This window comes from Bos indicus x Bos taurus, chromosome 2, assembly GCF_003369695.1.
Source record: "Bos indicus x Bos taurus breed Angus x Brahman F1 hybrid chromosome 2, Bos_hybrid_MaternalHap_v2.0, whole genome shotgun sequence".
Classification (NCBI taxonomy): Eukaryota; Metazoa; Chordata; class Mammalia; order Artiodactyla; family Bovidae; genus Bos; species Bos indicus x Bos taurus.
This window is the reverse complement of record NC_040077.1, coordinates 15492000-15636178: the sequence shown is the minus strand read 5'-3', so window position 1 is coordinate 15636178 and position 144179 is coordinate 15492000. Positions and strand designations below refer to the sequence as shown.

Below are 144179 nucleotides of genomic sequence, written 5' to 3'. Positions count from 1 at the left end.
TGGCAGAAGTTTCACTTATTAGCCAGTTATGTTTCCTCCTTTGTTGAATCGCATGCTCATAACTTTTGCCCATTTTTTCTCTATCGAATCATTTTGTTATTGATTGTAGTGAGTTCTAGAGAGAATAGATGTTAGTCATTTTTTAATTATGGTGTTACAAACATCTTTTAAATGGTGGTGGGTTATTTGTTCAATTTTTATACTGTCTCTTGATTTAAAAAGTTTTTCATTTTAACTCTGAGTTTATAAATATTCTTCAAAACATTTTAATGTTTTGCTTTTCATATCAGGTCTTTAATTTTATCCCTTTACCAGCTTAATTTTGTGCATAAGATGAGAGGGAATCCATTTTTTCTCCTATGAAGTACTGAACTTGGGAACTACAAGTATTTAATACAAGAGTCTGTTTGGCTGTTTTCCTTAAGGACTAGGCCTATGTCATAAGTGACATTTGGATCTGTTTATTGAAGTTTGTCTTCTTCTCACTGCTGTGAACTACTGGCTTGCTTACGTTTTCCTCTGCTTATGTCTCTTGGCCTATGTCTGTCCCACGGCCGACACATTGTCCTAATGTAACTTTAAGTCTTTCTGTTTGGCAGAACACATCTTTTCAATAGGTTCATCTTCAAAATGTCTTGGCTTCTTCGAGCCTTCTGCTTTTTCATACGTATTTTTCAGCTTTCAGTTCAGTTCATTTCAGTCACTCAGTCATGTCCGACTCTTTGCGACCTCATGAATCGCAGCACCCAGGCCTCCCTGTCCATCACCAACTCCCTGAGTTCACTGAGACTCACGTCCATCGAGTCAGTGATGCCATCTGGCCATCTCATCCTCTGTCGTCCCGTTCTCCTCCTGCCCCCAAACCCCCCCAGCATCAGAGTCTTTTCCAATGAGTCAACTCTTCGCATGAGGGGGCCAAAGTACCGGAGTTTCAGCTTTAGCATCATTCCTTCCAAAGAAATCCCAGGGCTGATCTCCTTCAGAATGGACTGGTTGGATCTCTTTGCAGTCCAAGGGACTCTCAAGAGTCTTCTCCAACACCACAGTTCAAAAGCATCAATTCTTCGGCGCTCAGCCTTCTTCACAGTCCAACTCTCACATCCATACATGACCACAGGAAAAACCATAGCCTTTACTAGACGGACCTTTGTTGGCAAAGTAATGTCTCTGCTTTTGAATATGCTATCTAGGTTGGTCATAACTTTCTTTCCAAGGAGTAAACATCTTTTAATTTCATGGCTGCAATCACCGTCTTCAGTGATTTTGGAGCCCCCCAAAAATAAAGTCTGACACTGTTTCCACTGTTTCCCCATCTATTTCCCATGAAGTGGTGGGACCGGATGCCATGATCTTCATTTTCTGAATGTTGAGCTTTAAGCCAACTTTTTCACTCTCCACTTTCACTTTTATCAAGAGGCTTTTGAGTTCCTCTTCACTTTCTGCCCTAAGGGTGGTGTCATCTGCATATCTGAGGTTATTGATATTTCTCCCGGTAATTTTAATCAGCTTTATTAAGTTATAATTTGACAAGTAGAAATTGTATGTATTTAAAGTGTACAATTTGACATTTTTATATACTAGTAAATTTTATATACTAATAAATGAAATCATCACCTCAATCAACCTCAGTTAACATATTCATCATATCATACACTTACTTCTTTCTTTCTTCCTCCCACCTTCCCTCCCTTCTTTCATTCTTTCTTTTGTCATGAGGATGCTTTAAGATCTACCCTTCTAGGAGATTTCAAGTACACAATACAATAATGTTAACATAGTCACCTTACTGTATATTAGATCTTCAGAACTTATTCATGTTATATAACTGATACTTTGCATACTTTAAGCAAGATCTCACCATATCCCCCATCTTCCAGCCCATGGTAACCACCATTCTATTCTCTCCTTGTATTAGTCTATTTTGGCTTTCATATATAACTGATACCATTCAATATTTGTCTTTCTGTGATTGATTTATTTCACTTAGCACAATGTCCCTCAAGTTCATCCATGTTGTCACAAATGGCAAGATTTTCTTCTTTTTAAGGTTGGATAATATTTCTAAGAAATCTGTATGCAGGTCAGAAAGCAACAGTTAGAACTGGACATGGAACAACAGACTGGTTCCAAATCAGGAAAGGAGTACATCAAGGCTATATATTGTCACCCTGCCTATTTAACTTATATGCAGAGTACATCATGAGAAACACTGGGCTGGATAAAGCATAAGCTGGAATCAAGGCTGCTGGGAGAAATATCAATAACCTCAGATATGCAGATGATATCACCTTTATGGCAGAAAGTGAAAAGAACTAAAAAGCCTCTTGATGAAAGTGAAAGAGGAGAGTGAAAAAGTTACTCAACATTCAGACAACAGAGATCATGGCATCCGGGATGGGGAGGCAATGGAAACAGTGAGAGACTTTATTTTGGGGGGCTCCAAAATCACTGTAGATGGTCACTGTAGCCATGAAATTAAAAGATGCTTGCTCCTTGAAGAAAAGTTATGACCAAGCTAGACAGCATATTAAAAACCAGAGACATTACTTTGCCAACAAAGGTCTGTTAGTCAAAGCTATGATTTTTTCCAATAGTCATGTATGGATGTGAGAGTTGGATTATAAAGAAGCTGAGTACCGAAGAATTGATGCTTTTGAACTGTGATGTTGGAGAAGACTCTTGAGTATCCCTTGGACTTCAAGGAGATGCAACCAGTCCATCCTAAGGGAAATCAGTCCTGAATATTCATTGGAAGGACTGATGCTGAAGCTGAAACTCTAATACTTTGGCCACCTGATGCGAAGAACTGACTCATTTGAAAAGACCCTGATGCTGGGAAAGGTTGAAGGTGAGAGAAGAAGGGGACGACAGAGGATGAGATGGTTGGATGGCACCACCGACTCAATGGACATGAGTTTGAGTAAACTCTGGGAGTTGGTGATGGACGGGGAGGCCTGGTGTGCTGCAGTACGTGGGGTCGCAAAGAGCTGGATGCGACTGAGCAAATGAACTGAATATTCCAGTGTATTCATGTGTGTGTGTTTGTGTGTGATTGACTTTTTTCACATTCTCTTTATTCATTCATCCATCAGTGGACATCCTGCAGTGAACACAGAAGTGCATAGATTTCAAGACCCAGGTTTCATTTTCTTTGGCTCTATTTCCAGAAGTAGGATTGCTGGATCATATAGTGACTTTATTTTTAATTTTTTTTAGTAATCTCCATATTAGTTTCCATAATGGCTGTACCAATTTACATTCCTACAGGCAATGTACGAGAATTTCCTTTTGTTCACAATCTCACCAACACTTTTATCTCTTTGATAATAGTTATCCTAACAAATGTTAGGTGATATCTCATTGTGATCTTGATTTCCATTTCCCTGATGATTAATGATGTTGAGCACCTTTTCATTTACCTTTGGTCATTTGTATTTCTTCTTTTAAGATGTATCTGCTCAGATCCTTGCCTGTTATTTTCACATATATTTTATAATTCATACATTGACATCCTGACCCCTAGTGTGATGGTATTAGAAGATAGGTTCTTTGGGAGGTAATTAGGTCATGAGGGTAGAGCCCCTGTGAATAGGATCAGTGCCCTTACATGAGAAACTCCAAGAGAGCACCCTTGTTCTTCACCATATGAGGACACAGCAAGAAGACAGCCATGTACGAACCAGGATGCTGGCTCTCACCAGACACTAAGCCTCCTGGTGCCTTGATCTTGGGTTTCCCAGCCTCCAGAACTATAAGAAATAGATTTCTGTTGTTTATAAGCCACAGGGTCTATATTATTTTTGTTATAGCAGCCAGAACAGGCTGAGACAGTGTTTCTTTAGCATCACATTTTACTTTTTAAAAAGTAGTTGAATTATTTTTAAACAGAACAGCTTACACAAAATCCCAGCAAGTAAAACAGAGAAAAGTGATAAGCCTAAAGTGGATAACCTGGAGCTGAGTCTGTTCTGTCTGCTCTGGGTACCCTGACAATCCTCTTGAAGGTTCCTGGGAAATCCTATAATACCAAAAATTGAATCTGAAACCATTGATTGAGAGCGTCTCTCCTTTTCCTGGCATAAAAGAAGATGCCTGTTTTATTTATTAGAAAGTGATACAGAGACAAATCCTCCCTATATCCAAGTTCTTTGGTGGTTAATTGAATGCTGGGGGGTGGGAGCCCCTCAGATACTGTTTACTGAACCTCAGCAGCAAGGCCCAGAAAAAGACAGCTGGTGTTATGTCCAGGCTTGTGTTTGCCAGCTTGTTTTGTTATTTATTTCTTTTTTTTTGACAGTACAACTGATCCTCCATTTGTCTAATAGCAATTGCTAGAAGGGGAGAAGAGGCCATCAGAGCTCTTTTAATTTACATTTTTATATGCCTTAGCACCAGCTGATTTTAGGAATGTGCTGCTAAAAAGTCAGGGTGGGGAGGGAGGTGCGGGTTGGGTGCTGAGCATCTGTTAAAAGACGCTCAGTGGGCTATCTACACCAGCAACCTGAATGTCGTTTGTGCACCAGGAGTTTCAGAGGATGCTCCAAAATTAATGTGGAGTCAAAATTCTCCAAGCCAGGCTTCAGCAATATGTGAACCATGAACTTCCTGATGTTCAAGCTGGTTTTAGAAAAGGCAGAGGAACCAGAGATCAAATTGCCAACATCCACTGGATCATAGAAAAAGCAAGAGAGTTCCTGAAAAACATCTATTTCTGCTTTCTTGACTATGCCAAAGCCTTTGACTGTGTGGATCACAATAAACTGTGGAAAATCCTGAAAGAGATGGGAATACCAGACCACCTGACCTGCCTCTTGAGAAACCTATATGCAGGTCAGGAAGCAACAGTTAGAACTGGACATGGAACAACAGACTGGTTCCAAATAGGAAAAGGAGTTTGTCAAGGCTGTATATTATCACCCTGTTTATTTAACTTATATGCAGAGTACATCATGAGAAACGCTGGGGTGGAAGAAGCATAAGCTGGAATCAAGATTGCTGGGAGAAATATCAATAACCTCAGATATGCAGATGACACCACCCTTATGGCAGAAAGTGAAGAGGAACTCAAAAGCCTCTTGATAAAAGTGAAAGTGGAGAGTGAAAAAGTTGGCTTAAAGCTCAACATTCAGAAAACGAAGATCATGGCATCCGGTCCCACCACTTCATGGGAAATAGATGGGGAAAAAGTGGAAACAGTGTCAGACTTTATTTTTCTGGGCTCCAAAATCACTGCAGATGGTGACTGCAGCCATGAAATTAAAAGATGCTTACTCCTTGGAAGGAAAGTTATGACCAACCTAGATAGCATATTCAAAAGCAGAGACATTACTTTGCCAACAAAGGTTCGTCTAGTGAAGGCTATGGTTTTTCCTGTGGTCATGTATGGATGTGAGAGTTGGACTGTGAAGAAGGCTGAGCGCCGAAGAATTGATGCTTTTGAACTGTGGTGTTGGAGAAGACTCTTGAGAGTCCCTTGGACTGCAAGAAGATCCAACCAGTCCATTCTGAAGGAGATCAGCCCTGGGATTTCTCTGGAAGGAATGATGCTAAAGCTGAAACTCCAGTACTCTGGCCACCTCATGAGAAGAGTTCATTCATTGGAAAAGACTCTGATGCTGGGAGGGATTAGGGGCAGGAGGAGAAGGGGATGACAGAGGATGAGATGGCTGGATGGCATCACTGACTTCATGGACGTGAGTCTGAGTGAACTCCGGGAGTTGGTGATGGACAGGTAGGCCTGGCATGCTGCGATTCATGGGGTCGCAAAGAGGGACGACTGAGCGACTGACCTGATCTGATCTGATTCAGTTTATACTTTTCTACCAAGGAGAGGGCTTTCTGTAGAAATAGGTTATATTCATCAGAATTGTTTAATTGTATTATGACCAGCTTTTCTTTGGCAATCATATAGGAATGGCTTTCTAGGACCTAGACGTCTTAGAATATGTCACAACTTCAATGGGTAACTTAATAAATTCTTACAATTATAAATTCTTACAATTTTCCTATTAAATTAAAATAAGCATAACAGCTATGCCATATGTACATAAGCTAAGCATATGTGGTGGGCTGAATGATGGCCCCCAAATATATCCAAGTTCTAATCCCTGGATCTGTGAATGTTACTTATGAGAATTTGAAAATGCGATTAAGGATCTTGAGAATGGAGGATTATCTGGGTGGGTCTAAATGTAATCACAAATGTCCTTATAAGAGGGAGGCAGAGGGAGACTTGACAGAGAAGAGAGAAAGCCATGTGACCTCAACAGAGAGAAAGATTTGGAAATGCAATAGGGCTGGCACTGAACAAGAAAGTAAGGTCTACAATATGAGGAGTGCAGCTCTAGAAACTGTAAGGAGAGGAAATAGGTTCCTCCCTGGCCTGGAGCCTCTGGAGGAAGCAAAGCTCTACCAACACCTTAAATTCAGCTCAGTGAAACTGACTTCATTCAGACTTCTGATCTCCAGAATCATAAGAGAATAAATGTTTGTTGTTTTAAGACACCAAGTTTATGGTAATTGGCCATAGCAGCCATAGGAAACTAACATAACATATTCTGGATATATGACAAGAAAAGATGGGGAGGGCAGTGGGGGGAAAAAAAAAATCACAGCAAAAAGTAATCAAGATGTCCTGACTCCAAAACTCTGAGAATTCTGAACGAAGAATTTGTAATCTAAGGATTTTTGTTGTTATGCCAGTCTCTTTCTTTTTAAGGGACTTTAAAATCTGTACACTAAAATCAACAAAAGAGCAGCTCATACAGAGGTTCCCAAATGATGGATCATAGAATAGCATTGGAATGGGATAATTTTACTGGTCTTTGGATGAAGTAAGGAAAATAAGGACCATGTAAGAAGTTTTTCCCCCCAATTAAATTTAAATATTTGCTCTTATATGTTACATTAATACTATTCCTTTGTAAAACTATGCTATAATATGCTGTTGTTATAATTTTTAAAAGTTTAGAATAAGGTAGCAAAATTAAAAGCTGTCAGTTGGCCCTGACATTTTTTGGAACTTTAAGTGCCTATTAAATTCACCAGTCTAGTAATTATTCACTATATATTCACCATTTAATGCAAGCAATCAATCATAAACATTTTTTTCTGCTTGATCTGGATTACTTACTCCTGATGTAACAAATTACTGTAAACAGCGTCTTATAGCAACAAAATGTATTACATTGCTGTTCTTTAGGTTAGAAATTGGACCTGGGTCAAGGTGTCAGGTGGGCTACATTCTCCCCCAGAGGCTCTAGGGAAGAAAGTATCTCTTTGCCTTCTTCTTTGCTTTGCTCCCAGAGGCCTCCAGCACGCCTTGGCTTGTAGCTCTTTCCTCCATCTTCAAAGTTACCAACAGAAGAATAACTCCATTTTACACTGCTTATTAGTCCAACCTCCTGCCTCATTGCATCTCTTTCTCTTGCCTCGCTCTTTCACTTTCAATGATCCATGTCATTACACTGGGCCCACCTGGATAATCCAGGCTGATATCCCTATTTTAAGATTAGCTGATTAGCTACCTTAATTTATCTGCAACCTTAATTTCCCTTTGTCCTGTAACCTTACATACTCACAGGTTCCAGGGACAAAGAGATGCATATATCTTTTTTTTTTTTTTGGTGGGTGGGTGGGGAGATTATTCTGCCTACTACATCAATAAACTTAACCCAAACAGCAACTGAGATAGAGGCATTAATGTGGTTTAATTTTGGTTATTTCCTTAGGATGAGTTATGAGCCTTACAATCAGTGGATATATGCACACTGTAAAGGTTTTTTTAAATATACTGTCAAATTGCTTTACAAAAACCATGGCAAACTATTACACAAACTATTACATTAAAATAAAGATTAGATTCTACGATGTATTATCATTTCATGTACCATTAGGGAAGAAAAATGACGGCAAATTAAACTATGATGCTATTTTTATCACTTTGACTTCTTATTTTATAGTTCTATAAAGAATTTTCTTAAACTTACTTGGCCTTGGGTTTTTATCATGCATCACAACAATATGAAGAGCTATGGCCAAGTTCATACAGTCGCAGGCAGGGCAGCTACATCAGAAGTGCTGCCTGGCTGAGACTGATTTAAGACCTCATCGATTGGATGGTACAGTTTGATTTCAGAGATGTTAAAATGTGCATGTTAGAATCAATGAAATGTAATATATAGCAAGTCCCAGAATATGATGATTTAACATTCTTGATTCCCACTCTTTACTAGTACCTAAGATGGTCCCTGATGGGAGGTGATTTCAACTTTGCTGAGACACATATTGCTTGTTTCCCTTCGGGTCACAGAACAGGGTACCTCACTTGTGAATGAGTGTGGGGGTCTCTGCACTTGACCCACATGGGAATGCACCTATGCAGCAACTCACACTCGCCTTGCAACTCCATGCCTAAATTTAAGACTATGCAAAAATTTCTGTAACTCTCATGAATGCTGAGTCTGTGGAAGGCAGTTATTAAAACAGCACATATTACCTAGGAGGAAAAAGATGTTTTAAAAATGTGCTAGAACAATTTTAAAAAGAACTAAAGAACTACCATTTATTTAGAGTTTACTATGTGTCGGTCACTATACTAAGGGCTCTGTCAACATTTCTTAATCTCCCACAATTAACAACCTTGTACAGAAGACGTAAATATGCCCCTTTTGCAGACGAAAAAAAGTGAGTCTTGGTCTAGATAAATTATATATTCCAGGAAACATGGCTGGGAGGGGCAGAGCTAGGTTTTGAACCCTGGCTTGTTTGAGTCTAATCACTGTAAATACTTTCTATATTAATTATATCTAAGCAAATAAATCACTGCTTTCAATTTTATGGAAATTACATTAAAGTTAGGGGGAATTTTTCTGCCTCTACTGTAATTCATCTTTCTTAAACCTTTCTTTCTTAGCATCTGGATAATGCTAATAAGATACCTCAGGAAAGCATACTTTATGAAAATGAATAAATGGCAAGGGGTAACAGCACAAAATATGTATTTGTCATTTTCTCCCTCAACTGAGAATGGCTAAAATCTACTTCACTCCCAAGGACTTCTTTGCCACCTCCAAATACCATTTGAAAATTATTTATTCTGCCTAGTTTTTTATTAATATATTTTTGCTAAATATTCAAAGACATTTCTTTGAAAAAGAACTCCACAAATTAAAAATTATTATATATTGAAATAAGGGGCAACATATATCACTGGTGTGTTTCAATCTTAATAAATAGGTATAAATATTTGTATAATCTGGAAATTTACCCTCTCATATAACAGATGGATATAAAGTTATAATTTTCAGAAAAAGATAGCCTAATAATCTTTCTACATTATCATCGGTCTACAGCAATGTGAACAATCCCTGACATTCAATTTTTAATTTAGTATATAGAAGTTCTTTTCTTATTGTTTCTCCATCTCACTGATTCTCAGCATCTCTACCACTATGTAGCTTTCCACCTTGACCATACATTGGCATCACCTGGTGGGGGGAGGGGTTAAAAAAGTATTGATACTAATGTCTGGATCTCACTCCCAGAGCTTAGGATTTAATTAGTTTGATTTAATTAGTTTGGAGTATGGCCTGTGTATGAGGAATTTTAGCAGCTCCCCAATCATTACCAGATGATTCTAATATGAAGCCCAAGTTGAAAACCATGAATACAAAGGGTTAGGTAATAGAAAACACATCTGTGAGTTTGAGAAAGAAAGCTGATTCTAATGGCTTAATAATGATACTTTTGAATTAGCTGCAGATTTCCATGTATATATCTGTTCCTAACTCCACAGAAAACGCAGACTTAGTTGTGTGGCTAAATACTCTAGGCATTTCATGGACCAAGAAATATAACCAGATCATTATCTCATTTGTTAACTCTGCTCCTAAAATTCTTATTTGAATCTGGAATTCTGTAACAAATTTGTGTTTGGATCATAGTACCAGAAAATTCAGTAGTACTACTGTCTTGGGGGAAGGAAGTGGGAGTGTGTAGCAATAAGGTTTAAAATTTATAACTTACCATCTTGGATAGTAATCCTGGCCAAGTTTCTTAAAAGACAATTTGACACACTAATAAAACCTCTGCCAAAATAATCTTTTGCAGAGCCAAAGTACCTTTGCTGCTGCTAAGTCACTTCAGTCATGTCTGACTCTGTGCGACCCCATAGACGGCAGCCCACCAGGCTCCTCCATCCCTGGGATTCTCAAGACAAGAACACTGGAGTGGGTTGCCATTTCCTTCTCCAATGCATGAAAGTGAAAAGTGAAAGTAAAGTCGCTCAGTCGTGTCCGACTCTTAGCGACCCCATGGACTGTAGCCTACCAGGCTCCTTCATCCATGGGATTTTCCTGGCAAGAGTACTGGACTGGGGTGCCATTGCCTTCTCTGAAAGTACCTTTAGGTAAGATAAACTGACCCCAATGCATGAATTTATGAAACAAAACAATTGTAACAGGTTATCTGTACTTCTGATGTTGCTGTTTTCTGTAAAACTACACATAGAAAAAAGCAAGATTTTGTATAGCAAGTAGTAGAGATGCTGCCAGGCCCAAAATAATAATAATTTCTATTTATGCAGAATTTTATATTTTTTTTAAAGAATTTTATAATTCTTTTAGCTTCTTCACAATGAAGTTCTTTATTTGATTTCTATGACAATTTAAAGTCACCTCACTTCTTGGGTAATGTTCTTTCTTAAATAAATGTTTTTACAGCTCAAGCAGTGTACTAATAAGATAACTTAAAAGAAAATTCATGACTGGTTGATGAGAAGTTATCATGATGCTGTCAAGAAGGATAAGGCAAGTCACTATGATGTCTATACGAGCATTATTCCTTTTTCTAATTAGCATATTTACCTCTGGTTCAGACTACATCATTATACTTCAATACGTCACGTTATGTAGCTCCTTAGTGTTATATCTTCTAAATAGACATTTGGCAACCACAGTAGCAAACATCCAGTAAGAGAAAACTATGACATGTTAAGAGGAAAGTGTCATCTACCAGGACTTCATGTCAGTGAATGAATATTCATTCGAATAAACATCTGTTACTTCTACAAGCTACTGCAGTAAATCAGTTTTAAGAAGCTATACAGAAATGAATATCATATCACCTTTGCTCACCCCAAATCAATCTCTTTAAAATGTTTTGTTAGAATTTCACATTCCACACCCCACACTCAACCAGACTGTAGCCACTTAGCTTAGGCAATGTAGAACCTACGTCTATGCTCCTGATGCCAGCCTCTGACACTAGTTCTATTCCCTATTTGCAGCACCTGAATCACGTGGTTTCTCCAGTTATGTGGTTGTGAATGCTGCTGCAATGTTGATTCTTATTTTTACTGTTAAACAAGTGCTTGTTCTTGCAGCAAATGGTCTGTGCAGACTCATTCACACATAGATTCATATATGTATGCATATTTGCACTCTTGTACTAATTAGACTACATTTACTCAGATTAAGTCACTAATCCATATTTTGTACCAGGCTCAGCACAAACTGCTGAAAGTTTTTTCTACTTATGCTGAAAGTTTTCTCTAGACAACTCTTGTCAGAGAAGGCAATGGCACCCCACTCCAGTACTCTTGTCTGGAAAATCCCATGGATGAAGGAGCCTGATGGACTACAGTCCATGGGGTCGCTAAGAGTCGGACACGACTGAGTGACTTCACTTTCACTTTTCACTTTCATGCATTGGAAAAGAAATGGCAACCCACTCCAGTGTTCTTGTCTTGAGAATCCCAGGGATGGGGGAACCTGGTGGGCTGCCATCTATGGGGTCACACAGAGTCGGACATGACTGAAGTGACTTAGCAGCAGCAGCAGACAACTCTTGTAAATGATTCACTATTATTTTTATACATTCACATAACTAAATGGACAAATACAATTTTAGTCTTTTAGTGTTCTTTCCAGGAAGTTCAGCATTCTATAAACTATCCCTTAGCTGACATTAGATATGGATGAACTCTTGATCCTATCATGAAGGAGTCAAATCAATGTTAAAATGTTCTTTAATCTAAACTTGGAGATACTTTTAAAATTTGAAAGAAATGTGAAATTTCAGTAAGCAGTGCTTTGTATTTAAGAGTGGCCTTCTCTTCTAATATTGAAGTGGTGGATTACCAAGGTATATTTTCATAATCTCTCACCATTTAACAATTAGTCCACTTTGGAAGACCTTTTTTTTTTTCTATTAAGAATCACTGACCTGCATGTACAACACTAATAAGGAATAATTTTGAAATAAATTGTTTTTTAATAGAAGTGCAGATGAAAGTGGGATGATATATTGTTATTGTTCAGTTGCTAAGTCTAGTCTGACTCCTTGTGACCCCATGGACTAAAGTACACCAGGCTTCCCTGTCCTTCACTATCTCCCAGAGTTTGCTCAAATTCATGCCCTTTGAGTCAGTGATGCTATCTAACCATCTTATCCTCTGCTGCCCACTTCTTTTGCCTTCCATCTTTCTCAGTGTCAGTGTCTTTTTCAATGAGTCAGCTCTTCGAATCAGGTGGCCAAAGTATTAGAACTTCAGCATCAGTTCTTCCAATGAAAATTCAGGGTTGATATCCTTTAGGAGTGAGCAGTGGAATGACATATATATTTGATTTAATAAATATAATAATTTAAAATTTAGGTCAATATTACAACAGGCTAAAAGGAATGGTAAAGGGACAAAGAAAGAGAATGGCACAAAAAAGAATGAACTAGATCCAACTTATTTTGAAAAATTAAAAAAGAATGAACTTGCGAGAGATTAGCAGAAGAAAAATTGCCCAAACATATCACAAATCATTTCTGGTTTTTATAAGAGCTTTCTTGCAAATGTCTTTCTCATTGGACAGTTTCTGTCAACCCCAGTATTCAAAGACTGTCCAAAAGCAACCTCTTTGGGATACCTAAAACTTGCCTATTCTTCACCAGCCTATCCCAAAGAGCTCAATCCTTTGAGCTCCCATTGACTATAGGGTCAGTGATGATGGTTCCTTCTCCTCCCTCCCATTCCCTCACTCGAAATGTCCCTAATTATTAATATTTAGAAGTGGCATAGCATAGCAGTCATTTACTTGTCTGTGCTTCAGATTCCTCATCTGTGACATTAATGTATAATAACAGTACTTGCCTCGTGAGGGCTATTGAGAGAATTAAATGAGTCAGTATATATAAAATACAGCATAAAAAACAGTAAGTGTTATAGAATTGTTTGCTCTCATTCCACAAATATTTCTTGAGCTCCAATAATATGCTAAGCATGGATGGGATACAGTTGTGATTGCAGGAAAAGAGCCCAATATCTGAAATATCCTAGCTGGATGGTTAAACTCTGAACTCTGTTTTCCTTAAAAAAAAAAAAAAAAAAACTTGTTATGATGCGAAAAATAATAATAATTCAACTGCTGCTTTTTAAATCATATAATTATCCATCTACTCTACTAGTGCCTACTTCTTCAGAGCCTGCTCTGTGTGTGCGTGTGCTTAGAAAACATGCCATCTGTATTCAAAAACAGTTTTCTCAGTTGTTCAGTAGGTACTCAATGTTAGTTGAATAAGAATATAAATCCCTCTTTTACACCCTCTGGTTTCTCCTCTAATGTATTTGAAGGTTGTAAAAGTGCAATTCTAAGACACTTTTGGTTAATTCTGCTTATTACAAGGGCTTCCCAGAAGGCTCAGCGGTAAAGAATCTCTCTGTTAATGCAGGAGCCGAGGGTTCAATTCCTGAGTCAGGAAGAGCCCCTGGAGAAGGCAATGGCAACCCACTCCAGTACTCTTGCCTGGAAAATCCCATGGACGGAGGAGCCTGGTGCACTGCAGTCCATGGGGGTCGCGAAGAGCCGGACAGGACTGAGCGACTTCACTTTCACTTTTCACTTGGGAAGGTTCCATGCAGTCCAGTGATTAAGATTCTGCACTTCTAACGCTTCCACTGCAGGGGGCGCAGGTTCAATCCCTGGTCAAGAAACTAAGATACCACGAGGGGCAGAGTGAAGTCAAAAATAGCAAATAAAATAAAGATACTGATAGAACCATTTAAAAAAACATGATTAGACAGTCAAACATTAAATTAAAAGAAATGGAATTAATCTGACCAAGAAGTGGAAATTTCACCTGATGTAAACAACCTTATTATTAATAGAAATTACACTGTTTTCTTCATAAAATTTCAAACAAGAACTACTGGTATATATATATATTTTCCACTTAAGTTGATAGCTGATTTGCAGGCATGTAGATTCATACATCCAAAATAACTGGGGTAGAGGTGGAGTGGAGACAAAGTGGGATAGCTGATACTCTTGCCTGGAAAATCCCATGGACGGAGGAGCCTGGTAGGCTGAAGTCCATGGGGTCACGAAGAGTCGGACACGACTGAGAGACTTCACTTTCACTTTTCACCTTCATGTGTTGGAGAAGGAAATGGCAACCCACTCCAGTGGTCTTGCCTGGAGAATCCCAGGGACAGGGGAGCCTGGTGGGCTGCCGTCTATGGGGTCGCATAGAGTCGGACACGACTGAAGTGACTTAGCAGCAGCAAAGCCAAATTGAATTTTAATGGTTAATCAACTTGCGTGATTATCAGATCAGATCAGATCAGATCAGTCGCTCAGTTCTGTCCGACTCTTTTCGACCCTATGAATCGAAGCAGGCCAGGCCTCCCTGTCCATCACCAACTCCCTGAGTTCACTGAGACTCACGTCCATCGAGTCAGTGATGCCATCCAGCCATCTCATCCTCTGTCGTCCCGTTCTCCTCCTGCCCCCAAACCCCCCCAGCATCAGAGTCTTTTCCAATGAGTCAACTCTTCGCATGAGGGGGCCAAAGTACTGGAGTTTCAGCTTTAGCATCATTCCTTCCAAAGAAATCCCAGGGCTGATCTACTTCAGAATGGACTGGTTGGACCTCCTTGCAGTCCATGGGACTCTCAAGAGTCTTCTCCAACACCACAGTTCAAAAGCATCAATTTTTCAGCACTCAGCCTTCTTCACAGTCCAACTCTCATATCCATACATGACCACAGGAAAAACCATAGCCTTGACTAGACGAACCTTTGTTGGCAAAGTAATGTCTCTGCTTTTCAATATGCTATCTAGGTTGGTCATAACTTTCCTTCCAAGAAGTAAGCGTCTTTTAATTTCATGGCTGCAGTCACCATCTGCAGTGATCTTGGAGCCCAGAAAAATAAAGTCTGACACTGTTTCCCCATCCATTTCCCATGAAGTGGTGGGACCAGATGCCATGAACTTCGTTTTCTGAATGCTGAGCTTTAAGCTCACTTTTTCACTCTCCACTTTCACTTTTATCAAGAGGCTTTTGAATTCCTCTTCACTTTCTGCCATAAGGGTGGTGTCATCTGCATATCTGAGGTAATTAATATTTCTCCCAGCAATCTTGATTCCAGCTTGTGTTTCTTCCAGTCCAGGGTTTCTCATGATGTACTCTACATGTAAGTTAAATAAACAGGGTGATAATATACAGCCTTGACGAACTCCTTTTCTTATTTGGAACCAGTCTGTTGTTCCATGTCCAGTTCTAACTGTTGCTTCCTGACCTGCATACAAATTTCTCAAGAGGCAGGTCAGGTGGTCTGGTATTCCCATCTCTTTCAGAATTTTCCACAGTTTATTGTGATCCACACAGTCAAAGGCTTTGGCAGTCAAGAAAGCAGAAATAGATGTTTTTCTGGAACTCTCTTGCTTTTTATATGATCCAGTGGATGTTGGCAATTTGATCTCTGGTTCCTCTGCCTTTTCTAAAACCAGCTTGAACATCAGGAATTTCATGGTTCACATATTGCTGAAGCCTGGCTTGGAGAATATTGAGCATTACTTTACTAGCGTGTGAGATGAGTGCAACTGTGCGGTAGTTTGAGCATTCTTTGGCATTGCCTTTCTTTGGGACTGGAATGAAAACTGACCTTTTCCAATCCTGTGGCCACTGCTGAGTTTTCCAAATTTGCTGGCATATTGAGTGCAGCACTTTCACAGCATCATCTTTCAGGATTTGAAATAGCTCAACTGGAATTCCATCACCTCCACTAGCTTTGTTCATAGTGATGCTTTCTAAGGCCCACTTAACTTCACATTCCAGGATGTCTGGCTATAGGTCAGTGATCACACCATTGTGATTAACTGGGTCATGAAGATCTTTTTTGTACAGTTCTTCTGTGTATTCTTGCCATCTCTTCTTAATATCTTCCACTTCTGTTAGGTCCATACCATTTCTGTGTGGTTATATATGGCCTTAAATCATTGCTGGCATAATCTTGCCATTAAGCAATGCTAGAGTTGAAAAAATCACTACCAGCCATACTAGTTAGTTTGGTATGTTCAACAGCACTTCCTTATACACTAGCATAAACCATAGATTCCAGAATTGGGAAGAACCTTCAGACTCATTTTGCTGATGAAGAAACTGGCATCTAGAAGGCTGACACAATGAAATGGGAACCATAACCCAAGATGCCATGTTTCAGGGTCATTGACTACAAAGCTTTTGATTAAGAGCTAAAGAAAGGTGGACCAAATATATCACAGTTTTAGTTTTCCATGCATCCTTTTAAATACCCTGCCAATGAGTCTGAGATTGATTGAAGTTGATTGATTTTAGTCTTAGTTGCTAGCACTTAGCTTTACAGAACACATAATTTTGCCTCTTCTATGTAGAAATTGTATAAAGCAGATTAGAAACAGTTTTGCTGCCCTGTTGTATTTTTAGAAAAGAACATAAGCCAATATTCATTTTTGCAGCATAATTCTATAAGAAGTTTAGTAAGAAAATTTGGTCATTGTTCTCCTGACGTGTATTTCATAGATTAGGGTCACATATCAAACACCTTTAATTTATTTGAATGTATGAACCTATTGTCCTTTAATTTCTCTAAAAAATTTTAGACATCTAAATGTTTGGTCTATGCTACTTTTCATGAAAATTCAGTTCAGTTCAGTTCAGTTCAGTTCAGTCGCTCAGTTGTGTCCGACTCTTTGTTACCCCATGGACTGCAGCACGCCAGTCTTCCCTGTTGATCACCAATTCCCAGAGTTTATTCAAAGTCATGTCCATCGAGTTGGTGATGCCATCCAACAATTGCATCCTCTGTCATCCTCTTCTCCTCCCACCTTCAACCTTTCCCAGCATCAGGGGCTTTTCAAATGAGTCAGTTCTTTGCATCAGATGGCCAAAATATTGGAGTTTCAGCTTCAGCATCAGTCCTTCCAAAGAATATTCAGGACTGATTTCCTTTAGGATGGATTGGTTGCATCTCCTTGCAGTCCAAGGGACTCTCAAGAGTCTTCTCAAACACCACAGTTCAAAAGCATCAGTTCTTCAGTGCATAGCTTTCTTTATGGCCAAACTCTCACATCTATACATGACTAATGGAAAAACCATAGCTTTAACTAGACAGACCTTTTATGGCAAAGTAATGTCTCTGTTTTTTAATATGCTGTCCAGGTTGTTCATAACTTTTCTTCCAAAGAGCAAGCATCTTTTAATTTCATGGCTGCAGTCACCATCTGCAGTGATTTTGGAGCCCCCCAAAATAAAGTCTCTCACTATTTCATTGTTTCCCCATCTATTTGTCATGAAGTGATGGGACCCGTCAGGAAGCAACAGTTAGAACTGGACATGGAACAACAGACTGGTTCCAAATAGGAAAAGCAGTACATCAAGGGTGTATATTGTCACCCTGCTTATTTAACTTATATGCAGAGTACATCATGAGAAACACTGGGCTGGAAGAAGCACAAGCTGGAATCAAGATTTCCAGAAGAAATATCAATAACCTCAGATATGCAGATGACACCACCCTTATGGCAGAAAGTGAAGAGGAACTCAAAAGCCTCTTGATGAAAGTGAAAGAGGAGAGTAAAAAAGTTGGCCTAAAGCTCAACATTCAGAAAACGAAGATCATGGCATCTGGTCCCATCACTTCATGGGAAATAGATGGGGAAACAGTGGAAACAGTGGCAGACTATTTTTCTGGGCTCCAAAATCACTGCAGATGGTGATTGCAGCCATGAAATTAAAAGATGCTTCCTTTTTGCAAGGAAAGTTATGACCAACCTAGATAGCATATTGAAAAGCAGAGACACTCCTTTGCCAACAAAGGTCCGTCTAGTCAAGGCTATGATTTTTCCAGTAGTCATGTGTGGATGTGAGAGTTGGACTGTGAAGAAAGCTGAGCGCTGAAGAATTGCTGCTTTTGACCTGTGGTGTTGGAGAAGACTCTTGAGAGTCCCATAGACTGCAAGGAGATTCAACCAGTCCATTCTGAAGGAGATCAGTCCTGGTGTTCTTTGGAAGGAATGATGCTAAAACTGAAAGTCCAATAGTTTGGCCACCTCATGCGAAGAGTTGACTCACTGGAAAAGACTCTGATGCTGGGAGGGATTGGGGGCAGGAGGAGAAGGGGATGACAGAGGATGAGATAGTTGGATGGCATCACCGACTCAATGGACGTGAGTTTGAGCGCACTCCAGGAGTTGGTGATGACAGGGAGGCCTGGCGTGCGGCAATTCATGGGGTCATAAAGAGTTGGACACGACTGAGTGAGTGAACCGAACTGAACTGAACTGATGGGACTGAATGCCATGATCTTTGTTTTCTAAATGTTGGGTTTTTAAGCCAACTTTTTCACTCTCCTCTTAGGTCCATAAATATATCAGACAGTAGAGAAAGGTGGTTTCTTCCTGTTATTCTATAACAGTTTCTTCAGTTGACTTTGAGTGTGATGGTATTTGGGTATCCACTCGTTCATTCAGGAATTATTTACCAAATATTACATGCCAGGCACTTTGTTAGGCACAAAATGCCAGTGTGGTCAATGCCCTTATTCTTTTAGGAAGATAAATGTATTAAAGAAATAAGCTTACAATTAGATATTTGCTTACAAACAGTGGTAAGTATTATATAATACATATAGGGTATTATGAGAGATTATTGTAAGATTAAAAAATTTATAACAGCTTATCAGATGTTTTTCTCATGCTTATGAATAAGGGTGAGAAAAGAGTTTCAAACATAAGAATTTTCTGATGATGTCCTTCTGACATTACTGCAGGAGCCACTGCTGCTGCTGCTGCTAAGTCGCTTCAGTTGTGTCCGTCTCTGTGCGACCCCATAGATGGCAGCCCACCAGGCTCCCCTGTCCCTGGGATTCTCCAGGCAAGAACACTGGAGTGGGTTGCCATTTCCTTCTCCAATGCATGAAAGTGAAAAGTGAAAGTGAAGTCACTCAGTCATGGCCGACTCTTCATGACCCCATGGACTGCAGCCTACCAGGCTCCTCCATCCATGGGATTTTCCAGGCAAGAGTACTGGAGTGGGGTGCCATTGCCTTCTCTGACTGCAGGAGCTAGTAATTTAGAAATATGGGCTGTATGCTCTAGTATATATGACAGTATAGTGAAATGGGGGCAGAATGCAGACTTTTAGAAAGTAATTTAAGTGTCTCTGAGACAGTTTCCTTGATTAAAATTCAGTTTTTCAATATCCTTTTCTTGGAATTTAAGAATTGGTAATAAACAGTCATTTCTTAGAACGAAGCCAAGTTTCTACTTATGGCCACCATACATTGAATACATAGTCTTACTGAGAAGTATTTATCACTTTTTTTTAACCCACTCACATCACTCTGTGATGTTTAGTTTATCTGAACTCTTTTGGGACATTATAATCCAGAGAAGTTGAAATCAAATGCATTCTGACATTTTATTAGGCACACCTTTGAGATCTTTTATAAATGATGACAAATCTCTAGAATTTGGACCTGTAGAAAACTGAAGTATAACTCTTAACATATTTAATTAGTACCCCATTTAAAAATATTATTTTGCTTCTTTGGTATAAAGACATTTAACTAAAATGTAAACTTATTTATCATTGTTAAGCTACTTTCTTTGCAGTCCTAAATTAAAACACGTTGTTTCTTATTGAATCTCTTCCAATTAGATAACCATTTGTGCATATGGAAAAGATGGCCAGAATCACAACTAAACTGGCCCTTAACCCAAAATGATTGTTGGCATATGTCTTCCAAATCTCTTGTATACACTTTGCAAGCAATCATATTGTGCATAGAAGTTTGTTTCCTGAAGCAGAAAGTATGCACTTAACCTGATTTTACACATGACATAATGTAAAACATCTTAGAAAATTTAAGTGACATAATGTTAAATAAAAACAACAGTTAAAAAGATGACACATGACATCGTTGTTAGTTTTATTAACTAAGAAGGACATGAGCTGATCTCACAGAAAGGGATTTACCATGAGAAAGAATTGATCGTGAAAATGATAGTTATAATACTCACTATTTTGTATTCATGTACATTCCATTGAGTGAATGGAGCATAATTTACTAAAGCATAGCCTTTATGTGGGACAGTTTGAGTGGTTTCCATTTTTATATAGTATAAATTACATTGGGATAAACATTGTCAAGCATATGGCATTTTTTAATATTTTGGATTATTTCCTTAGGATAGATTCCCAGAAGTAGAATTACTAGGTTAAAGGGTATGAACATTTTTATGATTCTTGAAACACATTGCCAAATTGCTTTCCCAAAAAAGGTTATATCAATTTACAATGCTACCAGCAATATAGGAAAGTGCCCTTCTCATAATATTCCCACAAGTATTTGGCATCATGCAGCTTTTAGATTGCAAATTTTGTGGAATATATACATATATATATACACACACATATGTGTCAGTGCTTCGTTGTTCAGTCATGTTTGACGCTTTGTGATCCTGTGGCATGGACTATAGCCGCTAGGTTCCCATGTCCGTGGGATTCTCCAGGAAAGAATACTAAAGTGTATTTTCTTCTACTGGAGTGCATATTCTTCTCCAGGGAATATTCCTGACCCAGGGATTGAACCCAGGTCTCCTGCATTGCAGGCAGATTTTTTATGATCTGAGCCTCCAGGGAAGCCATATATATGTATGTATATATGCATATATATCATATGTGTGTGTTTTATATATATATATATACACACATATACCTGTATATATATGTCTGTGTGTATATATATATATATATATATATATATATACACATCAGTTCAGTTCAGTCGCTCAGTCATGTCCGACTCTTTGCGACCCCATGAATCGCAGCATGCCAGGCCTTCCTGTCCATTACCAATTCCTGGAGTTCACTCAAACTCATGTCCATCAAATCGGTGATGCCATCCAGCCATCTCATCCTCTGTCATCCCCTTCTTCTCTGGCCCCCAATCCCTCCCAGCATCAAAATGTTTTCCAAAGAGTCAACTCTTTGCATGAGGTGGTCAAAGTACTGGAGTTTCAGCTTTAGCTTCAGTCCTTCCAAAGAAATCCCAGTCCTTCAGAATGGACTGGTTGGATCTCATTGCAGTCTATGGGACTCTCAAGAGTCTTCTCCAACACCACAGTTCAAAAGCATCAATTCTTCGGTGCTCAGCTTTCTTCACACCCAACTCTTACATCCATACATGACTACTGGAAAAACCATAGCCTTGACTAGATGAACCTTTGTTAGCAAAGTAATGTCTCTGCTTTTCAATATTCTATCTAGGTTGGTCATAACTTTTCTTCCAAGGAGTAAACATCTTTTAATTTCATGGCTGCAGTCACCATCTGCAGTGATTTTGGAGCCCCCAAAAATGAAGTCTGACACTGTTTCCGCTGTTTCCCCATCTATTTCCCATGAAGTGATGGGACGAGATGCCATGATCTTCATTTTCTGAATGTTGAGCTTAAGCCCACTTTTTCACTCTCCACTTTCACTTTCATCAAGAGGCTTTTTGAGTTCCTCTTCACTTTCTGCCAGAAGGGTGGTGTCATCTGCATATCTGGGTAATTGATATTTCTCCCAGCAATCTTGATTCCAGCTTATGCTTCTTCCACCCCAGCGTTTCTCATGATGTGCCCTGCATATAAGTTAAATAAGCAGGGTGACAATATACAGCCTTGACGTACTGCTTTTCCTATTTGGAACCAGTCTGTTGTCCATGTCGAGTTCTAACTGTTGCTTCCTGACCTTCATATAGGTTTCTCAAGAGGCAGGTCAGGTGGTCTGGTATTCCCATCTCTTTCAGAATTTTCCACAGTTTATTGTGATCCACACAGTCAAAGGCTTTGTCATAGTCAATAAAACAGAAATAGATGTTTTTCTGGAACTCTCTTGCTATTTTGATGATCCAGTGGATGTTTGCAATTTGATCTCTGGTTCCTCTGCCTTTTCTAAAACCAGCTTGAACATCTGGAAGTTCGTGGTTCACATATTGCTGAAGCCTGGCTTGGAGAACTTTGAGCATTACTTTGCTAGCGTGTGAGATGAATGCAATTGTATGGTAGTTTGAGCATTCTTTGGCACTGAGTTTCTTTGGGATTGGAATGAAAACTGACCTTTTCCAGTCCTGTGGCCACTGCCGAGTTTTCCAAATTTTCTGGCATATTGAGTGCAGCACTTTCACAGCATCATCTTTCAGGATTTGAAATAGCTCAACTGGAATTCCATCACCTCCATTAGCTTTGTTCGTAGTGTTGCTTTCTAAGGCCCACTTGACTTCACATTCCGGGATGTCTGGCTCTAGGTGAGTGGATCACACCATCATGATTATCTTGGTCATGAAGATCTTTTTTTTTTTTTTTTTCGTACAGTTCTTCTGTGTATTCCTGCCACCTCTTCTTAATATCTTCTGCTTCTGTTAGGTCCATACCATTTCTGTCCTTTATCGAACCCATTTTGGCATGAGATGTTCCCTTGGTATCTCTAATGTTCTTGACGAGATCTCTAGTCTTTCCCATTCTGTTGTTTTCCTCTATTTCTTTGCATTGATGGCTGAGGAAGGCTTTCTTATCTCTTCTTGCTATTCTTTGGAACTCTGCATTCAGATGCTTATATCCTTCTTTTTCTCCTTTGCTTTTTGCTTCTCTTCTTTTAACAGCTATTTGTAAGGCCTCCTCAGACAGCCATTTTGCTTTTTTGCATTTCTTTTCCATGGGGATGGTCTTAATCCCTGTCTCCTGTACAATGTCATGTTCCTCCATCCATAGTTCTTCAGGCATTCTGTCTATCAGATCTAGTCCCTTAAATCTATTTCTCACTTCCACTGTATAATTATAAGGGGTTTGATTTAGGTCATACCTGAATGGTCTAGTGGTTTTCCCTACTTTCTTCAATTTAAGTCTGAATTCGGCAATAAGGAGTTCATGATCTGAGCCACAGTCAGCTCCTGGTCTTGTTTATGCTGACTGTATAGAGCTTCTCCATCTTTGGCTGCAAAGAATATAATCAATCTGATTTCGGTGTTGACCATCTGGTGATGTCCATGTGTAGAGTCTTCTCTTGTGTTGTTGGAAGAGGGTGTTTGTTATGACCAGTGCATTTTTTTGGCAAAACTCTATTAGTCTTGGCCCTGCTTCATTCCGTATTCCAAGGCCAAATTTGCCTGTTACTCCAGGTGTCTCTTGACTTCCTACTTTTGCATTCCAGTCCCCTATAATGAAAAGGACATCTTTTTTGGGTGTTAGTTCTAAAAGGTCTTATAGGTCTTCATAGAACCATTCAACTTCAGCTTCTTCAGTGTTACTGGTTGGGGCGTAGACTTGGATTACTGTGATATTGAGTGGTTTGCCTTGGAAACGAAGAGATCATTCTGTCATTTTTGAGATTGCATCCAAGTGCCGCATTTCAGACTCTTTTGTTGATCATGACGGCTGTGCCATTTCTTTTAAGGAATTTTTGCCCGCAGTAGTAGATATAATGGTCATCTGAGTCAATTTCACCCATTCCAGTCCATCTTAGTTCGTTGATTCCTAGAATGTCAACGTTCACTCTTGCCATCTCCTGTTTGACCACTTCCAATTTGCCTTGATTCATGGACCTGACATTCCAGGTTCCTATGCAATGTTGCTCTTTACAGCATCGGACCTTGCTTCTGTCACCAGTCACATCCACAACTGGGTATTGTTTTTGCTTTGGCTCCATTCCTTCATTCTTTCTGGAGTTATTTCTCCACTGATCTCCAGTAGCATATTGGGCACCTACTGACCTGGGGAGTTCCTCTTTCAGTGTCCTATCATTTTGCCTTTTCATACTGTTCATGGGGTTCTCAAGGCAAGAACACTGAAGTGGTTTGCCATTCCCTTCTCCAGTGGACCACCCGTTTTGGGTGGCCCCACGGGCATGGCTTAGTTTCATTGAGTTAGACAAGGCTGTGGTCCTAGTGTGATTAGATTGACTAGTTTTCTGTGATTATGGTTTCAGTGTGTCTGCCCTCTGATGCCCTCTTGCAACACCTACCATCTTACTTGGGTTTCTCTTACCTTGGATATGAGGTATCTCTTCACGCTGCTCCAGCAAAGCGCAGCCGCTGCTCCTTACCTTGGACGAGGGGTATCTCCTCACTGCCGCCCCTCCTGACCTTGAACGTGGAATAGCTCCTGTAGGCCCTCCTGCGCCCGCACAGCCACCGCTCGTTGGACGTGGGGTTGCTCCTCCCGGCTGCCACCCCTGACCTTGGATGTAGGATAGCTCCTCTCCGCTGCACTATGTGCGTGGTCGCAGCTGCCCATGCTTGTGCACCGTCGCAGCCGCCCACGCTATGTGCATTGTTGCAGCCGCCCGTGCTATACTCTTGTACATATGTATATATATTATATACATAAGCCCATATATTCACACACCCCTGTATATATGTGTGTGTATGTATATACAGCTCTGTATATATGTGTATATATATTATATATGAGCCTATATACATATATACCCTTGTATATACTGTGTATATCTATGTATACCCCTGTGTGTGTATCAGTTCAGTTGCTCAGTTGTGTCTGACTCTTTGTGACCCCATGGATGGCAGCACACCAGGATTCCCTTGTCCATGACCAACTTCCAGAGCTGACTCAAACTAATGTCCATCGAGTTGGTCATGGCATCCAACAATCTCATCCTCTGTCATCCCCTTCTCCTCCCACCTTCAATCTTTCCCAGATCAGGGTCTTTTCAAATGAGTAAATTCTTTGCATCAAGTGGCCAATGTATTGGAGTTTCAGCTTCAGCATCAGTCCTTCCAATGAACACCCAGGACTGATCTCCTTTGGAATGTACTGGTTGCATCTCCTTGCAATCCAAGGGACTCTCAAGAATCCTCTCCAATACCACAGTTCAAAAGTATCAGTTGCTTGGTGCTCAGCTTTCTTTATAGTCCAATTCTCACATCCATACATGACTACTAGAAAAACCATAGCCTTGACTAGACGGACCTTTGTTGGCAAAATAATGTCACTGCTTTTTAATATGCTGTCCAGGTTGGTCATAACTTTTCTTCCATGGAGCAAGTATCTTTTAATTTCATGGGTGCAGTCACCATCTTCAGTGACTTTAGAGCCCCCAAATATAAAGTTTCTCATTGTTTCCATTGTTTCCCCATCTATTTGCCATGAAGTGATGGGACCGGATGCCATGATCTTCGTTTTCTGAATGTTGAGCTTTAAGCCAACTTTTTCACTCTCCTCTTTCACTTTCATCAAGAGGCTCTTTAGTTCTTCTTTGTTTTCTGCCATAAGGATGGTGTCTTCTGCATATCTGAGGTTATTGATATTTCTCCCAGTAATCTTGATTCCACCTTGTGCTTCATCCAGCCCAGCATTTTGCATGATGTACTCTGCCATTTAAGTTAGACAAGCAGGGTGACAATATACAGCTTGACATACTCCTTTTCCTATTTGGAACCAGTCTGTTGTTCCATGTCCTGTTCTAACTGTTGCTTCCTGACCTGCATACAGATTTCTTAGGAGGCAGGTAAGGTGGTCTGGTATTCCCATCCCTTTCAGAATTTTCCACAGTTTATTGTGATCCACACAAGTCAAAGGCTTTGGTATAGTCAATAAAGCAGAAGTAGATGTTTTTCTGGAACTTTCTTGCTTTTTCTATGATCCAACAGATGTTGGCAATTTGATCTCTGGTTCCTCTGCCTTTTCTAAATCCAGCTTGAATATATGGAAGTTCATGGTTCACGTATTGTTGAAGCCTGGCTTGGAAAATTTTGAACATCACTTTGCTAATGTGTGAGATGAGTGCAATTGTGCTGTAGTTTGAGCATTCTTTGGTATAGCCTTTCTTTGGGATTGGAATGAAAAACAGACATTTTCCAGACTTGTGGCCACTGCTGAGTTTTCCAAATTTGCTGACATATTGAGTGCATCAGTTTAATAGCATCATCTTTTAGGATTTGAATTAGCTCAACTGGAATTCAATCACTTCTGCTAACCCCACTCCAGTACTCATGCCTGGAAAATCCCATGGACGGAGGAGCCTGGTGGGCTGCAGTCCATGGGGTCACTAAGAGTTGGACACGACTAAACGACTTCACTTTAACTTCTCACTTTCATGCATTGGAGAAGGAAATGGCAAACCACTCCAGTGTTCTTGCCTGGAGAATCCCAGGGACGGGGGAGCTTAGTGGGCTACCGTCTATGGGGTCACACAGAGTCGGACACGACTGAAGTGACTTAGCAGCAGCAGCTTTGTTCATAGTGATGCTTCCTAAGGCCCACTTGACTTCATATTTCAGGATGTCTGGCTCTAGGTGAGTGATCACACCATCATTGTTATCTGGATCATGAAGATCTTTTTTGTATAGTTCTTCTGTGTTTTCTTGCCACCTCTTCTTAAAATCTTCTGCTTCTGTTAGGTCCATACTATTTCTGTTGTTTCTTGTGCCCATCTCTGCGTGAGATGTTCTCTTGGTATCTCTAATTTTCTTGAAGAGATCTCTAGTCTTTCCCATTTTATTGTGTTCCTCTATTTTGTTGCACTATATGTGTGTGTGTGTGTATATATATATAAGTATACACATGCATGTATATATATTTCTTAGAGCAACATATAGTTTAATAATCTCCATTTTTTAACATGTCCTTTAACTGTCTATGATAATTGGATATTTTTGTAAAACTATATAAAATTATATTTGATATATATTAATCAGTTTTCATAGTACAAACTGCTTTGTCTATTTTCCTGTTTCAGCCTGGTGATAGCATGTGTATATGTGTTGGTAAGCATATTGAGTATTCAATTTTTGTGCCTCATGAAATATATTTTTCTTCTGTGATTTTTTTGTTAGATTTTAGCATAGTATATCATAACTCATCTCTATCTATATTAAGTAATCAAATTATTCTCATTTTTCCAAGGAGTGACTTTATAAAACTTAACTCTTGAGTCAATCTGTAATTCATGTTGAGATATAAGGTATGATTCTAAGTGATCTTTTCCATATTGGGAACTAGCTACTTCAATATCATTAACAAAATATTATTAATTAAATAATCCTTCATTTTTCTATGTTTTTGATGAAGTCTCATTTGCTATATATTAAATCACCTAATTCTCGTTATTTCTGTTTCAGTGATCTATCTGTCCTTGAGCAAGGGTTTATTGTTTTATTTATGAAGAGCCCCTTCACACACTGCTTAATGGATCATAGCCTTGTTGTGGCAAAGGGGTTTGCTTAACTCAATGAAACTATGAGCCATGCTATGCAAGACCCATCCAAGACAGACAGGTCAAAAAGAAGAGTTCTAACAAAACATGGTCCACTGAAGGAGGAAACAGCAACCCACTCTGGTGTTCTTGTCTGGAGAACCCCATGGAGAGTATGAAAAGGCAAAAAGATATGACACTGGATAATGAGCCCCACAGGTTGGAAGGTATCCAATACGCCACTTGGGCATTGCAGAAGTCATGTCAATAGCTCAAGAAAGAAAGAAGTGGATGGGCCAAAGCAGAAACAACTTTCAGTTGTGGATGTGTCTGGTGGAGCAAGTCAAGTCCAAAGCTTTAAGAAGAGTACTGCATAGGAACCTGGAATGTTAGGTCCATCAATCAAGGTAAATTGGATGCTGTCAAGCAGGAGATGGCAAGATGGAACACTGACACTTTATGAATCAGTGAACTAAAATGGATGGGAATGGGCAAATTTAACTCATATAACCATTATATCTACTACTATGGGCAAGAATAAGTTAGAAGAAATGGAGTAGTCCTCATAGTCAATCAGTTCAGTTCAGTCACTCAGTTGTGTCTGACTCTTTGCGACCCCATGAATTGCAGCACGCCGGGCCTCCCTGTCATAGTCAACAAATGAGTCCAAAATGCAGTGTGTGTGTGTATGTTAGTTGCTTAGTTATGTCAGACTCTTTGTGACCCCTTGGACTCTAGCTCTCCAGGTTCCTGTATCCATGGGATTCTCCAGGCAAGAATACTAGAGTGGGTTGCCAGTTCCTTCTCCAGGGGATTTCCTGACCCTGGGATCAAACTTGGGTCTCCCATGTTGTGGGCAGATTCTTTACCATCTGAACCAACAGGGAAGCTACTGAAATGCAGTAATTGGGTGCAATCTCAAAAACAACAGAATGATCTAGGTTTGTTTCCAAGGCAAACCATTCAACATCACAAGTAATCCAAGTCTATGCACCAACCACTAATGCCAAAGAAACTGCAATTGACCAGTTCTATGAAGACTTACAACACCTTCTAGAACTAATACCAAATAAAAAAGAGAGAGAGAGAGACGGATGTCCTTTTCATCATATGGGATTGGAATGCAAAAGTAGGAAGTCAAGTGATACCTGGAGTAACAGGCAAGTTTGGACTTAAGAGTACAAAATGAGGCAGGGCAAAGATGATAATAGAGTTCTGTCAAGAGAACTCACTGGTCATAGAAAACACCCTTTTCCAACACCCCAAGGGATGATTCTACACACGAACATCACTAGATGGTCAATACTGAAATCAGATTGATTATGTTCTTGCAGCCAATGATGGAAAAGTTCTATACAGTCAGCAAAATCAGACTTGGGGCTGACTGTGGTTCAGATCATGAGCTCCTTATTTCAAAATTCACACTTAAATTGAAGAATGTAGGGGAAACCACCAGGCCATTCACATATAACCTAAATGAAATCCCTATGATTATATAGTGGAAGTGACAAATAGATTCAAGGGATAGATCTGGTAGACAGAGTGCCTGAAGAACTATGGACAGAAGTTCATAACATGGTACAGGAGGCAGTGACCAAAACCATCCCAAAGAAAAAGAAATGCAAAACAGCAAAGTGGTTGTCCGAAGAGGCTTTATAAATAGCTGAGGAAAGAAAACTGAAAGGCAAGGGAGAAAGGAAAAGATATACCTGAATGCAGAGTTCCAAAGAATAGCATGAAGAGATAAGAAGGCCCTCTAAGGTGAACAATGCAAAGAAATAGAGGAAAACAATAGAATAGGGAATACTAGAGATCTATTCAAGAAAATTGGAAATGCCAAGGGAACATTTCATGCAAAGATGCTCATGATAAAGGACAGAAATGGCAAGGACCTAACAGAAGCAGAAGAGATTAAGACGAGGTGGCAAGATACACAGAAGAACTATACAAGATATGTCTCAAAGACCTGGATAACCACAGTGGTGTGGTCACTCACCTAGGGCTGGACATCCTGGAACGTAAAGTCAAGTGGGCCTTAGGAAGCATTACTATGAACAAAGCTAGTGGAGGTGATGGAATTCCAGCTGAACTATTTAAAATCATAAAAGATGATGGATGCTGTTAAGTGATGCACTCAATATGCCAGCAAATTTGGAAAACTCAGCAGTGGCCACAGGACTGGAAAAGTTCAGTTTTCATTCCAATTCCAAAGAAGGGGAATGCCAAACATTGTTCTCTTTGAGCCTGTTTCACATGCTAGTAAGGTTATGCTCAAAATCCTTCAAGCTAGTCTTCAAGCAGTATGTGAACCAAGAATTTCCAGATGTACAAGCTTGATTTTGAAGAGGCAGAGGAACTAGAGATCAAATTGCCAACATTTGCTGGATCATGGGGAAAGCAGGGGGCTTCCAGAAAAACATCTACTTCTACTTCATTGACTATACTAAAAGCCTTTGACTGTGTAGATCACAACAAACTGTGGAAAATTCTTAAAGAGATGGCAATATCAGACCACCTTACCTGTCTCCTGAGAAATCTGTATGTGATCAAGAAGCAACACTTAGAACTAGACATGGAACAACTGACTAATTCAAAATTGGGAAAGGAGTACATCAACTCTGTATATTGTCACCGTGCTTATTTAACTTATATGCAGAGTACATCATGCAAAATGCCAGGCTGGATGAATTACCAGCTGGAATCAAGATTGCCAGGAGAAATATCAACAACCTCAAATATGCAGAGGCTACTACTCTACTGGGCTTCCCTGGTAGCTCAGCGGTTAAAGCATCTGCCTTCAATGCAGGAGACCCGGGTTCGATCCCTGGGTTGGGAAGATTCCCCTGGAGAAGGAAATGGCAACCCATTCCAGTATTCTTGCCTGGAGAATACCATGGACAGAGGAGCCTGGTGGGCTACAGTCCACAGGGTTGCAAAGAGTCGGACACAACTGAGCAACTTCACTTCACTTCACTTCACTACTCTAATGGCAGAAAGTTAAGGGGAACTAAAGAACCTTGTGATGAAAATGAAAGAGGAGAGTGAAAAAGCTAGCTTAAAACTCAATATTCAAAAAACTAAGATCATGGCATCTGGTCCCATCACTTCATGTCAAATAGATGAGGAAACAATGAAACAGTGAGAGACTTTATTTATTTGGTCTCCAAAATCACTGCAGATGGTGACTGCAGCCGTGAAATTAAGACACTTGTTCTTTGGAAGGAAAGCTACGACGAACCAAGACAGCATATTAAAAAGCAGAGACATCACTTTACCAACAAAGGTCTGTCTAGTCAAAGCAATGGTTTTTTCAGTAGTCATGTAAGGATGTGAGAGTTCAACCATAAAGAAGGCTGAGTGCCAAAGAATTGTTGCTTTCAAATTGTGGTGCTGGAGAAGATTCTTGAGAGTCCCTTGGACTGCAAGGAAATAAATCAAGATCAGACGCAACTTAGTGATTGAACAACAACCCCTCTCACAGCCTTTTAACAGTTTTAAAAATGGTCTTTCCTATTTTTTCTATCAACCTAAAAACTTTTGACAATCTGAAAGTCCACTTGAATTTTCATTTTTTTAATTTATAAAAATAACAAATTAGAAAACTGTTAAAACAGTATCAATCTTCACCAAATGTTTCCCTCTGTATTTATTCATATCATTTTTTCTCATTATAAAAGTTCAGTTCACTTGCTCAGTGGTGTCCGATTCTTTGCGACCCCATGAACCGGAGTACACCAGGCCTCCCTGTCCATCACCAACTCCCGGAGTCCACCCAAACCCATGTCCATTGAGTCGGTGATGCCATCCAACCATCTCATTCTCTGTCATCCCCTTCTCCTCCTGCCCCCAATCCCTCCCAGCATCAGGGTCTTTTCAAATGAGTCAGCTCTTTGCATCAGGTGGCCAAAGTTTTGGAGTTTCAGCTTCAACATCAGTCCTTCCAATGAACACCCAGGACTGATCTCCTTTAGGAGGGACTGGTTGGATCTCCTTGCAGTCCAAGGGACTCTCAAGAGTCTTCTCCAACACCACAGTTCAAAACCATCAATTCTTCGGCGCTCAGCTTTCTTCACAGTCCGACTCTCACATCTATACATGACCACAGGAAAAACCATAGCCTTCACTAGACAGACCTTTGTTGGCAAAGTAATGTCTCTGCTTTTTAATATGTTGTCTAGGTTGGTCATAACTTTCCTTCCAAGGAGTAAGCGTCTTTTAATTTCATGGCTGCAGTCACCATCTGTAGTGATTTTGGAGTCCCAAAAAATAAAGTCTGACATTGTTTCACTGTTTCCCCATCTATTTCCCATGAAGTGATGGGACCGGATGCCATGATCTTTGTTTTCTGAATGTTGAGCTTTAAGCCAAGTTTTTCACTCTCCTCTCTCACTTTCATCAAGAGGCTCTTTAGTTCTTCTTTGTTTTCTGCCATAAGGGAGGTGTCATCCGCATATCTGAGGTTATTGACATTTCTCCTGGAAATCTTGATTCCAGCTTGTGCTTCCTCCAGCCCAGCATTTCTCATAATGTACTCTGCATAGAAGTTAAATAAGCAGGGTGACAATATATAGGCTTGATGTGCTCCTTTTCCTATTTGGAACCAGTCTGTTGTTCCATGTCCAGTTCTAACTGTTGCTTCCTGACCTGCATACAGGTTTGTAATAAAAGTAGTACCTGCTTATTTAAAAGAAGAAAATTAATAAAAAAAGAGTTAAAAGATTTTTCATAGTTGCTCTAAAATATAAGCATAGTTAACCTTTTAGAGTACATTCCTTTCATATATTTTGGTCTTGCTAGTTGTAAAGATATGTACAAATTCATTTTTGTGCCATATTTTGCACAGATATTTACTGAGCACTTATTTTGCCAGTTTTCTTCCTAGGCATTAAGTCAAGCTCTGGTTTCACAAAATAAACAAATCCTGCCTTCATTTATTATAATAATAATAAATTATGTTATCATAATCTGTTTTTGTAGTTTTGCATAATCTTCATATGAATTACTGTAATAACTGCAAATTTCATTGGGTGAATCAGTTTCTATAGTCATTTTCCTATAGTTGTGTGTTAGTTGCTCAGTTGTGTCTGACTCTTTGATCCCATGGACTGTAGCCTGCCAGACTCCTCTGTCCATGGAATTCTTCAGGTAAGAATACTGGAGTGGGTTGCATTCCCATCTCCAAGGGATCTTCCTGATCCAGGGACTGAACCCAGGTCTCCTGCACTGCAGGCAGATTCTTTACCAACTGAATCACCAGAGAACTCCCAATTTTTCAATGTTACTTTTTCTGTAGTTAGAGTACCTTTTAAGATACATTTCTTGAAATGGAGTAATTTGGTTAAAGGACATGGACATATTTAAGACTTGACACAAACTTTGAAGTTGTTTTTGAAACAGCTAGTACCAACTCTCATGCTACTGAAAATAGACAATGGGAATTTTTTTTTTAATGAATCTGCCAGCAATAATTGTAAACACTGAAAATTGTTTTCATTATTTTGGTAGGTATTTCATTTTAATTTTCCCTTTTTTTGCTGCCTAGCAAGGTTGAGTCCATGGGATCGCAGAGTCAGACACAATCGAGCAACTGAACTGAACTGAGCGAGATTGAGTTGTATATGTGTGTTTTATTGGAGGACAATTACTTTACAATGTTGTGGTGGTGTGTGTGTGTGTTTTTTAAATAAGGTTAAATAAATGTATTTCTTTTTAAAATTTATATGTTCAGGAAATTCCCTAGTGGTCCAGTTGTCAGGACTCTACGCTTCCATTGCAGAGGGCCCAGGTTGGATGCCTGGTCTGGAAACTAGAATCCCACAAGCCCCACGGTGTGGCTAAAGGAAAAAAAAACAATTATCTGTTCATGCCTTTTGCCTTATTAAGGTGCTTATGCTTTCATTTCATGTGGACAAGCTCTTTATGGAATAAAGACATAGCCCTTTTTGGTATATATACTCTTCCTCAGACTTATGTCAAAGGAGGAAAGGAGAAAATGATCACTGAGCTTTCGTGCCCTGAAGTCAAATAGAGGTTTAAGCCGTCTTCCCATTTCCAGGTTCCAGTCCAGCCTATGGCACACGGCAGGTTTTGTACGCACGACACAATGGGGGCGCATTAGATGCCAATCGGCACATTGGACTCTGGAGGCCCAGAGACACTGAGAGTAACAATGACAACCTTGGCTTCTTAAACTAAGCCCAGGCCAAGAAATGACTTCCTAATAAACCAAAATCTGTTTTTTTTTTTTTTAATGGATAGAGAAAGATAATTTTATAGCCAGAGGACAAATGCATGCACATAACTGGATAACATCTGAAACAGCCTAAAAAAAAAGAAGGGTAAAAGGAAAGGATGTTGAGAAAGGTTGTTGTGCGGAAGGAAATAAATGAAAGCAGCAAAGCAAAGTAACAAGTATTCTACATCCATTGTGTATAAGGTATGTTGTTGGCCGTGGTGAGTGATTTTAAAAGATCTGTGGCCCCTCTATAGTTTATATAATTACTCATTTCAGAAACTTAAGCAAATCAAATGTGTATTCCTATAGAATTCTTGGTTATACACACACATACTTATGTACATGTATAACACTGAGACCTACTGAAAAGCATGGGAAAAAGCAATTCCCAAATCAGGGAAGTCTAAAGGATTCTGGAACCTGCCTTGTCTCTCCTCGTAATGACCAGTTACTTTAGGTCATGGCATTTGTGAGAGGAAGGGAAGAAGAGGTCTTCATGGCAATATTGAATTTTGTATCTTTCCTCTTACTTCTGACTTTCTCAGAGCTGTGAGCTAGAAGCTGGCAGGACCCCATACCAAGAACAGAAAAAGAGGAAACCAAGAAGGAACCATCTTCTTGCAGTAGCTGAAGTCTACTTTGTCGTACTATTTTGAGGGGTCATACAGGAAAATTTTTATTGCATACTTTATAGAATAATTTGCATTAGGCAAACTCTGTATGCCGACATGATGCATATAAGACATGGTTCCTATTTTCAAGGGTAAAAGCAGCTGCTTACCTACTATTGTAGGGGCATGCGCCTAATGTCCCTAACCTCGACAGAACCATTCATTTTCTTTCTGGTGACTTTAACAATTTTGTGCATTCATGCATGTTCAGTTGCTTCAGTCCTGCCCAACTCTTTGCGACCCTATGGACTGTAGCCTGCCAGGCTCCTCTGTCCATGGGATTCTCCAAGCAAGAATACTGGAGTGGGTTGCCATTTCCTGAGTACTATTTATTGAACACTTATTATGTCCTAGATAATTTGCCCAGAGCACTGGTTATATTATCACTTAATGATCATTTCAGGCCCAGTTCGTTGTTACTTTTTTTGACCCATACATAACCTCAAGTTTAATTAATAATTTATTCCATGACTAATTTTTAATTAATAATTATTAATACATCACTCATTCTGTTCACTCCTTTAATGTAGCTCTTCTCATTCTGTAGTCTACATTTCTGGCTGTCCCCCTATACAATGAGCTCAGTAAGGGAAGCACCTCGATTTCACTCCAATTTCTTAGCATTCGGTAGTTCCTAAGTATTCTGTTGTGTGAGTATTGTGTGGAACTCCATGACTTCAAACACATTGAAGAATCATGAAATTTTTGAGCCATGAGAGGAGAAAGATTTAATTGGAAAATGTAACTTGCCTGAGGTCACATGAATCCAGTAAAATGAGATTAGAATCTAGTTGCCTTGCTTTTCAGTTCACTATTGTTTCTTCTATCATGGAAAATGCTACCAAAACATAACTAAATATCTTTTATCTCCCAGCTCCACCCAAACCTCATCAGTCCATGGCCTTTGGGCCTTCAGTCTACTTCTGTGATATTAGATTTCCTAAAACAATCCTTTTTTTTTTTTTTAAATATATAGCTTTCCTTTCACAACTTCACATTCCAAACAGAGAAAAATCCAAACTCCAAATTGGTTGGCTTTTGCTAGCACAGTGTAAAAGTTGGGAGAACCTTCTGCCGGTATTTTCACTAACAAGCTCTTTCCACAAGTACAATTTAATCCAGCCCAATCAAACTGCTTGTCAACACACACACTATGCTCTGTCTTCAACATCTGAGACTTCATATTCGTTCTGACTAGTGTCCTTCCTTCTAGCCAACCTGGTGCACTTTAATTACCTGTTCCCCTTCTGGATCCGTTGCTTCTAACACAGAGTAGAGAGATGTGGCTTTAGTCACACAGTAGTTGAATGAGTAAATTTTGCGCCCAGCACCTGGGGCATAGACCTCCAAAATGTTCACTGAATGATTGTGTCTTAGGAAAAATCACAGAAATGTAACTTACTCATTAGAATTGTTAAGCAATCCTTTACCAAAACTTTTCTATTTGGAGGAAAAATAAGCATATTGGCTCACTCAGCCTTTTTTTCTTTTTTCCTTTAATTCTATTTCATCTGTTATGACTCTGCCATTCTCTGTGAACTCCACATTCTCCCAGCACCCCTGCCCCTGACACTTGTGGGAGAGGAATCCACAAATTCCTTTGGGGCTCCATCACTGGAGCAAGTTCTCAGGAGCTGGAGAAGGTCTGGGCTGCAAACAGGAAGTTTCTGTACTTCTGGCCACTTTGTTCCCCGAGGCAAAAGCTGCAGAGTCCACCTGGAGACTGAGAATGGCAGAACAAAACTAACCTTCACTATCCCCCGTCTGCAGCTTTTCTGTGTGGACATTCTGACTCAGTACCACTTAGGGATTTCGCTCTCCAGAACTGGTATCTAGTATGCACATTAGAAGAGAATCTAGCAAAGCATCAGGTATGAACCCTCCTTACGTTCCTCTTCACTTTGATCGTTTTGAATTTTTAAGTTTTGAAAGCATCCATAGGACCTTTCTCTTTGGAAGGCCGAGGGCCAAAGAGAAACAGAGGCTGACCACCTGGTCTCGAAATCCTTTTTTCTTCCCTCAGTGTCCAAGACCTCATCTTGCCCCGTGAGCTCTCAGGAGGGGCAGGTGGCAGCTTTCCTCTGCTTCCGTACCTGGCCTAGTCAACGACACCCATTAGTCTCCAATCTTCCAGAGCAGTGGGGGACTACCGGCCACGCGACCCAGGCCCTTGCCCAGGCATGGGGTCTCCGTGGACTACGCTGGCCAGTGCGCTGGAAGAGGGGAGTGGGCCAGCCCGGGCATGACCCCAGCTCCAGCCTGTGGGGGCGGGTAGTCCAATGGGCAGCCTCGCTCCGGAGGCGGGCTCAGGCCGGAAGCCACCCCGCGGCACAGCGGCCCCGCGAGACGGCGCCCGCGCCCCCGCCTTCTCCGGCAAGGGCTCCGCGGCCAAGGGCGGCAGGGGCCAGTCCGCCGGGTCCCCGCCGCGCTCTTTGTCCGGGCCGCGCGCGGGCGGACGCGTGCGCCCCCCGGGTGAAGGGAGGCGCGGAGAGACCGCGCGGGAGCGCGCGGGAACAGCTCGCGCCCGCCGGCCGCCGGCGGCGCGCGCCCCTCCGCCAGGCAAGCAGCGAGCGAGAGCGCGCGCCGTCGCCGCGCCCGCCCCTCCCCCCGCGCTCGCCTCGGAACTTGCTGACTGCGCGGCCGGGAGGAGCCGAGCCGGGCGGCGGCGGCGGGAGGCCACAGCGCGCGGGGGTCTCCCGCGTCCCCTCAGCCTCGCCGGGAGCTCGCGCCCTCGCCCAGCCGGGCTCCCACCCCCCCTTTTTTCCGAAGGCGCTGGGCGGCGCCACCCTCCGGCCGGAGCCCGGCACTGCACAACCCCCTCCGACTTTCAATGTTCCACACTCCCCGGCCAGAGCCTCCTCGGCTTCTTTTTTTCCCTCCCCCCCCTTTCCCCCCCCCAGCTGCCTCCATTTCCTTAAGGAAGGGTTTTTTTCTCTCTCCCTCCCCCACACCGTAGCGGCGCGCGAGCGGGCCGGGCGGGCGGCCGAGGTAAGGCGGCGGGGCCGGGGGGCCGCGTGGGGGGCGGCCGGGGCGGCGGCGGTGGGGGAGGGGGCGGGGGCGGGCAGCTTTGTTCGCGCCGGGCGCCCGCGCCGCCGGTGTCCGCGAGCCGCCGCGGGGCCGGCCGGGCTGCTCGCATCACTTGGCGCCCGGCGCGGCGAGCGCTGCCCGCGGCCCCCGCGCGGCCCTCCCCACAAAGGGCCGCCGAGCTGCGTGGCCGCCGCCGGCCGCGGCTCGCCTCGGCGGGCGCGGAAATTTGTTGCACTTCTTGAGGCTTTGTTTGTTTGTTTTTCCTCTGAAAAAAAAAATTTTTTTTTTTTTTTGGTTATTTTGGACAAAATGTCGGTCCGTGATGTAAAAATTGAGCGAGGAACCTTGATGGCATGGGGAGCTTTGCAGAAGGTGCAGTTTGAATTCTGCTTTTCCCAGGGTGGCAGCTTGGTCTTGGCCGGATGAATCTTCGCTGCTAGCCGTGGCCAGAACAGCTTGTTAGTTGATTTTTTAAATTCCTAAGTGTTGTATTTAAAGGCTTACGTGCACAGAGGAGGAATCACCACCTTAAATAAGCATATGGGCGATTAACAGGGTATGTTTTCCTCTCGGAAAAGGAATTTGGTAGCTTTGACCAATGTCAGTGTATAAATATTTAGACGTTATTAGTGACTTTTTAACATTTTTCAGCGAGATCTGTTATTTACAGTGTGTCATATGTTATTAATGCTCGTTCCCTAAGTTCCCTGGCAAATCTGTTTCATGCCTTCTGAGAAAGTAGACAATTGATAGATTGTCCAAGGGATGGAAAAAAATGTGAGTGGGTTTTCTAACTTGAGTTCGGTAAATCCCTGAACGCTGCCGTTGTGAGACACATCACCTCCCCTGTAACCTTGCTGTACGATGAGATAAGTGTGAACACTTTTGAAGCGTTTTCATTAAAACACGATTTTAGGTGAAGATTAAGAGAAGAAAATGCTATTGGTTTATTCCTTAGACTTACATTTCCTTTCTTTCCCCGTTTTTTTCTTTAAAAAGTTTTCCAAGAAATAACTTCACCAAGATGTCCAGTGATCGGCAGAGATCCGATGATGAGAGTCCCAGCACCAGCAGCGGTAGCTCAGATGCAGACCAGCGAGACCCAGCCGCTCCAGAGCCTGAAGAACAAGAAGAAAGAAAACCTTCTGCCACCCAGCAGAAGAAAAACACCAAACTCTCTAGCAAAACCACTGCTAAATTATCCACTAGTGCTAAAAGGTAACCTCTAAAAAAAGGACTAAGCACGTTGTCCGTTTGTCTTCCAAATGGACGCTTTTGTTGATTTAACATCAGTAGCAGTAGTTCAAAAATATTTCCTTTGCTATCGGTGTTGTTTGGACTTGAATGAGTTGTCATTCTTTTTAGGTGGTATATAAGCCACCTCCCTAGAATTAGACTTTTAAGCAAACTTGTTCTGTGCTTTGGTAACTTCAGAGAGAGTGTCCTTGAGTAGAGATTGGAGTAACATCTGACAGATTAAGGAGTTGGCAAGGAAAATTTGGTGATCCCAGATTAGCTGGTACATTTGAGGATGTTGTCTTTTTATGAGTTATATTCATCTTCATTGAAGGTGACACTTCGAGAGATCAGTGCCTCTCTTCATGAAACTTAATGATCAGAAATGGTCATGTTTGCTAGAAAATTTTTCAACTCAGGGCCTTGGCTGTGTTTGAAGGCAGATTTTAAAATTGTACTTCAGGTCTGTTTTCAGTTTTTAGAAGCGTGACTTTAAGTCATTCATCTCAGGTTTTACTTTTTCTAATTAAGCTATGGTCATACCTCTGTGTCCTCGTGAGAGTAGGTAAAACTGAAAAGTAGCCCTTTACATGTTAGGTGGCGCTTGGTGATTGAGAAGTTTGCCATTATGCCTCTTCACTCTAAAATTTGTGGATATGCTTGACATGTTAATACTCAACAGCAGGAGAAGCATATTTTGTTGGGTATAAGTGAAAGATCATTTCTTTTCTGTTGATTTATATTTCTGTGATAGTGAAAATAAGATGCTGTCAATGGGACTCCAATCAATGGTAGTAGTAAGTGGAATACCTGTGAATTTTAGTAATTACACATCAGGTGTGCCTATAGCATTAGTCGATATCGACATTTTATTGATTTTTGTTGATCTCAACCAAAAGAAAAAGAAAATATAAAAGCTGATCAAATGTTGGCGTTGTGTTAGTGAGTCTGTGGATTTTCACCTCTATTGTATCAATAATCAAGTGTTAATAACTAGAATATTTTATGAAATAACAGCAGTCCATGAGATAATTTAAAATCCTCCTCAGTTTCTTACAATCTTGTTGATGAACATATTAAACATATCTTAAGTTTTGAAAGCATTATAAATTTGAATAAAATAAGAACTGCTCTTTTTCCTCTTACCTCAAGGCTGTCTATCTTTTCTCCCAAATTTATTAAATTTAAGTGCTGTAGTTAAGGTCAGGGGAGAAACAGATTTACTTCAATACAGATATCAGAATTCTTTGAAAGTTTTTCACTGGTAAAAATATTTGTAAATTTCAAACTTTTTTCTGACAGGTAAAATATTGTCAAAATTATTAACGTGCACTTGCAGTAGCTTGTTAATTTTTACCTTGGTAAAGTGTCTTGGAGTCATTGTCAAATATTCTAGTGCTTTCCCTCCTCCCTTCTTGTCTCATTTGCATATAAGCTTGAAAAGAGAATTTCTCTGGTAAAAAGTGCTTTAAAATACATTTTACCTCCTTTTCTGAGTACAAGTGGAGGGCTAGTTCTCAAATCAGGTGTGAATGTCTTAATTACTTACAGTAGCAAGTGAGAAAAAAAGCTGCGAAGTTTCTGTTAAGGGATTTGGGTTATGCCTCTGAGAACAAAGAGGGAGCAGCCATGTTAGCATTACTGAGGGCGCAGCCAGCCTTGCATTTAACTGCATGGTGGTAGAGGGCAGTGTGATTCCCCGGTTCTTCTGTAGACTCTCAAATCCTTTTTGTCTGTTCTCATTTCACTAACAGAATTCAGAAGGAGCTAGCTGAAATAACCCTTGATCCTCCTCCTAACTGCAGGTAAGAAACAAATTGTGTTGTTTTAATTTTCAAATTGTGGAAAAATATCCAGAGATTCATGTATCGTTGTTGGATATTTGTGCTGCAGAAGAGACTACACTTGCTTCTTTTCAGCTTTGCAAGTGGATTGAACAAAAATTGTCTTGGGTGAATCAAATAAATTTGGGAGGAAAAAAAAACCTTTTTAGAGTGTATCATACGTTTTGAACTTATGAATATATTGATTTTTGCTTCTTGCTGGGATTAGTATGAATGGTGCTGATTTTTACTCTCTTGTAATAGTTCTGTAGTATGTTTATTCAGAAGTATATTGCAGAAACTTCTAAAATTTTGCTAAGCTGTAAAGTTACTGCTTGTGTGCAATCTGAACTGACCTTCCAAATTTAGAAATTGCTGAATGTGGTGTTACAAAAATGTAAATGCAGTAAACAGGAGTATAGTTGTTTCTGTTTGATTTATTCAGTAACTTGCCTTTAGGACAGAGTTTATGTGTTAAGCTAATGGTTTTAGCTGCTGTTTTCTAGAAAATGCATTGTTGGAATTATTTACATTTTAATCAGATGGTTTAATTACTTGGGAAAATCCTTAGTATTTTTGGTCCTAGAAATATGTGTATAAAAGATAGTGAATGAGTTGGAATTTGTGGGAAGAAGTCATTTCAGTGAAACTCACATAGAATGCTTTAAGATTGTTGGTTGGTATAAGGTGCATTAAAAGTAATTGGTTTGAATTGTTTCCCTGAAATATTATTTAAATTCCTCTTAGCGCTCAGTTTTTCATCTGTGACTGTATGACTTCCAAAATTCATCAAACTTAGAAAAACTGTCTTGTAGATAATTTGCATGCAGATAGGTACTCAGAAACCAGAATGGCTACTAGAAATAAAGCAGTGTTACAGTTTGATATGAAAGTGTTTTCTTGTCCTACCTATATTTTTCTACAAGTTGTGTTCACTATTGGTGATCAGACCTATTTCTGAAATCTACTTGAGATATAATAGGATATAATCCAACCGCTTCTTATTGTGTATGTTAACTAGGTCCTCTGATAAGGTGATCTGATGTTTATTTGCTTATATTAATATTTGTTATCAGACATTTCAGTTCAAAACGGAAACATGAATGTGAGCTAATTTTAAACAGATAGTAGTATGTCAGATATCAAAGTAGTACTCAGGAGCTAGCTGCACTCTCCAGTAATGCAGCCACTAACCACTTGTGGCTGTTGACCACTTCGGTTGTAGTCCAAAATGAGATGTTCTGTAAGTGTAAAATACACATCAGATTTTGAAAACAATATGAAGAAAGGAATGCACAATATTTTACTGATTTTCAAAAAATATTTATTACATGTTGAAATACTAATATTTTGATATGTTGGGTTTTGGTTATTTCGGTATGTAAAATGTTTTAAAATTAATTTATTGTTTTCCTGTTTTAATACGGTTACTAGACAATTTAAAATTACATATGTGGCACATGTTGTATTTCTGTTGAACAGCACTGCTTTAGAGAATAAATAAATCAGTATTTCCTTTCAGGCTTCTAAATGGTGTGTCAAATCTGTAGCCATTTAGGGAGGTCAGGTTAAATTTGCTCTCTGGAAGAATTATTTAACATGGAGAGTGTATTCTGGTATTTCTCATTATAGAAGATGTAAAGATCTATGGGTTCAAAAGTCTTTATTGTTTTAAAATTACATATAAGGTCAAACATTTTTTAAAGGTTTTTGTTGATTTTCTGCAAATGGCACAAACTATTAAATGGTGTTTGTGTGTGAATCTGGTCAGCCCAGTAGACACGTGCTGGATGCCCTGCGAGCAGTAGTGCTGCAGTGGCTGAAATGTGCTCTGCCCATTAACCCAGGAATGTTTCCACAAGGTCACTGACGATTATTGGAGAGGAAGTATAGTCTGTCTTAGAGACAGAAAGTTTAGTTTAATTTGCTTTTATTTTTCTCTTTATATACCATATTTCCTTTCAGTCCATGAAATAATGCTTCACATTTAGTGATTAGACTGGTGAAATGGTCATCCTTTGGGCTTGCTCGTTGAGCAGTAACTTGGCACACATATATAATCTGTGCTTTCCCTCCTCACAACCTGCGATCACTGTTAACTACTGCAAATGACACCTTTCAGTTCTCTGCTGCTTTTAATGTATGAGTTCTTTTGTGACTGTGTGAGTGATTAATAGAGGGGGAAAAAAAAAGAGAAAATATCAGTCTTAGTAGGAGACCGGAGAAGTTGTTTTTGTTTTTATTAGTTTGGGGACAGTCTTCTTTCATATGCTGGACAAGTGAAATATTCACATATTTTTATGTGTTTTTCTGTAAGTCTTCAGATTCTTTTGGGTGGAAGAACATCTAGGTCTTGTTCTTGAGCAGGAGTTTGGAATAGTAAGGTTTAGTGGAGACATTTTTAGGATTTTTGACAGCTAATTTATTTTTACCTTTGTGTCAAATACGTATTCGTGGTGTTCTTGTAATTCACAGGTGAGAATTTTAGCTTTATGGTGATTGTACAGTTTAAATTTGTTAATTTATGTTATAATTACTAGTGGGACTCTATTAATAAATTCTAGAAAATATGTGAATTCGTATTGTCCGAAATCTATGAAACCTAATTATTTTGACTTTCATGTGTAGTTAACTAATCAGAATTCCATTATGGTTTTGAATATGATTTTTACAAGCTTGTCAAAGTATGTGATACATTTTAATTTTTCAGAGAAGAATGTAAAGTACGTCTGTGTACATTGAGAAAAAAACTTGAATGAAATACAAGAAAACTCAACAAAATCAAAATTACTCAGACAAGATTTTTTCTTAAATCTTTTCCTGTGTTTAGTTAATAAAATATTTTTTAGGTATTTATATAGCTGTGTCAAATATGTATACACCCAGGGTGATCATAGGATAGACTTAATTACTGAATTAAGTGTGTGGCTTTAACCTGTCTAAATATATTTGGGTAGTTTTGATATTTCTTTTCCTGATAGTATAAACATGTGATAAAATGTTATTTCCAATGATTTGATGGCATTTCAGTTTTTAGGTATTGGTATGCTTTAGGCCAAAGCATTTACAGATATAACACTTAGTGGCTTCAATTTATATTCTTTATTCTAGATTACAGTGTGAAGAGTTGATGCACCAGTGAGAATGAAGGGAGATTGTATTATGTGCATTTCCTTATCTGTTTTTCGAGAAAGTTATTAAGTAGAATTGAGCGATGTGCTATAAGACATTTATGTTCCATCTGTTCCCCAGAGGGTGTCCTTTCAGGACTTGACAGGTGGTGGAAGTTTAGAAAGGTGCTGGATTTTTAACTCATCTCTTTAATTCTTTTCCTGAGATAGTACAAAAATATGCTCTAAAAATATGCTTTAATATGTTCAGATTGAACCCATATTAAAGTAGACATTCAGGGACATTGTAAATAGTTTTTGGATGTTAGAAAGGCCTTATTGAGAGGGAGGCGTTACAGTACCAAGTTATTGTATTAACATACGGAACCTGAAAGTGGGTGCTATGATGCTTGCAAATTTTGCTCATTTCCTTCTTTCTAAAAAATGAACAAAAGCAATTAAGTTCTAAACCAGTAGTTGGGAAGCCCTGATTTACTCATAAGCCAACTGTCTGTGGATGAGCTCTGCCTCCTTTTGCGGATTACTACCACCTTGCACCATTTCTAGGGAAGATAGAACTTTGCTGCTCAGGGGTGGTCTTCAGACCAGTAGCATCTGCGTCACAGGTGAGATTTTAGAACTGTAGAATCTTGCGTACCCGCCCTGCAAAAGTACTGAATCAGGATCTGAATTTCAACTAGATTTCCAGATGGATTGTGTGTATTTTAAGGTTGGAAAAGCACTGATGCTTGAGCTGGACTGAGTACAAGTCCCTGCTCTGGCACTTAATAGCTGTGTTACCTTATATAAGTTATGGAATATTTCTGTCTCTCTGTGTCTTATCTCTATAATAAGAGGTTAAAATTATACCCCCTTTATAAATTTGTTGTGAAGATTAGATGAGTTTATATGTTTAGAAATTCCTTAATGTGAATTGGGTCGATAAAGTGGTTGAGGCGTGGTTAAAGAGCTAGCTTAGCAGTATGTCTTCACTTTTGCTGGCATTTTCTCTAGTGCATCAGCATCCAACTATTGGAATAATTTTATCTTAATCAGCTCTGCACCTATTGGGAGTGTCAGGAGCTAGTTAAAAGCATTTCCTTGGAACTTGAGTAAAAAAGAAAATAAACCTAAGAACACTGGGCAAGGTTGAACAAATAGTGTATCCTCTTTAAAGAAATATGCTAATGGTTAATGAAACCTAATTCAGCAGGGAATGTTCTGTCCAGTGGATTATAATAAACTACTTTTAAATAGTGGTGATACGTTTTCTTTTTTAGTATTCCATTATAGGAATTCATAGTTTTACTGAGAATGAGATTATATCAATAATTTTGTAAAATTGATTCTGAATTGATATAATTTGCTAGTTATCTGAACATAACATTCTTTCCTTCTCTGTGATCTAAGAGATTTTGGAAGCTTTCTCTAGTTGACATATGAAGGCAGGTCATGATGAAAGTGACATGTGAATCTACATAGATTGGTTGCTTATATAATACTTGGTTTTAAATCCTCCCACACATATGGATAGATTGCTTTTTCTTTTTTATGTTTACATTGGTTGTTATTGTGTATGTTAGCCAAAATGTGCTATGTGAAGGTACTCTATTTCATAAAACAAAATTGTTTCATTAATCATCTAGCCCTTTTGTTTTCAACTCTTGAAAAAAATCCTGTAATGGCCTTTTTATAAAAATTAAATCTTTGTTGGATGCTCACTTTGTAAAATAGATAAGTACAGAACTACCCTGACTGAAGGGGTTTTACAACTGGTCTGTCAAATTGACAGGGATAGAAATTCTAGACAAAATAATGACTTTGGATTGGAGATCTATGAAATATCCCATATATTCTTTACTTTTTCATAATTGTGTGTGTTTTAATTTTTGGCTTCACACTAAAGCATGTGAGATCTTAGTTTCTCAACCAAAGATTGAACTTGCACACTCTGCATTGGAAGGCAGAGTCTTAACCACTGAACCACTGGGGAAATCCCCATATTTTTAATATGATTGTTCAGAGGTATTTGGCTGCCATTTGTATTATTAAAAAGAAATTGGTTTGCAGTAAAGCTCGTTATTTCCCTCATACATGCCGGTGTAGCAGAAAGATTCAGTACTTTGTGACTGAAAAGTTTTTCCAAAGGAATGGTATAATTGAAAATAATATTCTTCGCCCTCAACAGGTCACATTTTTATTAGGGATCTGTTAAGTTCAGTGCAGATAATGTAATCAGAAGGTGGGTGAAAACTGTGCGTTTAAAAAGTTTCGTGGTTACTTTGCAGCTACGTGCAAGACTCAAATTGTTTTGTTCCTTTCTATAGATAACCAGCTGGTATATATTCCCTCCTTGAATGAGTAGCTGTAACAACAGATGGATATGTTTAGTTATAAGAAGATCAACAAGTCATTGTTCCTTAGAGTACAGGGGTGCTCCAGTGGATCTTGATCTGCCATTCTCGGCTTTCTTATAAAATTAAGATTAAAAACAGAATAAAACCACCTGTAGATCTAGAGAACTAGAAAGATTTTTCCTTCCCCTTTCTATATGGCTTTAACAGGGTAGCTTATTTGGCATTTTAGAATCAAGAAGAAGAAACATCTTTAAACCTTTAATATTTCTCTTTCCCCAGTTCTCAACTGGGGGCGATTTTTGACTTCTTCTTCTCACACTGCACTCCAGTTGTCCTATGGAACAATCGGCAATGCCTAGAGACTTTTCACAACTGGGGGAAGAGGAGCTGCTATTAATGATTTAGTGAATAGAGGTCAGGGATGCTCTTAAATACCCTGTAATACCTAGGTCACCCCCTCCAACAAAGATTTTATCTGGCCTAAAATGTCAGTAGAGGTTGAAAAATCCTGCTGTAGATGTTAATTCCAATACCTTGCCTCTTTAAGTTTTACATAGTTCATTTATTATTATTTTCCTGTCTCAGTAGTGATGCCTAGTGCATATACATTCTCCTGTACTTTCCTGAGAGTTGGTAGCCCCATCTTCCACTGCTCTTGTGCTGTAGTTTATGGCTACACTGAATACCTTTTAAAGTATGGTCTACTGAGGCCAGAAATACTTATAGCAATATTTTTAATTAATTAACTAGTTTCCTACTTGTTCATTATACCCTCTTCATGATTTAGGTTTAGGCTGGTTATATCTGTGTGCTACTAGAAATACTGAAGTATCATCGAGTGTAAATAACCATTGGGAAATCATCAAAATTCAGTTTGATACCGTACATTGAACTGCAAACAGTTTAGAAAGCCATGCTCTTCATCTGATTTTGATTTTTATCATTAAGACAATACAGAGATTATCCTATTATTGTTACAAGTCCTCAGTCCTTTATTTCTAACCTGTGGGGCCAGTAATGTTTCAGAATGTGAAAGTTTTCAGATTTTAGAAAGGGAATGTGATGTGGTTTATATAACACTGCCAGTGGGATCTGGGGCAGCACTCCATAATCAAACACATTCATATTTCTACACCCAGACTGTATGAATGTTCTCACTAAGTGGGATAAATCGGCACTACAGATAGTTTCAGGTTAGTTCCTGTTTGGTGTTGCTGCCAAATTATTTTTCAGTCTTTGATTTTGAGAGCTTTTGGGATATTGCAGGATTTGGGTGAGCAGTTGTGGCCCTGTACTGCTACTGTGACAGTGACAAGTGACGCCAGCTGTTTTACTACACGGTGCAAGGGTGTTTAAAGGCTTGTTCTGCTTTTCTTTCTTTTACCTGTTTCCTCATAGCTGTTTTTAGTCTCTCAGCTTTTATTTTTGGATCATTGCTTTTTTTTTTTTAATTGTCTAACCTGTATGATTAACCAGAAAAGAGTTTAGATTCTTGATTTTAGAGTTTTTTTCTCCTTTTGAGGTGAAACTGTAAGTATCGGTTTCTAAGTTATTCTGTGTATGTTGGATTATTTTTCTACTTTGCTATCAGTATTCTCTCTTAACTATTCTGTTCATTCTGGACATACCAAATTACACAGAAAGGAAGATATCCTTTAATACCTAAGCATGCATGCATACTAAGTTGCTTCAGTCGTGTCCGACTCTTTTGAGACTCCATGGACTATAGTCTGCTAGGCTCCTCTGTCCATGGAATTTCCCAGGGAGGAATATTGGAGTGGGCTACCATTTCCTTCTCCAGGGGATTTTCCCCACCCAGGGATCAAACCTATGCCTCCTGGGGCTCCTGCATTGCAGGCAGATTCTTTACCACTTAACCGCTGGGGAAGCCCATGATACCTAAGCATAGGACTCGCCATCATTATGTATGCATATGAAGGCAATGGCACCCCACTCCAGTACTCTTGCCTGGAAAATCCCATGGACGGAGGAGCCTGTTAGGCTGCAGTCCATGGGGTCGCTAACAGTCGGACAGGACTGAGCGACTTAACTTTCACTTTTCACTTGCATGCATTGGAGAAGGAAATGGCAACCCACTCCAGTGTTCTTGCCTGGAGAATCCCAGGGACGGGAGAGCCTGGTGAGCTGCCGTCTCTGGGGTCGCACAGAGCCGGACACGACTGAAGTGTCTTAGCAGTAGCAGCAGGCTATAAAAGGAGATATTAAATTTTGCTAAGCTGTTTTGTGTTGCATTAACTTCAACATATGTTGGGCTCCTGGGTAGCTCTTCCATGTGTTGGCTGGTATCTATGCAGCCTACAACTTGTAGCTCTGCCATTTTCAACATGTCCAGGCAGGATAACTGGAGGGTCATGTGCTGGCTGTAAGTGCTTTGGTCTGAAAGTTAAGATATGGATTTAATCATGTGACCTCAAGGTGGTTGGAAAATGTTGGGGAGCATATGGATATTTAGAGAGAAATTTCTCTGCCTATATTTTGTACAAATTGTATGTTGTTCATGAACAGGCAACTTTCATTCTCACTTCAGAAAAAGAAAGAGGAAATAATTAAGCACCCAGCCTGACACTGTACTGGATTTGCATACTATAGTGCCTATTAATATGCTATTTTATTTAATTCCCAAAACAATCCTATGAAGTATCATTCTTGTTAAGGTTTCAAAAGGTAATCTGAGAGTTGTCACACATGTAGTGCATATATATACTTAACAGCTCCAGGGCAAAAATCTAGGCTTAGTTTTGACGTAAATGTAAGCACTTTTTGCTTCTGTACACTGCTGCTTGAGAAATCTGGTAAAAGCATTCAGAGTTGTTTCATGGTCTGTAGGTGCATTCCTAGTGTGAGTGTATCCCGTCTTTTTGCTTATAGTCTCTTGAAGGATCCAGCATACTCCATGGTTTTAGAACCTGGCAAATGAGGTTCAGTTGGTGAATTGGAGAAAGAAGAGTTTTCTTCTTTGCCTTGGGGGTGCTAGGCTTGCATTAGTGTATTTTTTTTTTTTAATCATTCAGACAGAATCATTTTCTTTTTTAGGGAGCATTCCCCAAGTTGCCAGCTCAGCTCTCTTCTCTCTTTCCTTGTAAGGAAGAAGGTCAGGGAATGAATATGATCATAACAGAGAAGGCACATCTTTGTTCTCTGACTCGTAGTTCCTTGTGTAAGGCTTTTCTTTGAGCAAAGGAATGACTTTAAATCTACCTCTCTTTTTTTCTCTCTGCCTATTTTGGAGGGATTTGGACCAGTTCTGCCAGTCTGAAGTTTCTTTCCTGCTTCACTGTCCCAGAGTAAATATACTTTGTCATTCTGTTTAACTTCTAGCTTGTCTGGGGAAAAATAAAGACATCTCTAGTCTGAAATTGCTTTTGGGAGTATAGCTCCACATGTTTTGGTCTGAGTGAAGGGCCTAGGGAAACATGAATTTTGTTACCTTTTTATTTTATTTTCCTTTACTTATAAATCATCATGATGATTCTCCCTTTACATCCACGGGACTTGCTTTTTATAAACACCATTCATTCCCTTTCTAAGGGTGGTTATTTGTAGTTTGTTTGCCATTTACAATCTTATGGGTCCTTTACAAATGGATCATTTTTTTACATTAAATTTTAGTAGGTCAAGAATCCATTTATTTAGGGTCCCCAAGAGAATCCGTCTCAGAAGATTGTGGCTACATGTTTTTTATGGCTTCATGCTGCTTTCTGTAGTCTTCTCAATTTAAACAGTAGTAACAACAAAATTTAGAGGGCATCTTAAGGCCTTGGCTTTATGTTTTTCTTTTTGTTTCACACTTGTTTCTAAGGAGATTGGTGATATTTGTTGGATTTGTAATATGTATACTTGAAGTAAATTTACCTTCAATCACAAAGAGGGGAAAATGTGGCATTTGAATGGTTTGAACACAACTTTAGATGCATGTGACCATGTGGAATTCAATGACAGTTTTAACTAGTGTACCTTTAGAGTTTCTTTATTTTATTTACACCAGTGTCTGTTTAAAATTTTTAAAGACCTTTCTGTTATATCCTCCCAGATGCTTTATATCCCCATATCCATTAGAGGACTATGCTAAGTATTCATTTTCTTTTATAAGCCCTAAATAAACATGTTGCAAATGATCACTTTTCCCTCCTGCTGAGGTTTCTTAATTTTTTTTAATTAACTTTTATTATGGAGAACTTGGAACATCTACAGAAGTAAACAGGTTAGTGTGATAAATAGCAATGTAGCCTTCACCTAGTTTCAATTGTTAACAACTCTTGGCCAATCTTATGTCATCTATAACCCCAATCATTTCACCCTTCTATATCATGTTTAAGCAAATCTCAGACATCATTTAATCTGAATTTTTAAAGAACAGATATTTCAGGTGCATTTCCAAAGGATAAAGACTTTTAACTTAACCCAGTGCCACTAACACATCTAAAAATGTCATCAAAATTCTTAAATCAGTCATGTTCAAATTTACAAATGTCTTAAGGATTGTCTACCTTCCTTCTTCAAAGGTAATTTGAATCAGTATCCAGATAGACACATTGTAATTGGTTGATGTGTTTTATATATCATCCAATCTTTAAATTCTTTCTGTTTTTGTTTTTGTGTTTCCCCTTTTCATTTTTGCAGATTATTTAAATGAAACAGGGCTGAGTTTTTAAGTCTGGATTTTGCTTGTTGCACTCTGACGGCAAAGTTTAGTATCTTTTTGTTCAGCGTTTCCTGTAAATTTGGGAGTTAGGTACTGGATATTCAGGATTGATTACCACCCCCCCCTTTTTTTTTCTTTTGACAAAACTGCTTCATAGGTGGTAGTGAACTATTTCATCAGGAAACACCTGAAAATCTGGTTGTGTTTTTGTGATGCTGGTAGCCACTGGAATACTTGTCTAAAGAGAAACTTGCCCACGTCTTCTATTTGGTTACCAGTCTGGTAAGTTCTATAGTGAAGGCAGAATAAGTGCTTAATTTTTCCTCTTGTTTATCAGATTTATTTTTTTGCTCCTTTTCAAAATAGTGAGTTGGTTACCTATCCTTTTCTGATTCATGAACTTGTATTTGTTCTCTTTCATTCAATTGCGGTCCTTCAGTATATGGCCGCTGTTAGGAAACTTTGCATGCATAGAAGTTGCATGGACATATTTGGTGGTAACAATGCAAAGGTGTTATTCAACTCAACCATTGCCCTAGGTATTATTTTGAAAACTGAATACTTCTTGAAGCTGTCGCTTTAAACATAAGATATTCTCCTGGCCCTATCTTAATTTGTGAAGGGATAATCAATGTCTTAGTAACTGAAATTCCTATATTAGAACTATATGTCTGTTTTTAAATTTTCAATTAAAATAGATTAAGGTGGAATGCAGAGACCTTTATCAGAATCAAATTAATCACAAGAATTAAATTTAAAAATGAACTTTATTTTATCTAAATATACAAGAAAAGCAGTGTTCTCTGTCCGTCTACAGTGTTTCTTATCAGTGTCCCCTTCGGCATTTTGGACTGTGTTGTGCTTTGCCTTGGACTTCCCAAGTGGCACTAGTGGTAAAGAACACGCCTGCTAATGCAGATGTAAGAGATGCGCGGAAGATCCCTGGGTCAGGAAGATCCCCTGTAGAAGGAAATGGCAACCCACTCAAGTATTCTTGCCTGGAAACTCCTGTAGACAGAGGATCTTGGTGGGCTGCAGTCTGTGGGGTTGGAGAGAGTCAGACACGACTGGAGCAACTTGGTGCGCAGCAGCACGTGCTTTGCTTTAGAAGACACTGAGTATCTTTGAGCTTCATGCTGGCAGGGCCTCTCCCAGTTACTGTGGCCACCAGGACGCAGCTCCTGCTCCCTTCTCCAAATGTCCAGGGGGTGACCGCAACCATGAAGTTAAAAGACGTCTGCTCTTTGGAAGGAAAACTATGACACACCTAGGCAGCGTATTAAAAAGCAGAGACATCACTTGGCTGACAAAGGTCTGTGTAGTCAAAGCTATGGTTTTTCCAGTAGTCGTGTAAAGATGTGAGAGTTGGACCATAAAGGAGGCTGATAGCCAAATAATTCATGCTTTTGGAATATGCTGCTGGAGAAGACTCTTGAGAGTCCCTTGGACTGCAAGGAGATCAAACCAGTCAGTCCTAAAGGAAATCACCCCTGAATATTCATTGGAAGGACTGATGCTCCGATACTTTGGGAAGTATCCGATACCTGATGGGAAGAAGTCAACTCACTGGAAAAGACCCTGATGCTGGGAAGGATTGCGGGCAGGAGGAGAAGGGGGCAACAGAGGATGAGATGGTTGGTTGGCATCACCAACTCAGTGGACATGAATTTGAGCAAACTCTGGGAGATAGTGAAGGACAGGGAAGCCTGTCATGCTGCAGTTCATGGGGTCACAAAGAGTCGGAGACAACTTAGAGACTGAACAACAGCAGTGGGAAAGGATTAACGCTTCCAGTTGCAAATTCCTGGTCTAGATTCGACACTGTAATGATATCCAATCATAATATTTTAATAAAAATATTTTTGTGTAGCATTGCTTCCAGTAATATATAATTTGTAATAGACTTCTTATGTAAAATCTATTATGACCAAATATGTATGATTTTACTACATATGAAATTGTCTTTTATACAAAAATTATTTTTTTCCTGTAGCGTTTTACTTTTTTATACTTCCCCCTAAACTCTGAAATGTTATACTGAATTTAAGCTTTTTGTATGATCTTAACATGTGCATATACACACTCTCCGGCAAATACGTTTCTTTACATATTCTTTTGATCTTTTCATTATTAGTGAGTTTAGTTTTATTTACAGGAAAATCTGAAAATAAAAATGGGATTTTTCTGCTAGCCCACTGCCTCAAACTGGGCCTTTTCATTTATCTTGTATCTCTAATTATTAACCTCATGCTGTTTCTGAGAGGTGTTTTTTTTTTTTTTAAAGCCCATTGAATTCTGTCATCTTTTCTTATCCACTATCTGTCTGCCCATTTATGTTTAGTTTACTGAACCATATCTCCCACTTTTCTGTCTTTTTTTTGTATTTCTTTCATCTGTTTGTAATCTGTCTTTTTCTCTTCTGTTTTATTTTCTAAGGCTATTTGATAATCTAGCTGTTAATGTTTTCTTCATGTGACTTATTTTTAATTTATTTTTTAAGTGCCTTCCTTCTTATATTTCTTTACGTTCAGCTTCTTGCTGACATTCCTGAAGTGTTTCTTCTTTCTCCTAATGACTCTTCTTTCCATTTAGTGTTTCCTTTTAAAAATGTCTGGTGTGACTGTGTTGGTGGAGTGCGTGTTCTTTTTTCACCCTTGTGTCTTTTTCCCTTCTCATCTCCCCTGGGCACTCTTGGCTTTCTCTAGTTGCGGTGACTGGGGGCTGCTCTCCAGGCGCAGCGTGCAGGCCTCTCACTGTGGTAACTTCTCTTGTTGCAGCCCGGGCTCTAGGGCGTGCAGACTTCAGTAGTTGCAACTGGCTGGCTCCAGAGCTCCAGCTCAGTAGTTGTAGCCCACAGACTTAGTTGCCCTGCTACATGTGAAATCTTCCCAGACCAGGGATCGAACCCCTGTCCCCTGCATTGGCAGGCAGGTTTTTAACCACTGGACCATCAGAGAAATCCCACGGCTGCTTTTTGATCATGGAATTTCCTCAGGAATTTTAGTGGGTGTCCATCAAAATGTTCTTCCTTTGGTTCCTAACTTATCTTTATCTTCTGTTAATGTATAAAAGCTGTGCTCTAGCAGAAGTGGTCTGCTTCCCATCCCCTGGCCATAACATGGGCTTCTAGGCGCTGCATCTTTGTTTACCTTCTCTCAAGGTCTCGAGTGATTTTCATCCACCAATCAATAGTGCTCCTTTGAGACCCATTTTAAATCCTACATCTTGAAAAGCTTTTGGTGCACATCTGTCTTTTGAGAGACTTGTATTTATTCCCTGGTACTTCGAGCGTCTTGTCACATCCCCTTTCTTCCCAGCTGAACGGGGCACCAGGACTGGGTGTGGATCTTATGTTTCTTTATATTTTCAACTCTTAGTGTAATACTCTTGTACTACATTTTAGGATAATGTTAGTGAACTCCTAAGTTGAAAGTAGTACTGAAACTAGCCAAGTTTTCAAAGGTGCGGCATAACACAGGAACCTATTTTGACCATACATCCTGGTTTTTATCTTTTGTCTTAGTGTCATTGTTAATGGCATTTCCTTTCACTTTCAGAAATACCCCAGTTAGTATGATAAATTGTAGGGTTACCTTAACCCTGATAGTATATATGTGGGAAGTGTTCTGGTTAGACTTGGTGAATCAGGAGATTTTTTTTGTAATCAACCATTATCCAAAGCAGAGATTCTAATTCTTGGTCCAAGGGTGTTCTGAGCATGTGCATTTTGAGAAGCATGTCCTAGTATTAGGTGCTAGCTGCACTCTAATCAGTTTTTTTGAGAAGTGGTGCTCTGAGGCTTGGGGTCATTGTTGGAATGAGGAGAATTGGGAAGGGGCAGAGGAGATAATGAAATACCATTTAATCTCTATGAGGCTAGAGAAGAACAGTTAAGATCGTGGTCTTGATTTTTAGTGACTAGCTATTTCTTAATGTAAGCACCCTCTGTACTTTTGATTGCTGTGTCATAGTGCAAAATATTAGTAAAGCCTGTGGGAGATGTGTGCAAAATCAGGGCCATGTGTGTATGTATGTGTGTGTAGCTAGTGACTTAATGAGGGCATGACATTTTAATGCAAACAGCTGAAAATAGAAGTAAATCAGAACTTAGTAAGTTACAACTTCGGAGGAAGATGGCATGAGCTATAAGTACCAGAGACATCCCTAAATCTTACTAGGTGTTTTTATTTTAAAAAAGGAAAAAACTTCAACAGCAACCTCTTAAACTAATTGACAAAGGATGATTCATTTGAAAACATGGATTAGCTTATTTGTTAAAAAAAAAAAAAAAACTTTAAAAAATTTAAAATTAAAAAATACTTTATACTTTTAATAAATTTCTCTGTAGATTTATATGTAAGATGTTTTAAACTTCCAAATGGTAGCTGTTTACCATGGTTAGAGCATAGGAAAAGAAGATAAACTACCTTAAATGTGTTTGGAGGCAAATATATCTAAATGATACCAGTACTGTCAAAATGACAATGCTCTAATTTCATTGATGAAGGGAGTATTAAAATTATAAAAACAAATAGAATTCACTTATTAGAAAAGAATACCCTGGAGAAGGGAAAGGCTCCCCACTCCAGTATTCTGGCCTGGAGAATACCATGGACTGTGTAGTCCATGGGGTTGCAAAGAGTCAGACACGGCTGAGCGACTTTCACTTTCACTTTCAGTACCCTTCAAACAAAGGAAGTTTGTTGCAAGACTGTGAAGAATGTTCCCAGCCCTCTGACATCACAACAGTAGGCTAAAGAAGAAAAGTTATTGAGCATTTCAAGAAATGCATAGTATGATATAACCGAAAAAAAGGAAAAGAAACAGACTGGTAATAGAGAACAAATAAATGGTTACGGAGCAGGGGCAGCAAGAGTAGGGGATTGAGAGGTATGAGCTATTATGTGTAAAGTGAGCTGTAAGGATATATTGTACACACAGGGAATGTAGCCAGCATTTTAAAAGTGTACATGGAGTATATAACCTTTAAAAATTGTCAGTTACTGTATTGTACACCTTTAACTTATATAATACCGTGTATCAACTGCAGTTCAGTTTTTTAAAAGAGAAACACACAATATGAAATAAAAGCATTTGGTACATTTTCCCCACTCATCAGTTATGGACGTTTTGGTGGTTTGAACATTTCGCCTGTTGTGAATAGTGTTGCTGGCCTTGTGTGTCCAGGCATTTGTTTAAATATCTGTTTTGAGTTCTTTAGGGTATTCCTAGGAGTGAAACTGCGATGTCTTACACTTGCCAAACTCCTTTTACAGAGTCTTTGCCACTTTACTGTCTTACCAATAACGTATGAGGGCTCAACTTTCTCTACATCCTTGCCGTTCTTACTTTCTGTCTGTTTGTTTATGAGAGCCATTCCAGTGGGTGTGAAGTGGCATCTCCTGGTAGCTTGGATTTGCCTTCATTTGTGATGTTGAGCACCATCTGGTGTATTTTAACTGATTCTCAAACAGTGAGGTAGAAGAGAGTTCTTCCTTAAAAAAATAAAATATACTCCCCGTTAACAGAAAGCCAGTTATCCTATTTGTTGAAAATACTTGTGAACCGTTATTTTAAAATTAGGGGTGGGGGGAACCAAGGTACCTGAATTGTAATTAGGTACTAACTGTGACTATAATACAAAGTTCATACTGGAAAAGCAGAGCTGGATCACCACCGCCCCAGCCCCTTGCCCCCAGCACAGAGGAGGCAAGCTCAAACTGTCCTTGTATACAGCCAGGAAGTCCAGCTGACCCAGATCAAGGGCTTTGCAGTTAGGCAAATATGAGTTCAAGTCCCAGCTCCACAAATTAACTGTGAGGTTTTGAGCAAGTTATTTAACTCCTTTCTCAGAATGCGGATAATGCAGTTTCATCTTTTTTTTTTTTTTTTAGTGAGCTAGATATTATATAACTTGTATATGTTACATGTGATGGTTAGTAGTAGTTATATGGAAAAATAAACAGGCGTGTTTATGGAAGGACATTCTGATAAAATGAAGTATTAGAACCAATTAATGTAACAAAAAATAGTGCTAGTCCACAAATAGCAACGATGAGTAGGACAGAGTAAGAAAATATACAGCATGGTCATTGATTTATTTCTCTGGTAAGACTAAGATTTTTTTGTTCAGCAATCATCTTCTGCAATCTTCATTATCAGCATTTAGCCCAGTTTCTAGCACAAGGAAGATATATATGTATTTTTTAAAGTTTTGTTGAATAGAAGCTCAGATTGACAGTGAGTTTAACAGATACCTTAAAAAAATCTGTTAAATTTTCCAAAACATGAAATCACAATTACTTACTAAGTGAAGTTTGGATAAATGAATAGTGATTTTTTAAATTGTCAGTCACAACTTTATAAGCTCCAGATGGGTGAAAATCTTAAATATATCATGAAAAGTCAAACTGGTTTTACTTTGTAAAATGGGCATCTGTATTGTTGGTTGAACCAGAACATCCACATTGTACCACTCCAGGGATACCATTCACACTGTACTACTCTGTATTCAGGATAAATGGAAAGCTCTGGGGTTGTATAGTGCAGTGGCTGTGATTAGACCTGAAAATTAACTTCCTTTTTTTTTTTTTTATTTATTGAAGTATAGTTGATTTGTAAGGATTAATTTTGAATCCATTAGCAAAAGTGTAAAGGAGATCATTGAAATTACAGTATGTTAAGTAAAAACTCTTGTGCTGTGAAAAGGAATGAAACTTTAAACACACAGGGAAAATGTTTACCTGGGCATTACAGGCTATGTGTTTATTCATAAAGAGATCATATCAGTAATAAAAATATCAAAAATAAAAATCATACTGATGTAAACCAAGGTTTATAATGGTTAGGTGAAAGATATGAACTTAAGTTCTTAAAGAAGCAAAAACTAGAAACATTGTTAGAGGGCTTGGCACTCCTTGTGCATGCATGTCATGACCCCATGGACTAGCCTGCCAGGCTCCTCTGTCCATGGGGTTTCCCAAGCAAGAATACTGAAGTGGGTTGCCATATACTCCTCCAGGGGATCTTCCTGACCCATGGATCAAACACATGTCTCCTGTGTCTCCCGTGTTGGCAGGCAGATCCTTTACCACTGAGTCACCTGGGAAGCCCTTTTGGGCTGCTTCAAAGACGTGCTGAAAGCCTGCAGAAAAATACTTAATGTGTAACATTTCAGGAGGAACATTTCAGGAAGTTTGGGGACCACAAAGTTCTTTCCAAACTTTAGAGTTTTAGAAATGAATTATTACATTTAATGCAAATTAGTATGAGGAAACATATGTTACTTATTCAGGAAAGATAGTTGGATGAGAAATAACTTTATACCCTTTTGAAAGTTGAGAGCTTGCATGTTGAAAGTTGAATTTAAAGAGCTTCTTAAATAGCTGGGGAAAAGAAAAATAAAATCGTGTTTTGTCTTTAGTCGTGTAAATCTCTTTCCCCATTATGAATGTGTGGGGAAACAGGAAGTAGGAATACAATAAAAGAGAAGATTTGGAGAAGGGATGGGTTAATGGAGCACGAGATAAAAGTAGGTTTGTTCCAGCACAATGTAGTGAAGTAGGCAGAAAAGTAGAGAAGAAAATAGAGATTAGCCTGGTGAGACTCAAAATTGAAGGTAAGGATCCTGACCTGCAATGGTAGTAGGAAATCTCTGCAGAGTGTTGGTGTTTAGAGGTGTAGCAGATAAGCCTGTAATGTGAATTGTAGTGGTTAAAGAGACTTGGAACTGATCGACAAATGGATGGTTCTAGGGGGAAATGATCTGGATGCAGTTCATCCTTCAAATCTATTCATATATTACTTTCAAATATGAATGAGATTTTATAATTTTACCCTTTTAACCCTCCTGTATGACAGTGCTTATCTCACTTTTGTATATTCAGTGACTAGAAAAAGTGATATTTGTCTATGTTTTTGTGTTTTAATAATGGAAGTTTACAAGGAAGCTGTAATTTTCTGGCTGTTGCACTTTGGGGATTCAAAGGGTTTGAATATCACAAGCAACAGGCATTAATTACAGTATCATAGAAGCCCAGTTGTCGTTAGCTGGAACCACATGTGGCCTTCCATACCTAGCTGGCGAATAAAATTCTAGGAATTAGGTTGACTTTATGATTGGCTTATTAACCACTTCTTGAAATGGATTTGTATTAATGGATTTCTGTTTTAACGATATGCATTACAAAGCACTAATGTATTAGCAACAGCATAATGTTCAAGTGTAATCTATATTATATATTAATACGTTTATTCTGATTTGTATTGTTCACTGGTATTAACAAGTCCTAAGAGATTGTATGAGAAGTATGGAGGTGTGACAGAAAATGTAGGTCATGTAAATTGGCAGATGCTTATCTCTTTTAGAAATGGTTTCAAATGAAGAAAATACTCTAAACTCAGATTTAAAAGCTATGACTTAGAACAGTGCTGTCCAATAAAAATGTAATGCAGGCTACAAATGTAATTTTCAATTTTCTAGTAGCAATACTACTAATTAAAAAGCAATGTGAAATTAATTTTAAAGTTTATATTACTGCAGATATATAAAATTATTCTTTCAACATGTAAACAATATATACTGTATCTTTGACATTTGGTCTGTGTTTTACACTTCCAGCATAGTTCAGACTAGCCACTTTATCAGTCCTTAATAGCCACATATAACTAATGGCTGCTGTATTGGGCAGCATGGATTTAGAATGTTTGCCGTGTCTTTCTGTCATGGGTTAACTTGTCTTTTACTCCCTCTCACCACTTTTTATTATGCATAGATTTCAAGAACTGGGGCACACCCCACTTTGTAAAAGGAAGATTAAAAACCTTTCTTGGATGGAGGTAATCAGATGTGAAAGGTCCTAAAGAAAGCTCAGTACCCAGTGTAGAAATGCAGGCTGTTTTCCAAGGGATTCTGCCTTGAAATATATCTCTTTGCCCGTGATTCTTCACTATTGCTGTCTTATGGTAGTATGTGCTTACTTTTTGTTTGAGAAGGGATCTTTTTGAGAATGGGGAGTTTATCTTGAATATCACTTTTGTAACAGGAAGTGTATTTGGTTTAATTAGGATTCCTAGGTGGAGGAGTTTATTTAGTAAGGAGGTTACAGAGGACTTAAAATGTATTTTTATTGCCCTTCTAAGTTGAAATGTCATTTGTTATAAGTTTAATTTTTTACATTAACACCTTTAAAGCAAGGGTGAGTGTATGTATTAGGCTGGCCAAAAAGTTTGTTCGGGTCCCCCTTATCTATGTATCTTATACAGTGACAACCAAGGCTGCTGTTGCTTCTTGGCCTTTTGTTACATGTAGTTTTGAAGGCTAGTAGTGGTATACTAAATGTTAAGATATACTGTATCTTACAATGAAAATATTTTGTAAAGAACATAAAACCACAGGGTTGGCATCCACATATGCTTGTACACTGGCAGCCCCTAAGCCAAACGCAGCACTGTGTGTTTGTCTGAACTGTTTTAGAAAACGGACTTTGAATGCCTGTGTTAGGACTCACTTGGTTGCAATAGTAGAAAATTTTAAAAATTAATGCTTGAGAAAAGCGTTTATTTGTTGGCATTAACTGAATAATGGCACAACTAAATAAGTTGTCTCAAAAAACTGAGAAGTTCACGGTAGAGTTGGCCACCTCTCCGTCTGCCAGCTCTGCTTCCTTTTAGCTAACTCCAGCATTGGACACACTTTCTCGTTGTGGTTATAGGATAACTATAACCACCTCCCTGTTGCATCCTGTAGGTTCAGGTGCAGTAGGAAGTAGAGTGAGATTCCTGGCTTGAGTTGTTCTGTCAGAGGTCCAGCTGTATCTCTTTAATCATTTGAGATCATCATTGAATCGATCACAGTGGGGTGAGTGGAGTAAGTGTGAAATGTTGTGCACTTACGGTTCATGCCTATCCCTGGTATATCAGGTCGGTGTATAGGTTATGAGAAAAGTTGCAAATGTTAAGTGGCTTACCACAAGTCAGGTGAGTGGGGTTGAGTTGCAAAACCAGTGTGTATCAGTTTTGGGGTGATAGATATTTATTTCACCATAACACTGTTTCCAACGTTGGTGGCTCATTAAGTAATTTACATTACCTACTTGGTACTTTTAATTCCTCTGGTTTATAGCTTCCCATTATCAGAAATTATTGAAGAATATATTAATATTTATGTAAACGTGTATTTTTCCCCTATTCCTTAAAATCCAGTTTTAACTGGAATTCAGTTTAACAGGTCTGTTTTTATAGTTTTAATCTTTGAGATATCTGTGACTAAAAGTTTTTGAATAGGAAAGTACATTTGAGTTTGATTTATGGAATGGCAAAGATGTTTCCAAATGTTAAATTTTTAAAATGACTACCAGAACCAATTTTTAAACCTCAACTGGATAATCTTAACTGTGTATAGCAGTTGTTTTAGAGACCGTATAGCCAAGGTCTTGGCTTATGTAATAGAACTAAACCAGGCACTACTCATCTAAACAGTGGATGGCCTGCCACAGTTGGAAGGAAGAGGTTCAAAGTTTAGTTCTTGTGTAGGAACAGAATCAGAGGCATTTCTAGAGTCCCTCACTCAGAGCAAGCCAGAACCCAGCAGGGTGCAGAGGCTCAAGTCTGTGGCACTGTTCGGGATTTGTGTCAACAGGTTAAAATTAACAGGTTGGGATCTAGAATTGAGTACAATTAATGCAGAAGAAAGTTCCTCTGACAGGATTCTCTTGCGCTCTCAGAGCCTTAAGGTTTGCCCTCAGGCACGCCCCTACATGTTTTACAGGCACCTCTCCACCCATTGTCTATATTTACCCTCTCCATATTGATGTGGTTTCAGATTTTGAGGACTTCCACTCTTTGCCTTTCCAGATGCCATTAAGGCTAATCCTTTGGTGTCTAGGGTGACCAGATAAAATGCAGGGCACCTAATTAAATCTGAATTTAAGATAAACAACAAATAACTTGTTAGTGTAAGTATGTCCCACATATACCTGGGCTATACTAAATATTTCTTGTTTATGTGAAAGTCAATTTTAACTGGGTATCCTGGGTTTTTCTTCACATAAACTTTTTATTTTGAGATAATTGTAGATTCATATGCAGTTGTGAAAAATAATTCTGAGAGACCATTCTGCATTTTTACTTGCTAAATCTGACAACTCTCTCTGGGTCTCTTTTCATCATAAAGCAACCTGACCTCAAAATAGTTGTGTTTTGCTAATAATAAATACTAGTTAAAAATCTTTTGGGGGCCCTCTAATACTTCAGAGAAGATTGATTTTTGAAGGAGTAATGTTTGATGTATGATACTAGTAGTAAAAGTACTTCAACATTTTCAAAACTGCAGAATAAAATGACTTTAAAAGTTATGCAGGATACTGCTTTGGAAATGTTAGGAAACAGTGAAACTAATTTAGCCTGAGGCATCTCTGAACAGGTAACATTTTGAGCAAGGTATTCTCAGGTTTCTTTCATAGCTCAGTCCTTTAAAGTTGTTACAACTCCCTTGACCCAGATTTGGCAAGAGAGATTATAGTTCTATCTTTTCTAATAGTTTGTCATGATTTCATAACTGTGGAATTATGATTTGCCTGCCACACCTTTGAATGAAATGAGAAAGAGAAAGGAAGGGACCCTTCGGATTTCAGAGTTCTTGGGTCAGATCGGAGCAGCTAGGTTCCCTGCCTTTTTCCTCATCTTGGCAGGATAGCATGGGGAGAACCCTGGCCAGCTTGCTTGCCACATAGCTACTTAGTAAATCCCAGCTGTTACTTGCCTAAACAAACTTCCTAGTACCTTTATTTTAGAGTAGACTGAACTGAGGGAAAGGAGAGGAAGTGGAATGTGAAGTAAAACTGTGTACTAAGTAAAGCTGTTAACTTAGTAAAAATTGATCATCTCCTCTTTGCTTTATGCTTGAAACTACTTGGGCTAATAGCTGTAGAACATTATTCTCTGATGAGGAGATGGAAATTGGAACTGGAATTAATTAGTCTGCTGGACCTTGCATTGGGTCAGCTCTAGTCTCCAGCTCTTCCTCTCCTAGAGGTGCACTGGGTTAACATGTTTGTGCCATACTGATGAGTGGAGCGTCACAAAATGGTGAGCTGAGGCCTTCGGAGCGGTGCTGCTGCTGCAGGGCCCTGGCTGTACCGGCGTTCTCCGAAAGACCTTCCTACCGTGGTTGGAGTACTTAATCTGCCACATATGGAGACTGTGTCAAAGATGACTTGTAAGAGAGGGGGACTGAATTTGTACTTTAATTCTACTTTATTTTTTAATTGAAGTATAGTTGATTTACAGTGTTTCCAGTGTACAGCAAAGTGATTCTTTTACACACACACACACACACTCTTTTTCAGATTCTTTTCTTTTATAGAGTACTGCTAAGTCCCTTCAGTCGATTCCGAGACTCTTTGTGATGCCATAGACGGCAGCCCAACAGGCTCCCCTGTCCCTGGGATTCTCCAGGCAAGAACACTGGAGTGGGTTGCCATTTCTTCTCCAGTATGAAAGTGAAAGGTGAAAGTGAAGTCGCTCAGTCCTGTCCCACTCTTAGCGACCCTGTGGACTGCAGCCTACCAGGCTCCTCCGCCCAGGGGATTTTCCAGGCAAGAGTGCTGGAGTGGGGAGCCATTGCCTTCTCCATTATAGAGTACTAAAAGATATTAAATATAGTTCCCTGTGCTATACAATGCGACCTTGTTTATTGTTTTTGTATAAAGTAATGTGTATCTGTTAAACCCAAATTCTTAATTTACCCCTCCTTCAGTTCAGTTCACTTGCTCAGTCGTGCCCGACTCTTTGTGACCCCATGAATTGCAGCATGCCAGGCCTCCCTGTCCATCACCAGCTCCTGGAGTCCACACAGACTCATGTCCATCGAGTTGATGATGCCATCCAACCATCTCATTTTCTGTCGTCCCCTTCTCCTCCTGCCCCCAATCCCTCCCAGCATCAGTCTTTTCCGATGAGTCAACTCTTCGCATTAGGTGGCCAAAGTACTGGAGTTTCAGCTTCAACATCAGTCCTTCCAGTGAACACCCAGGACTGATCTCCTTTAGAATGGACTGCTTGGATCTCCTTGCAGTCCAAGGGACTCTCAAGAGTCTTTTCCAACACCACAGTTCAAAACCATCAATTCTTCGGCACTCAGCTTTCTTCACAGTCCAACTCTCACATCCATACATGACCACAGGAAAAACCATAGCCTTGACTAGATGAACCTTTGTTGGCAAAGTAATGTCTCTGCTTTTTAATATGCTATCCAGGTTGGTCATAACTTTCCTTCCAAGGAGTAAGTGTCTTTTAATTTCATGGCTGCAGTCACCATCTGCAGTGATTTTGGAGCCCCCCAAAATAAAGTCTGACACTGTTTCCACTGTTTCCCCATCTATTTGCCATGAAATGATGGGACCAGATGCCATGATCTTCGTTTTCTGAATGTTGAGCTTTAAGCCAACTTTTCCACTCTCCTCTTTCACTTTCATCAAGAGGCTTTGTAGTTCCTCTTTACTTTCTGCCATAAGGGTGGTGTCATCTGCATATCTGAGGTTATTGATATTTCTCCTGGCAATCTTGATTCCAGCTTGTGCTTTTTCCAGCCCAGCGTTTCTCATGATACACTTTGCGTATAAGTTAAATAAGCAGGGTGACGATATACAGCCTTGATGAACTCCTTTTCCTATTTGGAACCAGTCTGTTGTTCCGTGTCCAGTTCTAACTGTTGCTTCCTGACCTGCATATAGGTTTCTCAAGAGGCAGGTCAGGTGGTCTGGTATTCCCATCTCTTTCAGAATTTTCCACGGTTTATTATGATCCATGCAGTGAAAGGCTTTGGCATAGTCATATCCCTCCTTAGTTTTGCTTATTTTTATTTTAGTAACCGCATGTTGCCAGTGGCTACCATAGTGAATGGAGTCTTCAATCTTTAAGTTTCTTCAGGAATAGACATGTCAGTTTGTGTTTGTTCCCCAAGCATATCCTGAAAATAAAGTACAGTGTGTGTTTAGTCTCTAGTCTGGCTTTTTAAAGTAGGGGTTGACAGGTCAAGATATAATCAATTTAAACTTTGGCCTTAGTGATAAAATCAGCAGTTGTGACATCATGGGTCTCTACAGTATAGATAAATATGATTGCTGTACCAGTCAAGCAGTTGTTTTGTTATCAGGGTTTTGTTTTTCAGCATGGGATTTGGCTGGGTTTCTTGAACAATTAACTATTGCTGTGCGTTATTCCAAGTCTCGCAAAAGTCTTACGGATGTTATCACTAAGAAAACTGAGGCAGAGAGAGAAAATAATTGTCTAGGATCACACAGTTGATAAAAGATGATAAAACCAAGATTTGAACTCGGGCATGCTCGCTCCAGAGCTCATGCTCTTTAAGTGCTGTGCGGCACTGCTCTTGTAATTTGTTAAAGTGGCTGTAGACGTTTTGTTTGTGTGTGGAAACTGAGTACTGTTGGAACACGCGCGCTTAGTTCCAGCTGAGGTTCAGGTGTGTGTCCTGCAAAGCTGACTGTGTAAGGAGAGGTATCCCAGTGCTCAGCCATTGAGGGGAATGAATGCTGGGGCAGCTCTGGGTTCTGACCAAGTGGTAGCTTGGGCCTGGCTCGTGTGGTGAGGAGGGCAGTGGAGTGGGAAGGGAATTCCTCGAGGCTTTAAGTTGGGGAAAGTGTACTTAAAGTGGGTCAGAGGGCACCGAGCATTTTTAAGGCAAGTCGGCTTCTTACAGGAGACATTAAATAGTTACTGAGAGGTGGCAGCTTAACCTCTTGAAAGCTAAACTTAAAATAACAATTTGATGGATTATGACCATCTTTGACAAGTCATTCAGTCTTACGTTACTTGTTCCTCCTCAGACTAGGCCATAATTTGATTTATTTTCCAATGGAAATGTAAAACTAGTTGAATAGAACAACATTGGGTCTTGATGCATTAAATTCTACGGCAATGCAAAAAAATACCATAGCAGTGTTAAAGGCGGTTGTTCTACAACAGTATATTTTATACTATTTGTATAAAATGAAGGAAGAAGTTATTTCTCTTAGCTAACCTTTTTTTTTTGGCCATACCTCGTGGATTCTGCACAGCTTGTGAGATCTTAGTTCTTCTAGCAGGGATGAAACCCATGCCCTCAGCAGTGAAAATGCAGAGTCCTAATCTTTGGACCACCAGGGAATTCCCTTTTTTATCCAACTCTTGACTTTTTTGTCACCTGTCTGCTCCTTTTGAAAGAATGCTTTATCTAATTCCTGATTTTCCTCAGTAATTAATACCAATGTGATATTTTTCCTAGGCATGTAATATTTTTAATGTTGAGTGATTGAGCACATTATAAAATAAGTGAATGAAAAATGAATTATATTTTCCTCCATTTATCTTCAAAGCCACTCTAAATTACTATCATATTGCCTTAGTCTACTGTAGTATATACCTGCCTGAATTCATGAACAAATATAAATTACTTCCTTTTAGCGTTTCTCTTTTCAAGTGTTGATTGTGAACGTTCCTTCTGACTCTGGTACTGTAAAGTATGTGCTAATACTCATTTATTTAGGAAATGTAAGAAACAGCATTTTAAGGATTTGCAAGGTGGTATTAATAAAGGAAATTGGCAGTTAACTATTTTATAAATGCTTTTTTGTCATAAAAATACAATTTATGATTTTTTAATTAACTTTCCAGTTTCTTTGATATATTTTTGTTCATCAGTTGTCCTCTCAACGTATTTGCATTTTCATGTTGTAAATACTATTTTTGTTCTCTTCTAGACAGACACATGGTTGTAATGGGGTTACAGTCACATTCATTTTTTTTAGTTCTATGCCTTTTGAATCTTGATGATGTTTCACCAACTAGGAGAAGTAGGGTGAGAGTCTGCTGAAGTATTAATCCTGGCATGGTGCTGGTACAATAATTAGAGGATATGTATTTGTGGTAGACAATATTCTTGTGTATTATTACGTACGTTTCTCTATATAGTTCTTCTTTTCATTCAGAGACCAGTAGAAGAGTCAGTGCCCTAGAGCTGTTAATGGCTTAGTTGCTAAGTTGTGTGCAACTCTTCCGACACCGTGGACTGTAGCCATCCAGGCTCCTCTGTCCTTGAGATTTCCCAGGCAAGAATACTGGAGTGGGTTGCCATGTCCTTCTCCAGGGGATCTTCACGACCCAGGGATCAAACCACTCCCGCATTACAGGTGGATTCTTCACCACCAAGTCACCAGGAAAGCCCCTAGAGCTGTTTACTAACATATTATTATACTACTATTTTTTGTTTTGTCCTATCCTTTGTAATATTGAAGGATTATTTTTTGAGGTGGTTGCTTTTAGATGCTTTCTTTTTAAAATAAAGAGATGAGAGGAGTGGTTGATACTCTTGGCTGTTGAAGAAGTCAGAGGGGTGGTCACATATTTCCAGGTGTGCCTGCCTGCCTGCTCTGAATCCTTCCGTGTGCTCCTCGGTAATAGCACTGCTGTTACTGCTAAAAGGGAGATCCTCTGCAGGAGCTATGCAGGTTTTTAATATTTCTATCAGAGTGAACATCTTCCTCACTGTGGTGTAAAAATGCTATTAGGATTGGCATTGTTTTAGCTTTGATCATTGTTTTGTGGCTCCCAAGAATGGTTTCAGAAGTTACATGTGAACTTGATTTTCACAGTTAGACATAAAAGGAAAACAGTAGCTACTAGACTTTTTCTCAGTATCATGTTCTATTTTTCCTTTTTCTCTGTTTGGATAAATAGTATTTCCTAGTGGGATTTAAGAATAAAACGGCCTTTGACTGTTTTAGGGGGAAAACGGCCCTTTCTGATAAAAAGTGTGATGTTAAGAGGATTGACTATATGTACCTCCTGTGTGTAGTTTTTGTTGTATTCTCTTCTTTTTGCATCTTACATGGATGCACTTATTGGCAATATTCATATCTGTCTCAGACTGCTGTGTGTCTTGGGTACCTCTGCAGAAGTGAGCCTACTGATTTCTTTATTAGTGAGTGCCCTGAGTTAGGACTTAATACTGAAGACTTACTACTTCAACTGCACATCATAAAAGACAGGGCCTTTGTGGACTTAGCAACTATTAGCCCCCAATGTTGTTAGTGAATAAAATCAAGGAGTGATTTAGTGACTTGGCATGAGGTCTCATTTTTTGATCAGAGCCAAAACAAAAGCTCCAGACCAGTGTTCTTTCTAGTGTTCCTCAAGCAAAATTTTCTTTCAGCAAGATAACCCAGTAGCTGCAAAGAAAGCATGATACAGAAACATCATTTCTCCCTGTATTAGTTGTCAGGTAATGCTCTTCCATTCTTTAGCTTTCATCTGAATGCCGGTTTGTATGAGCTATAACAGTTTAATCACTGAGATCCTCTGGCAAGTAGTGTTATAAAAATTGTATCATACCATTATTTATTGTTTTATTTGTTTGAAGTGAATGAGCCATGTATCTTACTTTTAACTGCTTTTAGGAAGAACAAATAATAAAGATTGGCTATAACATTTTTTCCAACTATTTAATTTCACAATATGGACAGTGATTTCTGTTTATTTGTTCTTAAATTCCCTGAGAGAGTTTTATTAGGAAAAGTGGACTCCATAGAATGCATCATGTTTTCCTGTTCCTTTAGTATTTTCAGAATTAAACTTTGATTTTATGTGTAAGGGCAGCTCTATTTTGTTCCACTGTGAGGTAAAGGACTCAGTTATTAGGTTGGAGGGGAGAAATTAATTATTGTCTTCTTTTGAGAGAAAGGAGTGTGATTACCAGCTACAGATTTGTTTTGTCCTTTGTCAAGAATGACAGTTTTTAATAGTATATGTATTCCTTTTTTGTGAGGCAATCCTGATTAGATTAACAACATCAATTAGATTGGGTTTTTAACATATATGTTATATATAATAGTGTATGCTAGGAATTTTCAGACATAAGTCAGGCACATATTTTGTCTTATTGAGTAGAGAGCCAAGATGTTTGTCCCTTATAGTTGTCATTTGAATCAGTATTGTCTGCTGATGAACATTATTTCCTAAGTAGTTTTCTGTATATTTAGGTACTTCACTAGCCTTTAAACAAATAATCATGGTTATGGTAGGGGGAGGGGTGGGTGTGTTTGTATACACAAACATACAGGTGTGTGTGCACGCTCATAGATTCATGTTTATGTGTCTATAATTGATTTTAAGTCATTTGTCTTACAACTACACATTGTCAGATAAGCGCACAGAGGTTTTAACGTTTAACAGCGCAAAAATATCTCTTTGTTATGCCTGAAGACAGTTTGGAAGATCTGACCAGTTTAAAAAAAAAATGCAGTATATTCTATGTATACTAATAGTTTGATAAACACACATACATACCCCATATCAGTATGTATGTGTTATATACATATGTATGTAATTAATATCTCTGTTTTGAATTAAGGTCTTAAGTCATTTGGTGATGTCACACTTTAGCATAAAGTTTTATTATTATCTAATAACAGATTTGTAGTTATGAATTTAGAGATATTAACATTGACATTTCTCATATTGAATATTTCTGGAGTCCCTACTATGGTATTAGACATCACTTGGTGTTGAGAATATAGTAGTGAACAAGTCAGGCTTTGTCTCCGTCTGTATGCTTCTTCCTGTTTAGTCAGGAAGACATATATATTAGTTTTTCATTGCAAATGTGTTAAGCGCAATAAGGGAAAAATATGATAGATGCCATAGGTGTTTTGTTAGTTATGTATTGCTGCTTAATAAATTACCCCACAACTCAGTGGTTAAAATAGCAAACATGATTATCTCATTCTTTCTAGTCAAGAATTTGGAGAGGATTAGCTGAGTGATTCTGGCTGGTTAAAAATCTTCCATGAAGTTGCAGTATCAGCAGGCTGTAGTTATTTGCAGGCTTGATTAGATCGGAGGACCCATTTTCGAGATAGCTCACTCATATAGCTGTTGGCAGGAGGCCTTAGTTCTTCACCACATAGGCCTCTCTATAGGCTGCTTAGATTCCTTATAACTTAGCAGCTCACTGCCTGCAGGAAAAGCGATGGGGGGAGGGAGTTGGAGTGTGGCTTCTCCATGTGGCCTGGGTTTCCTTAAAACATAATGGCTGAGTTTCAAGAGCAAGCATTCTGAGAGAGAGGCAGAGAGAGAGAACTCTAGATGGAAGCTACATTGCCTTTTCTGACCTAGAAGTCATACAGCATTGTTTCTGCTGCATTCTGCTCATCAAGGTAGTTTCAAAATCCTACCCAAATTCGAGAAAAGAGAAACAGACCATACCTCTTAATGGGGAATGGGAGGGTTCTGGAAAAAGTATTTGGACTACAGCACCGATGGAGTCATTTTTGAAAAATACAGTCTGCTGCAGAAGGGAGAGGAGGAGAGGACACTGAGAGATTGGTGACATCACTTCCAGGAGGGAGATAATAGTAGTGGCAGTGTGGGTGGGAAGAAGTGAGTACGTGTAAGAGATATGCCCAGAGGATGGACAGAACCTAATGGTTGAAAAGCTATGGATGGTAAAGACGGGCTATTAAAGAGACTCCTGTGTTCAGACGTAAACAGTCAAGTGGATGTGGTGCTGTATTCTGGGATAGGAAATCTTGTATGAAGACCAAAGTGAGGGGTTGGAAATTTTGTTTTCAGGGGTTGTGGCTGTGATGGACTGAGTTGGGAAGATTCTAAGTTCATTTCTAAGCGTTTTGAGTTTGAGTGATAAGATGAGGGACATTCATCAGGAATGGAATGCTGCTAGTCTAGCTCAGAGAAGCAGTTTGGGCTGGAAATAAATATTTGAGAATTTCAGGTATATAGATTGCAAAAGGTATGGGTTAAGTTCACTTGGGTAAATGTAAACTGAGAAGATAAAAAGGCGGGGGAAAGGTTCTAAGGAATGTCATCTTTAAATGACCGATTAGAGACAGCATCAGCAAATAGACTGAAAGGACTTGCCTGAGAGATAGGAAGAAAACAAGAAGCATATGAGTATGTTAAGGAAGTCTAAGGAAGATAGTATTTCAAGAGTGCATAAAGGTCAAGTAACTTGAGGGTTTAATATGTTTTGTGGAATTGGCTGTTTGGAGGTGACATTAGCAGAATTCCTTTTGGAGAGGAGTGGAAGTGAAGAGACATTGTAAGTGGTGTGAGAAGTGAATGGGAAGGGCAGAGTGGAGATGTCTGACGAGGCAGCTCTTTTAAGAAGGATGGTTAGGAGGAGGGGAGAGGGGCTGGGGCCAGTAGCTGTAGAGGAAAATGAAGGAAAGTTTTTTTGTATTTTTTTTTTATTAAAAATTTTCATTTTTAAATGGAAAAGATTTGACACTTTAAATGTTTATTTAGTAATCTAGAAAGATGTATAAAAGATAAGATGAACCAAGGGCCCAGAGAGAAAGAATTCTCTTTGTGTTAGAGGCCTGAGTCTGGAAATACCAGGACAGTTTAGAGAAGAGGTGGGTTTGGGACTAGCAACTTGGATCCCATCTTAGGACTTTATCATAAACAAGAAGATGAGGGAGAGAGTGAGGAACACCTGGGTCTGATTCAAAAGAGAGCTTAGGGTGGAAGACCGAATTAAACCAGGGATCAGTTCAGTTCATTCGCTCAGTTGTGTGCGACTCTTTGCGACCCCATGAATCACAGCACGCCGGGCCTCCCTGTGCATCACCAACTCCCAGAGTTCACTCAAACTCACGTCCATGGAGTCAGTGATGCCATCCAGCCATCTCATCCTCTGTTGTCCCCTTCCCCTCCTGCCTCCAGTCCCTCCCAGCATCAGGGTCTTTTCCAGTGAGTCAATTCTTCGCATGAGGTGGCCAAAGTATTGGAGTTTCAGCTTCAGCATCAGTCCTTCCAGTGAACACCCAGGACTGATCTCCTCTAGAATGGGCTGGTTGGATCTCCTTGCAGTCCAAGGGACTCTCAAGAGTCTTCTCCAACACCACAGTTCAAAAGCCCTGATAATAGGAAAGCCTGGAACTGAGGGTGGAACTCTCCCTGGGACAGGGAGAAAGCATAGAGCCTAAAGGAGGGCCAAAGGAATTGGGAAATCTGGAAGAAGCGTAGCACTGGGAGCTCAGATTAGAGCAGGGCAGTGGCCAGGACTCTCAGGAGATTGAGGAAGTGTTCAGGTGAAGTCTGAGGCCCAAGGGGGTCCCATGGGATGAGTAAGGGTAGGACCAGTGAGGAGAGCTCAGAAATGAAAGTTTAGAGGTGGGTGCATCTCAGGTTGGGACAAGTCGGGGGTTAGGATGGGAAACCAAGTATGAGTCTCTCTTGTATGAGGCCAACGGTTTTCCGCTAAGACTGGACCATGGATTCTGCAGTTTGGGCAGTTTTCTCCAAGGGGAGATAGTTGGCATGTTGTTCAGTTGCTAAGTTATGTATGACTCTTTAAGACCCCATGGACTGCAGGACACCAGGCTTCCCTGTCCTTCACTGTCTCCCAGAGCTTGCTCAGACTCATGCCCATTGAGTCGGTGATGCCATCCAAACATCCCATCCTCTGTCTCCCTCTTCTCCTCCTGCCTTCAGTCTTACACAGCATCAGAGTCTTTTCCAGTGAGTCAGCTCAGGTGGTCAGAGTATTGGAGCCTCATTTTCAGCATCAGTTCTTCCAGTGACTATCCAGGGTTGATTTCCTTTGAGGTTGATTGGTTTGATCTCCTTGTTGTCCTCAACAAGGGGATTGTTGAGGGAAGGGACTCTTAAGAGTCTTCTCCCACACGACAGTACAAAAGCGTCAATTCTTCAACATGAATACAGTCCAGAATTATCACTTGTATATGTAATAGCATATACACTACCCTTTCGGTAATGGTGACTGATTCTAGATTTGAGTCATCTGTCCCTTTCAGGGCTGGGTTCTTTCTTGGTCTGTTTTGTGTAGAAGTACTTATGCTTTTGTTTCATATGTTACTTATTTAAAAAGTGGTAAATTAAAAAAAATTTTTTTTTTAATATCGTGTTTAAATTATACTTATATATAGGGTACTCCTTCAACTTGCCTCATCTTTCAGCTCCCAACTAGAAATGGTGCTTTAATAGCTAGAGGATATGGGACCTGGGCTGCCTTGCTAAAAAGCAGTTGACCCGTCAGACTGAGCCCTCCTGACTGCTGCCTTACTGCTGATTTTCATGAAGGAATCCCATCTTTCATGTTGTCAACTATAGTCTTCCAACTTGCAAGCTGGGTTTACTTTTTTCTCCATTTCCTTTCAACAGTATCTGTGCTTTCTAGTTTCTCTTTGTACCTGGAAGATCACCCTAGTTGATTTTGTTGTTCATAATGAGACTTCCACAGTGGCTTTGCTTTGGTTTCATTCATGCCTGTTGGACTTTCATTTGCTTTGCTCTTGGTACTGGTTGGTTATCTCCTCTAAAATGAATATTCTTAAATAACTAATAAAAAAAGGTTATATTATACTAGTACTTTATGTCAGTAAAATCTAAAGAACACTGTTTATATTTAAAGATTCTGTCCCTCAAAGGGCTGTGATATACATGCACATGTGATGTACATGCATATATAAACACACAAGCACCCATGTTTACACATGTGGTTAACATTTTCATCTATACACATACATATTTGACCTATAGGAAGACATAGTGTCTATACTGTGTATCTTTAGGGGTTGGATGTGGGTATGTGTGTACACCCACATACACATGCACATACTTCAGTGTGGATGATCCATTCATTATTAACTTCTGTGCTGAAGGACCCAGGGGAGTGTAGACAGTTAAAACGGTGGGCCTGTCTTACATGCTGACAGCTCTGTATTTTGTTTCAGTTTTTTTTTTAAGTTTGTTCTTTTATTAGATCTTTTAATAAGAACGTTCTGAACTGCTTGAAGGAAGTCTTTTTAATTGCAGGAATTAGGGCTTTTTCATTCTGATATTCCCTTTTATTAGGATTCTTCATCTTTGATTTGATAACAATGGTAATCAATTAATGGACATAGTGTGGTAATACAACATATATAATTTTTTCCCCTAGTATCTGGAGGATATAGAAAAGCTCATGCCTCTTGCATAGGGGAGAATCATTTTCCAGATAGATGATTATCTGGGCTAGAAGCAGGAGAGATCTGGGTTCTCTGGTCTCAGATTTTTTCATTGTAAAATGAGGAGGTTGGGAATATTAAAACTCTGAAGTTTCTTTGTAGCTCTGAAATGTATGAGTATATGGGTTTGTGTGAAATTCTTAGTTGACAGACATTAAATCATTGGAACATGTTCAGCTGTTGCTCAAAATTTACTCCCTGTAAATGTCACTCAGAAACATTAACTTTTCATTAATCTCTTTTTCCTGTCTACAGTGTATACTTTCAAACTTTGAAAATGCACTGTGCACTGAGCAGTGGCCTTTTTAACTTTTTGTTTCAAGTTGTTACTTTAGAAAGCACAGCATGGGTTTTATTTTCATTTTGCATTTTGAAAGAATCATAGTAACTACAGAACTTTTAGGAGTAGGGAGCTTCATTTATAATTATATAAAAATTTATTTTCATCTGAGGGTGCAGTGTACCAGTTTTTTTTTTTTTTTAAGTCTATTTACTGTTTATTTTTTTTTTAAGGTTGATATACTAGTTTCTTTGGGCTGCTGTAACAGAAATATCACAAACTGGGTGACTTTACACACAGATTTATTGTCTAACAGAGACAATAGAGACTAGAAGTTCTTGAAAACAAGAAGTAGGCAAGACCATGCTCCCTCTGAAATCTGTAGGCAAGATTCTTTCCTTGCCTAGCCTAGTCTCTGCTGTTTGTAGGCAATCCTTGGCATTCCTTGTCTTCCGTGTTTTTGCAGATGCATTGTTTCAATTTCTGCCTCCATTATCACACGGCCACCTTTTCCTTGAGTGTCTCTGTATCTCTTCTCTTCTCGAAACGCTAGAAGCCATATGGAATTAGGGTCCATTATTCTCCAGTATGACTTTGTCTTAACTAATTACTTCTGCAGTGACTATTTCTTTTTTTTTTTAGTACCATTTTTCTAGATTCCATGTATATGCATTAGAATACAATATTTATCTTTCTCTTTCTGACTTCACTCTGCATAATAGATTCTAGGTTCATCTAGCTCATTAGAACTGACTCAGAGGGTTCCTTTTTATGGCTGAGTAATATTCCATTGTACATACCACAGCTTCTCTGTCCATTCATCTGTCAGTGGACATCTAGGTTGCTTCAGTGCTCTAGCTATTGTAAATAGCGCTGCAGTGAACAGTGGGGTACATATGTCTTTTTCAATTTTGGTTTCCTCAGGGTATATGCCTAGGAGTGGGATTCCTGGGCATATGGTGGTTTTATTCCTAGTTTTTTAAAGACTCTCCATACCGTCTTCCATAGTGGCTGTATCAATTTACATTCCCACCAACAGTGCAAGAGCGTTCCCTTTTCTCCACACCCTCTCCAGCATTCATTGTTTGTAGACTTTCTACAACCAATATTGTTTGTTGCCTATTCTGACTGGTGTGAGGTGATATCTTATTGTAGTTTTGATTTGCATTTCTCTAATAATGAGCAATGTTGAGCATCTTTTCATCTGTATGTCTTCTTTGGAGAAATGTCTGTTTAGGTCTTTTCCCCACTTTTTGAATGGACTGTTTGCTTTTCTGGTATTGAGTTGTATGAGCTGCTTGTATATTTTGGAGATTATTCCTTTGTCAGTTGTTTCATTCGCTACTATTTTCTCCCACTCTGAGGGCTGTTTCTGATTATTCTGTGGTACTGTAGGTTAGGACTTCAACATATAGGGATGGGGGCAAAGTTCAACGCATAATAGTTGATAAGATTATGAAATGTACTAAAACCAGATTATTGTTGTCTTGCTCCTTATTTCATAAATCTTTCAACATTGCCACTACCACCTTTCCATCTACTGAGCAAATGTTAATGAATTCCCTTTGGTTCTGGTATCTAAGAACAAATAAAAGGCTTAACTGTAGATTCAGAGAAATGCTAAAACTAGTTTTCATATAAAGTTAACAGAAGGTGAATAGTTAGAAGTAAATAATGCACAAGAAAACAATATTAGGTAGTCATAGGAAGTAGAAAGCTTTAAATTCATCTTAACGTATACAGGGAATTCTTAACATATCCAGGTATCCTTAACATATTGGGAATCCTTTGATGTGAGTATAAAATCTAGTGATACGGTTGTAGCTGACAGGGTAGATTACAATCCTAATTAAAATTTTAGATTCAGAGAATGATAAAATGTGGAAAAGAAAAAGGGGATTTTGTCCTTCCTGTTTCATAGTATCATATTTGGGGATGTTTCAGTATTTTAACGTATGAGCATTTGAAACTAATGGAAGGGTTGTTGTATACTCTGTCAGTAATGTTATAGACTTCTGTGCGTAAGAAACAGTAATTATTTCAGGAAAGGTGGTTTAATGGGTACAGCAATATGGAGTAGTTAATTGCTACAGCAGTATACCACTCTGTGGACTTACACATATAATAACATAGTCGGAATTTAAAAAACCTGAGATTGGTTAAGATTGTGGTGTTTACTGGCAACAGGATATTAATCCCAGTGGAGTGGTGTTCTCCCTCTTGAAATTATTTATTCATTTAAAGTACATTTTTCTATCCTTACTCAAGTTCTTAAAGTTAATTATTCACATAATTGCAAACCCCAATCACCCCCTAGTTACAATTTTTCTTCTTAGATGTGCTGTTTCTATTGTATCTGTGGTCATGGAACCAAATAAAGGAATTCAGTAATGTTTTGTTGTAAATTCAGTAGTGTTTGAGGCTATGGGTTTCTTCTTGTAGATTAATTATCTGCTTCTGTTAGTTTATACTTTATGTTTTTTTTCAAAGTTCATATGTAGGTTGGGAATTGTTTTTGGATTTTGTTTTTTTAACCTAAATGATTTCTAAGTGTATCTGCAGGTTCAGAGTAACAGTCCGGAGAATCCATGACCTTGGTCTTCCTTATGTGTGAAATCACTAGTTTTTCTCTTTTGATCAGTTCTTTTGTTAAGCGTAAAAGCTACCCTGTCTCACTCACCACTTTTGTAAAAAATAAAATAATAGTGTGTGTGTCATTTTGGAAATTGTATAACACAGTAAGATGTTATTAATGATATTAGAACTTAAGTGAGAATGTCCTGTGTGATGTCCTGTGATTAACGTTTGTTATGGTGTAAATATACTGTAAATCTAGGAATTACGGACTGCTTTTTAAAACAATGAATATTTAATAGTTACATGATGGTTGTGAAATTTTAACCTTTTCATTAAGATTGTCTTTAAAATAAGACTAAGTTTACTAGTTGCATCCATTTCAGGAAGATTTATCAGATGGTTTGAAAAAGAAATTTGGTCAGTTTCCAGCATTTGCAGTGGTTATATTCTTTAGCATTGCCACAAACACTGAATTAGTGAATAGTGAACCACTGTTCCTAAAGGAAATACAATGAAAGGTTCCTGCGGGAACCTCTGGTTACATTTTCATCAACAGATGAATGCATGACTTTGTATTTTTATTTAAAGATAACCTTATCTATAGTGTTAATCCATTAACCTTGAACCCATGGCCAGTAGCCCTGCAGCTCATGCCTGAAGCAAGTGTATTTTACACATATATTTTCTTAGGGCATTTCAGAGCCGTCTTGTATTTAGGGATAGACACTAGGTAGAATTTGGTACTGTGTATGGGGGCCATTTCAAACAGCAAGGGACCCCCCCGGAAAGCGCAAAAAATAGGAAAATTAGGTGCTAAATAGACCATGAAAACAGCACTTGTTTACAGCATGAGAGCTGAAGCAGGAAGGCAGGGTGTTGTCTTGTTTTGTCTTAGCTGAAACAATTTGCTACTGCACACGCCTTGACTGACTGCAGAAACACAGCTAGTGTTGATTTTGGGTAGTCGGTGAATTCACATACAGAATCCATGAATAAGTGACCATCTGTCTTAATTGCTAAAGTTAAGAAATGAAAATCATTTGTCTTAATTTCTAAAATTTATGTTTATGATAAATATTACATCCTCTATCTTTGTCTCCTGATTTCTCAAACAATATAGCCACAGAATATCCATTACCAATGGTGTTTGTAACAAATAATATAATGTTTTACCTTTTCATCTGATGCTAAATCTGCTACTCAGAATCACGAGATGCTGTGTGCCATCAGAAAGATGACAGAGGGCTTTGGCCCCGTGAATAGTGCAGGCAGCCTTTATACTTGACTTCCAATATTCATTGGAAGGACTGATTGTTTAGCAGTAGCTAAACAACTCCACTCTGATAACCTCTGGGTAATTGTGGGCATAAAATCAGAGACATTCATTGTAGCAAGGGGATTAAGAGCATGGACTCTCTCTCGGTAAGATCAATTACTAGACGTGTGACTTTAGTTCTGTTAAGTTTTTGTGTCTCAGTTTCTTTTTTAAAATGAAATTAATAATACAATCATGATTTAGGTGTGAGAATTAAACAAACCAGTACATATTATTGTTGTTTAGTCTCTAAGTTGTGTTTGACTTTTCTGCGACCCCATGGACTGTAGCCCGCCAGGCTCCTTCGTCTGTGGGATTTCCCAGGCAAGAATAGTGGAGTGGCTTGCCATTTGCTTCTCTGGGGGATCTTTCTGACCCAAGGATCAAACCTGCATCTCCTGCACTGGCAGGCGGATTCTTTACTGCCACCAGGGAAGCCCCGAACTAACACATAGAACATACTTAAAAATAGTGCCTGTCACTTAAGTTGCTGCTCAGTAAATGTTAGCTGTCATCATTTATGATTGCTATTATCATCCTTAATTTAAGGACACCCTTTTTATTCCTTGCTGCCCCTCACTGTCATGAGTGATATAGAGCAATTGAAAATCCTGTCCTTTGTAGATAATTTGTCATACTTGTAACCTCTCCCAGCACTCCTGTGTATCATCCATCTGATTAGTCACTCCCTACCCTTTTACCCTCTTTCTGTAAGAGGTTAGAAAGGGGAAGAGAGAAAGATGTATGTTCAGTCCTCCATTATGAGCCAGAAGTTGACATGGGGACTTTAGCAATGAGTCACCAAAGGATTATTTAAAAATATTATATTTATTAATATGTTCATCTTTCTTCTCCTGAGAGTAGTCTTTTGACTGACTTGTTCTTAGAAAATGGTTGACAGTGTGTAAAAGATTGACTCTTTATGTTAAGAGTTGATCAGGGAGGAGTGAGAGACTGCATCCTTCTGTCCTACCATCCTACAGTCATTCAGCATGTATGAAAAGTAATGCAGAGAAGTTTTCAATAGGAAGAAACATTTAATGAAATATTTTAGAAACTATTCCATTCTAAATGGAATATTTAGAAACAGTCATGAAATGAACAGGCAATAACGAGATTAGGTAAAGCTCCAATAAAATAGAGTTATAGAACTGTAAATTATGCTTTTTTTCCCCTCAGTTTATTTTCAGACTTCACATCATATATACACACAATATTATTGTGTATAAAATATTATAAAGTTGTAATTGTGATATGCTACTGTGTAGATAGGAGTCAGTGTTATGTCTAGTTTTTCTCAGCATTTTGTTATGAAAATGTTTAAGTGTACAGCAAAGCTAAAAATTCTGTAGTAACTTCTTGTATGCCCACCACTTAAAGGTGTCTATTTATTTTTACTTAGGATTCAGTTCAGTTCAGTTGCTTAGTCGTGTCTGACTCTTCGCTACCCCATGAATCGCAGCACGCCAGGTCTCCCTGTCCATCACCAACTCCCGGAGCTCACTCAAACTCATGTCCATCGAGTCGGTGATGCCATCCAGCCATCTCATCCTCTGTCGTCCTCTTCTCCTCCTGCCCCCAATCCCTCCCAGCATCAGGGTCTTTTCCAATGAGTCAACTCTTCGCATGAAGTGGCCAAAGTACTGGAGTTTCAGCTTCAACATCAGTCCTTTAAATGAACACCCAGGACTGATCTCCTTTAGGATAGACTGATTGGCTCTCCTTGAAGTCCAAGGGACTCTCAAGAGTCTTCTCCAACACCACAGTTCAAAAGCATCAATTCTTTGGCGCTCAGCTTTCTTCACAGTCCAACTCTCACATCCATACATAAGCACTGGAAAAACCATAGCTTTGACTAGATGGACCTTTGTTGGCAAAGTAATATCTCTGCTTTTTAATATGCAATCTAGTTTACTTAGGGTAATTTGCTTTAATTGTACTAATTCAGATGGACTAATTTCAAAAATAGGTCTTTCTGATGTGTGTTATTATATTATTTTATATCAGCTCCACTAGTAAAAGCAGAAAAATAGCAAAATAATTCTCATGATTCCATGAGATAGGATAGCCAATTTTTTAAAATTGCTAATAAAAATTTTTATTAGAGTCCAGCATAATCATTTTTTGTGGCTTTAGTAACAGGTGAATGGGTTCTGGGATCAAAGTTGGAAGTATTCAGAAGTAAGAAACATCAAGTAATTTTTAGAATCAACAGTATTTTGAGGTGCAGTTTTGGCTTTAGGGTGGGTCTAGGCAGTAGTCTATAGAGATCAGACCACTTTGCTCAATATGCTAAACACTCTCCGAAGTAAATGTGAGAGTTAGACCATAAAGAAGGCTGAGCGCCAAAGAATTGATGCTTTTGAACTGTGGTGTTGAAGAAGACTCTTGAGAGTCCCTTGGACTGCAAGGAGATCAAATCAGTTCATCCTAAAGGAGATCAGTCCTGAATATTCATGGGAAGGACTGATGCTGAAGCTCAAGCTCCAGTACTTTGGCCACCTAATGCAAAGAGCCGACTCATTTGAAAAGACCCTGATGCTGGGAAAGACTGAAGGCAGGAGAAAGAGATGACAGAGGATGAGATTGTTGGATGGCACTGACTCAATGGCCATGAGTTTCAGCAGGCTGTGGGAGACGGTGAAGGACAGGAAGGCCTGGTGTGCCGTAGTCCACTGGGTCTCAAAGAGTCGAACATGATTGAGCAACTAAATAACAACTCCTAAGGAGACCAGAAACCTTACTCTTAATAGTATATAAAACAGTGTAGTAAGTTTACTTTTTGAAAATGTTTTCATTTTTGTTAGTATTTTATTTACAAATAAGTACAGTTTGCATGGTATCATCGTGTTGATCTTCATCACCGAGGATGTTCCCAATTTTTGCCCCTGATAGTTGATGTTCAGTTGTGTTCAGCCTTGTTGGGCAAGATAACTTCAATAGTTTCCTTCAGTATTTATTGTGAAAACAGATATAATTGCCTGGAATGTATGCATTTAAAGATTATTAAACAGTTATCTAAGAGGTACCTTTAATCATAGTTGTTAAATGCTACTAGTCACTTTTTTCTGGTTTTAAGTGACAGACATGCTATGTTACTGAACTTGTCTCAGAAATGATAGAAATATAGGGTCATCATATTAAATTAATTCTGGATTTGAATCGTATTATTATCTGTTATAATCTTCCAGAGTCACATCTACATAAGTTACCAGTAAAGAATTACTTTAGTGACAATCTGTTAGACTTAATAATAAAGAGAAAAAAAAGGAAAAATCAAGTTTACAATTTATCTTCTATAAATAACTCTAAAGTCAATGTACAGCTCTTCTTTATTTTTAAAACTCTAAGATATTTCAAGAGAGCAGGAAATGGATTAAGGAAAGTTGTACTTAAAGTTGTAGTCAAATTTTATGTAAAATGTATAAAAATTATTTTTAATATTCAAAACTGTTAAAATTTGAATAATACCAGGAAGTAATTTTATTTTATGTAGAGGCTCAACAGAGCAGTTAATAAAATGATACAACCGAAGAGACTTTTGCTATAGGATCAAGTGTGTTGGTGTAATGAATAGCTTTAATTAAAACGGCAGAAAAACTGAAATAGCAAACTCAAATTCTTTGTGAGATTTAGTCAAAAATTGTGAGTAATAATTTGAGGCTAATACTTGAGATGTTTTCACAGAAACAGAAAGACAAGTTTTTAAGGATAGCAAATGTAGATTATATACTCTATAGATTGTTTTGGCAATCTCTTGTAAACTGATTTTATTTAAGACGACATAGAATAAACCTAAGTAACTTCTTCAGTTAAATTCTGTGAAAAGACACCTGTGGGCTCTATAAGGAATTTTTGTTTCTGGTACTTTTTCTGTCTTGTTTGTCTGAAGATAAGAAAGAGGCACCTCTGTGGGTATGTATTTTCTGTGAGGCAGATATTGGGTCTTTCAACCATTGTTTGATAATCCTGGGGAAATGCCCTCCGAACGTTGAGAAAAGAGAAAGAGATGGGGGTAAAGTTGCATATCAAAGGGGTTAAGTGGGATGGATTTGTGTTTAATAAGCCATTAATTTAAATGTTTGTGTATGACATTTGTTTCATCACTTCAGGCAGATCACCTTACCTTGATTGGACTGCCTCTCTCCTTTTGTGTTGATCAGTCTGGTTATGTTTAATTGAACCTGTGGCAGTACTAGGATTGGACCTGCTGTGTCTATCAATAAACTGTCACTGAACTTGTGTTTGATATTGATTGAAATTCCTGTCCAACATGTAACATTTTGTATAATTTCTGTGGTATTATAAACATAATATCGATAACTAGTTACCTAGGAAATTGTGTTTTAAATGTTTTCATTTGGATTTTACTAACCAGTCAGAAGGACTTCCCAGGTGGAGACCCGCCTGCCAATGCAGGAGACCCAGGAGTCTCGGTTTCCGTCCCTGGGCTGGTAAGATACCCTGGAATAGGGCATGGCAACCTACTCCAGTATTCTTTCCCAGAGAAGCCCATGGATAGAGGAACCTAGCGGGCTACAGTCCGTAGAGTCACAAAGAGTTGGACACGACTGAAGCAACTTAGCACACACGCATGGAACCAGTCAGAAATCTCTCATTTATGAAATCTTTCATTGTTTTTATTAAAACTTTATTCAGAACTCCTTAGGTAATCTGTACTCCTTTAAATGTTAACTGCAACCTTTGAAATTAAAGATCATATATTTTTATAAGTCACATTAATTTCAAATTTATAGCAAATATACACATGTGTTTATTTATGTATGTGCATATGTATGCAAATTAAATCTTAGTATATAAGGTGGACTTCAACAAAAAGTGTAGGCTAGTTTTATAGTAACAGTATCTTGCTTTTTGCTTCTCTGGTTAAGATGTTCATATATGCCTCATGGCTAGCCAGACCTCTTATTTGAAATGATAGTCATGGTTAACCATGATTTAAAATACTAAATAAATTTGAAAATAGACCCATCTGACCCATTAAATGAAAAGATTACCAGGAATTCTAGATGTAAAACCATTTAATTCTGAGATTTGACTTAAAAAAAAAACAGTTTTTTATGGGTAGCCTTAAAAAGGTTTGTCAGTGGAACATTATGTAGGCCACACTTTTTTTAAGGTCTGGGAGGGGGAAGTGTTATATAATTACGAGATGAAAGACAAGTTTTAGCATATTGTATGTTTTAAAGGCTTTTAGAATGACTTAAAAGCCCAAGTTCTCTCCTAGTATCACTTTTTAAATAAATTATTACAGCTGAATGTAGTTCAGCTAGGTTTTGTTTATGGTTTCCTACTCAAACATTGCTGTAACTCTGCTTTCCTAGTCATCTGTTTCTGCAGAAAAAGTATACTCTGCTATTTTGCTTGTTTAAGTATACTGTTAATTGAGTATTCATACACATAATGCATGGAAAAAGGTTTCCCCTTACTCTGAGATTTTAAAAAATTATTTCCTTACTACCTTAAAAATACAGGTTCTCTGTATATTTCTAAAAACAGTATGAGTGCTCGGTCGCTTCAGTCGTGTCCAACTCTTTGTGACCCTGTGTACTGTAGCCTGTCAGGCTCCTCTGTCCATGGGATTCTCCAGGCAAGAATACAGCCATTCCCTTCTCCAGGGAGTCTTCCCCACCCAGGGATCAAACCCAGGTCTCCTGCATTGCAGGCAGGTTCTCTACCTCTGAGCCATATCTTTTGCTTATTCTAGAGCGTTATATTTTGTTACTGTTGAGTCACTAAGTCGTATCTCACTCTTTGTGACCCATGGATTGCAGCACACCAAGCTCCCTTGTCCTTCACTGTCTCCCAGAGTTTGCTCAAATTCATATCCATTGAGCCCATGATAAGATCCAACCATCTTAATCTCTGTTGCCCTCATTTTGGTTATATACTTGGTACCATAATATAATTCAGTTCAGTTCAGTCACTCAGTTGTGTCTGACTCTTTGTGACCCCATGGACTGAAGCACTCCAGGCCTCCCTGTGCATCACCAACTCCTGGAGTTTACCCAGACTCATGTCCATTGAGTCGGTGATGCCATCCAACTATCTCATTGTCTGTCATCCCCTTCTCCTCCCACCTTCAGTCTTTCCCAGCATCAGGGGCTTTTCAAATGAGTCAGCTCTTCACATCAGGTGGCCAAAGGATTTGAGTTTCAGCTTCAACATCAGTCCTTTCAATGAACACTCAAGGACTGATCTCCTTTAGGATGGACTGGTTGGATCTCCTTGCAAGAGTCCAGGGACTCTCAAGAGTCTTCTCCAACACCACAATTCAAAAGCATCAATTCTTTGGCGCTCAGCTTTCTTCACAGTCCAACTCTCACATCCATACATGACTACTGGAAACCATAGCCTTGACTAGACGGACCTTTGTTGGCAAAGTAATGTCTCTGCTTTTTAATATGCTCTCTAGGTTGGTCATAACATTCCTTCCAAGGAGTAAGTGTCTTTTAATTTCATGGCTGCAGTCACCATCTGCAGTGAATTTAGAGCCCCCCAAAATAAAGTCAGCCACTGTTTCCCTTGTTTCCCCATCTGTTTGCCATAAAATGATGGGACCAGATGCCATGATCTTCATTTTCTGAATGCTGAGTTTTAAGACAACTTTTTCACTCTCCTCTCTCACTTTCATCAAAAGGCTCTTTAGTCCTTCTTCACTTTCTGCCATAGGGTGGTGTCATCTGCATATCTGAGGTTATTGATATTTCTCCCAGCAATCTTGATTCCAGCTTGTGTTTCATCCAGCCCTGAATTTCTCATGATGTACTCTGCATATAAGTTAAATAAGCAGGGTGACAATATACAGCCTTGATGTACTCCTTTTCCTATTTGGAACCAGTCTGTTGTTCCATGTCCAGTTCTAACTGTTGCTCCCTGATCATGAGGCAGGTCAGGTGGTCTGGTATTCCCATCTCTTTAAGAATTTTTCACAGTTATTGTGATCCACACAGTCAAAGGCTTTGGCATAGTCAATAAAGCAGAAGGATATATTTTTCTGGAATTCTCTTGCTTTTTCAATGATCCAGCAGATGTTGGCTATTTGATTTCTGGTTCCCCTGCCTTTTCTAAAACCAGCTTGAATATCTGGAAGTTCACGGTTCACATATTGTTGAAGCCTGGCTTGGAGAATTTTAAGCATTACTTTACTAGCGTGTGAGATGAGTGCAATTGTGTGGTAGTTTGAGCATTCTTTGGCCTTGCCTTTCTTTGGGGTTGGAATGAAAACTGACCTTTTCCAGTCCTGTGGCCACTGCTGAGTTTTCCAAATTTGCTGGCTTATTGAGTGCAGCACTTTCACAGCATCATCTTTCAGAATTTGGAATAGCTCAACTGAAATTCCATCAGGTCCACTAGCTTTGTTCATAGTGATGCTTTCTAAGGCCCACTTGACTTCCCATTCCAGGATGTCTGGCTCTAGGTGAGTGATCACACCATTGTGATTATCTGGGTCGTGAAGATCTTTTTTGTACAGTTCTTCAGTGTATTCTTGCCACCTCTTCTTAATATCTTCTGCTTCTGTTAGGTCCATACCATTTCTGTCCTTTATTGTGCCCATCTTTGCATGAAAAGTTCCCTTGGTATCTGATTTTCTTGAAGAGATCTCTAGTCTTTCCCATTCTATTGTTTTCTTTTATTTCTTTGCACTGAATACTGTGTACTGAGGAATGCTTTCTTATCTCTTGCTATTCTTTGGAACTCTCCATTCAAATGGATATATCTTTTCTTTACTCCTTTGCTTTTTGCTTCTCTTCTTTTCATGGCTATAAGGCCTCCTCAGACAGCCATTTTGCTTTTTTGTATTTCTTTTTCTTAGGGATGGTCTTGATCCCTGTCTCCTGTACAATGTCATGAGCTTTGTCCATAGTTCATCAGGAACTCTATCAGTTCTAGTCCCTTAAATTTATTTCTCATTTCCACTGTATGTCCTAAGGGATTTGATTAAAGTCTTACCTGAATGTTGTAGTAGTTTTTCCTACTTTCTTCGATTTAAGCCTGATTAGACTTCTACCATCTTCTGTTTCTGTTTTGTTGATATTTTGAAAAAAAATTTTAGTGTGATATAATTGAGGGTTAACATATTAGCTTTGGGTGTATAACAGTGATTTGATTTATGTATATCTATATTATGAAAGATCACTACAATAAGTCTAGTTAACATCTGTAACTACACATACTTAAAATTTTTTCCTCCTGATGATAACTTTTAAGATTTACTGTCTCAGCAACTTTTAAATATAAAATACAGTATGACTGTAGTCAACATGCTATACATTAAATATAACTGAAAGTTTGAATTTATTGACCACTTTCAGCCATTTAGCCCACTCTGCATCCCTTCTGCCTCCAGCAACCACCAATCTAGTCTCTGTATCATTTTTTTTTTTATTTCACCTGTGAGATCATTCAGTGTTTGTCATTCTGTGTCTGACTTATTTCACTTGACTTAACACCTTCAAGTTCCGTCCATTGCAAGATTTCAGTCTTGTCTGTGGCTGAGTAATAACAGTCCATTATATTTATAAACCATGTTTTCTTTATATACTTACCCGTCGGTGGACATTTAGGGTGCTTCCATATCTTGGTTACTGTAAATGATGCTGTGCTGTACATTCTGGTGCATATGTCTTTCTGAGTCAGTATTTTCATTTCCTTCAGATAAATATTCGGAGGTGGAAATGCCGGGTCACATGGTAGTTCTGTTTCTGAATTTCTGAGGGGCTGCTGTACTGTTTTCTACCGTTGCTGCACCAATTTGCTCTGCCATCAGAGGTGCAGAAGTCTTCCTCTTTCTTTACGTCCATGCCAACAACTGTTATCCCTTGTCTTACTGACGGTAGACGTTCTAGCAGGTGTGTGGTGATAGCTTATGGTAGTTTTGAGTCGCATTTCTCTCATGATTGGTGACAATGTGCACTTTTTCTTGTATCTGTTTGCCACGTATATGACTTCTTTGGGAAGATGTTTACTTAGAGCCTTTGACATACTTAAATCATATTTTTTTTGGCTATTGAATCATATGTGTTTTAAAATATATTTTGGATAGGAACCTTTTGTCAGATGTGTGATTGGCAAATATTTTATCCCATTCTGCAGGTTGTCTTTTCGTTTTGTTGATGGTTTCTTTGTGCAGAACTCCTGTCAGTTTGATATAGTCCTGCTTTTTTCCTTTTGCTTTTGATGTAAGTCCACTTGTTTGTTTTTGCTTTTGGTGATCCACGTGGAGGAGCTTCCTGCCTGTGTTTTCTTCTGGGCTTTTTATGGTTCAAGGTCTTCTGTTAAGTCTTTAATCCATTTTGAGTTGGTTTTTGTATTCAGTGTAAGACAGTGGGCCAGTTGCATTCTTTTGCATGGGACTGTCCAGTTTTCCCATCACCATTTTGAACAGTGTCCTTTCCCTGTGGCTCCTGTGTTGCATATTAAATGACCATATGCGTATGGGTTTATTTCTGGCTCCCTATTCTGATCCATTTATTTTATGTGTCTGTCTTTATGACATTGCCATACTGGTTTAATTACTGTAGTTTAGTAATAAAGTTTGACATCAGGAAGTGTGATAACTCCAGCTTTCTTTTTCTTTCTCAAGAGTATTTTGGCTATTCAGGGTCTTTTGTGGTTACGTAACAAATCTTAGGATTGTTCTGTTTCTGTGAAAAATGTCATTGGAATTTTGAAAGGAATTGTGTGGAGTCTTTACATTGCTTTGGACTATATGAACTTTTAAACTATTAATTTTCCAATCTCTGAGCACAGAATACCTTCCTGTTTGTTTCTTCAGTTGGTTTCATTAGTGTTATAGATCTCATTGTACAGTTCTTCACCTCCTTAGTTAATTCTTAGGTATTTTATGCTTTTTGATGCAATTTTAAATTAAATGTTTAAAAACGTCCTCTTCCTGATAATATATAGAAATGAAACATTTCTGTTAGCCATTATTTCTTCAAAAAAGTTTTCTCTCCGTTTGTCTCTCTCTCCCCCTTCTGGACCCCTGTGATATTTATAGTAATCCTCTTGAGTATCTCCTGTAAGTCCCATAAGCTACTCTCACTCTTTTATATTATCACTCTTCTGTATTCCTTTTTTTTTTCTTTTTGCTGCTCTGACTAGATGGATTTCAGTGCTTCCTTTTGAGTTTACTCATCCTCCTCCTTTAGTCTGTTGTTGAAACCCATCTATTGCATTTTTCAGTTCAGTTGTATTCTTCAGCTCTGTGATTTCTGGTAACAAAGCTCAAAATCTTCCAAGGTAGGCTTCAACAGTACATGAACCAAGAACTTCTGGATGTACAAGCTGGATTTAGAAAAGACAGAGGAACCAGAGATCAAATTGTGAACATCTATTGGATCATTGAAAAAGCAAGAGAATTCCATAAAAACATCTGTTTCTGTTTCATTGACTATGCTAAAGCCTTTTACTGTGTGGATCAAAATAAACTGTGGGAAACTCTTAAAAGAAATGGGAATACCAGACCACCTGATCTGCCTTCTGCGAAATCTGTGTGCAGGGCAAGAAGCACCAGTTAGAATGGGATATGAAACAACAGACTGATTTCAAATTGGCAAAGGAGTACATCAGGGCTGTATATTCTCACGCTGCTTATTTAACTTATATGCAGAGTACATCATGAGAAACGCTGGGCTGGTTGAAGCACAAGCTGGAATCAAGATTGCTGGGAGAAATATCAATAACCTCAGATATGCAGATGACACCACCCGTATGGCAGAAAGAGAAGAGGAACTGAAGAGCCTCTTGATGAAGGTGAAATAGGAAAGTGAAAAAGCACGCTTGAAATTCAGCATTCAAAAAACGAAGATCATGGCACCCAGTCCCACCACTTCATGGCAATAGATGGGGGAACAATGGAAACAGTAAGAGACTTTATTTTCTTGGACTCCAAAATCACTGCAGATGGTGACTGCAGCCATGAAATTAAAAGACGCTTATTCCTTGGAAGGAAAGCTGTGACAAACTTGGTGTATTAAAGAGCAGAAACATTACTTTGCCTACAAAGGTTCATATAGTCAAAACTATGGCTTTTCCAGTAGTTCTGTATGGATGTGAGAGTTGAACCATAAAAAAGGCTGAATACCAAAGAATTGATGCCTTGAACCGTGGTGCTGGAGAAGACTTGTGAGAATCCCTGGACAGCAAGGAGATCAAGGAAATCAAACCAGTCAATCCTAAAGGAACTCTACTCTGAATATTCACTGGAAGTACTGATACTGAAGGTGAAGCTTCAGTACTTTGGCCACCTGCTTGGAAGAGCTGACTCATTGGAAAAGACCCTGATGCTGGAAAAGATTGAGGACAAGAGGAGAAGGGGATGACAGATGATGAGATGATTGGATGGCATCACTGACTCGATAGACAAGAGTTTGAGCAAGCTCCGGGAGCTGGTGATAGACAGGGAAGCCTGGCGTGCTGCAGTCCATGGAGTCACAAAGAGTCAGATAACGACTGAGTGGCTGAACTACAAATTGATTTCTGCATAGTATTTTCTTATATTTTCTATCTCTGTTGAAATTCCTGCTTTGTTTATAAGTTGTTTTGACCTCCATGAGCATCTTTATGCCAGCTATTTTGAACTCTTTATCAGGTAAATCAGTTACCTCTGTTTCATTAAGGTCTTTTTCTGACATTTTATCTTATTCTTCTGTTTGGAATATATTCCTTTGTTTCTTCATTTCCTTGACTTTGTGTTGGTTTCTATGCTTTAGATTATTCAGCCGTCTCTTAAAGGAGTAGTGACCTAGTGTAGTAGAATAACTTTATTGTTTATTGTTAAACTCTCCCATACCTCTTAGTTGTCTTTTAAACCTTGAGATAGTACCAGGCAGCCTTTGTTCTTAGTTGCTCCAAGTAATTCAGGGTGTGTCAGTATCTCAGAAGGAAGGCTCTTAATCAGCACCTCAGTCAGTTCAGTTGCTCAGTCCTGTCTGACTCTTTGTGACCCCATGAACTGCAGCACGCCAGGCCTCCCTGTCCATCACCAACTCCCAGAGCTTGCTCAGACTCGTGTCCATCGAGTCGGTGATGCCATCCAACCATCTCATCCTCTGTCATCCCCTTCTCCCACCCTCAATCTTTCCCAGCCTCAGGGTCTTTGCCAGTGAGTCAGTTCTTCCCATCAGGTGGCCAGAATATTGGAGTTTCAGCTTCAGCATTAGTCCTTTTAATGAGTATTCAGGACTGATTTCTGTTAGGATTGACTGGTTGGATCTCCTTGCAGTCCAAGGGACTCTCAAGAGTCTTCTCCAACACTGCAGTTCTAGAATATCAGTTCTTTGGCACTCAACTTTCTTTATAGTCCAGCTCTCACATTCATATATGACTACTGGAAAAAACATAGCTTTGACTAAATGGACTTTTGTTGGCAAAGTAATGTCTCTGCTTTTTAATATGCTGTCTAGGTTTGTCATAGTTTTTCTTCCAAGGAGCAAGCGTCTTTTAATTTCATAGCTGCAGTCACCATTTGCAGTGAGTTTGGAGCCCCCAAAATAGTCTCGCACTACTTCTGTTGTTTCCGCATCTGTTTGCCATGAAGTGATGGGACTGGATGCCGTGATCTTAGTTTTTTGAATGTTGAGTTTTAAGCCAGTGTTTTCACTCTCCTCTTCCACCTTCATCAGGAGGCTCTTTAGTTCCTCTTCTCTTTCTGCCATAGGGTGATGTCATCTGCATATCTGAGGTTATTAATATTCTCCTGGCAATCTTGATTCCAGCTTGTGCTTTATCCAGCCTGGCATTTCTCATGATGTGCTCTGCATATAAATTAAATAAGCAGGTTGAATCAGCCCCTAGGTTCAGGCAAATTGGAAGCTAAATTCTCAGGTAGTATATCTTTTAAAGTATTCAGAGGAAGACTGAGTGTTGCTGTGTGCTTTCTCTGAACTGAACCCTGGGATGAAATCCAGTTAAGAAACCCTTACCATCTGTTGAACCCAAGCCCTGCTGGCCATCAGAACCAGGGCATGAGAGGGACACCAGATTTGTGCACAAGTTCCTTGTAGACTGGCGATGCCAACAACTTGGAGTCCAGTAGAAAGAGAGTGAAGATGATGGCCTGTTGGCTTCCTGTTTGGAGAGAACTTATGTAGGCCCTTAGATGTGTCTTAAATTAGAGGCTTGCCCTCAGGTAGAAGCTTTCAAGATAAGCAGATGACCTCTTCTATGGAAAGGCAGGTTATTTCAGTCAGCTGCTCTGTGCTGGGCCCTGTGGAATAGCCTTGGTGAGTCTGTTTAAACCCTGATTTTCATTTCAGTATAGCCTTGTGGGTCTCACGGCCATATGCCCCACTGTCTTACAAAGCTGATGTTTAGTGGGCCTGTCTCTTAGGTACAGTCCTTAAATGTTACCATCTCAAAGTGAAACCCGTTTGTCTCTTAAATCACATGTCAAGATTTATTTGAGTCATGGCATGTAGCTATAGTTCATTACATTTTAGTCTTACGTACTTTTCATTATGTGAAAATACCTTGATGGGCTTCCCAGGTGGTGCTAATGGTTAAGAACCTGTCTGCCAAGTCAGGAGACACAAGAGACATTGGTTTGATCCCTGGGTGGGAAGATCCCCAGAGGAGCGCATGGTGACCTCACTCCAGTATTCTTGCCTGGAGAAGCCTGGTGGGCTACAGTCTATAGGGTCTCAGAGAGTCAGACACTACTGAAGTGACCTAGCGCGCACACGTGCACCTTGATAGTCTGCTAGTAGTAGGGAGTGTTGGGTGTTCAGTTTTGTTTTGTCATGAACACTTTGAATTCAGTGCTTGTTTAACGTGTGTTCTGGTATGTGTGAGTAGTTTATGTATGTGTATAGGAGCAGAATTAGGATGACAGGGTATGTGTACATTCGTCTGTACAAGATAATGCTAAGTTGGTCATGCACCATTATATACTGGTCCCATCAGCAGAGTGCTGTAATTCTCTTTGCTATATATGCTTATCAGTACTGATGCTTTGCAGTTTTCTTTTTTTTTTTCCTAGTTCATTTGTATCATTCTCTTGTATAATTAGAACTTTTATATCATGGTTAAGAACTCTCTACCTTGTATAATATCATAAATATACTATCAGTATTTTATTTTTAAAGGCTTCTCTTTCGTATTTATTTTAAATCTGTTTGGAGTTGGTTCTTTGGATAGTGTAAGTTCTTGGTCCAGTTGCATTTTTTCCGCCATGTGGGTAACTGTTCTAGTTCCATTTATTGAATAACCTCTCCATTGACTGGAGTGCCACCTCTGTCATTTCATGATTCTCTGCATGGTTCCAGGCTGGGCTTTTCTCTTTTGTCAATGAGATTTTCTGTCTCTACACAGATACTACATGAGACTGTTTTAACTGTACTGTGCTGTGCTAAGTCACTTCAGTCATGTCTGACTCTTGGCAAACCTGTGGACTGTAGCCTGCAGGGCAAGAGTACGTAGGTTGCCGTGCCCTCCTCCAGGGGATCTTCCCGACCCAGGATTCGAACCCACGTCTCTTGTGTCTCCTGCATGGGCAGGCGGGTTCTTTACCAGTAGTGTTACCTGGGAATCCCCACTGTTTTAACTACTAAAGTTCTAATGAATCTTTATCTGGTATGGCAAGAATCTATACCTTCTTCATCAGGAGCTGTTGACTGATCCATATAATTTGAGAATCTGCTTATCAGATTCTTGAAAAATTCTCTTTGTGGTCTTGATTGAAATTTTTTTGAATCTGTCAAATCAGAAGTGAATTCTTAAAAGTGTTGACTCTCTTTGTCCATTAATATATACACTATCCCATTAATTTAGAACTTATTTGATCTGCTGTTTCATAATTTGGTCCATGTAAGTATTGTACATCTTTTGATAGGTTTATTGCTAAGAGTTTAGTATTTTTGATATTATAAATTATAGCATCTAAACATTTCAATTTGTTCTTGTTCTTCCATTTAGAAATTAAGTTGATTGTTTTTTCTGTTCTTGTGTTTAGTAACCTTACCTAAACTCTTTTTATCAAATCTAATAATTTGCTTCTATGTTTTTTAAGCTTTATATTTATTCATTTTTATTATCCCTAAAGGATGATTTTCTTTCTTTTTTTAAAAAAATTCCCTTTCCTTTTAGTTCTTTATCTCACTGTAATATCCACTAGGTCATATGTGGGTTTCCTGTTTTAATTGAGACATTGAAGTGTTGCAAATTTTAATCTTTAAAAATGGCATTTAGCTATATATATAAATATGTAATTATGGCTGATTCACATTGTAGCACAGTACCAACACAAGATTGTATGGCAATTTTCCTCCAATTAAAAAATTAAAAAATGATGTTTGATGTGTATGTTTGAAAGATTACTGTTGATCATATCACTTAATGAAATCCTTTTTTCTAATTTTCTAAGATGATATTTTTGTTTGTGGTGTTCTTATGTAAACTCTTCATTGGGTATTAAAATTTTCATCAAATGCTTATCTGCTTTTATGCTTCAAAAAAAGTTGTGTTTTTTCTCTAATCTGTTAATATGAGAAATTACATTTGTATATTTTTCTAATGTCATACTAGCTTTACATTCCCAACTTGGTCATGATATAAACACTTTTGGAGATGGTTTGTTATGAGGAGTTTTGCATCTATGTTCATTGGTGAGATTAGCTTTTAACTTTAAAAAAAAATTCTACTTTATTAGCCTATTTTTAATATCAAGTTTATATTGGCCTCAGAAGAAAGTTTTTGGTTCTTTAAAAAGTTTTAAAGTTGGAATAATATTGTGCTCAAAATTTAATAAAACTCTTCCGTAAAGCAATATTTGGACCTGGTAGTTTTATATTTGGAGTGGCTTGGCATAACAGAAAGGTGGAGATTACCTCTTACATTCTCATAGTTTGCTTCTTTCAATAATTTATGTTTTTCTAGGAGTAGGACCATTTGTCTAAGTTTTTCTTTTTTTTTCCATGTTTATTGTTTGTGCCCCTTTTTTTCAGTCTCATCAGAGGTGTGTATATTTTGCTAGTCTTGTCCCAAACTTTTTTTTTCAAATTATTTATTTGTCTGCATCGAGTGTTAGTTGTGGCATGCCAGGGAATTCCCTGAGGCATTTATCCTTACAGCTTTTGGGTTTTGTCTTTTAAAAATACCTTATTTCTCTGTATGGTGGGGGAGAGAGAGAGAAAATTCAGTTTGACGATCTCTGAAAAGTAATTATTTGTATTGATTGGAATTGGGGTTTGTTTCTACCGTTTACTTAGGACTTCCCATTTTTCTGTCCTTTCCTGTCCCTGTCTCACTATTACCTCTTGTACTTCTTTCTCCCTTTTTAAATTTATTGAAGGTTTTTTTTACAGGCTTATTAGTTTCTTTTTTTCTTTATCAGTTCAGTTCAGTTGCTCAGTTATGTCCGACTCTGCAACCCCATTGACTGCAGCTCCCCCTCAGGGAACCTTCAGTCTTTCCCAACATCAGGGTCTTTTCCAGTGAGTCAGTTTTCCTCATGTTTTGCCTCTTTATCTAGTTTTGGAAGATACACACATTATTTTCTTATGGTTCCCTTGAAACGTTAAACCATGTCTACTTGAAAAAGTAGACACCCTCTTATACAGCACGAGGATTGTGGAACACTTTAACTCCTATCAGCTCCTTTTCAGATTTGAAATGGTTCCAGACTTAAAAGATTTTTAAAACTCCATTGTTTCTAACTCAGAGTTTGCCAGGCTCACAAATGCAGCTTTGCAAATGCCATGTAACCTGTGCTTACCATCCAAGAGTTATTTTCTGCAGTGGGAAACCTGCACCAGGGAAGGGAGTCCATTAGCAAAATCTGGAAACCCAACATTGCTGATAATCAGTCTTCTGAGGTTTTTCGCCCCTGAAGCAGCAGAAGCTTCCAGTGCTGCTTCGAGCATGTACCTTATCCAGTTTTCCTTGGGAGACATCTCTGACAAAATGAATTCTCCTATTGAAGTAATATCTTACAAAAGCTAAAGCAAACCTCATTTCAAAGGAAAAGAAAAATAGAACATGACCCTACTCATTCATCTAGTAGCAATTGTATGAAATAACATATTAAACATTAATTTTTAATTGGTGACATTTATTTCTCTTCAGAGTCGGCTTCTGCTATCTAATAAAGATTATATTATTCTTTCATATGTAGAGACTACAGAAAAAACCATTTAACTAGCTTATTCAAATGACCCCTAACAAAGGAAACCTCTGTAACATAGATAATATAAATAGGATAATGATGTTCCAAAAAATATTGGAGGGGGAATCATTTGCTGTTTTTCAGTATGTTCTCTGCATCTTAGAATTTTCTCATTTGTGTACATTTCTTTATTAACTCTCAATCTTCTTTACCTGGTATTTCTTTTTCAGTCTCTGAAAATGTGAAAGAAAAAATTTCAAGTGTATCACCATAATTTGGATATGCAAAGGAAATGAGATTGAAACAATATAATTTTTAAGTGTGCTTCCTTATTCTCAACTATGATTCAGAAACACTGTAATTTATAGGCATATGTTTCACATAATTTTAGGTAAGACTACCTGAAATCTCTTGGAGGTAGCATGTCTCAATATTATTTTATGCCCTTCTCAAATTTTAGTATGTATTAGAACTGTCTTTCATTTTTATTCATGTTGAAGTTTCAAAGGAGATACTGAGAGGAACAAAATGTGGCTTCTAACTGGTGAAATGATTTTAGTAATAGAAATACAGCTTTATCATTGTCATGGAAATTTTTACTAAACTTAGATGTATAATAATACCTGGTTTGAGATTTGTCATTTATGAAAAGTAGAGAAAGGGGTTAGGAAAACATTAGTATTTTATATAATTCCAGGTAAATAAATTTTATTTAGATAAATGACAAAATCACGACTTAGTATTCCGAACTTTTAATTTGTGTTTATTGTAGCAAAAGAGCTATTTCATTTCAGTATTTGTGTGTATATTATTTCAGGGACAAAACTATTTTCAGGAGTTAAAAGTGAAGCCTGCAAGTGAAAAATTTCTAAGATACCTGCTATTCTGTGATTTGTATGATGTAAGGAGATATGTATTTATATATATGGAGATAGACATAGATTGTTGTTCAGTTGCTCAGTCATGTACAACTCTCTGTGACCCTGTGGTTTGCAGCAAGCCAGGCTTCCTTGTCCTTCACCATCTCCAGAGGTTGCTGAAATTCATGTCCGTTGAGTCAGTGACACCACCCAATTATTTCATCCTCTGTTGTCCCCTTCTCCTCCTGCCTTCAATCTTTCCCAGCATCAGGGTCTTTTCTAATGAGTTGGTTCTTTACAACAGGTGGCCAAAATACTGGAGATTCAGCTTCATCATCAGTCTGTTCAATGAATATTCAGGATTGGTTTCCTTTAGGATTGACTGGTTTGATCTCCTTGCAGTCCAAGGACTCTCAAGAGTCTTCTCCAACATCACAGTTCAAAAGCATAAATTATTCGGTGCTCAGCTTTCTTTATGGTCCAACTCTCACATACATACATGACTACTGGAAAAACCATAGCTTTGACTAGATGAACCTTGGTTGGAAAAGTAACATCTCTGCTGTTTAATATGCTGTCTAGGTTTGTCATTGCTTTTCTTCCAAGGAGAAGCGTCTTTTAATTTCATTGCTGCAGTCACCATCTGCAGTGATTTTGGAGTCCAGAAAAATAAAGTCTGTCACTGTTTCCGTCGTTTCCCTGTTTATTTGCCATGAAATGATTGGACTGGATGCCATGATCTTAGTTTTTTTAATGTTGAGTTTTAAGCCAGAGTGAAACTCTCCTCTTTCACCTTCATCAACGAGCTCTTTAGTTCTTCTCTGCTTTCTGCCATATGGATAGTGTCATCTGCATATCTGAGGTTGTTGATATTTCTCCCGGCAATCTTGATTCCAGCTTGTTCTTCATCCAGCCTGGCATTTTGCATGATGTGCTCTGCATAGAAGTTAAGTAAGCAGGGTGATAGTATACGGTCTTGACATACTCCTTTCCCTATTTTGTACCAGTCTGTTGTTCCATGTCTGGTTCTAACTGTTGCTTCTTGACCTGCATACAGGTTTCACAGGAAGCAGATCAGGTGGTCTGGTACTCCTGTCTCTTGAAGAATTTTTCCACAGTTTGTTGTGATCCACAGAGTCAAAGGCTTTAGTGTAGTCAATGAAGCAGAAGAAGATGTTATTCTAGAATTATCTTGCTTTTTATATGATCATCAGTTTGATGTTCACAATTTGATCTCTGGGTCCTCTGCCTTTTCTAAATCTAGCTTGAACATCTGAAAGTTCTCAGTTCACGTACTGTTGTCGGAGCCTAGCTTGGAGAACTTTGAGCATTACTTTGCTCCATGTGAAATGAGTGCAGTTGTGCAGTAGTTTGAACATTTTTGGCACTGGGATGAAAACTGACCATTTCCAGTCCTGTGGTCACTTGTGAGTTTTCCGAATTTGCTGGCATATTGAGTGCAGCACTTTAACAGCATTATCTTTTAGGATTTGAAATAGCTCAGCTAGAATTCCATCACCTCCCCTACCTTTAGCTTTATTCATAGTGATGCTTTCTGAGGCCCACTTTGCACTCCAAGATGTCTGGCTCTAGGTGAGTGATTACACCATTGTGTTTATCTGAGTCCTTAACTATTTTTAAGTGATTATATCTTTTTTTTTTTTTTTTGTATAGTTCTTCTGTGTATTCTTACCACCTTTTCTTAATATCTTCTGCTGGTTAGGTCCATAGTGTTTCTGTTCTTTATTGTGCCCCTTTTGCATGAAATCTTGATATCTCTAATTTTCTTAAAGAGATCTCTAGTCTTCCCACTTGAGTAATAGTTTAGCAATTGGTTGTTATAAACATACACTTACCGTATGACTCTTTGTTGGGGTTTGAATTGTGCCTACTCCCACCCCTCCCCATCCAAAAGTATGGCTCAGTGCTCAATCTTAGTACATCAGAATCTGACCTTATTTAGAAGTAGTCATTGCAGCTTAATACAAGGCCTCACTTGAGTCAGTTCAGTTCAGTTCAGTCGCTCAGTCATGTCTGACTCTTTGCGACCCCATGGACTGCAGCACGCCAGGCCTCCCTGTCCATTACCAACTCTCGGAGTTCACCCAAACTCATGTCCGTCGAGTCGGTGATGCCATCCAACCATCTCATCCTCTGTCGTCCCCTTCTCCTCCCGCCTTCAATCTTTCCCAGCATCAGGATCTTTTCAGATGAGTCAGTTCTTTGCATCACTTAGCCAACAAATTGGAATTTCAGCTTCAACATCAGTCCTTCCAGTGAATATTCAGGACTGATCTCCTTTAGGATGGACTGGTTGCATCTCCTTGCAGTCCAAGGGACTCTCAAGAATCTCCTCCAACACCACAGTTCAAAAGCATCAATTCTTCGGCGCTCAGGTTTCTTTATAGACCAACTCTCACATCCATACATGGCCATTGGAAAAATGATAGCCTTGACTAGATGGACCTTTGTTGGCAAAGTAATGTCTCTGTTTTTTAATATGCTGTCTAGTTTGGTCCTAACTTTTCTTCCAAGTAGCAAGCGTCTTTTAATTTCATGGCTGCAGTCACCATCTGCAGTGATTTTTGAAGCCCCAAAAAATAAAGTCCGTCACTGCTTCCAGTGTTTCCCCATCACTTCCCATGAAGTGATGGGACCAGATGCCATGATCTTAGTTTTCTCAATGCTGAGTTTTAAGTCAACTTTTTCACTCTCCTCTTTGACTTTCATCAAGAGGCTCTTTAGGTCTTTACTTTCTGCCATAGGGTGATGTCATCTGCATTATCTGAGGTTATTGATATTTCTCCCGGCAATCTTGATTCCAGCTTGTGCTTCATCTAGTCCAGCATTTCTCATGATGTACTCTGCATAGAAGTTAAATAAGCAGGGTGACAATATACTGCCTTGGCGTACTCCTTTTCTGATTGTAACCAGTCTGTTGTTCCATGTCCAGTTTTAACTGTTGCTTCTTGACCTGCATACAGGTTTCTCAGGAGGCAGGTAAGGTAGTGTGGTATTCCCATCTCTTGAAGATTTTTCCAGTTTGTTGTGATCCACACAGTCAAAGGCTTTGGCATAGTCAATAAAGCAGAAGTAGCTGTTTTTCTGGAACTCTCTTGCTTTTTCGATGATCCAGCAGATGTTGGAAATTTGATCTCTGGTTCCTTTGCCTTTTCTAAATCCAGCTTGAACATCTGGAAGTTCACAGTCCACGTACTGTTGAAGCCTGGCTTGGAAAATTTTGAACATTACTTGAGTATGGAGTTCTTAATCCAATATGACTTAGTCTAGTATGAATCCAGCACTTCTCCGAAGAAGAGGAGAGACACAGGGAGCGTACGGAGGCAAGAGAGGGTACTTCTGACGATTACAGACACATCAGCTAAGTAAAAGACATGGGCATGTTCTAGCTGCTAGGTTTTACTAGCAGCTTCAAGAGAGCATTGCCTGACCAACACCTTGATTTTACACTTCCAGCCTCCGGAGCTGGAAGAGAATACATTTCAGTTGCTTTAAGCTACTCAGTTTATGATACTTTGTTATGGCAATTCTAGGAAACGAGTACACCCACCAGTATCACTTACTGGGATTTACTTAAGAGAAATGAAAACGTTTTTACAGAGATGTACTTTGAATATTTATAGTGGTTTTAGTCCTAATAACCAAAAGCTGAAAACAACCCATTGTCTACAAACTGGATGAGTAAATAAAAATTGTGATATATCTGTATAATAGAAGGAACTATTGATTCACACCAAAACATGAATGAGTCTGAAGAGATTGTGCTGAATGTGTAAACACAGTCACAAAGTTCTGTGTACTCTCTATTTCTACTGATACAACATTCTGGAAAAGGAAAAACTGTGACAACAGAAAGCAAAACAGTTGTTCTTAGGGGATAGGGGTGAGGAGAGGAGATTAGCTGCAAGGAGTATGAGGAAACCTTTTTGGGTGGTGGAAATGTTCCCTATGGTGATTGTGGTGATATTACAGGGTGATTGTGGTTGATGTTGCAACCTAACCAGTTGTCCACTTCAAAATGTGACATTGTGTTATAAATTACAACTCAGCAGACAAGCAAGAAGATCAAACCAGCCAGTCCTAAAGGAAATCAACCGTGAATATTCATTGGAAGGTCTAGTGCTGAAGCTGCAGTTCCAATACTTTGGCCACCTGATGTGAAGAGCCAACTCATTGGAGTAGACTCTGATGCTGGGAGAGATTGAGGGCAAGAGGAGAAGGGGGTAACAGAGGACGAGATGGTTGGATGGCATCACTGACTCAATGGACATGAGTTTGCAAACTCTGGGAGATAGTGAAAGACAGGGAAGCCTGGTGTGCTGCAGTTCATGAAGTCCCAGAGTTGGACACGACTTAGTGACGCAAGAAAGCTGATTAATACATTTAAGAAGGAATATAATAAATGGTTCCATTGAGTATATAGTGAATATGCCTTTTTAAGTTGAATGAAAAAAAACATTTAAAGTCATACAGATGGTACTTTTGGCCAGCATAAATTTTTGAGAGCAGTGTCAGTTGTACAATCAAGAAGAGCTGTATCTCAATAACTTAAAAGTGAGTTCATGTATTCTAGAGATGATTCTGGTGATGATGAAGACCCTGGCGTCAAAGAGTTGAATAAAATTTTAACTGAATATGAGAGTGAAGAAAAGCATTATTTGCAAATTAATTTCTTATTAGGTGATTTAAATATCTGTAAGCTAGTAATTATTTTAAATGATCATTTAACAGTTTCCTTGACTTTCCTAAAAATTGATGTGTTTAGATTGGAAGCAAAAAGCTTTTTATCTCTTTGTACTGGGAAGATGGTGGATTGCCTTATATTCAGGCATGCATAGCGTCTTCTGTTCTACACAGTTAAGCAGAGTTGATGCATCCTCCTCCATCCTTCCATGGGACATTGAACCTTCCGTGAGACATAGTTTTGCACATTATGCTATTTGGCATATAACCATTCTGTAAATCTAGATGTATGATGTTTTATTTCTCTTTATTTTTGTCTCTACCACGGTCTACAGTGCCTGACTTTTGATGTTCGTAAAATAAAATATTGGTGGATGGAACAAAAATATTTTTGTAAAGAATCAGTCTTTTGCCATGATGCCTTTTATCATGCTTGACATTTACTCAGCAAGCATTTATTAAGTGTTACGTGGAAAGCATTGTACTAGCTGCTTTGGGATGTATAAAAACGCTGTAACATCTGAACTTTCATGGTTAGAAGAAATTGTAGCCTCTCTTCAGTGTGAAGTGTGGTGTAAAGGGTGAGGGTGGGCAGTCACCAGTGCTTCCGTGTGTGCACATGTGCTCAGTCGCGTAGTCTGTAGGGTAAAATACTGGGAAAATACTTAGCTTGACGATAAAGGAAGTCACTTTTCAGCAGCTGTAATATTCAGAGTAATCATAGCTTAAATGTTTAACAAAACAGTTCTGAGATTTTTATAAAACTATTCTCCTTATTGTCACATTGTTAGGTTAATCAAAAGAGTTGGACTGTGCAGTAAGTGAAATAGTCTTTACCTTGGAAGAACACAGAGACTTGAATTTTCATACGTAGACTCTTAGAGGCTCCTTCTGATGCTTCTCCTTTATAAAGAAGTACAGTGAAAAGTAATGCTTCAGAGATTCACTGGCATTTTTTTTTCTCCTTTTTAAAGTAGATTGTACAGTGCTTAATGGCACTTGAGACAAAGGCCTTCACCTCTCCTCATAGGAGCACTGAGCGGTAATGGAAGCTTAGTATGAAATGTCTTTTATATCAGTGATTGGTATAGCTCAATACTAGTTGTTAAAATAGATGTACGGTTTTCTGTGAGTGCCGTGAAACACAAAGATTCTTAATAGTGCAAATTGTGATGGGTTTTGTCTGTCTATATACTAGATTTATTATATATTCTTTCCATGGCTGGTGCTTTCACTCGGTGGATTGAATGACAACCAAGACTTGAACATGAGGCAGTGTCGTTTAGGAGAGCATCGGAATGTGAGGCAGAAGACCTCGTCTCTCATCTGGGCAGACCTTAGCGCTGACTTAGTACTGTTGATATTAGGTGCCTATCCCTTAGGCAAGAAAAAGCCATCAGAAATGAAAAATATTTGTGAAGGCTTCTGTAATATCTGTCAAAGCTAAAAAGATGAATAATAACTGAACTGTAGGCTTTATTCAAATTTTTTTCCACTAATACTCTTTTTTTTTTCTTTTTGGTGCCAGGATCCAGTCCAGGATACCACAGTGCATTTAGTTGTCATATGTCTTTGTTCTAACATACCAGTTTTCAAGAATAATTTAATTTTTTCAGATGTTTGAAAATTAATGTTCATTCGCCTGGTTTAGGAAGCAGAGAATGTGTACTGAACATCACTCAGTCTTGTCAGCTCAAGGCTGTTATTGTGTGACATGTTACCATTTGGTGCCTTCAGGAGTTGTTTAATGTTTTTATCTGCCTTGACCTCAAGCTTCTCTGTTCTCCTCCAGTTGATCCCCCATCTGTGTTAACCTAACCAAAAAACCGAACAGCAGTGAGTATTAGATGACTTCAACGGGGAGAAGTCTCTATAGCATTAGGGAGGCCTTTCTGTTAATTATTTCTAATAAAGTATATTGAAAGAGGCAGGGATTATCATGGAGGTAGGAGAAATGGCATGATCAAAGTCGTTAGGAATGTTTCCAAGGATTCCAGAGGATTTCTGAGCCTTCCCAGTACAATTAGTTGGCTCCTTCCATTCTTGTGTTATCAGAACAGTTGCTTAAAAGGGTTCATTGAATGATTGGGTACGTGGCCTGGAGAAGAAGGAAGCTTAAAACTCAAGTCTGTGTAACTGAAACGATAAGTGAAAGTGCTGTATTTTAAAATAACATTATTTTCTGATTATCACAGTATAATTATTACAGAATATTTGATAAGACACAAAAGCAAAAATACGCATAATAAAAATCAACTATGATTCCATTGTAGACATAGCCACTTTTAATGTTTTCATCTAACTTATTTAAAATATGATATATACACCTATTTTTTATACATTTTGATTACCACTAATACAGTTTTGTGACGCTTCTCTACATTAATCTGTTACGGGCATTTCTCCATGTCAGTAAATAATCTTCAGAATCATGATTTTTAGTGACGATTTTAGAGTTCATTGAAAACCTCTTCATTTAACTGTTAACCATTTTGTTGGACATTTGCGTTTCATTGTTAATTTGCTTTGCGCCTCCTTATACAAAAATCTTTGTCCACATCTCTGTTTATTCTCTTAGGACAGCTTCTTAGAAGTGGGATTACTTGACCAAATGGCTCTTGACACTGTGGCTAAAGACCTTTTAAAAAGTTCACTTCTCTCTCCACCCATCAGTAATGTGTGAGCATGACTGTTCCTCCCACACTTTTGCTATCAAGTACTATAATTTTTGGTCTTTACAAGGGCCAGGTTGTGTTTTGAAGATTATTTTGACCTTGTTGAGTTTGAGATGACAGTTGGACAGATAATTATGACGTTCAGTAAATGCAAAATATACAGTACTACAGTTCTAGACTTAGAAACAATCTATATGTAGTTTCTGTGAAATGTTATCTCAAAGCTATATATATATAGAGAGAGAGAATGTATGTGTAATAATATCTGTGGTATATATGTATATCAAGAAGTAGGGTATGTATGACTGAACTTTAGGGTATATACAGATAATAAGAGATGGAAGCGGGATAAAAAGGATCTTTCAAGGTGACAGAAAGCCAGTGTTCGTCAGTAGAAGATTGTGGTTTCTATACCATCTTATCTTAAGGAGTATTTGATTTTAGCTTACTGTGCAGCAGCTACTTTTGTAATTTCACATTTCTAACCTGGTGTCAGTGTGCAGTGTTATGCTAGTAGAACTGTTCTGTGTCACATAGATTAATGTATTCTTGATTGTTTTAGTGAATCTTTTACTGTGTATATTCTTTTAGATGATGTTACTTAAGTCCCTGAATGATAGTTGCAGGTCTGTTTTAAAAGTGTTTTATAAAGCTTGATGGTCATAATAATATCTAGTGATGTTACTGGTTAGTGTTCTAGATTTAATAATCATTATAATAATGTGTTTTCCCAAATTATGTGGAATTTTCTAGATGTTACAGGGTGAACTTAGAGAAATTACTAAATATAAATAGGATTTAGAATACTATTTTACCCATCTATGATTGCTCTGCCTGATACTTATAAGTCAGCCTCTGCTTTGTAGTCAGAGAAGGAGAAGGAAATGTTAAGAAAGCAGAGAACAGGACGAGCAGGTATCTTAAACTATCATAAAACATTTTACTTTTTAGAGACAAATGTATAGGCAAAATTACTTGTGTGTTGTGTGAGTAAGAATGTTTTTGACACAGTTTCTCATTTGACCACACTTTTAAAAATTGTTGTATTCTGTTGGTTGGGCTTCCCTGGTAACTCAGATGGTAAAGAATCCTTGCAGGAATGCAGGAGACCTAGGTTTGATCCTTGGGTCGGGAGGATCCCCTGGAGAAGGGAATGGCAACCCACTCCAGTATTCTTGCCTGGAGAATTCCATGGACAGAGGAGTCTGGCAGGCTGCAGTCCATGAGATCGCGAAGAGTCAGACAAGACTGAGCAACTAACATTGCTTGCCTGGAAAAGGACAGAGGAACCTGGTGGGCTGCAGTCCATGGGGTTGCAGAATTGGACACGACTGAGCAACGAGCACACATTTTGCTGGTTATATTGTAGCTTTTGGAGATGGTGATGGAGGAGTTGTCCAGGGAGGCTATCATGCCCCTGGCTGAGCCCAACAGAACAGCATCACCTTCATAAATTCACTATGATCCAAGATGATAATGAGTTTTGGCAAGAAGTTACTGTAGCCTATTAACATCTGTCTGCACAATAGGAGTACAGAGCCTAGGTAATTATGTCATAGCTGAGTATTTCCCCATTCTTCCTGCGTATCAGAATGTTTTTGGCTACACTTTATATCACCTGATGACCCTTTAAATCTCTCTTAAGCTCAGGCCACACCCCATACTTCACACTGATTAAGTCAAAATCTCTCGGGGCTACAGCCTAAGGATCAGTAATTTTTAAAGGTCCACTGTTGATTCCACTTGGCAGCCAAGGTTGCAACCCATGGCTTCAGATATAGTAATCAGTTCAGTTCAGTTCAGTCGCTCAGTCATGTCCGACTTGCTGCCCCCATGAATCGCAGCACGCCAGGCCTCCCTGTCCATCACCAACTCCCGGAGTTCACTCAAACTCACATCCATCGAGTCGGTGATGCCATCCAGCCATCTTATCCTCTATCATCCCCTTCTCTTCCTGCCCCCAATCCCTCCCAGCATCAGAGTCTTTTCCAATGAGTCAACTCTTCCCATGAAGTGGCCAAAGTACTGGAATTTCAGCTTTAGCATCGTTACTTCCAAAGAACACCCTGGACTGATCTCCTTTAGAATGGACTAGTTGGATCTCCTTGCAGCCACAGTTCAAAAGCATCAATTCTTCGGGGCTCAGCTTTCTTCACAGTCCAACTCTCACATCCGTACATGACCGCTGGAAAAACCATAGCCTTGACTAGACGGACCTTTGTTGGCAAAGTAATGTCTCTGCTTTTCAATATGCTATCTAGATTGGTCATAACTTTCCTTCCAAGGAGTAAGCGTCTTTTAATTTCATGGCTGCAGTCACCATTTGCAGTGATTTTGGAGCCCAGAAAAATAAAGTCTGACACTGTTTCCACTGTTTCCCCATCTATTTCCAATGAAGTGATGGGACTGGATGCCATGATCTTCATTTTCTGAATGTTGAGCTTTAAGCCAACTTTTTTACTCTCCTCTTTCACTTTCATCAAGAGGCTTTTTAATTCCTCTTCACTTTGTTCCATAAGGGTGGTGTCATCTGCATATCTGAGGTTATTGATATTTCTCCTGGCAATCTTGATTCCAGCTTGTGCTTCTTCCAGCCCAGTATTTCTCATGATGTACCCTGAATATAAGTTAAAGAAGCAGAGTGACAATATACAGCCTTGACGTACTCCTTTTCCTGTTTGGAACCAGTCTGTTGTTCCATGTCCAGTTCTAACTGTGGCTTCTTGACCTGCATATAGGTTTCTCAAGAGGCAGGTCAGGTGGTCTGGTATTCCCATCTCTTTCAGAATTTTCCACAGTTGGTTGTGATCCACACAGTCAAAGGCTTTGGCATAGTCAATAAAGCAGAAATAGATATTTTTCTGGAACTCTCTTGTTTTTTTGATGATCCAGCGGATGTTAGCTATTTGATCTCTGGTTCCTCTGCCTTTTCTAAAACCAGCTTGAACGTCTGGAAGTCACAGTTCACGTATTGCTGAAGCCTGGCTTGGAGAATTTTGAGCATTACTTTACTAGCATGTGAAATGAGTGCAGTAGTTTGAGCATTCTTTGGCATTGCCTTTCTTTGGGATTGGAATGCAAACTGACCTTTTCCAGTCCTGTGGCCACTGCTGAGTTTTCCAAGTTTGCTGGCATATTGAGTGCAGCACTTTCACAGTATCATCTTTCAGGATTTGAAATAGCTCAACTGAAATTCCATCACCTCCACTAGCTTTGTTTGTAGCGATGCTTTCTAAGGCCCACTTGACTTCACATTCCCGGATGTCTGGCTCTAGATGAGTGATCACACCATCGTGATTATGTTGGTTGTGGAGATCTTTTTTGTACAGTTCTTTTGTGTATTCTTGCCACATCTTAATATCTTCTGCTTCTGTTCTTAAGAATGTTGCTTATTAAAATCACCTGGGAGATTTAGTCCACAATGTTCCTCCCCTCCCTCTCCCTTTATTACTTGAGTGAACCAGTGTTAACTGAAAGGAATATAGTCCATTCCCTAGATGTGTTAGGACAAAACATAAAACAAAGGACTAGTTCGTTAAGTACTCTTTTTGGGAGAAAACCTGCTTGTGTAAATGACTTTGCATTTAACCAGCATTATTTCATGTTTCATATTTCAAGACTTCCCTGGTAGCTCAGACGGTAAAGCATCTGCCTACGATGCAGGAGACCTGGGTTCAATCCCTGAGTCGGGAAGATCTCCTGGAGAAGGAAATGGCAACTCGCTCCAGTATTCTTGTCTGGAAAATCCCATGGACAGAGGAGCCTGGTAGGCTATAGTCCATGGGGTCGCAAAGAGTTGGATACGACTGAGCAACATCACTTTCTCTTTTCATTTCATGTTCATAATTTTGTGATATTTGTGCAGTATTTGTACAGCCTCTGTGAGGGCAAAGATCATGTCTTTTCTGTTCATCACTATTTTCAGTACCTAACAGTGCCCAGCATATAGTGGCTGCTCAGTAAATGTTAACAAAAATGGGCCATTAGCGCTGAATTTGAAAGTACCTTGCTTACTGTTTTATATCTATATGTACTACCTATGTTATGAAGCTTTATAATTATGTTATCCACTAAGGAAAAAGATTTTCATAAAATAGAACATAAGCAGGAAATAGATTTATTTAATTTTGAAAGATTTTTGCAGGTCAGGGATTCAGTGTGGGCTTCATAAAGTTTTGAAGGAAAATGGAGCGTACAGCACAAACAGTTCATACTTGGTGCTCAAATTTTAAAACAAAACATACAGAAAAACTAAAAGAAGAGATGTGTGCTTAATTTAACCTTCATGATAAACTAGACTAGAGCTTGGTCCATTTATCATCTCTTAGTTGTGTCTCACCCAGTCATAGTCTGTCCTAAAGTATTCAGTAGAGGATGGTAAATTAAAATGAGACGATCTGTTAAATATGATTGACACATGATACAGATTTACAGTATAATGGCAAAGCTTAAACTTTGGACAAATTAATGTAAAATAATTTTGGACGTTAATCTCTCTTTTGCTTTGCTCCAAACTTTAAAATATACAAGGAATGGGGGCAAGGATGCTACTTAAGAAAGGGTAAGTCATTCTACTCAAGACATCTAAAAGCTCTTATTGAATCTTTGTTATTCCAGAATTAGGGTGTCTCAGGTGCCCAAGTGCTAGGATTGAGGAAAACAAACATATCATACAAATTCACTTTGCCTGCTTAAAATCCTGCGTGGTTTAGATTTTCTCCTGTGGTCTGGTACTTTAGTCACATAAAACTCACTGGGTTGTTCTTTTCCCCCTTATTTTTTTTTAATTAAGTAAAAAAAAAAAAAAAAAAAGGCAAAACTTTTTTTTTTTGGTACATAGGAAACAATTTAGAATAGAAAAGAGTATACAGTGAAAAGTAGGTTTCCTTTCTACTACAGAGCACCAGATTCTTCTTAGAGGAAAACATATTAGCATTTTCTTGTATATCTTTCCAGAAAGAATTTGTTTATATTGCCAACATGCACATGCAGATAGCCGTTGTAGTTTACACCTGTAATAGAAGTATTTGTATCCATTGCTCTGTACTTTCCGTTTTCTTTTTTGTTCCCCCACCCACCCTATTTAACATGTCTTGCAGATCTTTCCAAATTACGTTTTTATTTTCCTCACTGTGAGTTGGTGTGGTCTCCATATTCTTAGCAGATGAAGTCTTCTCTTTCAAAGCCACATTTCCCCCCATAGCTCTTCATGTATTAATTAATCTCTTTTGCTTTGCTCCCATTTAGTCTTTTTGTCACTCTATTACATACCTGTCATGGTCTGCTGTATATTATCATGATTTATATGTGGTTTTCTCTTTCTAAGTGTCATCTCCTCATCCCTGTATTTTTCCATATTCTGGTTTATCCTCATCTTCAGGACCTTAGTTACCACCTGTGCACTCAGGTCTGACATTTGTATCTACTCTGAGTTGTAGATATTTCACACAGACAAGGCTTTGACATTGTGATACATCTATTTCTTGTGTATTTCTTGTGCATCTCAAAAGCATCTTAATCCTAGCATGTCCAAAGCCATCTTCTTTTCCATTGTCTCTATCCTAGTATCTGTATGCATCTCAGTTGCACATCCAGAAAACTGAACTGTTCTTGATACCTCCTTCTCCCTTACCTCCTATATTCCAAAAAACACAAGTTTGGTTGATTTTTCCTTCCTGAATCTCTCTCGAATCCATTGTCTTCTCTTTATCTCTAATACTGCCTTAGTCCAGTCTGCCTTCATCTTCACCTGAATTATCACAGTAGTCCACTGACAGGCTTTCTGGTTCTCTTCTAGACCATTTTCCATATAGAAATATGAGGAATGTTTTCAAAATGTAAATAGTATGACAGCCCTGCCCCTGCTTAAAATATTTTGATGTCAGGATCTATAATATAGCTCAAAGGGTCCTGCTCCCTCTTCGTTCCCCTCTCACTGCACTCTGCCCTGTTCTCTTTGCCTCTACCACACTAGGCTTGTTTCCAGGCCCTGCCTTTCACCTTGCTCCTTACACCTCTGGGCATTTACATATGCTGTTTAGTGTTCCCCAGCTCTTTCCTTTAACCTTTTCTAGTTAACCCCCACTGAGCGTTTCAAATATCATCTCAAACGTCGGTTACTCTGCAGATCTTCCCTGTGCTTCCTAACTAGGCCACATCCTCCTGTCACTCAGCAAATACACTTGTCCTTTGTAGCACATTCTCTGTTCCTTTGTGTGTGTGTGTGTGTGTGTGCGCGCATGCACACAGGTGGGCGTTTGTTTGGTTACTCACTATATTCCCAGATAGGCAGTAATTTCCCTGAAGGCAGTGGCCTTTATATCTTTAGTTTTCTGCATAAGTGCTCAGCACAGAATAGAAGACCCTCAAATCTTTAATGAGTAAATGAATGACTTTGTTTCCATTTTCTCCATTGAGTCAACTGTGGTGAAGTGTGCAAACTTTTGCAAAAGCTCAAGCACATACTTCAGGTTCAAAGTGAATTCATATACTGAGCAAGACACAGTATGGCTTAATAATGCTGCAGACTTCCCAAGGCTTTAAATTTACCAGAAAGAGGCAAACTTTCTGGGGATGGGGAATGTGAAGATAGTTGTGAACTGCTGACAGACTGCTAGGTCTATATTTTAGTTTTCTAAGCCATTTCCCCTCTCCCATTGTCTTATATCATTTCTCCCTAATAGTAAACTCATAGTTACTTTCCATCTAGAGAAATATGACTTCCCAGAGCAGTCAGGAGTAGCACCTGTTCACTTATAAAACAAATGTTTGAAGTTTGAAAAGAAATATAAAGGTATGGTTAAGATTGAATTCTGTCTGCCTCCATACTAGCCATGGAGAATTTGGGCAGAGCTGCTTACCTGCTGTGAGCCTTGGTTTTCTCATTTGGGGAGCTGGGGTCTTAATCTCACAGGACTGTTGCAAGGCTTAAATGAGATACACAGCATTTAATGCAGTGACCCTTGGCTGTATCAGCGGCATCCAAATTCTCAGTCAGTGCACGTGGTTACTGTTGTTGTTGCAGCAGCTCTTCCTTTGGGGACATACTTTCCCAATACAAAGGTTGCTAGGTCTACTTCACACATGTCCATTTAGCATTTGATGTACTTAATGTAATTAAATTTTTTCTACATGCCAGGAATATCCCAAAGCCTTGATCGCCATAGATAACCTTGTTAAAGTGAGTTACTCATTGATCACTGAAATTACCTTCTCCCCCACACTCCACTTCAGTGTCACAGGGAAGGTAGAACTCTATAGTCTTCAGCCAACAGAGTGGAAGGGACTAGGAGGAGAAAGGGTGGTGAGTGTTTGCCTTAACAACTTGGAGGGAATAATAGATATTCATGATGTCTTCATTAGTAAAAGTCTGGGATCTTCACACATATAGTACTTCATTTAAAGTTATGGGGAAATTGTTTAAACTGACTTTTGAGCCAGCATTGAAACTACTAGTTGTATTAATATGGTTAAGATGTGACCCAAGTTCCAAATTAACTGATTTTAAAACAGATTTGAAGAGTATGCATCCCTTTTTAAGTTTGAAACTTTTCATAAACCAACAGTTAAAGAAATGGCTACTAAGTTGCTTTAATATGGAAATGTTTACTTGTTCTTAACTTTATTTGTATTTTTTTTAATCAGTAAACTTTATTTTTAGAGCAGTTTTAGGTTCATAACAAAATTGAGTAGAAAGTATGGAGAGTTCCTATAACACCTGCTGTCCCCACATACACAGCTTCCTCACCACCATCTCGTAACACACTGATACGTTTGTTACTGATGAACCTCCATTTGACACCTGGTCATCACTCAGTGTCTTTAGTTTGCATTAGGGTTCACTCTTGGGTTCACTGTGGGTTTGGATGAAGGTACAATGACATGGGTTCACCATGTATTGGAGGCGGTAGTGTTATAGAACCCACCTGCCCATGCAGGAAACACAGGAGACTCGGGTTCAATTCCTGGGTTGGGAAGATCGCTAGAGAAGGAAATGGCAATCTGTTCCAGTGTTCTTGCCTGGGAAATCCCATGGACAGAGAAGCCTGGCGGGGGTCCTTGGGGTCCATGGGGTCACAAAGTGTTGGACATGACTGAGTGCACACCCAGTCAGTACAGAATAAAGGTCCTCTGTGTTCTGCCTGTTCATCCCATCCTTCCCATTAAACCCTACCCACCACTGATCTTCTTACAAACTCCATAGTTTTGATTTTTTCCAGAATGTCATATATTTGGAATCATACAACATGTATGAGTGGAAGATTGGCTTCTTCCACTGAGAATATGCGTTTAAGTTTCCTCTGTGTTTTTTCATGACTTGATAGCTTACTTCTTTTGAACACTGAATAATGTTTTACCATCTGAATATATTCATACTGATTTATTTATCCCTTCACTGACTAAAGGCGATCTTGGTTGCCTCAAAGTTTTGGCCATTATGAATAAAGCTGCTCTAAACATCCGTGTGCAGGTTTTTGTATAGATACAAGTTTTCAGCTCATTAAGTACCAAGGTGCACAGTTGCTGGATTGTGTGGTAAGAGTATATGCTTAGTTTTGTAAGAAATTGGTCAAACTGCCTTCTGAAGAGGCTGTACCATTTTGCATCCCACCAGCAGTTAATAAGAGTTCCTGTCGCGCCACATCTTCGCCAGTATTTGTTGTTGTCAGTGTTTGGGATTTTGGCCACTCATATCGAGGTGTAGTGGTATCTTGTTTTAATTTAGAATTCCCTAATGATGTCTTTACATTTTATATTAGATCTGTGATCCATTTTGAGTTTATGTTTGTGAAGGGTGTAAGGTTTGTGTCCAAATTTTATTTTTTTTACCATATGGATGAGTTGTCCGTAGCATCATTTTTTGAAAAAACTATCTCTGTTGCATTGTATTACCTTCATTCCTTTGTCAAAGGTCACTCGACTTTATGTGGGTGTGTTTTCTGGCTTCTGTTTTTGTCCAGTTGATCCATTTGTCTATTCTTTTGCCAGTTCCCCAGTGTCTGGATTACCGTTGCTGTATAGTAAGTCTTGAAGTTGGATAGTGTCAGTCCTCTGACTTCATTCTCCTTTGATACTGTGTTGGCTTTCCTGGGTCTTTGTGTCTCATGTAAACTTTATGATCAGTTTGTTGATATCTACAGAGTAATGTGCTGGGATTTTTTGATGGTTTGCACTGAATCTGTAGATGGAAAGAACTGACATCTTGACAGTATTGAGTTTTCTTACCCATGAACATAGAGTATTTTCCATTTATTTAGTTCTTCTTTGGTTTTATTTGTATTTATAATAGATGTATCAATGTAGTGTTTTAAAATTTAGTCATGGTAGATAAGGTCTATTCAAATAGGTCTATTCAGGTTATATGAACATGTTTTCTTAGTTCACTCTTCCCTGGTGGCTCAGATGGTAAAGCATCTGCCTGCAATGCGGGAGACCTGTGTTTGATCCCTGGATTGAAAGATCCCCTGGAGAAGGAAATGGCACCCCACTCCAGTACTCTTGCCTGGAAAATCCTATGGACGGAGGAGCCTGGTAGGCTGCAGTCCATGGGGTCGCGAAGAGTAGGACACGACTGAGCGACCTCACTTTCACTTTGTCTTAGTTCAAGTTCTTTCATTCTTGTAGACATAAAATTAAACCCATGCTTAAGTAAGAACTTTGTATTAGTAATTTTAAAATTTTAAATGTGTACTACATGCAGGTATATTTATCAGTTTAATGGTTTAGAATGGGACGCTCACCATTATACTAGTTTTCATAGTTATGTCCGTCTTATGTCATTGTTGATAGTCTTATCTCCTTGAATTTAATTCAGCTTATTTTTAGATGGCCATAGGGATAGAAACCATATAGATTTTAGTGCAGATCTTTGCATTTGGCTTAGTATGGAATTAAAAAGCCATGTGGATAAAAGAATTGTATTTTTTTAAAAAGGGATATGTATAAAATTGGATCTATTGTTAAGCATTTGAAATTTCTTATGGGGCACTCCAGTTCTGTGAAAGGCTAGTGTTTATGGCCCTTGAGTAACAGTAATTGCTAAATTAATACTCAAGCGATGAGAAAATGGATTTTGCTAAGATCAGTTTTCCTGCTGCTAATGTTTAAAATAATGTCAGTCGTTAACAATAAGAACAGCTGGTAACAGAAAATTCCCAGGTGCGAGTTTGTCACGCTTAACTTTCCACTTGCTTTTTACTTTTGTTTGTTTTGTGTAGAAGATGTAATAACTTATGGGAAACATGGTATTTAAAGGGAGGAAAGGAGAAAAACAATAAAATAAAAGTACTTCTCATTTTCTTAATAGTATTTAAACAAATTTAAGTCCTTAATTATGGAATTTAACAATTCATCTTTCTTTTTGGTGTTAGCAAATAGTGAGATTTCAGTAAACAAAGTTCCTGTTAATTTTGTCTCTGATTTTGCATAATTCGACTCAGAACTGAAATGGATTTTACTTTCGCTGTATCAGTAAATTACTAAGTAAATGAACCTTTTCTTCCGAAATTAATTCAGGTTTACCCCACTATCTGAAAGTAGAGTGCTCCTAGGAAACCTTTGGTAAGCCTAAATGACGTCAAGTGAAGAAGCAGTTACCTTAGGACATGTCTTGCTCACAATGCACAAAATAAATCAAAATAAAGCACAGATGCCCACCACAGACTTACAGATCAGAGCTACGGAAGCTTGATGCTGAGACTCAGAGTGTAGTTCCTGGGGGAGGCAGCTGTTGGTGCTGCCCTCACTGCTCAGGACGCACCGCCTCCATGTTAAATGCAAGTGAAGGCTGTTCGCTATTTTCACCTCTCACCTTTTTTTGCAAAAGCAAAGATCCTCTTAAGGTCTCTTTTGGTTGATGAAAACAGGCAGGTCTTTCGTAAGAGCAGGCATAAAGTGGCATAAGAATTGCATAAAGTGAATCTTTAAAAAGTAGGGGATACCTGTATAAAGAAAAAGTTCCTTTTTCACTTTCTTCTTTCCCTTTCTCCTGCCATTAAACATGCTCCAAGATCTCCCTTTCATCTCCGCTTGGGCAGATCGCATAACACTGTAGTCACTTTGAATGATTAAAATACATCTGCTTTTCAGGGCATAAAAAGCCCAGCCCACTGAAAGTTAAAGAGCCTGGTTCACATCTTGCAGCCTCATGGAGCTTATATTCTAGTGGGAGACAGACCAATAAATAGTAAGTGAGAGGAATAGATAAATACATGTTAGAGACTGATGCTATGGAGAAAAATAGAAGGATGAAACGTGTGGAGATTGTGTGTGACATTTTAGATGAGAGCGGCCAAGAAAAGCCTCACTGAGGGGTGGTTTTTGAGTCAACAAAGACCTTAAGAAGGTGGTGGAGCACAAACCATGTGCATATTTGAGGAAGAGTGTTCCAGGCAGAGAGACACTGCTGCAGAGGCCCCAAGGTGGATATGTACATTATATGTTGAAGAAAGAGTTGTATAGCCAGCTGAACAAGGAAAAGAGGAGCAGATAAAAAGGATAGCAGCAAATGATACAGTGCCTTTAGGTCATAGAACTTTAACACAGAACAAGAAGGGAAGCCTTATCAGGGAGGGTTTTGACCACAGTTACGTGAGCTGATTGACTACCGTGGTGGGGTTAGGGTCCCACAGGGAAACAAGGAGGCTACTGGAGTTACCCTGCCAATGGATGCTGGTGTTTTCAGTCAGGGTTGAGGTGATCGGGAGAAGTAGTAGAATTTGAGGTATGTTTTGAAGATAGCATCAATGGAATTTACAGATGTGGGACAGAGATGAGTGCTGTCAAGGGTGAGGTCTAGGCGTTTGCCCTGAGCATCGGCCAAAGTAGGGAAACTTGTAAGAGGAATCGGGATCAGGGATTCAATTTGGGGCATGATAAACTTTTCAAAATTATTGGATTCAAAATATTAGATTTCAAAATAAAGACTGTTTAGTAGGCATTTTAATTTATAGCCCTGAAAATCAGTATAGAAATGTAGGCTGGGGATACAAATTGGTGGGTTCAGAGCTTACTGTTGCTATTGGAAGCCATAAAGTAGCAGATTCACAAAAGAGTAGATGTAGGTAGAAAGGAGAAGAAGTTTAAGGACTGAGCTCTGGACTGGCAATATTTAGAAGTTAGGGAGATAAGGAATGGCAATAGTGATTGCCATAGTGATAATGGCATTTAGTGATTGAGAAGGAGGGGCCAAGAAAGTTAGGAGGAAAACCAGGAAGGACAATGAAGCAGAGAAAGCACATCAAGGAGGAAGAAGTGACTAACTGTGTCTATAAGATGAAGATTGAGAAATGAGCAATTAGAGCCATGATGAGGTCACTGGTGACCTTGGGTGAGAGCTGTTGCAGTGGGGTGGTGGTGGTGGTGGTCGTGGTGGGGTAAGAGCCTGTTAGAGGTAACTGAAATGAGAGCTGGAAGCAGTAGAGGAATCAAGGTTAGCTCAAAGATTGAGGAAATGGCATCTTAGTATTCTTGTGGGCATGATTCACCAGAGAGGGAAAAACTGATGATCCAGGATGGAGTATAGAATTGTTGGAGTGTTGTTCTTTTTGGAAAAGAGAGACTAAGAACTAGTGGAAAGGTGTCGTTAGGACCTGTCTTGAGATTGCCAGCATTTAGCACCCCTTTTCTACTCAGTTATGACGCCTCAGTGGCAAGTCAGCTACTAGCCTGTAAAATGTTGTGGTTGAATTAGACTGAAGTCAGTCGTATATCCAGCATGCCCCTGCCACCTACCCTCGACTCCATCTACCTCCCTGCTAACCTACATCTTGGTTAGCAGGTGGCACCTTTGTGAGAAAGGAAGAGGGAAAGGAGGCCCTTATTCCAGATAGGGCAGCCAACAAGGGCTGAGTTTTAGCCCTAACTTACCTTGTGCTGTGCTAAGTTGCTTCAGTCATATCTGACTCTTTGTGACCTCATGGACTGTAGCCCACCAGGCTCCTTTGTCCATGAGGTTCTCAGGGCAATACTGGAGTAGGTTGCCATTTCCTTCTTCAGGGGATCTTCGAAACCCAGGGATCGAACCCACATCTCCTTTAAGTCCTGTGCCTTAGGCTAGGTGTTCTTAGAACACAGCCATGCAAGACAGTGGCTGCTGCTGCTAAGTCCCTTCAGTCGTGTCCGACTCTGTGCGACCCCATAGATGGCAGCCCACCAGGCTCCTCTGTGCATGTGATTCTCTAGCCAAGAACACTGGAGTGGGTTGCTGTTTTCTTCTCCACCAATACAGTGGGGAAAACCACATTTCATATCCTGCTGTCATAACCAGAGCCTTAGTGTCTTGTAGCAGAAATAGCCTAACTGAGAAGAAAGCAAACTTAAGAACCAGGAATTTGCTGTGGGAGTCCCAGCTCTTCTACCACCTGGAAGAGAGGATTTGAGATGGAAGACTTACTTTCTGTGAATTGGTTTCTTCAAGTGTAAATGGAGGGGTTGAGCTTCAACCAGATCCTTTTCATGCTGAAATTCTGTGAATCACTAAAGTATAGTAATCCCCAGCCATCTCAAGCATAACATAATTCTGCCAAAAACCAAAGAGTATCACTCAGGATATTCATTCAGTTTCTTTGGAGAATAGCTCTCCTTGTATTGCTCCCCAAATATTTGGGAAATTTGACTGAAGATTAAATTACACATAGTAGCACAGAAATTATAAGAAGAAATATATGTATAGCAAAACCATTGAAGTCAATAGAGATTTATTCAGATTTCATCTAAATTCTATCAGAATGTTTTATAGCTATGGGATATATGGAAAGTTATTTAACTCTCTGAACTTTAGTTTCCTCATCTAAAAAATAGTGATATAATAATTGTATGTTTTATAGATTCGTAAGGAGAATTCAGTGAGATGTGTACTAGGTGCTTTGAAAAATGCTTGGCTTCTTGTGAAGTAAACCTTAGCTGCTGCTTTTATCACTGTCATTGTTGTCGTCAGTGTGTGGAGAACTTGTATGGTTTAGAAGCAGCTTAGTAAAGCAGCTACACTGTAAAAGTCTCACACTATAGTTTTATAATGATTACTTTGAGTCATCAAGGGAAAAATTAACTTAGAAAAGGAAATGTCATTGAATCAGGTTAAAATGTCTTCTTTTTATAAACAAAACTGGTACTTCAGATCAGATCAGATCCCATCAGTCGCTCAGTCGTGTCCGACTCTTTGCAACCCCATGAACCGCAGCACGCCAGGCCTCCCTGTCCATCACCAACTCCCAGAGTTCACTCAGACTCACGTCCATCGAGTCAGTGATGCCATCCAACCATCTCATCCTCTGTCGTCCCGTTCTCCTCCTGCCCCCAATCCCTCCCAGCATCAGAGTCCCCTCCAAAGAGTCAACTTTTCTCATGAGGTGGCCAAAGTACTGGAGTTTCAGCCCCAGCATCATTCCTTCCAAAGAAATCCCAGGGCTGATCTCCTTCAGAATGGACTGGTTGGATCTCCTTGTAGTCCAAGGGACTCTCAAGAGTCTTCTCCAACACCACAGTTCAAAACCATCAATTCTTCGGCGCTCAGCCTTCTTCACAGTCCAACTCTCACATCCATACATGACCACAGGAAAAACCATAGCCTTGACTAGACAGACCTTTGTTGGCAAAGTAATGTCTCTGCCTTTGAATATGCTATCTAGGTTGGTCATAACTTTCCTTCCAAGGAGTAAGCGTCTTTTAATTTCATGGCTGCAGTCACCATCTGTAGTGATATTGGAGCCCAAAAAAATAAAGTCTGACACTGTTTCCCCATCTATTTCCCATGAAGTGATGGGACCAGATACCATGATCTTCGTTTTCTGAATGTTGAGCTTTAAGCCAACTTTCTCACTCTCCTCTTTCACTTTCATCAAGAGGTTTTTAGTTCCTCTTCACTTTCTGCCATAAGTGTGGTGTCATCTGCATATCTGAGGTTATTGATATTTCTCCCAGCAATCTTGATTCCAGCTTGTACTTCTTCCAGCCCAGCGTTTCTCATGATGTACTCTGCATATAAGTTAAATAAGCAGGGTGACAATATACAGCCTTAACATACTCTTTTTCTTATTTGGAACCAGTCTGTTGTTCCATGTCCAGTTGTAACTGTTACTTCCTGACCTGCATATAGGTTTCTCAAGAGGCACGTCAGGTGGTCTGATATTCCCATTTCTTTCAGAATTTTCCTCAGTTTATTGTGATCCATGCAGTGAAGGCGTTGGCATAGTCAGTAAAACAGAAATAGATGTTTGTCTGGAACTCTCTTGCTATTTCGATGATCCAGCGGATGTTGGCAATTTGATCTCTGGTTCCTCTGCCTTTTCTAAAACCAGCTTGAACATCTGGAAGTCACAGTTCACGTATTGCTGAAGCCTGGCTTGGAGAATTTTGAGCATTACTTTACTAGCATGTGAGATGAGTGCAGTAGTTTGAGCATTCTTTGGCCTTGCCTTTCTTTGGGATTGAAATGAAAACTGACCTTTTCCAGTCCTGTGGCCACTGCTGAGTTTTCCAAATTTGCTGGCATACTGAGTGCAGCACTTTCACAGTATCATCTTCCAGGATTTGAAATAGCTCAACTGAAATTCCATCACCTCCACTAGCTTTGTTCGTAGTGATGCTTTCTAAGGCCCACTTGACTTCCCATTCCAGGATGTCTGGCTCTAGGTGAGTGATCACACCATCATGATTATCTTGGTCGTGAAGATCTTTTTTGTACAGTTCTTCAGTGTATTCTTGCCACCTCTTCTTAATATCTTCTCCTTCTGTTAGGTCCATACCATTTCTGTCCTTTATCGAGCCCATCTTTGCATGAAATGTTTCCTTGGTATCTCTGATTTTCTTGAGGAGATCTGTAGTCTTTCCCATTCTATTGTTTTCCTCTATTTCTTTGCATTGATCACTGAGGAAGGGTTACTTTTCTCTCCCTGCTATTCTTTGGAACTCTTCATTCAGATGCTTATATCTTTCCTTTTCTCCTTTGATTTTCACTTCTCTTCTTTTCACAGCTATTTGTAAGGCCTCCCCAGACAGCCATTTTGCGTTTTTGCATTTCTTTTCCATGGGGATGGTCTTGATCCCTGTCTCCTGTACAGTGTCACGAATCTCCATCCATAGTTCATCAGGCACTCTATCTATCATTTCTAGTCCCTTAAATCTATTTCTCACTTCCACTGTATAATCATAAGGGATTTGATTTAGGTCATACCTGAATGGTCTAGTGGTTTTCCCTACTTTCTTCAATTGAAGTCTGAATTTGGCAATAAGGAGCTCATGATCTGAGCCACAGTCAGCTCCTGGTCTTGTTTTTGCTGACTGTATAGAGCTTCTCCATCTTTGGCTGCAAAGAATATAATCAGTCTGATTTCGGTGTTGACCATTTGGTGATGTCCATGTTTAGAATCTTCTCTTGTGTTGTTGGAAGAGGGTGTTTGCTATGACCAGTGCATTCTCCTGGCAAAACTCTATTAGTCTTTGCCCTGCTTCATTCTATATTCCAAGGCCAAAGTTGCTTGTTACCCCAGGTGTTTCTTGACTTCGTACTTTTGCATTCCAGTCCCTATAGTGAAAAGGACATCTTTTTTGGCCATAAAATAGGCCATAATAGTAAGATTTTATAGTTAATGTATATCTACCTTAAAAATAGGTTTTTGAAACATACTATAAACATTTTGATTGTACCATCACATTTTCTCCACTCTTTCTGTATGAACTGTTTTCAGTGATTATTGATAGCATTGCTTGCTTAATGTTTACAGTCTATAGTGTATGTTTTTCTGAATTAAGATATGGTCAGATCATTTAATGTATGTTTAAAAGTCCTAATGTCATTGCTTTATCATTGTTGGTTTGCACTTATTTTAAATCAAACATGCGGATTATTTCTAAACTGACAATCGCTAAAAGAAGAAAAACATTATATCTACTTTAGGGCAGAAAGTTAAGTTAGTCTATAAGGTTAGAGCAAAACAGAAGTCTGTAAGGTAAATTTGAAAAGTACTGTGAGTTTAGATTTTATTTATCTGTCATTGTAGTTTATAAATGAAATGATGGTGTTGAACACAGTGTAATGTACTTGGGATTTAGCACCACCTAGCACTCAGACCTTGAGATACATTCGCACTAAAGGGAACCAGGGCTCCTTGAAGAAGTAGCAGATTCCAAGGATGGGAGCCTGGAACATACTGTAATGCTAAAAAGTAAGAAAATGCTTCCCCCAAAATGATGGTGGCCTATGATAAGGATACAAGGGTCATTTTGAAGATGTTCCCATTGGCCAATTCTGGGATAATTTGAGCATCAAAATAATTAAATGCAGTAAGAATTGTAAATCGTTAGGAAAACAGATAAGAATCCATGCTGCTGCTGCTGCTAAGTCGCTTCAGTCATGTCCGACTCTGTGCAGCCCCATAGCCTGCAGCCCACTAGGCTCCCCCGTCCCTGGGATTCTCCAGGCAAGAACACTGGAGTGGGTTGCCATTTCCTTCTCCAATGCATGAAAGTGAAAAGTGAAAGTGAAGTCGCTCAGTCGTGTCCAACTCTTCGTGACCCCATGGAACCTACCAGGCTCCTCCGTCCATGGGATTTTCGAGGCAAGAGTACTGGAGTGGGGTGCCATTGCCTTCTCCAAGAATCCATGAGACCTCACCAAAATAATACACATGTTCATACAGATAGGAGAAGAGAGGGTTCAAGCACAGATGTGAAGGAAATGCTGACCTTGGAAAATTATGATTTTATCACTATCATAGTAAAGTTCACTTTAGCCAGGAATCACAAGTTGATGTTAAATCTAGGATAGAAGTGCTGATGAAGAGTGGTATATTTGCACAGTCTTAAGCTTCCCTTCTGTTGTTTCAAGCGGTAAAGAATCCACCTGCAATGCAGGAGACACAGGAGACTCGAGTTCGATCCCTGGGTCAGAAAGATTGCCTAGAGGAGAGCATGGCAATCCACTCCAGTATTCTTGCTGGGAAAAATCCCATGAACAGAGGAGCCTTGCAGGCTGTGGTCCATGGGGTCACAGAGTCGGACATGCCTGAAGCAACTGAGCACACAGGCTGAGTTTCCAAAGACTGCCTCTTGGTTGCAGTCTCGTAGTACTTGATCTGGATAATGAACATTACCATCACCAGTGTGCCTCTGGATATGACACCCTGGGAAGAACTCGGCATCAGTTACGTTCTCTTCTAGCCAGGAATGTACTGCCTGCATATAATCGCAAGGAAACACCAGACAAGTTCATAGTGATGAGCATTCTATTAAAATAAGAACTGTGTTCTTCAAAAATGCTCAATATTGTCGTAGGCAAAGGAAGGCTGAAAGGCTCTATGTTAAAGGAGACTAAAGACACTGGACATAGATGGTCGATCTCAAGACTGGGATCCTGTATCTGGATGAGAATTGAGGGTTTTTGTAAGGCATAATTGGGTCAGTTGACATTATTTTGCAGATTGTAGGTATTGTACAGATTTTACTTTTATTGAAGTTGTAGCTATATTGCAGTTGTATTACATTGTTTTAGGAAATGATACTGAAATATTTATTTGAGAATAAATATTCTGAAAGGACTGATACATTGACCTTCTCTCAGATGGCTTAGAAAAAAAAGCCCTTGTGTGTGTGTGCATGTGTGTGCGTGTAATTTAGAAGGGGGTGGAGAAAGAGAAAAGGAGTTGACTAAAGCAAATGAGCAAAGTGGAATTCTGGATAAAGTTTCTTCGTTCTTGTGATTTTTCTGTAAGTTAGAACTATTTGCAAATGTGTTTATTCACACATCCCTGCACAAGTTGGTTGAGGCTTATTTCTTTTACATTTATCTCGTACTGTTCTAGGTTGCTAATTTACCTTTGATACTTAACTGGTTTAAGATGCTAATATTCATAGATCACAGATACACACATTGATTTTTAATTTCTTTTGAATAGTGCTGGGCCTAAAGGAGATAACATTTATGAATGGAGATCGACTATACTTGGTCCACCAGGTTCTGTATATGAAGGTGGTGTGTTTTTTCTGGATATCACATTTTCATCCGATTATCCATTTAAGCCACCAAAGGTAAGAACCTAGAATTGCATTCTTTAATACTTACTCTTTTCCAGAATCAGTTATCATAAGAGTTAATGTGTGGATGAAGTTACTGTTTTTCATGGATTATGTGGAAACTCTTCTAACCAATGATTTTTAAAATGTGGTGGTAATTGACTTCTGTTTTACAAATAGCTTTGTATACAATCAGTGGAGAGTGTGTTAAATGTAAATAAAGGTATGCCACTTTGCATATCAATAAGCAAATAAATTATGGTATGAGAGAAAATATCATATGAACCTTACTTAAGAAACCTGTTGGGATAAAAGGTAAATTTGACAGCTTTGGGAAATAAGAGTTAGGTATCTTGAATTTTTTGCTGAATACCCTATCTTTATAGATAAGCAAAAACTAGAAACCTATAACAAAGAAGAGGGAACTAATACTATTTAATATATTTATTTTGTGCCCACTGTAAGTATGATGCATTAATGAGAAAGAGAGAGGCTGAGTGAGAATTATGAGAGAATGAGAGAGGCTAAGTATGAATTATGTGGATAACAGCGAAAAGGGTTCAGTTGTGTCTTGTAATGACTGACAATTATTTTTAAAGTCTTAAACATAGCAGTTACTTGACTAGTTTCTTCTTCTGACTTCTCCCTGTAAAATGGTCAAGCCAGCATTTTTTAGCATCAGTATTAAGTGTGAGTCTAATGATGCTGTAGTTAGACTTATAAGTGGAGAAGGCAGTAAGATGTTGTAGAGAAATGTTAAGCCAGCTTTCATGAAATGTTTTTCTTTTCAATGTAGTTCCTTACATTGCTTCCATTATTTAAAATATGTGTAACGATTTAGAGCCTGTGCTCACATGCCTGCCTGTTATGTGTGTGTGTAAAAATAATTTTTTTTATTCCCTCACTGAATAAGGTAACAACAGTTCCATCTAGTGGTATTTACCTCAAATTGCAGATACCAGGGTTCCTTATCACCTACAGGTATTTGCTCACAACTATAGCTGTCAGTTTTTGAGAGCTTTCCTAAGTGGTCCCATCAGCATCTAAGATTTTTAACTAATTGTTTTATTTAATGTTCTCCAGTATGTCTAGTATCTCTTGGTAATCAGTCAAAGACAGTGACAAAACCCTCATGTTAATAAAACTGAAGATTGTATTCATACTCAGAATGACACATATTAAATTCCAGCATATCATTAAGTATTTAGTTTGCCTTAAGTCCTTAAGTTTCCTGTATGATACAGGAAAGCAAAACTTTAGCAAAATAGCTCATGACTGTATCTGTAGTAATGCTTATTTCTATTTGCCTCATTTTTCATATTGGAAATTGGTTTTAACATGGTAGAAAAACTAGCAGAAAAAAATTTACAATATTTAGTTTTTATGAAATTGTTTTTATACATGAGGGATAATTTGTTAAAGGAAAACACATTTTTCTTAGCATCTATTAATGAAAATAGAAATGGACTATCATGCTGCTGCTAAGTCGCTTCAGTCGTGTCCGACTCTGTGCGACCCCATAGACGGCAGCCCACCAGGCTCCCCCGTCCCTGGGATTCTCCAGGCAAGAACACTGGAGTGGGTTGCCATTTCCATCTCCAATGCATGAAAGTGAAAAGTGAAAGTGAAGTTGCTCAGTGTGTCCGACTCTTCACGTCCCCAGGGTCTGCAGAGGACAGGCTCCTCCGTCCATGGGATTTTCCAGGCAAAAATACTGGAGTGGGGTGCCATTGCCTTCTCCATGGACTATCATAGTTACATATATATGATTTGTCATCATTGTTTTGGTTAATTCAGTGTTTATTAACTTAGCACGTTAATTTTTTTTGTTAAAGTCTCAATATTTTTATTTTTTAGCCCTTTAATGTTGATTCCTTCCTCTTCCCTAAGATATCTTATATAGTGTTTTGAAGCATTCTTCAGATCTATAGTTGGACAAGTGAAAAAGAATAAAACTTCTGCTGTTATCTTGGTTTAGGTATAATTGCTTCTCTACAGTTCTGCTTATTTTTGAAGTTCAGATAAGGTGTTGTTCTTCTTGAAGAATAATAGAAATTTAATTCTTTTCTGTTCATTGTTTAAAAGCTGAAAGTATTCAAAATATTAATCATGTTTTGTAAGCTCTCTATTGAGTAGTCAGCTGTCAATGATATGAACATACGTTATTCCCATATTCTAGAGCAGAGCCGGTAGAAATATAATGCAGGCTACATGTGTCATTTTTGATAGAAATAGTGGAATTGACTTTAATAACATTTTACTTAATCCAGCATGTCCAAAAATACTGTCATTTCAATATGTAATCAGTAGAATTATCATGAATGCCCTATTTTGCATTCTCTGTCTGGTATTGAGTCTTTGAAATCTAGTGTGTATTTTATACTTTTAGCCCATCTTATTTCTTACCAGCCACATTTTAGGAGTTCTGCGTAACTAGTATGTACTGTGTTAGAACAGTTCTAGAATTATATACAGTAGTGTTTTCTTATCCTCAGAAGCAGAATTCCAAGACCCTCAATGGATGCCTGAAATCACAGATAATACCAGACTCTATACAATGCTGTTTTTTTCCCATGCATAAATACCTATAGCAATGTACTATAATAAATGTTACAAGATTGTGGTCCCTCTCAAAATATCTTGTACACATTGAATGCCTTTCCCATTGTAACTAAGCACTTGTGGCTGTAGCTTTTGAGGCTTGAGGTACAACAGCAAAACTAGCACCAGTTCCCCCCGCTCCTCCCCTGCCTTTTTTTTTTTTTGGAATTTCATGGATAAAAGTCTCATTCTTACCATAGATCTTAGCAACCTCAGAGTAGAATTTGTTTTCCTGCCCTTGTTACATTGAAAACTTTCATCTTTTCACTCAACACAAGAACTTCATGGCTTCTCTTTCCAGATCTGAATTGCCAGCATCACTGCTCTTGAGCTTTGGGGCAATTATGAAGTAAAGTAAGGGTGACTTGAACGCAAGCACTGCAGTACTGCAGCAGTTGAGCTGATAACCAGGATGCTACTTAGTAGCCTGTGACTGGCAGGATTGTGCTGAACACCCAGGCAGGGCAGGACAGTACAAGACTTCATCATGCTACTCAGAACAGCACAGTTTAAAACTTCTAAATTGTTCATTTCTGAACTTTTGCATTTAATGTCTCTGGATCCCAGTTGATCTGAGGGGTCTAAAACTGGAACTGTGGAGGGTAAAAGTGTAGATAAAATGGGTACTACTGTAGTCTTTTCCTCCTCCTTCCCCACTACACCAGTGGTTGCTTTCTTGTTTTTAATTATGCATCCTTATCAGAAATACACATTTGAGGGCTTTACCCATTTTCTTCCCAGACTCCACTTGGGAGATTACCAGTTCCAAGGGTTCGGGAACTCTCTTTTCTATTTTGCAGTTCTAAATTAAGAATTAACCACTGAATTTGTGATTGTTTTGAAATTTGCCACTATTGTTTCTATGAGTTATTCTCTTCTTTTCCACACGTTTCAAGGATATAATGGTTTTCCTTTATTCAGTAGTTTAAGACCTTACTTGTTTTGTTTGACTGTCTTATTCTAACAAGACAGTGAGCCATTTGGGGAAATTAAAGTCTGAGAAATAGAAACACTGGTGATTTCACCAACCTTCTGCAGTACTTTTTGACACATGGCAAAAGATTAGTGATGAGTTGATGGCCTTTTTTTTACTAATGTAACTTTAGTTTTATGTTTAAAAAATTCATCACTACTTTCTCTCACTTTTGGCACCAAAACGTTTCTTTTCTCCCTCATTTCCTATTTTTAAACAGGGGTGTGTGTGTACATGCCTGCACATACATATATTGAATTACTGTATCATTTATTTAAACAGTTCTGCACCTCGCTTTGTTTTAAAAGCAATGTAGTTCCTGCTATACTGGATAAAAACAAAACTTCCTGCAACTGAATTAAAGAAAATAATTTAATTTTGCTATTACAAAAACTAGTGTTTGATTAGCTCTTCAGTTATATGCTATTTGCTATGATCTGTAACATGTTCCACTTCATTTTTGCTAGTGAGAGTTTTGGTTGGTAATAAAGCTTATCTGTTTTTAATGTCGCTGCCCTTAGGTTACTTTCCGCACCAGAATCTATCACTGCAACATCAATAGTCAGGGAGTCATCTGCCTGGACATCCTTAAAGACAACTGGAGTCCTGCTTTGACTATTTCAAAGGTTTTGCTGTCAATTTGTTCTCTTTTGACAGACTGCAACCCTGGTAAGTAGATTTTTATTAACTTCAGTGAGGTTCCAAAAATCAGTGCATTTTTCTCAGTTAGCTTAAGGCCTAAGGTGAATTTAAGAAGTAAATGCTATTGGTAGAAAGATCAGCAAAAAACACTTTTTGAGAAGCTTATCAATGCCATTTCAAATAGAATAGACCAAAAGTTTCACAATAACTTCTTTAGTTTGTTAATGGTGTAAGTAAGTGTTAGTCACTCAGTCGTGCCCGACTCTTTGTGACCCCATGGACCGCAGCCCACCAGGTTCCCCTGTCCATGAGACTTTCCAGGCAAGGATACTGGAGTGGGTCGCCATTTCCTTCTCCAGGGGATCTTCCCAACCCAGGGATCGAACCCAGGTCTCCTGCACTGCAGGCAGATTCTTTACCTACTGAGCTACAAGGGAAGCCGTTGTTAATGGCTTACTACCCTGTAATTATTTTCTCCCTGTCATTGATGAACTCCCTATTTTCTGAATTATGGAGTTGTGCAGACCCCTTCTGATGTGAGTGTTTCTGACAGCATCTCCTCTTGCTCCTTCCCTGCTGTCATGTGCTTGCATGCAGTCAGCTGCTCAGCAATGAAGGGCTCCTTGTTCTCCCTTTCATCCTTTTTGGATTATGGTTAGCTTTATTAGATGTGGTAATAGTGGATATTAAAATGATAACTGATGAGAGAGTTAGACTAGATTATGATTATTAAAATTCAGGGATAAAGTCATTAGTGTGTAACTTTTAAGAAATGCTTAACTGCCACACACGATCTTTCATGTGGGTAGCTGACTTGAAAAAGTAATGTATAAGTGTGGGATTTCGCATGTGATATCTTGTAAACAAATAGACTTATTTTTTCCTAAATATTTAATCAACCACCAAAGGCTATTACTGTTATTTTAGACCCAGCAGTTGCATATGTACCATAGAGAGAGAGAGAGATAGTATAGGGATATGTAGAAGGATATTCATTGTGGCATCATTTATTAAAGCAAAAGATTGTAAACAACCTTCATGGCCATTAGCAGAGGATGTAGCTTAAAGAGGTAGCTCTGTGTGAATTAATGGAGAAAACTCTCGAAGATACATTAAGCTAAAAAAGCACAGCACTGAAAAATAGGCAAAATGATAATATTCTAAATGCTTATAAATACATATAATGTCTCTGGGTAGAGATGCTATAAATCATTTGCCAGGAAGAGAAACTTCTAAATAGTTGGAGGCAGGAAGGAAGAGAGCTTTTTTACATTTTACTGGCTGTTGATTGATATGCTTCAAATTTTGTACCACATCTACATAGTGGACCTTCTTGAAAAACAAGCTCAAAATAAAATTTACGTCTCAGATTCAGTTTCCCGCTCAGAATATTATTTAAAACAAAATGGCAAGTAAGTTTTCAAATGGAGGTAAGGATGATGATTTAAATCATATTATTGTACAGAATAAAAGAAGTATTTCATTCTGAAAAGCCTTGCATCATAGGATCTGCATTTGGAAAAATTAATTTTTAAGTATCCATAGGAAGACAAATACTGGCACACTTACTTTTCAGTAAAATGCTAAGGGTGAAAAATAGTTTTTATATATTAAAGATGCACACATTTTTTTAAAAAATCACACATTTTAAAAGCTTTATTATTAACTTTATTTTTAAAGAGGCTTTTCTAATTTGAATATTAAAATATAAAGATGATTATGTTACTTTAAGCATTTTTCTTTTTGAGAAATTAGCCATTATATATCAAGATGCTGCTGAAAAATCAACATTTCAGTTCCAAACTGCTAGAACTGAATCGTTAAGACACTGTATAATATCTTCTAATGTTCTTTCCACTTTTCCAGCGGATCCTCTGGTTGGAAGCATAGCCACTCAGTATTTGACCAACAGAGCAGAACATGACAGGATAGCCAGACAGTGGACCAAGCGATACGCAACATAATTCACATAATTTGTATGCAGTGTGAAGGAGCAGAAGGCATCTTCCCACTGTGCTGCAGATCTTTATAGCCTTTACAATACGGACTTCTGTGTATATGTTATACTGATTCTACTCTCTGCTTTTATCCTTTGGAGACTGGGAGACTCCCCAAAAAGGTAAATGCTATCAAGAGTAGAACTTTGTAGCTGTAGATTAGTTCTGTTTAAAACGCCTACTTGCAAGTCTTGCTTCTTTGGGATATCAAAATGTATTTTGTGATGTACTAAGGATACTGGTCCTGAAGTCTACCAAATATTATAGTGCATTTTAGCCTAATTCATTATCTGTATGAAGTTATAAAAGTAGCCGTAGATGATTAGGAATTATGTCATTTGTATTAAACCCAGATCTATTTCTGAGTATGTGGTTCATGCTGTTGTGAAAAATGTTTTACCTTTTACCTTTGTCAGTTTGTAACGAGAGGATTTCCTTTTACCCTTTGTAGCTCAGAGAGCACCTGATGTATCATCTCAAACACAATAAACATGCTCCTGAAGGCATAGTTTCCTGTCGTAATATTTTAAGTCAGTTTTGTTAGAAGGCGTGTCTGAGATGATTGTTGTTGAAATAAAAATGTGAATATGAAGATTGACTACGAAGGACTAGTACAAATAAATCATTTATTAAATGGAAAACATTTCAAATCTTATAAATGTGTAGAGTTTTTGTCCTCTAAGTCCTAATGAGAGAATACATGAGCTTAAATATACAGAAATACATTTTTAACCATTGGTCTCAAAAACACATAAAGCTCTACTTTGATGATGTGACATCAAAATAACATAAAATCCTGGCTTAAAAGATTTGATATCCAAAATGGTGATTTCTGTCCACCATTGGGCAATATTGTCAAATAACTTTAATCCGGTATCCCTTCTGTGTCTTTCATGCATTTTTTTTTTTTTTAACTTATCCTGTTCCTGAGTTTTCATGGTGTTTTTTGGTGTATATTATCATACTTATTATGGCACTTGCCAAGCAGAGATAGCTGGTTGAACACAAACTTTCGTCTATCCTGAAGGTAGAATAGTATTCCAGATTAGTGTGCAGATGTAGCATTAATTCTCAGTTGAAAAAATAGAGAATTTTAAGGGTTTACAGGTTATATGGATTTCTTCTTTCTAGTTATAATTATTAAATACTAGATTTCTTACAGGAGTTAATTTACTTTTCAATATTTAGATTGGTCAGCAGAGTATAAATGTTTTCCTCTGGCTGGGATAGTTATTAAGGTAATTCCCTGGTCATGCTGCAGGTTTGTGGAATATGGGGATATGTCTTATCCAGTCCAAAAGTTGGAAATAGAGTACCATCTTAAAATGTGTAGAATGAAACTCTTAGCATAGAAGTACGTTGCTCCAAGATAATAAAGCAAAGCATTTCGAATTGTACATAGCCTTACAAAGAATGATGGACTCCTGCTAGAGTACTTGTCAGTAGAAGTCTTAAACCAGCGTAAAATAAAATCACGCTTTCACTTAACACCCCTACTCTCCAAATAACTCCTCGTTACAAAAGTACACCAAACAGGCTTAGGCCCGTGAAAACCTCTGAGCCTTGAATATTAAAAGCAGTAACTAATAATATGAACTGGAGTCAAGTCAGTGTGATGAGAATGGGGATTTTTTATGTAAGCTCTTGAGGATTTCTATGTAGGTGAAGGGTAGAAAGTAGTTTTTACCCACTTCCACCATTGTACGTTCTGTACCCTAGATTAATAAACTCTCGATGCCAGAAAAGTGTTCATCATACTGAATATCAGGATATTTGGGGGATGCGATTCTTGAACTTCCTTCATTTGCTATGAGCCTGTTTACTACCATCAACCTGCTTACTTGCAGGTTTTGTCCAGTACTCACCTGGGACAGAGTGGAAAGAATTGGTGACATAAAAATATTTGTGGCTCTTCCACGAACTACCTTTGTGGCCTTTCAATTTTTTTTTGTAAAATACAAGTTAATTTAATTATTTCCCTGTTCTCTCTTAGTCTTTAAACTCAGTCATTCTAATCTTATAAAATTTTGTTACGCGTGTTCTGCTTTCTTTTGCAGGGAACAGGCCACAGTTTCAAGTGGACTGAAAAATAAGTCATCACTTGGATTCCTTAAAATTCTAAATTTGTAAAAATCTTTTCTATTTCTGATCCACTTCCCAGTTACATAGGTGTCCATCCATGTATACTACAAATAGGGGATTTTTTTTTTTCCTCATAAAACTTTGCTCTGGAGGTGAAACTAGGTTTTTTCCCTCATTCATTAAGAGCAAGTTTTACAAGTTCCAGGTTCAAATGTAGTAGTATGCAAGAGCAGCCCTGGCACCATATACCCTGCTGAGCCTGGAGTGTCCTCATCTTCACTCTGTGCCCTCAGGGCCTGCCTGTGCAGCACATGCCGGGCTCCGTTTAGTCACTGAGGTGCCTCATCTCGTTCAGTATCACCCCAAAAAGCTTTCAGAGAGAGGTGCTTTGATGATCCTCAGTTGACAGAATAAAACCAATAGATGAACAGGTTAAATACTTGCTGCAGATTAAACAGCCAGCATGATGTGAATGGAGGTACAATCCCCATTCTTCACCAGTAGGCTTAAGTGTTTTTGTTCATAGTGTTACAGTTAATATTGAATATATATGTTTATATGTAAAAGCAGGTATACATAGATTAATTGAAAACTTCTGAAAGGTAATCTGTGAGTACAGTTTTGCATTTTAGTCAATCCTTATTTTAATCTTCTATTTTAGTCTCAAATGGAACCTTACAAAATAGCGCTTTATTAATTGATTCCAGTGAATATGAGGTACGTTTATTTATCTTCTTAGATATTTGTCATAAGAATACTTTCAATATCACTGGTTTCCGTTTTTTAATTTGGAAAATGAGATAAGTGATGATATTTTAAATTTATTTACCTATGCCATCACATCGCCACATGAAAAAATTTGTATTGATAAATTTTATCATTTAATGATGAGCCTTTTCAAAATAATAAGATGTATTAGTTGTCTAGACACTGTCTCTCTTTTTTTAATTTAATCAGGTATCATGGGGATAAAATTTAGAGGTTTGACTTGGCCTTGTGTGTACATTACTCTTTCTAACAAGAACCATGAGGTGTTGTGTACTTGGAGTCAGTCCACTACTTGCCCAAGTATATTCTTGTAACAATACAAAAATGATTATATAGTAAAGTTCGAGCCAGTTTCAGTCCTGCGTGTGGCTTCACCTGTTAACCAAGATTGTAGTCAAGTTAATCCCGTACACATTTTCATTGACTTTGACGTTATGGTCTTTGATAGAATTATGGCATGATTTGAAGCATTATTTTCATAAAACTATTGCAAGTTATTTGAAGAGGCTGAGATAATGATTCTACAATAATTATCCTCTTGTGTTTCAGTATTTCTTTAGATAAATAGAATATATGAATAAACCCATTGCTTCCTATCTAAATTACCAAGTTTTTCAAGTAATGCCCAAATAATAGAAAATAATTCATAATTTTAATAGGCAGGTGTTTTTTGAAACATCAGTTTTTGGTAACTAGTTTGTTAACTTCTGGGGGGTCAAGTTATTCTCTGATTTAAATGTACTGCTCCAGTGTGTAATGGGGTGTTTCTACACAGTGGAATGATAGTCCTTTCAAAGTGGTTATGAAATGAATTTGGGGGACTGGTTTATAAACTGTGTTGCCAACAGTGATTAAGTGGCGTTAAAACCTTGTCAGACAGAATGAACCTAGATTCTACTGATGAGTACATTTAGAGAAATATAAATTCAGTTTACATCTATAGGTTATCTTGCTGAAGTCCAATGAGGCTAAAGCCAGTTAATTATTCAGGTCTTTTTAACACAGAACATAAAAAACAAGTTTTCCCCCAAATCCAGTTCCCTGAAGTTTTTCTCAAGTTCAGCTCTTCTGATGAAACCTTTGCAGAAGTTTTTCTGAAGTTCAGCTCTTCTGATGAAACCTTTCCATTTTACTGTTGTGTAACTTTAGTCCGTCAGTCTGTTTCTCATTTTCTTTCTTTTCCTTTGGATGGGGTGGGTGGGCGGGGGGTGGTTATGCTATATACCAACTGGCCTCCATTGCAAGTTTATTCTGCAAATTAAGTTTGCTTATTGAAGGTCCTTTCAGGCACTGTAATACATGCAGAGATGAATACATCCTTAAATAGTTTATCCTTTTTCTGTCCAAATAGATTTTCCCTCTTAGCAGAGGAGAACATATCTTTGTTAACGTGTATTCATTTTCTACTGAACAAGAAATTAAAACAAATGTCTCAGCTGATTTAGCTATGAACATATTAGTGTAATAATTTGGTAAGTTTTATCTAATCTATATGATGTTAAACGTTCTTAATACTATTTGATGCTTTGAAAATAATTACTCTTTTTCAAACTACTCTGAATACCCAATATCTCTAGTATGCGTTTTGTTGTTATATTCAGTTTAACACCTTGTATATTTCTCGATAGTGAGCTTTTGGAGGATAATATCTGTAGTCCCTGTCTCTGTGTCTCAGCCCAGTATCTGTTGTACCATGATAGATGTTTACTGAATGAATGCATATGATATCATGGGTGTAATCTCTGTAAGGTTGTTCAGGGACCATCCATGTGAAGCATGTCAGTCCTGTTGCCTTTAATTCCCTGTCATGCTGATTCAGTGCTTTATACTTGGTAGATACTGGATATTCCTGTTAACTTGAAGTGTGAGAAGTAGCAATGGGTTATTTTCATAACTTACTTAGTATCTACTTGTTTAAAGTGGAGAATGAATTAATCTTGTAATTTTCAAAGTCCTTAATTATACCAAAATGCTCTCTGCCCTACAAAGTGTTCATCGTTTCCCATTATCATTACTATCTTATTTGGTATATTTCTCCCGCTCCTTTTTACTGGTAAGAAGGCAAAGGACACAGTGGAATATATGTATCTGCTTACAGTAATTCTGTTACGGAAATCTAGTAAGAAAAATGAAAATGGTAACTTTTGAAAAAATTTCTCTTAAGAGAAATAATTTAGGGAAAAGGAACAAGTGTACCCTTATAGTAGTATGGAGAGGGGCAGTCCTAGAGTGTTGAAAGTCAGTCATTGAAATATTATCCAAATCTTTTCGTTTTGTTTTTCTTTCCCATTTCTATCTTTGTGAGAAAAGAGGAATAGAATAGGATAAAGAATCAAATGAGTCACTTTTTTTCTTGATTGCCCTACGTTTATTGCCCTGTGTGTGGACTGGGTAAAAGATCCCTTGATTCCAGAAGTTAATTCCAGTTTCTTACAACGTGAGTATTTCGTAAGTCGGCTGAGCAAATTCAGGTATGTTGTCTGCTTACCACTCCAGGCCCATCTCACACCCAGAGTGGAGAATGAACCCAGGGAGAAACAGGTTACTGAGCACTGTTGATCACCGAGGGAAGTCCTGATACTGAAGGGGCAAGTGTGTGAGGAATGTTAGAGATTCTCTAAGACTGAGACAGGCATGCTTATAGCAAGTCAGTGTACGAGCATTTCACGCTATGTAGTGATGAAGAAGAGTAATTATGAGGGATACGGGGAGTTGCAGGGGTATTAGTGGCACCCCTTGCTTGATTCTTACATTATTTTTTAGGAGCGTGTTAGCCCACTGCTAAACTCTTTTCCCTGGCTACACAACCCCCAAATGGTAAAGGTCATTTTGAGTCATGTGGGACAGCTTTTTTTCTTCTGTAATTTTTTTTAATGACACACATTTTATTTGTTTGTTAGTTACCTTTTACTTGATCATGAGCCCCTACAAATCAGGGATCAGGTTCATTTCACTCAGTAAGTTAGTGGTCGTGTATTCTGGCCAACATTGGTTTCAGTGCTTAGGATTAGCATTGAACAAAGCACATGAAAATCCCTATTGTAGGTTGTTTACTTTCCAGTTCAAGGTGACAAACAGGTTTTTTTGCGTGGGAGTGTTGTATGTATATAATATGTGCTAAGTCAATTAAGTCGTGTTCAACTCTTAGGGACCCTGTGGGCTGACAGGCTCCTCTGTCCATGGGATTCTCTAAGCAAGAATACTGTAGTGAGTTGCTATTTCCTTCTTCAGGGGATCTTCCCAACCCAGGGATGGAATCCACATCTCATGTCTCCTGCATTAACAAGCAGGTTCTTTACCACTAGTGCCACCTGCGAAGCCCTTGTATTACATAATATATTTATGATGGTAAGTGCTATGTCAAAAAGTAAAGCAGGCAATGTGTGCCATGAGGGAGAAAGGGGAGGGTGTAGGCCAGTTGTAAAAGGGTTATCAGAGAAGGCTTAGCCAAAAATGTCAGCCAAGAGCTGAAGATGGTAAAGGATAAGGGGGAGGAGGAGTGTGGAAATTCCAGGCAAAGGAAATAGCAGATGAAAAGACCCAGGAGCCAGGAGCATGCTCAATGCTTGCAGAAAACGGCAAGACCCCGGAGAAGCTGGGGTAGAGTGAGCAACTAGAAGAGTAAGAGGCAAAGTCAAGACTGACTGCTGACAAGTCACATAGGGCCATTTAGTGTGTTAATAGTGCCTTGGAAGGAGTCTGGGTATTCCAGATGAGATGAAAGCCACTGGAGTGTTGTAGTCAAACAGTGATGAGATTACGACATGTTTTAGAATTTCTGATTACTGTTAGGGAAAAGACTTGGTGGGTTAGAGCTGGCTTAGAGATAATGCTAACCTGGGTAGCATTAGTGTAGGTAGTAGGAAATCATCAGATTCTGGTTGAAGGTAGCTAATAAGTTTTGCTGATAGACTTAACTGTGGTGTGAAAAGTCAAAGTTTAGCACCTGAGAAAACCAGAAGGCTGGAATTGTAGTTAATTAAGATGAGGTGGAGCAGGAGTGTAGAAAGATGAAGAGCTTCATGTTAACAGGTTAAATTCAAAGTGCCTATGAAATGTCCATAGAGAGACGTCAGAGTAGCGGATATCCAGATCTGAGATTTGGGAGTTAGTTCTGGGTCATTCACATACATTTGGGATTCATGAGTGGATAGTTGATGTTTACAGTTATGGGATTGGATGAGATCATCAAGGAAATGAGTGCTGCTAGAGAAGAAAGAAGTCTGGGCACTCCAGTTTCAGAAGCCAAGGACACATGGAATCAGCAGAAGAACCCAGGAAGTAGAAGGACATCCCCAGGGGAGCATGGGGACCCAAAAAGAAAGTGAAGAGTTTCCTGGAGATGGGAATGATCTGTAGCTTCAGATGGGACTGAGGATCCAGCTAAGATGCTGCTGCTGCTGCTAAGTCACTTCAGCCGTGTCCAATTCTGTGTGACCCCATAGACGGCAGCCCACCAGGCTCCCCTGTCCCTGGGATTCTCCAGGCAAGAACACTGGAGTAGGTTGCCATTTCCTTCTCCAATGCATGAAAGAGAAAAGTGAAAGTGAAGTTGCCCAGTCCTGTCCGACTCTTAGCGACCCCATGGACTGCAGCCCACCAGGCTCCTCCATCCATGGGATTTTCCAGGCAAGAGTACTGGAGTGGGGTGCCATTGCCTTCTCCGAACTAAGATGCAGATGTGGCTATTTTATTTCCCACCTGATGAGCAGTGGTCATCAGTGACTAATAAAAGTGGCAAGATCAAAAGCTCTGTTGGAGTAGGTGCCGAAGGTAACAAACTGTAGACTTCTGACAGTTTTGCAATAGAGAAATGGAGGGTAGTTTCCTTTATTTAAGATGGGGGGAATTATACTGTATGTTGATGAGGAAGATGAACAGGGAGAAATGGGTGAGCAGGGCAGAGAAGCAGTGTCCTAGAGAAGATTGTCTGCACTGTTTTCGGGGTGTTTCCAAAGCTCTCTGCACTCCCCTTGGATCTCTCTCTCTTCCTGACAACACTAGGAGCTCTTGAGGGGCGTATCCCCACTTAAAGCAGTATTGGCCTTCACTGAACTCGAGCTGTCCTACTTAGGCAGAAGGAGATGGGATCTAGCATAGACGTGAAGTGGCTGTTCTTTGCTGGGAACGTGACATCTCATACCACCCATAGTAGTAGAACAAGCAGAAGGCAAGGGGATAGGTCCAGGCTGGAGGTAGATGTGATAGTGGGAAGTTCCCTGTGACTTCCACACCTCTATTAATTAGGAAGTGGCTGTTGGCCGAAAGGGAGGATGGGGTGACCAAAGCGCATGTGTCTGTGTGAGTCCTCCATGCCCAGGAGAGGGGTCATTTATTTTTGAGAGAATAAACGAATGGTTAACTGAGTTGTCTGTCTAGATGAGCCTGTGATTTTATAGTTACATGTTAATTGTGAATAAGTAATATAGTGAACAAGTAATCAAAATTTCCTTAGTGTCTGGAATGACTCTTCTTTTTCCTCAAGTATGGCTAGCAACTGTTAGCTGAGTTGAATCTTAAGCACCTTGGTATTTTCTTCCCTTCAGGTGATTTTCCTTGTCATTGAAGAATCTTACCTTGACACCAAATTTAACTACATTTAAAAATTCAGATCAACAGATTTAAGTATTTATAACTGCTGCTGCTGCTGCTAAGTTGCTTCAGTCGTGTCCGACTCTGTGCGACTCCATAGACGGCAGCCCACCAGGCTCTGCCGTCCCTGGGATTCTCCAGGCAAGAATACTGGAGTGGGTTACCATTTCCTTCTCCAATTCATGAAAGAAAAGTGAAAGTGAAGTCGCTCAGTTGTGTCTGACTCTTAGCGACCCCATGGACTGCAGCCCACCAGGCTCCTCCATCCATGGGATTTTCCAGGCAAGAGTACTGGAGTGGGGTGCCATTGCCTTCTCCGAAGTATTTATAACTAGTGCTGCTTAAATGCTGGAAGTAGAGGAAAATAAATTTCCTAAAGAGCTCATCAAAGCCTAGTCAGGAAAAGAGATGTCCTAGGTAAGCACAGAGAGCTTTCAGGAAGATGGCTTGTCAAAAATCCTTTCTTGCCCATTCAGGTGATTCTAGGAAATAGAGCAAGTCTACTTTGTAGACATAGTGGTGAGAGAAGGACATAGAGATGCCAACTCCTGTTACTCACTTCTCGCCCTGGTTCCATGGAAGGACACTCCCGGTTCCAGGCCTTCTGTTTTTACCTTACTCTTGGTAGTAGGGAATTTGAAAGGCAAATTTCATTTCCAGAGAACCCATGGGGCAATGAGCTAAGGACCGGGTCTCATGCCCTGTTTGCCTTGCGCTGCTCCTGTCCTGACTTCCTGCTTCCCAAGATTCATACAGAAGAAATGGAGCATATTTAGCTTATTTTTTCTGAAAACCTAGTCAGTGACAGACCCAGTTGGCTCACCACTCAATTTTGCCTAAAGAGTCAGGAAGTAAGAGATACTTTGTCAACTTTTCTCTTTATTGAGTCTTGCTGAACAGTGCTTTTGCTGTGTGATTATTGCACATTTAAATCCAACTCTACTAATTACCTGAACCTAACCTCATGCAAAGAGTTGACTCATTGGAAAAGACTCTGATGCTGGGAAGGATTGGGGGCAGGAGGAGAAGGGGATGACAGAAGATGAGATGGCTGGATGGCATCGCTGACTCAATGGACGTGAGTCTGAGTGAACTCCGGGAGTTGGTGATGGACAGGGAGGCCTGGCGTGCTGCGATTCATGGGATCGCAAAGAGTCGGACACGACTGAGCGACTGAACTGAACTGAAGTAGGGTGTGACTTTTTAACCTAAATTAATCATATAATATTCTTTAGACTATCTTACACTTTTACAAGCTGATCTTTGCTGTCTTTTTTCCTTGTTTCTGACAGATGTCATGTTTGGGTTCTATTTTCTCCTTTCCAGTCCTAGGTCTAATTCGGGCCCATTATCTTCAGGAGCCTTTTAAGTTATCCTCTCATCCATCCGAAGGACTCCTACTCATTCTTCATGCTGCTGTTGGCATTAATCTTCTTAAGAGTAAGCACATCCCTTGCTCTTAGACTTGAATGGTTGCCCACTGTTTTCAGAATCAAGTCCAGACTCCTTTGAAGCCTAGCTTTCTGTCATGACATCAGTATGCTCCCATGATGAAGCAGTATTTATTTCAGTAGTAGGTTCAGATACACTTGTTTTTAGTGAAATACCAGAATCATTCTTGCCAATGGCAGCCGTTCTATAACTTAAAAATATTTTGTCAGAGAAATAGCAATAGTGACTCATTGAGAAAACTTCCTTAATCTTCTGACTCTTCTTCAAGACTTTCTGCTTATGGGGCTATAACTCTGATGGTCTGACATTTTTATAATTTCTTTCACTACAAGCAGTTCAAAGTATTGATGCATATAACCTTGTTGCTGGCTGTGTGGTAAGTCTTAAGCATCAGAAAATGGATGGATAGCTTAAGATACTTTGCTAGGCACACCAGTATTTTAAATCCGAATTGATATACTTGGTGCTTCAAGACAGATGGTTCATTGCTTGTGAGGCTAAGAGCATTTGGCAGTACTGAAATTGAGCCTTCTGTTCAATCCAGAATAATTCAGTGATGAGTGGGCAACTTTGTACTTTTTTTTTTTTTTGCTGGATTTGAATAGTTGGAAGTGTTTTAGCTTACATATTAACTATATGTGAGCGCCTTCATAAAGTGACATTCTAAGCATAGGCAAGTACATTATCAGTGGATAAGCACTATATCAGTTTGGCATATGGCAACACTTGTTTTTATTTTCATTATAGGGATGTTCCTAGGAAGATTAACAAGTATTCGGCCACGTTTAAACATGGGCACAAAACTTTCCGGGTTTAAAGTTAACTGTTAGTTAGGCTCATGTTAGTTAACATCCAAGGGGAGGATTTTTGAATGTGACTGAAGTGAGTCTGAAGAAAGAGGCTTTTAGGTCTTGTGTGGGTCATCTCTCCCCAGTTTCACGTGATTGCCCCAGGTAACACCTCTCCTCAGGTACCTTGCTAAGACAGCGTTTCCTTATTTAAGGCCTGGCTAGAGGATTGCAAAGAACAGCATCTTTAGAGCCCTGTGTTTTGTTACTTAAATTAGAAATCATTTTGTATTCTTTTTGATTTGCAGCTTGTTAGAGCTTTCTCAGTAATTAGCTGGAAATGTCTTTTCTCCATGTATTTTCAAAGGAGGACTTACATAATTCTGTGGTCATTAGGGGACGACTGGGTGTTGGGGAGCCAGCAGCCCCAGTCGCCCGCAACACGGGAACGCCCCGCGGGGCCGTCTACAGGCCGACAGCAGTGGCACCGTCGTTCCGCAGTCAGCTTTGGGTTTGGGGTTTTGATGGATGGAGGATGTTGATGGTTAATTTAGCAGAGGGTGCTATGATGTGGAGAAAATACCCACCTCATTTAAGCTTTGGGAAAAGGTTTACCCGTTTGAGCCGGAGTTAAAAGTAGTGTTTTGCCTGCTCTCTCAATGCTGAAAGGATAAAGAGATCAATAAAAAGTTTCCTCAGATTCTGTAAGTCAAACTTGTCTCTCTTTTTTCTACATTTCCAGGGAAACCAAGATCACAAATAAAGGGGCATTCTGTATTTTTATTGATTCTCTAATGTAAATTCTTTTCTGACAATAAATGTATCGTGAAGGGTACTCTGACCACTTTTCTAGATTCATTTCATATAACACATCCATGGACTGATCTCTAGGAGTCACTTCTTTACCGTCTGAACTTTGAACACACCTGGGAGCTTAGTTCCTGTCTATTGCGTAGTGGCGTACATGGGACAGTGGAACTAGAAGAGTGCCTTAGGAGGACATGTACACACCCAAGTGACTCGTTGCATGCCTAAAAATCACTGCCATCTGCTTATTTAACACAGGGACAGTAACCTGAGCTCTGAGGTCAGGTCCCCTCTAGACTAGGAATCTTTAAAATCATCATTTCTAATAAAATGTTGTCATCAAATAACATTTTATCATTGAATAAAATATAAACTAATTACCAAGAGTTGCCACCTTGACACATTTCGACACTTTTGAAAGAATAGAAAGATCACAACTTCTAAATTTTCAGTGTATTATCATTTAGAGTAATTAAAGGTCATTGATATATTACGATAGTTTCTTTGTGAGTAAAACATTCCAATAGTAATTACTTCAGTTCTCCTGGATCTTCAGTTTCTGAACTCGAGCCAAAATAACTACCAGCCTATCAGCCTGTGATGGAGTAACTAAACTCACATTTTCTGTGTACTGTTTTATTCTATAAGTAGAACTTTTTTTTTTTTTTACTTCGCTGGGCCTGAATTTTCTCAATTATCTAAAAGAACAAAAAACAGTGAACAACACTGCAGAAATGTAGTGATGAGGAAAATGTGTTTAGTAGCAAAACACTGGGCAGTGTAAAGTATCTGGAAAGACTTTAAGCAGTAAAACAATACAGTTGCAAATTGTATGGATAATTACATGTTTGAATACAGCATGAAGCTTCACTATTAGAACATTGTTTTTGCTTGTGCTAATAGGTTGTGTCGCATCTTTTTTTGTTGTTTTTTGTTTGTTTTTGTCTCTGGGCTCTGAAGATTGAAGTTTACTATTAATTGCCAAGAAGGACATAAGTGAGTATATTTCTTTTTTTATTAATTTAACAGACTGATGATACATATTTATATGAGTGTTCAATTATAATTTAAGTAATGTAGCTGCCATAATATTCTTCTAGATTTTACACTTGAGAGGTGGTCTGGTCTAATCATTTCTAGATGACTCTTCTGATTCTCAGACACAAAGAGAGGAGTTAAAAGAATTTAGAATCATTTTGGGTGTGGTGGGAACAAACTCATGCACATTCTTCTCTAGAGAAAAATCACACATGTCCTAATCCTTGAGGTTTCTTTTAATTCCATTTTTCCTCCAGGCCAACAGTAAGATGTTTTTACTTTTTTTTTTTTTTCCAGAAGAGGTGTGGTGGAAGGGTCTGCCAGAACCAGAGGCTAAGCACACAGCAGTGTAAAACAAATTCTTTATTCCAGCTTCCAGAATGCATCCTCTTCAGCCTTTCCTGTTCATTGGACTAAAGCTGTTAAGCAATGGTGTCAAGAACCGTCATCCACTGGTTGAAGCTCAGTAGAAAACCAGGAAGCAGGCGGGTTTAGATCCAGTAGGAACAACTTGACTCAGATCTTCGCACTTTCACTAAGGAGGGTCGGGGGTGAGGAGACAACATTTACATTTGTACTGAAGCTGATCTGATGTGATTGTGACAGTTTTCCAGTCAGTATTTGTTTATCTTAATTTAGTCGCGTGTTAAAAATGTGAGGGTCAAATTTACTTCCTTTCAAGGCCACTTGGCGTACACGTCTTGTAGTCTTTGGAAGGGATGGCAAGGAAACAGCCATGCTTTAATGATGGGATTAGATGTTGATGAAAGCTAGGTGTAATAGTAGAAACATTTTATTGTATATTTTTATTCCAAAGTAAGTGCAGTGTTATTATATTTAGATAAATGTTCAGTGATAAGCCAGAAATCTTACACATACATTGCTGAAGACATTTTCCCTCTGGATTTAATAAAATTCTGGTACACAGAGGTACAAAATGTAATTCATAAATGTAATGAAAACCCTAGAAAACGCTTCCCGCATGCTTTCCTTCCCTCCCCTCCCCTCCTGTCCCTTTCCTCCTCTTCTCCAGCCCACTCTCCAGTCTTGCTTGCCTTCATTGCTGGGGGAAAAAAAAAAAGAGCAGGTGAGCACATAATTAGGTTGTCACTTTTAAACTCTGGATTAGTGGGACATCCTGGAAGACCTCCCTCAACTGCAGTGCTGAACAAACGACTTTTTCCACCCCCATCTGCATGCTCCTACTACTTTTGACTAGATGTCTTGAGAATCTGCCAATATTTTTAATTGATCAAGTGAAAAATACACAGGAAGTATGCCTGTTTTTTAATTTGTTTGTATATTTTCTTGATGCGTTGCATAAAGACCCAAAGGTGCTTTGGCTTCTGTCTGTCCTCACTGGAACTGTGGTTACTGTGGGGTGTGTGGTACTCCGTAGCACACCATAAATCTCCACTAGATGTCAGCGTGTCACCAAATGAAACCAGCACTCTCTCCTGACCTGTTACTGAAACAGCTTTTTAATCAGAATGCTACAGACAAGTTTTAGTATACAGGTTAATAAATTATATTTGTCAATGAATAGTAATAAAAATAAAATCTTTAAAAAATTTAGTACCTTTCATCTGAGGATTTCAAAATGTTTTACTTATATTTTGGTTTTTGCCGTAAGAGCCCCAAAGAGATAGAGTGCAAATATTCATTTTTCATTTTACAGTAAAGTAAAGCAAGGGGACAAAATGATTGGCTCAAGATCACATAGACGATGTCTAAATAAATGCAGGCTGGTATTTCTGCCATCACAGAATCTACTCTACCTGTGTACTTAGATACAGATGCCCTTTATTTATCATTTATATTAACTGCTTTGCCTTAAAAACAAGCTCAAGAAAAATGGAGTAATAGTTAACAATTATCGAAGATTATTGATACGATTAGTATGGGGGTGTTTCAGATGTAATTTTAAGTTTTTATAAAGACTGCACAAAGAAAATATGCTGAACAACCTAGATGAAAACTTTAGAAAATCATAGCAATATTTTACCTGTGCTGTTTTACAGATGGTGAACTCAGACCAGTGTGAGCCTTGTCTTAGCTCATGTGCTCAAGTGCAGGAGGAAAAGCAATTATAATTGGGTCTGGAAGGTTGAAGCTCTTGGGTATGATGGGATTAATGGACATAACTGCATATTGTAGGTTTTTCACTGTATAATTTTCTTTAAGAGGAATATACATAAAATCCTGTATATTAAGACTTAAGTGATTTTCTCAAAATTGTATAAATACATAAGTTACAACTGTAAAAGTTATGTTTGTGGATAAAGATTAAAAATACATAAATGGCAAGTTAGGGTGATGTGACTATGGGTAAATTCAATTTTCTCTTTATGTGGTAATATTGTTTCTACAATAAATAAAAAGAGAAAACGGTTTTTATTGTAAAAATTCACCACAGTCCCCACTTTAGATAGGCTTATTTCCTATCAGTAGAGGTGCATTGTATACAGCTGAAATTCAAAAGGTATAGTTGAGTTTATTTCCTTCAAATGTTTTAATCATAGAAACCAGGGTTAAACCGGCAGAAGTACATATTTTCGAACTTTACTGTGTATTTTAGGTGAAATAAATGATTGCCCATTCCAGCAGGCTGTTTGCTGCAGTGTTCAGTGCATTGCCAGTATTCATACTGATGAAAAAGTGTTTAATAAATGTAGCTGTTTTCAATTTGTGTTTTCATTTTAATGGTGCAAGGTTAAAAGAGTTGCCAGTAAAGTTTGAGATTTTCAAAATTAAAAATTACAGTAGCTATTGATTTTGCATGCTTAGACCTATGTTTTGGTTGAGAACCTGTATCAAACCATGCATAGATCAAACTGAGGCATTAAATAATATTTCACATATGTGAAAGAAAACGTGATTTTATCACGTTTATCACATGTCTCAGTAATCACAGCATAGCCACCATTGAATTATGTATAAAAACTTAACGTGCAATAGTAAAACTTAGACAACTCATCTCTGATTATCCATTGGCAAAGTCAGGCATGTGTATCAGAATTGCCTAGAAAACTTTGTAAAAACTTCATTTCCCAGCTACCACCCCCATCCTGTAGTCACAGATTTCCAGATTTGGTGGTGGAATGGGTAGGTGGAGGCAAGCGTGTACAATACCAGGACTTTTCAGGGTGCTGCAAAGTACTAGTGCCTGCAGGGCCTTCAAAGTCACTCCCAACCCAGGAATGCCCTCTGAGTTCATTGTTTGG

General features: G+C 38.9%; 1 protein-coding gene, 1 long non-coding RNA gene and 1 other non-coding gene across 7 annotated transcripts; all 3 read left to right on the top strand.

Moving 5' to 3' along the window:
- Nucleotides 1-30265: 30265 nt before the first annotated feature.
- Nucleotides 30266-30337, top strand: TRNASTOP-UCA. The gene has a single exon. It is a non-coding gene; the product is annotated as a tRNA-Sec (tRNA).
- Nucleotides 30338-37028: 6691 nt separating this feature from the next.
- UBE2E3 (ubiquitin conjugating enzyme E2 E3) lies at nt 37029-128939 on the top strand. 4 transcript variants are annotated; one of them, XM_027556197.1, is made up of 6 exons: nt 37029-37395; nt 38434-38652; nt 40425-40475; nt 122098-122230; nt 126311-126458; nt 128298-128939. In XM_027556197.1, the coding sequence occupies exons 2-6, from the start codon at nt 38459-38461 to the stop codon at nt 128393-128395; spliced, it is 624 nt and encodes a 207-aa protein (XP_027411998.1). In that variant the 5' UTR covers nt 37029-37395; nt 38434-38458; the 3' UTR covers nt 128396-128939. The 4 variants fall into 4 exon arrangements, with proteins under 4 accessions (XP_027411998.1, XP_027412025.1, XP_027412017.1 ...); XM_027556224.1 differs by lacking the exon at nt 37029-37395 and adding an exon at nt 37670-37806 and having other exon boundaries at nt 128298-128936; XM_027556216.1 differs by lacking the exon at nt 37029-37395 and adding an exon at nt 37835-37892 and having other exon boundaries at nt 128298-128936.
- Nucleotides 128940-134527: 5588 nt separating this feature from the next.
- LOC113901629 lies at nt 134528-143640 on the top strand. 2 transcript variants are annotated; one of them, XR_003513493.1, is made up of 3 exons: nt 134528-134626; nt 140878-140913; nt 141253-143640. It is a non-coding gene; the product is annotated as an uncharacterized LOC113901629 (long non-coding RNA). The 2 variants fall into 2 exon arrangements; XR_003513492.1 differs by lacking the exon at nt 134528-134626 and having other exon boundaries at nt 137989-140913.
- The last annotated feature ends 539 nt before the right edge of the window (nt 143641-144179 follow it).

Coding starts and splice junctions, on each gene's coding strand:
- UBE2E3 (XM_027556197.1), top strand. CDS start 38,459: ATGTCCAGTGATCGGCAGAGATCCGATGATGAGAGTCCCAGCACCAGC. Junction 38,653..40,424: donor TTATCCACTAGTGCTAAAAG/GTAACCTCTAAA, acceptor TTTCACTAACAG/AATTCAGAAGGAGCTAGCTG. Junction 40,476..122,097: donor GATCCTCCTCCTAACTGCAG/GTAAGAAACAAA, acceptor TCTTTTGAATAG/TGCTGGGCCTAAAGGAGATA.